This window comes from Dromiciops gliroides, chromosome 4 (assembly GCF_019393635.1).
Source record: "Dromiciops gliroides isolate mDroGli1 chromosome 4, mDroGli1.pri, whole genome shotgun sequence".
NCBI lineage: Eukaryota > Metazoa > Chordata > Mammalia > Microbiotheria > Microbiotheriidae > Dromiciops > Dromiciops gliroides.
In genome coordinates, this window is record NC_057864.1 from 188,423,221 (window position 1) to 188,567,399 (window position 144,179).

General features: G+C 43.5%; 2 protein-coding genes and 1 pseudogene across 4 annotated transcripts; all 3 read right to left on the reverse strand.

The window, feature by feature from the left end:
- Positions 1 to 40,420: 40,420 nt before the first annotated feature.
- On the reverse strand, positions 40,421 to 47,246 carry SLC35B1 (solute carrier family 35 member B1). 2 transcript variants are annotated; one of them, XM_043962431.1, is made up of 9 exons: positions 46,836 to 47,246; positions 45,702 to 45,805; positions 44,952 to 45,082; positions 44,667 to 44,697; positions 43,806 to 43,963; positions 42,841 to 42,967; positions 42,034 to 42,140; positions 41,733 to 41,886; positions 40,421 to 41,000 (listed from the first exon to the last, which is right to left on the reverse strand). In XM_043962431.1, exons 1-9 carry the CDS (start codon positions 47,054 to 47,056, stop codon positions 40,948 to 40,950), a joined length of 1,086 nt encoding a protein of 361 aa, XP_043818366.1. In that variant the 5' UTR covers positions 47,057 to 47,246; the 3' UTR covers positions 40,421 to 40,947. The 2 variants fall into 2 exon arrangements, with proteins under 2 accessions (XP_043818366.1, XP_043818367.1); XM_043962432.1 differs by lacking the exon at positions 46,836 to 47,246 and adding an exon at positions 46,017 to 46,187 and having other exon boundaries at positions 44,952 to 45,057.
- Positions 47,247 to 50,274: 3,028 nt separating this feature from the next.
- FAM117A (family with sequence similarity 117 member A) lies at positions 50,275 to 103,626 on the reverse strand. Of its 2 annotated transcripts, XM_043964190.1 has the most exons (8): positions 103,423 to 103,626; positions 70,635 to 70,804; positions 59,400 to 59,495; positions 57,223 to 57,333; positions 56,562 to 56,696; positions 55,659 to 55,860; positions 54,303 to 54,453; positions 50,275 to 51,570 (listed from the first exon to the last, which is right to left on the reverse strand). In XM_043964190.1, exons 1-8 carry the CDS (start codon positions 103,619 to 103,621, stop codon positions 51,261 to 51,263), a joined length of 1,374 nt encoding a protein of 457 aa, XP_043820125.1. In that variant the 5' UTR covers positions 103,622 to 103,626; the 3' UTR covers positions 50,275 to 51,260. The 2 variants fall into 2 exon arrangements, with proteins under 2 accessions (XP_043820125.1, XP_043820126.1); XM_043964191.1 differs by lacking the exon at positions 59,400 to 59,495.
- Positions 103,627 to 127,645: 24,019 nt separating this feature from the next.
- Positions 127,646 to 128,385, reverse strand: LOC122726024 (annotated as a pseudogene).
- Positions 128,386 to 144,179: the final 15,794 nt, after the last annotated feature.

Below are 144,179 nucleotides of genomic sequence, written 5' to 3' on the forward strand. Positions count from 1 at the left end.
AACTTGGGAAACTGAGTCAGAGTCTTGTAATTCTTTGGGATGCCTCATGACCAAACTGATCAATTAAACCCACCCCCTACATCACAATCATGTTAAACATATTTCCATATTAGTCATATTGTGAAAGAAGAATCAGAACAAAAGGGGAAAAAAAAGTGAAAACAGTATGCTTTCATCTGCATTCAGACTCCCTAGTTCTTTTTCTGCATGTGGAGAGCATTTCCCATCCATCATGAGTCTTTTGGAATTGTCTTGAATCATTGTATTGCTGAGAAGAGCTAAGTCTATCACAACTGATCATCATGCAATGTTGCTATTACTGTGTACAATGTTCTCCTTGTTATGCTCATTTCACTCAGTATCAGTTCCTGTAAATCTTTCCAGATTTTTCTGAAATCATCCTGCTCATCATTTCTTATAGGAGAATAATATTCCATCACATTCATATACCACAATTTGTTCAGCCATTCTCCAGTTGATGGGCATCCCTTCAATTTCCAATCCTTTGCTTTTCTGAACATTTAGTTTCTGTAAAATGAGGGTAGTGATACTTTCATTTATCTATATCCCAGTGTTTTTGTGAGAAAAAATAACAATAATACAAGACTTGGTAATAACAATAATAGAAATAATATTTAAACATTCTCTTGTTTTTGTGTGTTTTTGTTTGTATTTAATATTTTATTTTTCCCAGTTACATGTAAAAGCAAATTTATTTTTCGGGGCAATGAGGGTTAAGTGGCCTGCCCAGGGTCACACAGCTAGTAAGTGTCAAGTGTCTGAGGCCAGTGCTTTATCCACTGTGCCACCTAGTTGCCCCCACGTAAAAACAATTTTAACATTGTTTTTTCAAATTTTGAGTTCCAAATTCTCTCCCTCTCTGCCTCCTCCCCCACCCCCATTGAGAAGGCAAGCAATTTGACATAGATTATACCACATCCCCTTATTTGCAGACCAATTTATGTACATTATTTCATTTGATACGGTAACCCTGGGAGGTACTCAGGGGTGTGCAAAGCCAGGTCCAACTGCAAATGCTACAAATTAGGGTTTGATTTAGTTTTGTTGATTGTCTAGACTTAAGAAAGGGATGAAGAAAATATTGATGATGTGGATTAGACTCAAAAGTGTGTGCTTCCCCTCCCCTCCCCACCCAAAGTCGGTAGTTAAACTTTTACTAGCGCACCCGTAGGTTCTCTCATCTTTTTTTTTTTTTTGGTGGGGCAATAAGGGTTAAGTGACTTGCCCAGGGTCACATGGCTAGTAAGTGTCAAGTGTCTGCGGCCGAATTTGAACTCAGGGCCTCCGGAATCCAGGGCTGGTGCTTTATATAGCTGCCCCCCCTTCTTCATTTTGCAAATGAGGAATGCTCAGAGAGATTTAGTGATTTGCCCAAGGTCATGGAGCTAGCAAGTGAGTGTTTGATGGAGTTTGAGCCCAGGGCTTCCTGACTCCAAAACCATCGCCCTAATGCCACCACAGATATAAGCTGTCTCATAAAGCACCATAAAAATGTCAGCTGTCATTATTACAGCAAAAAGCAAGAGTGTCATGGACGAGTGAGGATAGGGTTAATCAGTAAATCTTCAGAGAGGTCGACTGTAACCTGGAGTTAGAAAGAGGAGAGGGGGAAAATAAGTGAAATTCAGCAAACAAAATAATCTTAATGGGAGGGGGGGAGGGAGTAAGGAGGGGAAAAAAAACCCAACAACCCAACCACCTCTCTGTTAGGAACTTGGCCTTGAGCATGAGCCAGCTCCCAGTCTCCAGCTGTCCTCTTCTCTAGGACAGTGGAAGGCTGTGCCCTCAGTGCCCTTTCCGCCCTTTTAGCCACTCCTCAGGGCCCTCCGTGGGGAGCCAGCCCTCCCTGAAAAGACCTCAAAGCTAGAAATTACTAGTAGCTATGTTTATGGATTCTATTTTTACCCCTACTGGGACAGCAGCAAAGTTAATTTCTGAGCCAGACATTATCCTCAGGAACGCGGACAAGCGAGGAAGTGGGTTTGTGATGCCTTTGACTCACAGCTTTGTTTTCCCTTGGAAGTGCCTCGCTGCTCCCTCCAGTCACTGGGCACTTGTTTTTAAGGGCTGGTTTACTCTAAGATGCTTTTGATCCCATATTCATTAAAACCTGAGCCTGCTGCTTCCTCCCAGCCCTAATGGTCGGCGAAATGATTTCCCCTTCCCTAAGATTCTCTTAACTCTGCTGGGGCTCACTGAGCAAGGGACCTCACGGTGCTGCCAACGTCCTCTGGCTTATTTAAGTCGGCTCTCCTTCCACAAATAGAAATGAATCCTTTGCTTTACCATCGCCATCAGTGTTGGGGACGGAAGCAAGGATGGACGGATTCTGGGGGTGGAGAACGGGGGATGGGAAGGGACTTGTGTTAGCAGTGACAGAGGGATAATTGACCAGAGTATACAAAGCTGGAGTGGTTCTGCATGGCTGGCAAGATACCCGCGAACCCAATGCCAGGGAAAGGGTTTACAACCAGAAGCAAAACTGTGGGGAGGAGGAGAGGGAAAGTAATCAGAAATCGATTGAGAAGAAAGGTATTTAGGGTTGGAGAGGGGAAGAAAAGGGGAAGAAAAGAAAAAGATAGACACAGACCGAGACAGAGAGAAAAAGAGATAGGGAGGGGTTGGGAAAGGGGGAGGGAGAAAGACAAAGAATGAAAGGGGGAGGAAGGGAGACACACACTGAGACAAAGAGAACAATAGCTAACATTTACATAGCACTTTAAGGTCTGAACAGCACTTTTCATATGTTATTTAATGTTAATAAGTATGTTATCTAATCCTCACCACAACCAGATGGATAAATGTGTTTTTAACCCCCCCCCCCTCATTTTACAGATGAGGAAACTGAACCTGAGAGATTAGGTGGCTTGCCCAGAATCAACAGCTAGTAAGTATCTGAAGCCAGGTTTGAGTTCAGGTCTTCCAGACTTGAAGCCCAGATCTCTGTGCCACCTAACTGACTGATTAGCTTAAATTGAAATATATGTACTTACTTCAGTAAGTAGGAAATTTTGCATTGGGGAAGAATATCCCAAGCTGCTCCCAGGTCAAGTATGCCCTCAATTGAGATAGGGTAGAGGTCAGGGTGAGGGAAGCAAAATGGTAGCTTCATATTTTAATGTATTACTTTAGCTAACTAGACATCAATCTGTTGGTTCTACTTTGCTGAAGCTCTACAAGTGCTTTCAGTGACCTCAGAATTCAGCACCCTGGGTAACACCCCAGTAGCCCAGTCTTAGTTATAGCCATGGGGAAGAGAGGTTACTATTTTCCCACCCCTACCCAGTCCCCTTTTGTTAAATAGTAGTTAACTGGGGCAGCTAGGTGGTGAAGTGGATAGAGCACTGGCCCTGGATTCAGGAGTACCTGAGTTCAAATCCAGCCTCGGACACTTGACCCTTACTGGCTGTGTGACCCTGGGCAAGTCACTTAACCCCAATTGCCTCACTAAAAAAAAAATAGTAGTTAACTTGGACTAAGAGAAAGCTGGAGACTTAAGTGGCTGTCCCAGAGATACTTCTATAGTACAGCTACTTCCATGTTTGTCTGTAAGAGCCAGGGAAGAAATAAAAGAATGATTCTCACAGCTGGATTGAAATCACTTACTTTACTGGATTATTATATTTGTATTATTTCATTTTGTGAATTTGAGAGCTCCCATAGATTCAATTCTCATCTCAATCTGATAATTACCATATTTACTTATCCAACACTAACCAATTTCCTAATCTTCAGTCTTACATCTCTAGCTGCCTGGGGCAGTTAGGTGGCCAAATGGAGAGAACACTAGCCCTGGAGTCAGGAGTTCAAATTTCACCTCAAACACTTACTAGCTTTGTGACCCCCGGGCAAGTTACTTAACCCACCATCTCCAGTCTTCTGGATATATATCTTGCCACTGGACCTAGATGGCAGTGGAGGAAAGAGTGGGGTTAATGACCTTGCACAGCCCTCTCACTTAAATCCAACTTATTGCAAGTCATGACATCATTTCCCAATGTCATAGTCCTCTTCCAGAATGAAGGACAAACAACAAGATTCCTCTACCTGCCTATTGATTGAATGTCTCAAACTGAATGTCCTGAACACAGCCTTATGATTTTCCAATTTACCCAGGCTCACAACCTAGGTGTTATCCTCAACTCCCCATTTTCTCCCACCCACCATATTCAATCTATTGCCAGGTCCTTTTGATTCTACCTTCATAATACACCACCTGTCATTATCTCAGACCTGGTCTATTATAATAACCTTCTGGTTGGTGTCCCTGTCTCAAGTCTCTCCCCACTGTCATCCATCTTCCCCTCAGCAGCCAAAGTGATTTTCCTAACGTGAAGTTCTAACCAAATCACATTCTGCACCCCACCCCCATGCCCTTCACTCAATAAACTCCACTTGATGGAGGAGGCTAAAAGGGTTAACAGATAACCTATCAAAAGTAGCTATCAATAGTACCTAAAAGGGTTAACAGAGATACTAAGGTTTGTGTTCTTACAGTAACCAAGAGGGTTTGTCCCTATCAACCCTCACAATCAACAGAAGCTTAGATAGTAAGTAGGGACCATTAACCATTGATAGCCATTAATATTCCTAGATGACAGGACACCTAGAAACCAGATCTTAAGTAAAGAGATACCATAAACACAGAGACCCTCTGGGTCTGACAAGTTTAAGCTTGTCTTTAGGAACATGTGCAGAAAAGGCCAAATGTGTCCTTAGGTTTACTTTATGACATTCCAAGGAAAAAGTTACCCACCTCAGAGGTGGTCTTAGGACCCCAGGAAGTCCAAATTAGGATAAAACCTCCCATGAACCTCCCACAAGGAGGAGATTAAGATAATGAGGAGAAAAATCTACTTTTTCTCACTATTTGAGAGACACTTATCTCCTTTGGGTGATTCTCCCTTTGGTCAGCACAGTATTTCAATAAAACTTGGGAAACTGAGTCACTGAGTCTTGTAATTCTTTGGGATGCCTCACGATCAATTTGATCAATTAACCCCCCCACACACACACATTATTTTGGCTTCTGTCAACCTGGAATTTTCATGAAAACAATCAATATGACAAAAATGGGGTCTTTTCATCAGGGCAGGGGAGTTGCAGCTAGTTGTACCCTATAGCAAGTGCTGGAATACCCAAAGAGGCATCTGGGAACAAGGTTTATATAGGGTACCAAGAGAGTAGGGAGACTGCTTTGGGGGTTTGGGGGGGGTTAAGTATCTCTTCCTTTCACCACATAAGTTCTTTTGCATAACAAAAGTTCGAATCTCTAGGAGGGGAGAGTTTGGGGGTTTTACAAAATAATCCAAAACTAGAATGAAAAGGTCTGGTCAGCCCTAGGCAATTCATTGACCAGGGAAGCCAAACCAGGTCTGGATCAGTCAATTCTTAGTCAATTGTGTTTGATACTCCCTATCACCTCCTGGATCAAAATAAAATATCCTCTGTTTAACATTCATAGCCTATCACAGCCTTGATCCTTCAACCTTTCCAGTCTTCTTACCCCTGATCTCCTTTATCCTGGGATCCAGTGACTCAGTGACTAGATACCTTCCTGGTCCTTAAATAAAATCTTTTCTCTTACAACTCTGGGGCATTTTCTTTTTTTTCTTTTTTGGCATTTGGGGTTAAGTGACTTGCCCAGGGTCACACAGCTAGTAAGTGTCGATTATCTGAGGCTGGATTTGAACTCAGGTACTCCCGAATCCAGGGCCGGTGATCTACCCACTGTGCCACCTAGCTGCCCCAACTCTGGGGCACTTTCACTGACTATCTCTATGCCTGGAATTCTCTTCCTTCTCATCTCTACCTCTTGGCTTCCCCAGCTTCCTTCAAGTCCCAGCTAAAATCCCACCTTCTATTAGAAACTTTTCCTGGTTTTCCTTAGTAATAGTCCCTTCCTTCTGAGTTATCCCTGATTTATACTGTATAGATCTTTTGGTTACAAAGTTGTTTGTATGTTATGTCTCTGATTAGACTATGAGTTCCTTGAATTCAGGGATAGCATTTTGCCTTTCTTTGTATCCCAATGCTTAGCACAGTGCCTAGACACATAGTAGGTATTATGGGCCTGGGGTACCTCAGAAGTTTTCTGGGGGAAATCAAGGAACCTTCTCTTTGAGAAACTAAACCAAAGGATAGACACACTTAAAGAGATAAGTGCATCCGATGTGGACTGAGTTACCTCCAGGACCACCACCCTTTATTCCAGTCTCCCCTACCCCTCAGGTAGATAAGATTAGGTTTGGTTGCTGCCTTTGTGGCATGAGAGGGACAGAGATGGCTTGAGAGATGGGAGCCACCTCTCACCCAACTTCCCCCAGCCACCACCAGTGGGGGATGGTCCTCCCCAATAAGGAAACTTTCCACAGTCAGAATGATGTGGGATGGACTTAGGGTCAAATTGATCATGAATCATCCCAAAAGAATTACAAGACTCAGTGACTCAGTTTCCCGAGTTTTATTGCAATACTGTGAGTGAACACAGGGAGAGAACCAGAAAAGTGGAAAGGTATCTCTTGAATAGGGAAAGAAAATATAGTTGTATTTATGGTATAGATAAATTATTATGAGTCTCATTATAATAATCTTCACCTTAGGGAGGTAGAAGAGAGGGCCCATCCTAATTTGGAGTTCCTGGGGTCATGGAGGTGTGTTTTGGGGGTTTACATGTCATAGGTGAATCTGGGGACAAATTTGGCCTTTTCTGCACATGTCACTTTTTGATTCCTATATTTAGTTTTCAAAATATCTTTATTTATCAGTAGAATTTCTATACCCTGTCAGTATATCATTGTTATTTTTTGTGTGTGTGTGTGAGGCCATTGGGGTTAAGTGACTTGCCCAGGGTCACACAGCTAGTAGGTGTCAAGTGTCTGAGGTCGAATTTGAACTCAGGCCCTCCTGAATCCAGGGCCGGTGTTATCCACTACACCACCTAGCTGACCCTCTATATTGTTTTGTTTTGTTTTTTTTTTTGGTGAGGCAATTGGGGTTAAGTGACTTGCCCAGGATCACACAGCTAGTAAGTGTGTAAAGTGTCTGAGGACGGATTTGAACTCAGGTCCTCCTGAATCCAGGGCAGGTGCTCTATCCACTGCGCCACCTAGCTGCCCCTCATCTATATCATTGTTATCGTTAAAGTCTTTATGACCTGCCTCTGTATGTTCTTGTTATGGGTGTTGATTAATGTGGGTAGGGAGAAACTAGGACTTGACTTGTATTAATGAAGACTCAAGTCTTAAATTATCCATTAACTGGGGTCTGAATCCCTCTTAGAGCTCAGATCTGAATTAGAGATTGGGTCTTAGGTTTTTCTATTAACCCCTTTTTTGCCTCCTACATCCAGATGATCTATCTCCCCATCAGACCACCATCAGTCCTCTATAAAAGTATTTGCATGTCTCCTGATCAAGGAGATAGGTATCTCAGAGAACCACACCTCTGTGCCATGACTTCTCCCCATAAGAAGAAGTCCAAGGACTTCTCTCTTGGTTTCCTTTCCCTAATGCCTAAATAAACTATTATTTTATTCTAATTGGATTTGTGTGCAAGAGGGTGTAATTCTTTAAAGAGGAATTCCTAAGAACCCCTGCCCCAAACCCCCACCAATTTCCCCCATATATTGATTGACTTGTGGCATCTAGAGTGATGCCTGGCACAATAGTAAGTGCTTAATCAATGCTTCTTGACTGAGTGACATCTCTGATAAAAGTGTCAAAGTTTGGGGGAAAACTGTGGGTAATGCTAGCTTCTGGTCATCTTGCTCTCAGTAAGGGGAAAACAGATTAGGTCACATGGCACAAAGCCCCATTTCTCCTGGGAAAGCTCTCCTTCCCTAGTCTGTTTTCTTCTACCCTAGTAAGAGCCATCCCCATGTTCAACATTGTCCCTGAAAGATCACTCAAGGTGGCACCAGGGCTACATATTGGAAACTACTCTGAGTCGTACGTAGATTAAGAGCTGGAAGGGAATTTAGAGCTTATTTAGTCCAAGCTCCTCATTTTACAAGGGAGAAAACTGAGGTCCAGAGACATTAAGTGACTTGCACATGGACATGTGGTGTCAGAGCTGGGTTTTGAACCCAGCTTCTCCAATTCCATATCTTGTGCCCAGAGGCAGGAGGGCTACCAGGGTAAGGTTTATCATTACCCACTGCCTCCTTCTTTACTGCTTTCAAGTATGCTCAGATTTCCCTCACCCTTAAAAAACTCACTTGACCTGGCTCAAACCCTCAAGGTCCTAGATCATTTCTCCCTTTTATAGCCAGCAAAACCAAAACAAAATAATACAATACAAAGAAAAACAAAATAAAACCTCTATCTTTTCTTGCTGTTTACACTTTTGTCTCTACTTTCTCACCTCTCATTCCTCAAGCCCTTGCATTCTAGCTTCTCACTCTACCACTCCATGGAAATTCCTTTTTCCAAGGTTGCAATGAGTTCTTTATAGCCATCCCAATGGCTATTTCTCAACCCTTACTTTCCCTTTGATGTAGGAAGCAAAAAAGGGGTTAACAGAAAAACCTAAGACCCAAGCTCTAATTTAGATCTGAGCTCTAAGAGGGATTCAGACCCCAGTTAATGGATAACTTATTAGTCAGGATGCTAAGTTCTCTTACCCACATAAATCAGTACCCATAATGGGAACATAGGGAGGCAGGCCATGAAGACCTTAGACTATAACAATGATACATTGACAGGCTATAGAAACTCAAATTAAGAATAAATGAAAAATGGGGTAGCTAGGTGGCACAGTGGATAGAGCACCGGCCCTGGAGTCAGGAGGACCTGAGTTCAAATCCAGCCTCAGACACTTAACACTTACTAGCTGTGTGACCCTGGGCAAGTCACTTAACCCCAATTGCCTCACCTTTAAATAAATGAAAATTGCCTCACCTTTAAATAAATGAAAAATGAAGATGTTTTGAAACTAAGCATTGGAATCAGAAAGAGACATGTGGAGAAAAGGCCAAATTTGTCCCCAGATTCACCTTATGACCTGTAAACCCCCAAAACACACCTTCACCCCTGCCTTGGGGGTTGGCTTAGAACCCCAGGAACTCCAAATTAGGATAGGCCCTCTCCTGTACCTCCCTAAAGTGGAGATTATTATAATGAGACTGATAATCAATTTATCCATACTATAAATATAACTTTCTATCTTTCCTAATTTGAGAGACACCTTTCCACTTTTCTGGTTCTCTCCTTGTGTTCACTCATAGTATTGCTATAAAACTTGGGAAACTAAGTCACTGAGTGTGAGAAACCCCATTCAAAAATTTCTGACAATACTGCCTAAATTAATTTACTTATTCAGTGCCATACCAATCAGACTACCTAAAAATTATTTTATACAGCTAGAAAAAATAATAACAAAATTCATCTGGAAAAACAAAAAATCAAGAATATCCAGGGAAATAATGAAAAAAAATTCACAGGAAGGTGGGTTAGCAGTACCAAACCTGGAGCTTTACTATAAAGCGGCAGTCATCAAAACTATCTGGTACTGGCTAAAAAATAGAGTGGTAGATCAATGGAATAGGCTAGGCTCAGGAAATGCAGTAGTAAATGACACTAGTAATGTAGTGTTTGATAAACCCAAAGACTCCAGCTTCTGGAATAGGAACTCAGTATTTGACAAAAACTGCTGGGAAAACTGGAAGATAGTATGGCAGAAATTAGGCATAGACCAACATCTTACACCTTATACTAAAATAAGGTCAAAATGGATACATGATTTAGACATAAGAGGTGATACCATAGGTAAATTAGGAGAGAGAGGAATAGTGTACCTATCAGATCTTTGGAAAGGAAAACAGTTTTTGACCAAACAAGAGATAGAGTATATTATAAAATGCAAAATGGATGATTTTGATTATATTAAATTAAAAAATTTTTGTACAAACAGAAGCAATGCATCCAAAATTGGAAGGGAGGCAGAAAGCTGGGAAACAATTTTTGAGGCCAGTGCTTCTGATAAAGGCCTCATCTCTAAAATATATAGGGAATTAAATCAAATTTATAAGAATCCAAGTCATTCCCCAATTGAGAAATGGTCAAAGGATATGAACAGGCAGTTTTCTGATGAAGAAACCAAAGCTATCTATTCCCATATGAAAAAATGCTCTAAATCTCTAATGATTAGAGAGATGCAAATTAAAACAACTCTGAGGTACCACCTGACACCTATCAGATTGGCTAAAATGACAAAAAAGGAAGATAATAAATGTTGGAGAGGCTGTGGGAAAATTGGAACACTAATGCATTGTTGGTGGAGCTGTGAGCTGATCCAACCATTCTGGAGAGCAATTTGGAATTATGCCCAAAGGGCGATAAAGCTGTGCATACCCTTTGACCCAGCAATCCCACTTTTAGGTCTTTTGCCCAAAGAAATCATGGAAGGGGGAAAGGGACCCACATGTACAAAAATATTTATAGCTGCTCTTTACGTGGTAGCAAGGAATTGGAAGTTGAGGGGGTGCCCATCAATTGGGGAATGGCTGGACAAGTTGTGGTATATGAATACAATGGAATACTATTGTGCTGTAAGAAATGATGAGCAGGAAGAGTTCAGAGAAACCTGGAGGGTCTTGCGTGAGCTGATGATGAGTGAGATGAGCAGAACCAGAAGAACATTGTACACAGTATCATCAACATTGAGTGTTGACCTACTGTGATGGACTATATTCTTCTCACCAATGCAATGGTACAGAAGAGTTCCAGGGAACTCATGATAGAAGAGGATCTCCAAATCCAAGAAAAAAAAAGAAAGAAAGAACTGTGGAGTATAGATGCTGATTGAACCATATTATTTCTTTTGTTTTGGGTGCTGTTGTTTTTTTTTTCTTTCTATTTTGAGGTTTTGCATCACTGCTCTGATTCTTTCTCTTGTAACAGGATTAATGCAGAAATAGGATTAATGTTATTATGTGTATATATATGTGTGTGTATATATATATATCTATATGTATATGTATAGAGATATATAGATATAACCTATATCAGATTACCTGCTGTCTAGGGGAGGGGGTAGTGAGGGGTGGGAGGGAGAAAAATCTGAAATTGTAAAGCATGTATAAACAAAAGTTGAGAACTATCTTTACATGTAATGGAAAAAATAAAATACCTCATACATTAAAAAAAATACATTAAAGCTAAGGGTTCAAATTAAAAAAAAAATTTTCTGGGACTCAGTATTGGAGAAGTATCAAAGTTCTTTATACATTCCTGTGAGAATGGGCCAGCTCCCTAATGGAAATGGCAGTGAACGTGGGACTCTGGAGCTCTTTTATCTCTCTCTTTTTTATTTTTTTGCACGGCAATGAGGGTTAAGTGATTTGCCCACGGTCACACAGCTAGTTAAGTGTCTGAGGCTGAATTTGAACTCACGTCCTCCTGAATCCAAGGCCAGTGCTTTATCCACTGCGCCACCTAGCTGCCCCCTAGCTGCCCCCTCTTTTATCTCTTAACCTGGCTGGCCCCTCCCTTCTTCCTCAGTTACAATCTTCTCACCAAGACACTGGTGCCAAACACTAGCCAATTGGAATGCAGTATAGTCAAAAGGGCAGCTCTCTAAACTCCTCCCTTCTTCCTCAGAGGTGAGGCAGGAACAGCCCTCTAAACTCCTCCCCCACGTGACCAGCTTTGGGTCTCTCTCATCATGTGATCCTGATTCCTGGGGAGGGGGGAGGAAAGGAGCCATTAGTAAGCACCCTTCTCCCAGCTGAAATTCACCGCTCAGACATTAATTCTTCCCCAGACAACTTCAATCAGCTTTTGAGGGGGCCCATATCCCACACTGAGTCTTGTAATTCTTTTGGGACGACTCACGATCAATTTGACCCTAATTCCATCCCACATCACCTTCTCCCCTTCCTTCCTTCCTTCCTTCCTTCCTTCCTTCCTTCCTTCCTTCCTTCCTTCCTTCCTTCCTTCCTTCCTTCCTTCCTTCCTTCCTTCCTTCCTTCCTTCCTTCCTTCCTTCCTTCCTTCCTTCCTTCCTTCCTTCCTTCCTTCCTTCCTTCCTTCCCTCCTTTCCTTCCTTCCTTCCGTCCTTTCCTTCCTTCCTTCCGTCCCTCCTTTCCTTCCTTCCTTTCTTTCCATATCTAAAGCTTTTTGACACTGTTAATAAATTCTCTCCTCGATACTCCCTCCTCCCTTTCATGACATTGCTCTCCTCTGTTCCTCCTTCTCCCTATCTGACTCAACCCTCTTAATCTCTTGGTCAGGGTCAAAATTCATGCCCTAACCCCTTTTTGGGTGTGTGCCCCACAGCATGGGACAACTAGGTAGTGCAGCAGATAGAGCACTGACCCTGGAGTCAGGATGACCTGAGTTCAAATCTTGCCTCAGACACAACACTTACAAGCTGTGTGACCTTGGGTGAGTCACTTAACCTCAATTGCCATCTCCAGTTGTCCTGATCTATATCTTGTCACTGTACCCAGATGGCTCTGGAGGAGAGAGTGAGGCTGGTGACCTTGCACAGCCCTCCCTCACTTAAATCCAATTCGCTACAAGTCACAACATCACTTCCAGATGTCATGGTCCTCTTCAAAAACTAAGGACAAACAACAGCACCACAGCTCTATTGTAGTCCCCTTTCTCACCTCTTTTTACAATCTTTCTTGGTGATTTCATTAGCTTCTATGGATTGGACATCATCTCTATGCAGATGACTCTAAATTAAGAGACTAGAGGTAGGGTTAGAGTGGAGCCATGGTTGCCAGAGAAGGTGACTTAGATGAGGAGAGTGGGGACAAGAACCAGCTCTCACAGGAGGAGGGCTCACTTGTTATGGGAATGCAGTGAGACCCCCAAGAAACCTAAAGATCCCAACCCCCCAAGACACAGGGAAAAGCAGCTCTCTCTCCCACTTCAGGTATGAGGTGTGGCAGGATTTGACCTCAGTACCCTGATAAACAATACTAAGATCTGCAAGAGGATATGCAGGATATGGTCGGATGCTGCATATCCTGATACCCTGTTATCAAAGATCCCCTCTTAATTATCTCGCCCCAATAATTCTCTTCCCTCCCTTTTGTTTTGTGAAGATACAAAAGACCAGTCTTCTCTTACTCCAGTGGTGATCTGTTCCCTGGCCATATTTCTCTCTCCTAATAAATCTCTTTTTATTTTACAGGATTCGTGATGAGCCTCCAGTTCTTTGGGTGAGCTACCCCCCCCCCATCCAGGTCACAAGTCCCCCCCCAAACACAATTGCCTCAGTCATTATGATGGAGGAGAAGTTGTTGGTAGGAGGCATCAGACTACTATTGTTCCTATCTCTGACCCTCAACATTAGGATCTGGGGAAGTTAAAGTCAATATTCCCTTGACGACCTTTTCTTGAACATTCTGAGATCTGACAAAGAACACTTTGGGTTGGGGGTGGGAATGGGGAATGATCCCCAATCTTTAAACATCTAAGCTTGGTACCTAGGGGCAAGAAGTTGGGGGGGGGGAGGAAAGTGTGAATTTGGATGGATTCCCAGTTCCCAAAAGAGATTTCATCCTGGTGGTGATAAATGGGAGACTTGGTCTAGTGGGGTGTCAGGACTAGAGGACGCTTGGACCAGTAACATTGAAACAACAGGACAAAGACAGAGAGACAGAGAGAGAGAATTGCAGAGGGAGGAGGAGATGGGTACACAGGATGGTACAGGCATGAACCCACATGTACTGTCTGCTTCCTTCTGCCCACCCCCAAATCTGGAGATGAGCTCCAGATTTCAGCACCTGGGGCAGGGCCTATCTACCATCATCTCAGAGGAGAGATGGATTCCGAGGGTCATGATTACATGTAGACAGAGGTGGCAGTAGTATAGGTAAGATGGGTGGGCAAAGACTTTCTTTTCTTCCACACTCACAAAGTTTTATCATGTTACTTCCTTGTTCACTGACCATGCCATACCTACTCCCCTCTCCCCCAACATTATGTGGCTCCCTATTGCCTTCAGAATAAAATACAAACTCCTCAGGTTGACTTTTTTTTTTTAATGGGACAATGAGGGTTAAGTGACTTGCCCAGGGTCACACAGCTAGTAAGTGTCAAGTGTCTGAGGCTGGATTACCTGAATCCAGGGCCTGTGCTTTATCCACTGCACCACCTAACTGCCCCCTCAGGTTGACCTTTAAAGCCTTTCATAATCTGTCTCCAGCCCACTTTTCATGCTCATTTCATACCCTTTCACATATATTATTTCCATCCAAACTCTCCTTTTTGCTCTTCTCCAAACTCATTATTCCATCTTCTTTGGCTTTGCACAGGCTGTCAACAATTCCCAGAATGCATGCCTTCTTCTCCAAGCAAGATGCTTGGTACACTATCAGCACTTGAGACAGGCTTCTCCATTCCATTCTTTTGCCTCTGAGAATATCAAGCTTCCCTCAGGGTTCATCTCTGGTAGGAAACCTTTTCTGTTGTCCTTATCTGTTAGTGCTCTCCACATCTTCAAGTTACATTATATCTCCTTGTGTTTAAAAGTATCCTGTAAAATATATGCTCCTTGGGGGCAGCTAGAGCACCGGCCCTGGAGTCAGGAGTACCTGAGTTCAAATCCGGCCTCAGACACTTAACACACACTTACTAGCTGTGTGACTCTGGGCAAGTCACTTAACCCCAATTTTCTCACTTAAAAAAAAATTTTTTTTTAATATATGCTCCTTGAAGACAGGAAGTTTTGTCCTTTGATTTTTGTAACCCCACTGACTAGAATTGTGTTGCATATATCAAACACTTAGTAAATGCTTGTTAGAGCATATTGGGAGCCACCAAGTAGTGGGCAGGAATGAATGGACTCTCCTCTACTCCTCATGGCAATATCCTAGGGTCTCTGCCTTACCTCCCACCAACTGAGGGTACCTTTTACTTTTTCTTGCCTCAGGTCTGAAAATTCCTAGTTCTAGTTCTGCTGGTGCTCAGTCCAATATGTCATGCCTTCCTGACACATCTCATCAAACTCTCACTTAGGCAGGCCATGGAGTCTAAATCCTGTCTCAGATACTTCCTAGCTGTGTGCTCCTACACAAATCATTTACCCACTGCCTGCCTCAGTTTCCTCATCTGTAAAATGGAGACAATAATAGTATCTACCTCCTTGGGTTCTTGGGAGGATCAAATGAAATAATATTTGTAAAGCATTTTGCAAACCTTACAATCCTATATAAAATGCTAGCTATCATGATTAGTGTAGTTATTATTAGTATTGGTTTTTAAATCTTTCTATAGACTAGCCTAGAATAAGGCATTTTAGTCTTCTAACACCACCTATCTCTCCTAGTTTCAGAAGGTGGTATCCATACTCTGTGCTGGCTTATTTAGTTAGGACCAAGTAATGGGTAGGAACTATGGATAGGTTACTTTGGGAGGCAGTATGTACAGTGAAAAAGTGCTAGACCCAGCCTCAAGAGGACTTGGGTTCAAATACTGAGCTATAGGCATATGAATGTGATAGAATGTTTTTGTGCTGTAAAATTAATGGAGATGGCTTCAGAGAATCCTAAGAAGACTTGTGTGAACTGATGCAAAGAGAAGTGAGCAGAACCAGAACAGTTTATATAGTAAAAACCATATAGTAAAAAATAGTTTTGGAAGACTTAGAGACTCTAATCAATGCAATGATCAACCATGATTCCAGAAGACTCATGATAAAGAATGCTATCAACCTGTGGACAGAAAAGTGATAAACTATACAGAATATGGATCTATGATTTTCTTGACCAGGGTTTTGTTTTTCTTTCTTTCTTTTTTTTTTTTCTAGTGAGGGTGGAGGAGTTGGAAGGGAGGAGAAACAAATGCTTGACAATGGAAATAAAATTTAATTTAAAAAAATACTGAACTGGGGCAGCTAGGTGGTACAGTTTATAGAGCACCGGCCCTGGAGTCAGGAGTACCTGAGTTCAAATCCGGCCTCAGACACTTGACACTTACTAGCTGTGTGACCCTGGGCAAGTCACTTAACCCCAATTGCCTCACCCCCCCCCAAATACTGAACTATGACATTTATTAGTTATGCAACTTTGGGTAACTATCTTTACTTCTCTGGACCCATTTTCGACATCTATAAAATGGGGATAATAATACTTTCATGAGAAGCAATGTAGAGTAGTAGAGAGGGAAATAGGCTCTGAGTAAGAAAGACCTGGATTCATGTGCCGTCTCTGACATACTGTGAAACTTTGGGTGAGTCCTTCAACTGTTGGGTGCCCCAGGAAACTTTCTATGATTCTAAGTAGCAGGACAGTTGCCAATCTACATTGAGAAAGTTTCTTCATTGAAAGTGTTCCTTACACCAGTGAAATTACAGGTCCAAAAGAATTGGAAACAAAGTAAATATTCATTGATTAGGGAACAACATACCAAATTGTAGTAAATAAATATAATAGAATATTGCTGTATGTTAAGAAATGATGATTATGAAGAACACAGGGAAGCATGAGAAGACTTTTATGAACTGATGCAAAGTAAAGTAAGCTGAATCAGCAAAATATTTTTTAAATTGTATTTTTTCAATGAACAAAAATCTGTTTTCTCTTCCTCCCATTGAAAAAGGAAGAAATATAAAACTCTTGCAAGAAAAAAATTCCTATTTGACCATGTCCAAAAAAAAATGTCTCAATATAAACCCTGAGTTCATCACCTCTCTGTCAAAAGGTGGTAGTAGACATCATTATTAAATCTCTGGAATCATGGTTGGTTATTGCACCGATCAGAGTTTCCAAGTCTTTAAAAGTTGCTTGTCTTTACAATGTTGTTATTATTGTATAATTTATATATCATTGGTATAACTATATCTAATTACCTACAACCATAAAAACTGGTTTTGCTCACCTCAATTAGTTTATACAAGTCTCCCCAGGTTTCTCTGAAACCATCTCCTTAATTTCTTACAGCAAAATAGCATTCCATTATGTTCATATTCCACAATGTACTTAGCTCTCCCCGATTGATTGGTACCCTTCTTAGTTTACAGTTCTTTGCCATCACAGAAAGAGCTTCAAGTAAATGTTATACACCAAGAAAACAACAAGGTAAATGGGACAACAACAAAAACCTAAAACTTAATCTTATAAAATTACAATAATGAAGCTTAACCCCAAAGAAGAGATATGAAAATGCACTTGTCTCCCTTCTTTGTAGAAGAAAGGGACTACAGAAAAAAGAAAAGTGTGGGAAGGGGAAAAGCATTTATTAATCACCCACTATGGGCCAGGTACTCTACTAAGTGCTTTACAGATATTATCTCATTTGATCCTCACAACAACCTGGGAAGAAGGTGTTATTATTATTATTGCCATTTTACATCCAGGAAAACAGACAAAGGTTAAGTGACTTGCCCAAGGTCATACAGCTAGTATGTGAGGCCAAATTTGAACTCATTTTCCTGACTCTACACCCACTACTCTCCCCACTGTGCCATGCCCCATATACTGTAGGATTTGATCCATGTTCTGGTTGGTTTTCCAGAAATGTTTTTTCTTCCCCTCCTCTTTTTTATTCTTTGTTGTAAGGAATTGCTTCCTAGGAGAAGAAGTATGGACAGTGATTCCAGGAAATGAAGGTGACTTTAAACCACAAGTTATCAATAAACATTTACATTATTAAAAAAGAAATCACAGGCTTGGAACACACAAAATATTCCCACTCCCTATCTTACAGGGAAGTGCTTGAAATACTATATAAATCAAGCAAGCCAGCAACAAGTATTTATTTAAAGCCTTGGGCTCCATGCTGTGCTGGGGGCTAGAAAGACAAAATGAAACAACCTCCACTCTCAAAGAGTTGATTGTCTATAGCAGAGACAATCTGTGCATGTATAAATATACACAGAATAGATAGAAAATAAATCCCAGGTAATTAAATTTAAGGGACTGTGGGCATGAGGGCACTTATGGAATGATGGCCTCAGGAGAGGATTCCTATAGAAGCTGGAGCTTCAGTCTCATCCTGAAGGAAGCCAGGGGTTCTATGAGATGGAGGTGAAGAAAGAAGGAGTCCATTCCAGGCAGCATAACCAGTGCAAAATCAAGGAGATGGGACTTGGAGTGTCGCATTGGAGGAACAGAGACAAGGGGCCAGTTTGTATTGATGAGAGTTCAGAACTGGGAGTTCCATATAATGAGGCTGGAAATATAGGCTGAGGCTAGGTTACAAAAGACTTTAAAAGGCAAACAGAAGAGTTTTTATTTCTTACTAGTGACACTAGGGAGGCATTAGAGTTTATTGAGTAGGGGAGAGACCTGGTCAGATCTGCACTTAAGGAAAATTACTTTGGTGGTTGTGAGGATGGATGGCTTAGAGACTTGAGGCAGGAGAGAAATGAGAGAGGCCAGTGAATTAGTCCAGGTGAAAGGTGATGAGGGCCCAAACTAGGGTGATGGCTATGTGAATGAAGAGAAGGAAGCAAACTTGAGAGGTAAAAGTGGCAAGTGATTAGATATGTGAAGTAAGTAAGACTGAAGAGGTGAAGATAATGCTGAGGTTGTGAACCTGGGAAATTGAAGACTGCTAGTGTCTTCAACAGAAATCAGAAAGTTAGGAAGAAGGGGAAGTTTTAGGGGAAAGATAACAATTTTTGTTTTGGACATATTGTACAAAATATCTCTGGGACGTGTAGTCTGAAATGTCAATAGGTAGTTGGTAATGCAGGACAGCTAGGTGGCTTAGTGGGTGCAGCACCACCTGGAGTCAGGAAGACTGATCTTCCTGAGTTCAAATCTGGCCTCAGGCAGTTATTAGCTGTCATTTATCCCTGTTTGCCTCAGTTTCCTCATCTGTAAAATGATCTGGAGAAGGAAATGGAAAACCACTCCATTATCTTTGCCAAGAAAATGCCACATGGGGTCATGAAGAGTCAGACACCACTGAACAACAACAACAATGTGGGACTAAAGCCCAAGAGAGAGACCAGAGCTGAATATCTGGGACAAAAGAGTCCAGGACAGAGCCTAGAAAAACATTCATAGCAAAGGGATGTGCTATGGATGATAAACTAATAGAGGAGACTGAGAAGGACCATCCGTGCAGGTAAGAAGAAGTATGTCATTAAAACCCAGAAGGGAGAGAATATCCAGGAAGAAAGGATGTTGATCAGTGGCGAGTGATGCTGAGAGGTCAAGAAGATGAAGAGGACTGAGAGAAGACTGTGAGACTATTTGGCAATTAAGAGATTGTTGGTAATTTTTAAGAGAGCAGTTTCAATGTACTGATGAGACCCAAAACCAGATTGTGAAGGAATAAGGCATGAATGAGAATAGAGGCAATGAACACACACATCTGTTTTGAAAAGTTTGGCTAAGAAAAAGAGAAGTAAAGGACAATATCCCAAAGTGGTGTTGAGGTCTAGTGAAGGTTGTGTATTGGGTTTTTGTTTTTTTTAAAAGTCAAACAGGCACTGCTCATAAGGAGCTCATGAGAGCTGGTACACCACACCACTGTATGTCCTGTGTCCAAATATTGTGGTTTGCCTTGGGTTCAATTAGGGGAAACCTGACCTCTAATTAGGGATAGTAGGTTTCCTGTACTCCTTGGTTCATTAATAAACCCCTGAGTACAAGGGAGATTTTGAGTATAATAACAGTTCATGGTTGGGTTTCCCCTAAAGGGAAATCCAGTTGACGATCTGAATCAGATGTTAGGATGTTTATTCTTATTATGGTAAAGGTAGAAGAATTGTAGTGCATATGAACAATAATTTAAACAGGATTCAGTAACATAACTACAATTACAACCCACTGGGAAGCTGACAGCTAAGCTTCATTAAAACATAAAACAATTTTAAGGACTGCTGATTCGACAATTCACTTTTCACCTTGGCTTGCCTAGGTCCCTGCACAATTCTGTTGTCAAAAGGCCAAGCTGGCTTGTCTTCTTTCTGGTAGCCTTACTTCTAAGCAGACATTTTCTTTGTCTCTGGCCAGTGGGGTTCCAGTGAACACCATTGCTGCTGCCCCGTCAAGAGACAATTCTACTCATGTTAGACTTTCCAAGTCATGTGGTCACCAGCTCAGGAAAGAAAATGGATGAGTTCTGAGGCAGTGGGGAAGGAACTAGTAGAGGTAGAGAGATTGAAAATGGTGGGAGGGATGAAGAATGACAGAAGGGACAATTTGACAGTGAAGGGAGGGGATGGTTTCCAGGACTGATCTTGACAAGAGAAAGGCCTTTTTCTTATCAGAGATTGGAAGAAAGGAGGAAAGAGCAGGGTATTATGTCAAAGAGTTTTGAGAATGAAGAGGAGGGAAGTGGGAATTCAAGGATAATGGATTCTATTAGCGATTTTCTTAGGTACTGTGTTAAATGCTTTACAAATATATCATTTTGTTCTCAAAATAATGATGTTAATAACTAGCATCTTATAATACATGATGTGTGCCAGGCTCTGTGCTGAGCACTTTACAAATATTATCTCGGTTGATCCTCACAACAATCCTAGGAGATAAGGTGCCATTATTATCCCCATTTTACAGAATTTAAGTGACTTGATCAGGGTCACACTGCTAGTATCTGGGGACACAATAACCCTGGGAGGTAGGTACAATTATTATTTTACAGTTGAGGAAACTGAGACAGACAGAAGTTAAGTGACTTAAACCTGAGTTCAAATCTGGTCTTAGACACTTACTAGATGGTAGACACTACTAGCTGTTGACCTTGTGGTCACATAAGCTAGTAAGTGTGTCACATAGCTAGTAAGCATCTAAGGCTAGATTTGAACTCAGGTCTTCCTGACTCCAGGTCCAGAAATCTATCCACTGTACCTCTGTACTACTGAGTAAAGAGTTAAGGTTTTTTACTGAGAGGGTAATAGAGACATGGGAAGCTCGAGGAAAGAAGAAAAGTTTTGGAGGAGTGAAGAGTGTGAGGAGTGAGATAGAGAACCAATCAGGGAGGGAAAAAAAGTATTAACAGTGAAGGATTAGTTGAGGTTAGATCATATCAGTTTGTATTGTAATAAATTGATATGGTTGTATGACTTTATCCAGCTCCATTCAGTAGCCTCTGATTAGATTTGGAGAAGGCAAATGGTGGGAGTAATGGCTGGGGTTTGACAAGTGTAACTATAGATCCCACTTCTCCGTGAGGAGACTGGGGAATGTCCTCTCCCTCTCAGAGCCCCCCAGCCCCTGGATTTAGACCCACTGGGTTTAATCTTGGGGGAGCCTGGAACTTTCAGAGTCTCAGAATTCTGAAATCAGCTTAGACTTGGTTCATGTCTAGGGCATGCCCAAGAGGGAATAGAACTGTACAATATATATATATATATATATCAGGAATAGGACAGCTAACTATTTCCTCCACACACAAAAAGAAATGCTAAAAACACAGAATACTTATCAGAGCACACTGACAAAGATTTAAACATGATACAGTAACCTAAAACTCCTCTTAGGCTCTCTTGAGAAGCTGATTCTTAAAATATTAAACCATGGGACATTCAGTGGAACTGTTGAAGAGTTATGAATAGTACTTTCACTTCATTCTGTGTTCTCCAAACAATTCCTTTAAAGTTGATGTTTTCTGGCAAGTCAGGTCAGGGCTTGTGCTCCTCCTCCTATTGTTGGTCATATTCTCCCCTGAGAAGTATTGTAATAGCCATAGGGAGCATTTCCCATAGCTCATCCAATGCCAATTGAGAGTCCCAGGAGCTTCCAACCACTGGAATTCATGAGGTCATTTCACAAACTGGAAATATCCATCTAAAGATCTTTTTTTAGTCACTTAAACCCAAGGAAAGAAACAAAACAGCAGAGGCAGCCAGGGGCATAAGACCTAGACCCTGGCTCATCTAGCCAGCATGATGATGTGCTCTCTCTCTCTCTGTCTCTCTCTCTGATTATCTTATTTCCATGTGCTAGGGGGGAGTGGTGGGGTGGTAGAAGGAAGCCTCCCTCCCTCAGGGAGTTCTATCCCAGCTAGAGTTCCATGCCTTAAATTTCTTTCTTTTTTGTTTTTGTTTTTGTTTTTTTAGTGAGGCAATTGGGGTTAAGTGACTTGCCCAGGGTCACACAGCTAGTAAGTGTTAAGTGTCTGAGGCCAGATTTGAACTCAAGTACTCCTGACTCCAGGGTCTCCTGACTCTAGGGCTGGTGCTCTATCCACTGCGTCACCTAGCTGCCCCTCATGCCTTAAATTTCAGAGAGAAAAAGAAGCAACAGCAAAAGTGGAAGTCATCTCTTTGGTTCTTTCTGCCTCAGTGGCCAATTCACCTGGACACGGTCCCTCCCCTCTTGCCCATTATACCCTTGCCTTGGTCATAGGATTTGAGAAGGGCTGCAGCATCCCAAAGCTCCAGGTCCTTTGGCATGAGCTCTGCATGTGGGGTACTGAAAGTGGTCTAGGGTGCCACAGACCAGGGAGGTCAGGTGATAGGCCCTTTCCATTCTTCCCCCAGTTAAATATTTGCTAATATCAGTTGGAATGTATTTGTCACATTTGTCCATATTCTGTTTTGGAACACACTCTGTGGACCTTAAGGGCTTCAAGCATTGTCCTTTCAAGTACTTTCTTTCAGTGCTTCACATTAAGTCTTGAGATCCCAATGGCACATTCTTGGTTTTTGTTTTTGTTTGTTTGTTTGTTTGTTTGTTTTTTCAGGGCAATGAGGGTTAAGTGACTTGCCTGGGGTCACACAGCTAGTTAAGTGTCAAGTGTCTGAGGCTGGATTTGAACTCAGGTCCTCCTGAGGCCTCCAAGGCCAGTGCTTTATCCACTGTACCACCTAGCTGCCCCTCCCATGGCACATTCTTTTTTTGTTTGTTTTGGTTTTGTTTTGGTTTTTTTTGGCGGGGCAATGGGGGTTAAGTGACTTGCCCAGGGTCACACAGCTAGTAAGTGTCAAATCCACTATGCCATCTAGCTGCCCCCATGGCACATTCTTTTTTTTTTTTTTTCCCTCAGTGAGGCAATTGGGGTTAAGTGACTTGCCCAGGGTCACACAGCTAGTAAGTGTTAAGTGTCTGAGGCTGGATTTGAACTCAGGTACTCCTGACTCCAGGGCCAGTGCTCTATCCACTTCGCCACCTAGCTGCCCCCCCATGGCACATTCTTAATGGCCTCTTCAATACTAGGTAGAGGCCCAAGTAGCCCATTTAGCGCAATTAAGTCTTTGGTGAAGGCCTAGGCCCATCATGGCTGATGGGCAGGAAGATTACAATAAACCCTCATGTACAAAGTTAAGCAAATTCAATAAACATTTTTCAAAGTTTTCATGAGGTTACTGACTGTCTGGAACTTATAAGAGCCTGTCCCAACCTAAGCAACTAGGGGGAAAAAATAAAAATAAAAACCTCCAACAAAATACAAAATGTTATTTCCCTCCTCAGAGGGAAACTAGCACCAAACAAGCTCTAAAAATACTTACAGTTCTTCCAAGAGGGATTAGAGACAACTTACTTACTTTTGGATAAGAATTCAAACTATTCTGGGTGAAAATTCCTTCACAGGCCCGCCCCTGTAGCACATAGGGAAGTTCATACATTTCCCTCTTGGTTTTCTCCTCCCAATATATAGGCCAATCCTGGTAGTTGGCTAGAGAAAATTTCTCCAGGTATCCCTACAGCAAGGGTGCCCTGGACAGAGGGTCAGCCCTGGAGTCAGGAAGACATTTTCCTGAGTTCAAATATGACCTCAAACACTTAGTAGCTATGTGACCCTGGGCAAGTCACTAAATCCGGTTTGCCTCAGTTTCCTCATCTGTAAAATGAATTGGAGAAGCAAATGTCAAACCACTCCAGTATCTTTGCCAAGAAAACCCCAAATGTGATCATGAAGAGTTGGACACAAGTGAAAGACAACTGAATAACAACATCCCTACAACATATGGTACACCAAAGATATATCTAAAGTCACCCCATGATAGAATAGGTATACTTAGCTCAAATAAAAGTAAATAAACTCTGGTACTCCACAAAAGAGATTAATCAAGGTCAGTTGGAGTCTATCCCTCATATCCTGTGTTTGGCTCTAAGTGTAATGATAGAATAACTCCTAGGTCCAGGGGGTTCAGCATATCCTCTCCCACTAAGGCAACCTCAGCTCTGGTCTCACATTGACAGACCTGGGTTCAGTCCTTCAGGAGCCTGACCTCTAAGGAGAGAGGACAGGCTCTTTTTCTTGAATTGTTTGGCTGATCAAACTCTCATCCTAGGACCATCAGGGAAAATGACTTAAAACCTAAATATGGTTCCCTCCTAGGGGTTCTTCAAGAGGGAGTAAAAAAGTATTTACTGTACTGAGTAGATCAGCTATAGGGTAGCTATTTATTTTCTCCACACAAAAGAAATACTTAAGATACAAAAGACAATTAAGTGAATATTGACAAACACTTAAAGTATGATACCTAAAATGCCTATTAAATTTTCTTTGGAGGTTGATACTTAAAACATTAAACAGTGGGTCACTTAGTGGGACTGTTGAATAGCCATTTCACCTTCACCTTGGTTCTAAACTGTTTAAACAATTCTCTCTAGCAGACCAAGGCTTCACATTCCCATCCTGTCAGTGGGTATTTCCTCCATAAAGCATTGTAGTAGCTGTAGGCAGCCCCTCTCTCAGGATGAGCTGCACCAACTAAGGAGCACAGGGGTTCCCAACCTCTTATGCATGAGGTTATCTCTCAGGCTGGAAATATCTACAATAGGATAACTTGGCCTCAGACACTTAATAGCTGTGTGACCTTGGGCAAGTCACTTCATGATGATGGCCTCAGTTTCCTCATCGGTAAAATGAACCAGAGAAAGAAATGGCAAACCACTCAGAGTATCTTTGCCAAGAAAACCCCAAATGGGGTCATGAAGAGTTAGACAAAACTGAACAATCAGGGAAAGAAATATAGAGCAGAAGTATCCACAGGCTTAGGGCCTAGGCTCAGGTGTGAGCATGCCTCCAAAGGAACAGGTTGGGAAGAGATGCTCCTGTCCTCACCTCATGGGAAGATCCAGAGACAGAGTTCCATACCATACATTTGGGAGAGAGGAAGAGGGGAAGAGAGCAGAAGTTGTCTCTCTATAAAATTCACCAAACAGGCATTTCTTCCTGGCTCAGCAGCCAATCCTTTTAGACTTAGGTATGCCATGCCACCATCAGGGGACCAAGGGACTGCTGTGTCATCCTAAATGATGTCATGCAAATCCTTCTCTACTGAGCCCTATGGGTAGCTGGGATGGGAGGAGAGGCTGAGGGAGACTCAGCTGATTCCAAGGGACAAGCAGGGACAGGACAAGGGGACAAGGGATTCAAGGGTAAAGGACAGTGCAGAGTTGAATTGATTAACTTTAGGGTAGAGAGATTGGGAGGAAAGCCAAGTATTAGAAGGAGCAATGGCAAAGTACTGAGGGGTGGAAGGATTGAAGATCTTTATGGGAGTAAGGACTAGGGAGAGCTGGAATGGTGGAAGTAACAGTCAGATTGAGGAATATTTTTGATCATGGAGATGGACTATATGGGTAACAGTGAGATCCTGGGTGTGACCATCCCTGTGCCTAGCTGAGGTGGAATGGAGGAGTGAGCAGGAGTGAGGTGATTGAGTGACTGGGAGTGTGAACATGAATGTTGAAGTCCTCAGAATAAGGTAGAAGGTGGTAAAGAAAGGAAGACGGGTACTGAACTCCTTAAGAAAGGAGGGAGAATGACCTTGGGAAAAATGGATAACAGCCACCTAGCCAGGAGATATGAAAAATATAGGGTGAACAATATTAATGGAGTAAACCTCAAAGGAGATGATGTTGCTGAGTATAAATGTGAGTTATTATTGGTTTGCTCGACACAGAGGAAAGACTTTTACTCACTCTTAATATTGGACCTCTAGCCTTGGCCATCCATCTCAAGAGGGGACGGGGAGAGATTATTGACTGCCTCTGTGTTGAGGGTCTGGGGCAGGGAGCTAAAAAAAAATGGAAACCAACCATTCTGCTGATGGTTTGGTAGCAGCAACTTCTAGGTACACAATAAGCAGAGTCATTGATTTTATCTCATGTACTGCTATGAGAATGAAAATTTCTCTTATTCATCTCTGCCTCTAATGTGCTCCAGGCTATCTCTCCTCACCTCAATGATAAAAAAACAAAACAAAACAGAACAAAAACCCAGCACGTCTGAATTCTCTCAGGTTTCCACCTCAGGGTTGGGTGAGGTTTGACTTGAGACAAATCCTTTGGACCAAGCATTAACTGTCTTTCCTTTGGCCTATGGAACTGCTGCTCCTCGTGTAGCAGAAGCTGCCAGCAGATGAGAGGTGGAAGGAGATGGGAGCTTGGAGAGGGAAGGGAAAGAGATGGAAGGAAATATCACGTAGCTTTCCACTGATGCTGAGAACCCATGTGGGTTCTTTGCCCACCCTGGCTGCCAATTAAAGCAGCCCCAGTGAGGACATCAGGCAGTCAGAGCTAAGATCTATCTCCATCCTTCTCCTCCTCCTCCTTTTTCACCTTCCACTTCATCTTCCAGGCACAAGAAGGGTGACGAAGGAGCCCACCAAGAGAGGGGCTGCTGAAGATTTTTAGATATACTTCTCCAACTGTCATACCCACGCACTTGAGGGATCTTGTGTGCGCACACACTTATATTCACTTCAAGCACAGTTCATGCATGCACTCACTATTAACAGAATGGCTGGTTTCAGAAAACCCTCTGGGATCCAGGCTCCCCCACTCCATCATTCCTTTTCAAAGAGCAGAAGCGAACCATGAGGAGGGCATGCCACTGTTTAATCTGTGGTGGTGGTCAGAGACAGGAGGACCCAGCAGGGAAGGGACAGGAAGGAGCAGAAAGAAACCTCACTATTGGATTGATTGACCCAAAGCTTTTCGCAAGAATAGGAATCAGATGCACTTCTAAGGAAATAATGCCCCCTGCCGACAGACACTAGGTTTGCACATCCCTACCCAGAACAAAACTGAGAGAGATGTAGGGTTCTGCTTAATTCATTTTGGCCTCCTGGACCATTAGGAAAACCAGCCCCCCCTTTTTTTGGCAAGACAATGAGGGTTAAGTGACTAGCTCAGGGTCACACAGCTAGTAATAGGGCCCTTTTTTACATACACAAAGAATTGTTGATGGGAGAGTGTAGGAGCCACTGGGTGTCTCAGAGGCAGAGCATACAAAGTCAGAAGAGTCAGGTTCAAATTTCAACCCAGCCTGTATGATTTTGGATATCACTTGACCTCATCTATAAAATAAGAGATTCCTTTAATCTCTAGACTCTTCCAGCTCTCTCTCTATGTATATCATCTTATGATCCTCATGGTTCTGGGTCATTTCTTCAATGTCACAGCTTTTGCTGTAAGTGGTGGTGCCACTAAGGCTGTGGTCCCCTTGAGTTCCTCACCCTGAGAGGGGATGAAATGGAAGGCTTAAATACTCCTAGCCTGGGATTCCTTCTACCTCTTGCCTCTAACTAGGCTCCTGTCCAAGGTGCCTAGTCCCAGGAAACCCATGGGACACATCAGCATCCCTCTTCTCCCTACTCCTTCCACAATCAAGCCATCCTTCCTTCTGGACTACATCCTGTCAAGGGTGACACTAGATCTGGTGTCAGAGGACCTGGGTATGTCCCTTAGCCTCTCTGAGCCTTCTGGCTGACATGAGACGACAGCATTCTTTTACTATCTATTCACTATTTCTTCTCTTGGTTTTTCAGACTATCTCCTTTATTCTCCCCACTTTCTTCTTTGGAGCCACCCCTTCTTCCACTTTTCCTTCTTGCCTTGTGATCTTCCATTCCTCTGTCTCTCACCTTCTCGGGTATGTGTAATTCCTTTACCTGGTTTCTCATTCCTCATTGGTCTCTGCCTTCCCCTCCCTCTCCTCATGGGGGTTCCCCAGATTCTAGTGTGAGATTTGGAGTCAGGAACATGTAGGTTCAAATCCTGCTTGAGTTCAATTCAACGAGCACTTATTAGGTGCCTACTCTGCGTCAGTAATATCTCCAGATGGGCCAGCTAGGTGGCACAGTGGATAGAGCACTGGCCCTGGAGTCAGGAGGACCTGAGTTCAAATCTGTCCTGAGATACTTGACACTAGCTATGTGACCCTGGGCAAATCATTTAACCCCAATTGTCTCACACACAAAAAAGGAATATCTCCAGAATAAGGCTGGCAGGCTCTGAAGTCCCTTCTAGCTAGAGATCTGTGTGCCTATGATCTTTGCATCTGAACAAAAGATATTTACTTAAAATGCTCAAGGGTATCCTTGTTGTCTCCCCCATTAAAATGGGAGAACAGGGGCAGCTAGGTGGCACAGTGGATAGAGCACTGGCCCTGGATTCAGGAGTACCTGAGTTCAAATCCGGCCTCAGACACTTAAGACTTACTAGCTGTGTGACTCTGGGCAAGTCACTTAACCCCAATTGCCTCACTTAAAAAAAAAAAAAGAAAAAAATGGGAGAACAGGGAATGGCCTATTTTTCTATTTGTATCTCCAACACTTAGCACCATACCTAATAGTATCAGCTTAACAAATGCTTTCTTTATTCATTTACTTACCTCTCAAACCTCCCATCTCTATTTTCCCTGGCTGTTAAGGCTCTGCCCTACACCATTACTTGGCATTCTACATGTATTTATGTGTGTACCCATTGTTTCCCCCAGTAGAATGTAAGCTACTTGACGTGTTTTGTTTTCAGCTTTATATCTTCATCACCTAGCATAGTGCCTGGTACTTCTGTATGTTCAGTCATTTTTCAGCTGTGTATGACCCTTTATGACCCCATTTGGGGTTTTCTTGGCAAAGACACTGAAGTGGTTTGCCATTTCCTTCTCCAGCTCTTTTTTTTTCCCTGTGGGGCAATGAGGGTTAAGTGACTTGCCCAAGGGCACACAGCTAGTAAGTGTCAAGTATGTGAGACTGGATTTGAACTCAGGTCCTCCTGAATCCAGGGCTAGTGCTTTATCCACTGTGCCACCTAGCTGCCCCCTCCAGCTCATTTTACAAATGAGGAAAATGAGGGCAACAGGGTGAAGTGACTTGCCCAGGGTCACACAGCTAGTAAATGTCTGAGGCCAGATTTTAACTTGGGAAGATGAGTCTTCCTGCCTCCAGGCCTAGTACTCTATCCACTGCAGTGGCACCTAGCTGGTACATAGCAAATGCTTAACGAATGCTTTTTTTTGTTTGTTTGTTTTTTTTTGTTTTTGTTTTTGGGTTTTTTTTGTGGGGCAATGGGGGTTAAGTGACTTGCCCAAGGTCACACAGCTAGTAAGTGTCAAGTGTCTGAGGCCGGATTTGAACTCAGGAACTCCTGAATCCAGGGCCGGTGCTTTATCCACTGCGCCACCTAGCCGCCCCCAACGAATGCTTTTTAAAGGGATGTATAGAAAGGGAAGAAATCACAATATGCTTAAAGAATGATTTCCTTGCCATAATCCTCTGAAGTAGATAGTACAAGTATTATTGTTCACAGTTTACAGATTAAGAAATGGAGGCTCGGGGCAGCTAGGTGGTGCAGTGGATAATACACCCACCCTGGAGTCAGGAGTACCTGAGTTCAGATCCGGCCTCAGACACTTGACACTTACTAGCTGTTTGACCCTGGGCAAGTCACTTAACCCCCATTGCCTCCCCCCCAAAAATAAACCAAAGCCAAAAAACCAAAACCAAAACCAAAACCAAAAAAAGAAATGGAGGCTCAGGGAGGTTAAGTGACCTGCTCCTGGCTGCACAGGTAATGAGTATCTAAGGTGAAATTCCAAATAATTTTTCTGACTCCAAATTCAACCCTCTTTCCCCTATGAAATATGGTCCTTCCCCAAAGTCTACATGTATTGTCACAGACCTGATTTATTTCATTCAGACTCTGAGTGGAATTAAACAGATCCATTCCCTCTTTCCCCTGGAATGTCAGCAACCCTTTTTTTTTTTTTATCATGGACCCCTTTAAGATCATTACCATTTATCTCTCAATCAATCCACCAACAAGCCTTTACTATTTTTGAGTTGTGTCTAACTCTTCTGACCCCATTTGGGGTTTTCTTGGCAGAGATCCTGGAGTGATTTGCTATTTCCTTTTTCAGTTCATTTTACAGATGAGAAAACTGAGGCCAGTGGGGTAAAGTGACTTACCTGGGCTCACACAGTTAGTAAGTGTTTGAGGCTAGATTTGAACTCAGGAAGATGAGTCTTCCTGACCCCAGACTCTATCCACTGTGCCACCTAGCTGCCTACAATGTGTTAGGAATTGCACTAGGCACCCTGGATACAAAAAAGTGGAAAAGTCCCTACCTTCAAAGAGCTTCCATTCTATTAGGAAGACAAGAGATATTTATATGACTTTTGGAACACCCTGTTCAGGTACGTATATACAAACTAGAAGGCAGAGTGATTTGGAGTCAGAGGGCATCTGCAGCTCGGGAAATCGGGGAAGACCTCAGGGAGGAGCTGGTCCTTGAATACCTTAAGAATTCTAGTCAACATACTGGGTCAACCATGATTTCAGAGGATTGATGCTGAAGAATGCCCCCCACCACTAGACAAAGAGGCAATTCACTGAGTAAGCAGAATGGAGCAGCTATGTGTCATAGCACTAAGTCTGGAGTCAAGAAGACTTGCCTTCAAATCCAGCCTTAGACATTGATTAGTCATCTGATCTCGGGTGAGTCATTTAACTTCTGTTTGCCTCAGTTTCCTCAATTGTAAAGCGAGTATAATAATAGCACCTATGTCCCAGGGCTGTTGTGAGGATCAAACGACACATTCGAAGAGCACTTAGCAGAGTGCCTGGCATGTAGCAGGTGCCATATAAATGCTAGCAGTGATCATGATGATGAAGGAAACATGAGGTGCACAAATTTAGAGCCACCTCCACTCCAAATGTTCATATGGACTACTTGCACCCCACCTCTGGCAGAGCCTTGGGAACTCATATTGGTCTGAGCAGCCACAGTGGGACACACTGGACCCCGACCCCAACATATTAATGTCATTTTGGTCCTCTTTGGGAATGAAGGACAACAACCGACCAACCAATCAGAATGAGATACACATATCTGGACAAAGCCACTCGGGAGGATTCATTTTGCTTGACTCTGCATAATTGTTACAAAGGTTTTGTTTCTCTCTTTCTCTTTTCTCCCATGGGTGGAGAGAGGGAGAAAAAAAAATACATGATGATGATTTTTTTTTTTTTTGGTGAGGCAATTGGGATTAAGTGACTTGCCCAGGGTCACACAGCTAGTAAGTGTCAAGTGTCTGAGACTGGATTTGAACTCAAGTCCGCCTGATTCCAAGGCCAGTGCTCTATCCGCTGTGCCACTTAGCTGCCCCTACTTGATAATTCTAAAGAAAAAAATTTAATTTTAAAAAATGGTGGTACTTGAGTTGTGTCTTGAAGAAAACTAGGAATTATAAGGGACAGAGGAGGGAAAGCATTCTAGGCATGAGGACAGCCAACTCAAAGGCGCGCAGATGGGAAATGCAGGGGTGTGCTGGAGCCAGTTGTTAAATTTTCAGTGTGAGTATTTACACCTTGGAAATGTGCAAAAGATAAAAATCAGAGCTTGATTAACTGTTTTGTTGATTGTCTAGACTTAAGAAAGTGATGAAGGAAATGTCAACACTCACTCAACTTAAAAATGTGTCATAGGCATATTTTTCAATAGATTTCCCCCCTCTTTTCCCCAGAGACCTGATTGTTAAACATTTAGGTATAACAGTAAGAAGGCCACTTTGACTGGACTATAAGAAATTTAAAGAGGGGTAATGTGCACCTACACATTGGCACTGCATATTTCCATGGAGATGGAACCAATGACCACATTTAACATCATTATAATTTCAAATGGTATAAATTTGAACACATGACCACTTCAGGGGATTCATTATTCTCATTACTTGGGACCTAGCTATAATGAAGGAAGAAGCTAGGTGGCTCAGTGGATAGAGTGCTGGAGCTAGAGTCAGGAAGACCTGAGTTCAGTCCAGCCTCAGAAACTTACTAGGTGTGTGACCCTGGGCAAGTCACTTAACCTCTGTTTGCCTTTATCCACTAGAGAAGGAAATGGCAAACCACTCTAGTCTGTTTGCCAAGAAACCACAAGAACAGTAGGGCTGCAGGGGTCAGAGTCAGACGCAACTGAAGAACAAAGCTCTAATAAGTCTAGAAAGGGAGGTTGGAACTGTGTTGTAAAGGCTGTAAATAGGAAACAAAGGAGTTTATATTTGATTCTATCAGTAAGAGCCACTGGGGATGACTGAGAAGAGGGTCAGGTTTCTGGAGGATGGATTAGAAAGAGGAGCTCTGTGGCAGGGAGGCTAGTTGGCAGTGGCACTGTCCAGGAGGGCATATGGGAAGAATCCTGGATAGCTGGGATCTGGTCCTAGCTCCATCACCAGTTCACTGTGTGACCTCAGACAACTCACTTTCCTTCTCTAGGCCTGTTTCCTCCTCTATAAAATGAGATGCTTAGTGTGCTGGTAATGGTTTAACAACTGGCCCTCTGGGGAAAGAAAATGTATCCTGGATACATTTTTTTTTCCTTCCGGGCAATGAGGGTTAAGTGACTTGCCCAGGGTCATACAGCTAGTAAGTGTCAAGTGTCTGAGGCCGTATTTGAACTCAGGTCCTCCTGAATCCAGGGCCAGTGCGCCACCTAGCTGCCCCTGGATACACTTTTAAGGTTTGCCTACATTATTAACATTTCCCCATCACTTTTTTTTTTGTGTGTGTGGGGCAATGAGGGTTAAGTGACTTGCCCAGGGTCACACAGCTAGTAAGTGTCAAGTGTCTGAGGCTGGCTTTGAACTCAGGTCCTCCTGAATCCAGGGCTGGTGCTTTATCCACTGCGCCACCTAGCTGCCCCATCCCCATCACTTTCTCAAGTCTAGAGAATCAACAAAACAATAACTTGAACCCTAAATTGTACTTTTCCCCCCCAATTTTCATACTGACAATTTAACAATCAGCTTTTTCTGGCTCCAGCACCCCTGTGGTTTAACCTAGCTGGTGTCTAAGCTCTCTTTCAGCTCTGACATTCTGTGGGTCCCTGTCTTTGGAACCACATTTGCATCTCCTGTAACCAAAAGAGGCACATGATCCCCTTGTGCCTTGTAGAGGCTTTTACAGAAGGCCTAAAGGCTTCAGGTTTGCACTGAACAAGGTGCATGTGATGTGAGAGCTGCAGGCTGAGTATTATCACTGTTCTACTGCTTTGAGCAAGAGGAAATAAAGGGAGAGCCTGGTCAGGAGCCAACCTGAGACACAGCAATGGTGCCAACTCTAGCTACCCAGATGCTATCAAAGCACACAGCACCAGGCAGGGGGCAGGAAGTCACAAACAACCCCTCCACTCACCAAAGGCACTGAGCCCATCCTCCCCTGGCCCAATCAGCAGGAGCTCTGGAGGGGAGGGCTGTGGAGGTGGAGAGAAAATTTACCAGGAGTTCTGTGCATTACCATAGGGTATTCTGGTATTAATAGAAGCATAAATTTAGAATTAAAAGGCACCCCAGAGCATATAAAGTTCAATTCCTTCATTTAACAAATGAAGAAACTGAGGCAGAGAGATTGCAATATTAGTTCAGGGTCACACAGGCGGGGGTGGGGGGGAGGAGCAAAGTTAGCAAAATTTGAACCCAAGACCTGTGAATCCAAATCCAGTCTTCTTTCTATTGCATCATAACACACCTTCACTTTTCTCCTCTGGAGTTTTCCTATTCTAGAATACTGGGAGCCCTAGGTAGTCAAATATAGGAGATTGGTACCTGACAATTGCTGGTGATATTTTGTCTTCCCCTTCCACACTCCAGGATTTTGTCCCTCCACCAAACTGATTTCCCAGTCGTTCTTAACTCTTTGCTCTCACTCACACCTCCACATACCGGATTGGTTGCCAAGTCTTGTTGAATCCACCTCCTCAACATCTCACATCCTCTGCCTCCGTGTCTTGGGAAAGGGCCATCACCTATACCTGGTGTGCTCTTCTTCCTTACTTCCCTTTAAAGCTCCTATACCTGGAGTGCTCTTCTTCCTTACTTCCCTTTAAAGCTCCACCTCCTTCAAAAGGTCTTTCTGAATTGCTCCAGTTATTAGTGTTCGATCTCTCCCCCTCACTGTAATCTAAATATGATATATCACCATTCCCTTCTCTCATCCAACACTAGCACCATACTACTCCAGGCCCCCATTACCTCTCTCCCTCTCTCTCTCCTTTTTTTTTTTTTCCCCGGTTGGGGCAATGAGGGTTAAGTGACTTGCCCAGGGTCACACAGCTAGTAAGTGTCAAGTGTCTGAGGCTGGCTTTGAAAACTCAGGTCCTCCTGAATCCAGGGCCAATGCTTTGTTCACTGATCCACCTAGCTGCCCCCTCCCCATTACCTCTCACCTGGACTACTGGCTACCTCTCCTCTAGGTTCTCTATCTGTATGACTGACCACTCTGTCTGTCTCCTTTTGCTAGATCATCTTTCATGTCCTGCCTCTTCTTTGTGAATGTACTCTGTCTTTTTCTCTTAGCTCTCTTCATTCTCTCTGAGTGACTTCATCAGCTACGAGTTCAATGATCATCCCTATGAAAATGACTCCCAGATCTATATCCCCAGTCCAGTCTCTTTCCAAAACTCCTTTCTTATATAACCAACTGCTGCCAATTGGATATTTCAAGCTAAATGCCCTGTAGGCATATTAAACTCAACATGTCCAAATCAGAATTCATTATCTTTCCCTACAAAACCCATCCCTCTTCTGAACCTCCCTTTTTCTATCAAGGGAGCCATCATCCTTTCAGTCTCCCAGGATTGTCTGGGAGGTTGGATTTTTTTGAATCAATTTTGATTCTTCATTCCATATATGATCCATTCGGTTGACAAGTCTTAGTAATTCTACCTCCACAATCTCTCACATTCCCCCATTTTTCTCAGCTCACATGGCCAGGACCTTTGTTTAGACCCTCATCCCCTCTTACATTGGCCTCTAGATGGGTTTCTTTCCTCTCTAGCTAATTCGTCCTCCACACAGCAGCCAAAGTGATATGCTTAAAGCCATGATCTGATCATGAAACACCCCTGCTCAAGAAAAGTCCACTGGTTCCCTAGGATTAGATACCAACTGTTCTGATGGGCATTTAAAAACCTTCACAACCTGGCTCCAAAATACCTTTCCAGGCTTATTACATATTCATGCCCCTCAGTCTGACCAAATGGGCAATCTTGCCATTCCTCGTGATTGTTTTCTTGTGCCTAGAATGTTGTTAAGTTGTTTTTCAGTCCTGTCTGACTCTTTGTGACTCCCTTTGGGGTTTTCTTGGCAAAGACAGTGGACTAGGGGGCAGCTAGGTGGTGCAATGGATAAAGCACAAGCCCTGGATTCAAGAGAACCTGAGTTCAAATCTTACCTCAGACACTTGACACTTACTAGCTGTGTGATCCTGGGCAAGTCACTTAACCCTCATTGCCCCCCCCCGCTCCCCAAATAGTGAACTGGTTTGCAATTTTCTTCTCCAGCTCATTTGAGATGAGGAAACTGTGGCAAATAGGGTTGAGTGACTTGCCCCGGGTCACACAGCTAAGTGAGGTTAGATTTGAACTTAGGAAGAGGAGTCTTCCCGATTCCCAAGCCCACTGTACCATCTGTGCCTAGAATACTCTTCCTCATCATCGCTTAGACTCCCCAGCTTCTTTCATAGTTTTTGTGCCAACAGCATAAGACCTTTCCTGACACCCTCCCCACCTGTTAGTGACTCTCCAGACCCCCAAACTTACCTTTGCTTATTCTTTTTTTTGAGGGGCAATGAGGATTAAGTGACTTTCCCAGGGTCCCCAGCTAATAAGTGTCAAGTGTCTGAGGCCGGATTTGAACTCAGGTCCTCCTGAACCCAGGGCCGGTGCTCTATCCACTTCACCACCTAGCTGCCCCCACCTTTGTTTTGTTTTTCTTTTAGTGAGGCAATTGGGGTTAAGTGACTTGGGCAAGTCACACAGCTAGTAAGTGTTAAGTGTCAGGTCCTCCTCACTCCAGGGCCGGTGCTCTATCCACTGCACCACCTAGCTGCCCCGGACCCCACCTTTGCTTATTCTTATACATGCATACTTCCTCTAATAGAGTGTAAGCTCCTTGAGGACAAGATTATAATTTTAGAACTAGAAGGGACCTTAGAGGCCATTGAGACTTGTATTTTGTCTTTGTATGCCTATGGGGTAGCACACTGTTCAGCAGACACGTTTTATCTATTGATTAGCCTCCTAATTGGTCTCCCTGCATTGTTTCTCCCCTTTCGAATCCATCCTCCACAAAGCTGACAAATTGATATTCCTAAAGCACAGGGATGCCTGTGTCCCCTTGCCGATAGGACCAAATGCAAACTCCTGTTTGGAATGTAAAGTTCTTCATAACCCTGACTCCAGTCCAATGTTCCAGGCTGACACTTCAGTCAAAGCAGCTTGCTTGTTGCATGTATGTATGTGTGTGTGTGCACGTGTATGTATATATCTCTGCATGCATGTACAGGTGCATGCACACACATTGCATATCTATTCCTGTGCATGCACACACATATAAACACACACACACATACAGGGTGGGGCTAAAGTCACAAAGGGGTTTCATTTTTAATAACCCCTTTGTTGTTTTTAATTTGCAATACCAAAGCATCATACACAGTATATATAGGAAATTAATTTACATTACATGGGAAAAATCAAATCTCATAAAGGGCAAAAAATAAAGAAAAAATAATTTTCAAAGTTATTCAAACATCTTGACTTTTGGCCCACCCTGTGTGTTCCATCTTCTGCCTCTGTGCTGTTGTAATGGCCATGCCTCTACCTGAAGTGTTCTTCCTCCTCTCTTGGAACTCTGATCACCCTTCATGGCTCTGTCTCCTTCTGAGAGTCTTCCTGAATCGCTCCAGTTGTTAGTGTTCTATTCCCCTCCCCCACCACTCTGTATTTAATTACATGTTGCATTTACTTATATATAAATATGATGCATCATGCTTGTACAATTCCGGAGTATAAACTTTTAAAAAACCATACATATGTCTATATTTAAATATATACTTAAAATATTCAATAACTATTTCAATCTAATCTAATAATGAATCATATGACCAGTTTCTTGTAATCCTGTGTATTTTGTATTTGAAAGCATTATTGTGAGAAAGGGTCCAGAGGTTCCACCAGACCACCAGAGGGAGCCGTGACAAAGGTGGGCCCCCTGCCCTCCTCAGATATAAGCTGTGGAAAGGCAGGGGCTATCTCACTTTTGCATTTCCACTCTCTATTAACCACCCAGTAGATGTTTAATGAATACTTGTTGATTCCAAGTTCTCTAGGACTTAAGTGGTCCCCAGATCCATCATCTGCAACCAACCTGATGATCAGAGCAGCCCTCACTTTAGCTAGGCCAGTCCTCAGCCAAGACATACTTGAAGCCTTTCAGGCTTAGTGAGATCTCATGCTGAGCTGGCTTAATCTTAAAGAAGCCATTCACCCAAAAACCACATCCACCCATCCCACTGCCTTTCCTTTATATCCTTTCCACAGTCTCCCTTTCCCCCTTCTCTCTTACACATCTGGGAGTCAACAGCATCACTTAAAAGCGCTAAGGGCTACTCAGAGCAGAAGAGGTTGCTAACTCTTTGTATAGGGAAAATTACCTTTCATTAAAGAAGCTTCTAGTCTCTGCTTTCCAATTGATTTAACCGTGTGACCTTGGCATGTTACTTACCTTCCCTGGCTCTATTTCCCCATGTCAGATGGGGAGAATCATTCAGTTGTAGATACCCACTTCTCGTCAGTCTTTAATGGGCATGGAGCCCAACTGGGGAGGGGTATGGAGAAATCACAGGTCTGTGATTTGGTTACTGTGGGTCCTTCCTAGTGTGGAAATTCCCTCCACTGATGCACGTTCTCAGTTCTTATGGATGTCGTGAGGATAAAAGAAGATGTTAAATAGCAATGTGCTCTCAAAGGAAGAGAGCTCTAAAATGCAAAGATTATTACTCCTAGAGACAGATGGTATTCTCCCAGTGGGGAGGGTTGGATGATCTTGCGGGGGCCCAGGACAGTTTTTCTGCCAGGGCATTTGAGGCAAGTGACCAGTTGTACCTCATAAAATGTAAAAAGCTGATTAATCAAGACCAAAGGAATTGGGAAAGCAGGACACCGGGGAAGATGGTGAAGGGCATACAATGTCATTCCGGGTGTCTGACTATCATGGAGAAAAATCTTTGATTGTGATTGCTGAACCAAGAGTCAGGAGTCCTAAATTCCAATCCCTGCTTTTCCACTGACCTTGAGAAAATGACTTCAATTTTCTGGGTCTTAGTTTATCAGCAAAAGGGATACAACAAAGCCAATTCTTCCCTACCTTAAAGGGACTTTAGAGCAAAGGATATTATGCAGTTTTCGATGATCACCTTTATAGGTTATCGATAGCTATTTGCTCCCAGATCTTGTTTTCCTGCCACCCCCAAGTCCACAGTTGTAATAAACCTCAAGAAATTCACTCATTTCAACACTAATGACAATCAGAAAAGCTGAGGGGAGGGGGGTAGTGGGGAATCCACACAACTTTCCCACAACAAGCCATCTGAAGATTAACTATGGAGCCTTGGTTGTCCAATCTGTCTAGAGAGGGCCACAGGTGAAAAGTGCTTTCAATTTTGTGGTTTGAAATCGAAGGCACTAAGTGATACCTCTTGGGGTTGGCTGAACAAAGCAAGATCTCTGAGCCAGACTGCTTAGCTTCTGAGACCTGTTCCATGCAGAGCAAACAGACTTTGACCAAATGAAGGTAGGGATATAGCACCTTGCTAGCATGACCTGTGGGTCACTCTGCTCCCAAAGTGAGGGCAGACAATAAATGTTTTCTGTGATTGCATGGAGCAAGTCCCTGTGGTTCACAAAACTTAGTCCCCGCATTGGATCATGGATTTAGAGTTAGGAGGGCCAGCTAGGTCGCACAGTATATAGGGCACTGGCCCTGGATTCAGGAGGACCTGAGTTCAAATCTGACCTCACACACTTGACACTCACTAGCTGTGTGACCCTGGGCAAGTCACTTAACCCTCATTGCCCCCCACACACACAAAAATAGAGTTAGAAGGGATCTTACGAGCCACTGAGTCCAACCCCCTCATTTTAAGGACAGGAAAACCAGAGAAGTTAAATTACTTGCTCAGTGGTCACACAGCTAGGATTTGAACCCAGGTCTTCCTGACATCCAAGCCCAGTGCTAGACTGCTCTAGAGTCCTAGAGAAGTCTGGTAAAGTGAATCCAGATCAATTCTCTCTTCTTCCTTTTTGATTTGTGGAACCTAAAATACCTTTTCCCTCCCATCATTTTGAACCAGCCCAGGCCCCCCTGCTGCTGCTCTTGTTCCACCTTAATTAGATGCATGCTGGGAGCTGTACTCCAGTAGCAGGGAGAGGTCATGCTGAGCCACGCCCACTCTAGCCTGGTACCCTGGTGACCAACAGCAGGCATTTTTTTAAGCAGCCAATTTTTCTTGGTGGTGAGCTAACTCATCTAGGTGGGAAGCAAATCAAAGACTGGGGCCTTGTTAACAACATGCTCTACCCATCTAGGATAACCCAGTGGAGAAGCTAGATTTGGAAAGGCTCTTTACCAGCAGGAAGAGAGTTAATTGATGCAGGCTTTCTGAATGAAGGGAGCTGAGGAAGAAGGAGAAAGGTGAGAAAGAGCAAGATGTGAGCAGATGCGCTCTACAACTCTGCTTCCAAGGAGGTGGAGTTTAGAGGGAGAGGCGCCCTTTGGGACAAAACTACAGAAACACCCCTTCCCCGCCCAGGGAGGGAGATTAATGAAATCTGAACCAGGGCTTGAAAGGTTGGCTAGGGGGAGGCGAAGCCAGCGCTCAGGAAGGAGGCTGGGCTCCCATCTGGAGAGCCAAGGGGCTGGGGCTGCTGAACAGATGGAGGCAGAGAGGCAGCTGGTGAAAATGCACTTTCATGTGTAAAGTTTGCTCTTTGGAGGATTGTGCTCTCCAACTTTGAAGACAGCGCTGGGCGGGAGACTCTCCTCCACACACACTCACAACAGAACTTCAATTGGGGCGACATGCCAGGGCCCTTTGCGAGTGCCCCCTTCAGCAGGCAGAGGCTGGCACTGTGGCACCTTGGCAGGGGCCTGTGTGACAGCGGGCTGTGAATCTTTAACAGCTCTGGAGAACAGAGGAAGAGGAAGAATGGATCCTGCTGCTCTCTCTCTACCTCCCCACATCCCCCAGGGAAGTAGGTGGACTAAAAGCAGGAGAGAGCAAAGGAGGTAAGCAGGAAAAAGTACATCAACACACCTTCCCAGCTCCCTTCCTACACAGGCTGGGTTTCCAGTTTGGAAAAGTTTTCTCCTCCCGTGGGGGAAAGAGGTGTCAGAAGTATCAAATTCACAGCAAGCTCTGCAGCTATGGCTGCACTTCGCCCCTATCACAACAAGAGAAAATCCACGAGGAGATAGCAGTTGCTTTTACTTTTGCTAAGAACTTCTTGGACACCAGAAAGATAAATTACTGGAGAAAGAACTATCTGAAGTGGTTATTTTGAGACTCTCCCCAGAGACATCTGTCAGTAGCCAAGCCCTGGCTTGAAGAGAAGGGAATGGCTGGATCCATGCGATGAGCTTTCAACTTCCCCCTCATTTTCACACTGCCAGCAAATCACCTGCCTGATCCAAGCAGACCAAGATAGAGGAAGAAACCTGGGAAAATGATTAAAATCTCCCTCTTCTTTTTATTGAGGTAGGCTAGGTTACTGCCCCCCTCCATCTTACCACAAACAAAAGTCATTACTCATTCCTATTAAAAAAAAAAAAGCAAAACCCAACAATTTCACTTTTTTAGAACCTATGATTTCTTTCTTTAAAAAAAAAAAAAAACTAGAACCCTTCCTCTCCCCTAGTTGAGTCCAGTTCTCAGGAAGATACTGAGATTCGAGCAAATAAGTTAAATGGCCTTGGAGTGAATCCCTGGATCTTCCTAGAGGGATGTCTTCTTGGAACCTTTGCCAAACTTGGCATCCAGGCCGAGACCTATGTAGGGAGAGAGAATGAGAAATGAACTTAGCTTCCCCAAGGAGGGATGAAATGTCAGAGGAGATGGGCCTCAAGCCCAGCCCTATAGATCTACACATAGCCAGGATGGGAAATAAATGAGGTCAGGCTCAAAAGAAATCAACGGCTTTAAATAAAATGTAATGCACAACACAGGTATCAAAACTCCCTTGGGAGCCCAGGCCATGGTCAGGCAGCAACTTAAACAATTCTAAAATACAGAGAAGCGTGGAAAATACTGGTAAAATTCAGAAAGATCGAAAGCTACTTGGTATCAACTTTAAAGCTGCTTTGACTCAGACCATGGCTAGGTTGAATTAATCAGACAATAAGCATATGATCACTAACTAAATGGACTCCCCATGATGAGGTGGTGCAGGTCTGTAGTCTCTGCTACTAGGGAGGCAGAAAATGGTGGCTTTCTTGAGTCTGGGAAGCTAATGAAAATCAGGAATTGGCACCAAGTCTGGTGCCAGTAAGATGAGCCCCTGGGCAGCCTGAGGAGATATGAACAGCCCAGGCTGGAAAAAAAATGGGAACAGGTTAAAGCATGTGCCATTCAGTTTTAGGATAAGGCCCATTAATGAGCTTCCAACCTGATCAGGGTAAGGAGACCTCAAATAATATTCCTCACACTAAGATGTGCCCATCATGCTCAAAGCTTAAGCCACTGCCAGAGCTCAGCCAGATGTTCGAGGCAGGAAAACTCACCCATGAACACTAGCACGGTGCCCACCCACTGCATGGAGCTGATTGGGTTAGCAAAGAGAATCACAGATGCCAAGATGGTGAAGAACTTGCGGGTTGTGGTAATAATGGAGCAGGTCAGAGGGCCAAAGTACACAACTGTCATGAAGATAAAGCTCTGGAAAGAGAAACACAGAGAAATAAGTTCAGCCCAAGGACAGGCATCTTATTCCAAGACTTAGGTCTTCAAAAAAACAACAGCATGGAAGTTTATGGGTAAGGTGACCACTCTTCCCCTGGACAAGCTTCATTTTGGGGGACTTACCTGGCCCAGGGCACTGGTTAGGCCAAACAGAAGGATGTTGTAAAGGACACTGGGATATCGCTCAGCAAAGCTAAGGAAGTCCCAGAATTCCCCAGTGAACAGGATTCCTGGGTGGGGAGCAACAAGACAGCAAAGTTTATGTGAGAAAGGAGCTGGGAGCCTCCCCAACTAAAGTTCCCTTCACACATGTACTTTCAGGAAGCCGGAACCCCAGGGGGTCACTCAGATCTCTGGAGAATTAGGGTTGGGAAAGAGAGCACATGGAGCAAAGAAGAACTTAGGGCTTGGAAATTATTCCTGTCCCACCATGCAACTTTCCCTGTTCTGTCTCTTGACTTTTTGTGATTGGATAAATTAGAATCTCAAAGCTTGGCAGCAGATCCTGTTCAAGCAACCAGAGTAGAAACCAGAAATTTAGCATTGGGCTAAATTTACATTGGTTTCTCACTTCTCCTGTAGACCACATGCTTCTTGAAGGCAGGCTGTCTCCCCACTCATGACTGTAATCTCCTCTCAATCATGTGTCTTCTCTTGACACCTTGCCTAGGGCTTGGCCCACAACAGGTGCCCAATCAATGCCTGTTAACTCAGTGTGCTGAATACAGATGACAAGCAATGAGGATGTGATGGGAATGTATGGGGTTTCTCCAGAATTTAGGGTTTCTGACACATGACCCCTTGAAGCCAAGGCCAGCTGCTGGGCACCCCAAAAGGTTGGCATTAGGAGGCTGAGTCTGTGGCTGACCTAGATCAGGAGAGCTTGCCATCCAGGGGTAAATGGTGGAAACAGCAGAACTGGCTTCTTACCAGCTCCCAAGAGCAAAGTAGACCAGACGTTTATGTTCAGCATCATGTGGTTAGAGCCTGTCTGGTAATGAGCTCGCATGTGATCCTGGGAGACACCTGTCAGACCATCCAGTGTCAGGGACAGCAGCTGAGAAATGGAGGGAGCAGCATGAGGGCAAAGGGTCAGCAAAGGGAAGGCATGGCTCTCCCCCTCGGGGCTTCTCTGAGAACAGCTGTCTTAGGCCTCTGTACAAAGGTTCACAGAACCATCGATTTAGAGCAGGACGGGACCCAAGAGGTTACTGAGTCCAACCCCCTCATCTGACAATAAGGAAGCTGAGGCCCAGGGCAGTTACATGACTTGCTCAGGAGGCAGGATTTGGGTCCAGTTCTTCCTGGCTTCAAGGGCAGGGCCCTGTCCCCCTTGCCAAGCTGCTTCAATAGAGGCCCCATCTCAGCTCTTCAGGTCATGCAAAGGCATGCTTCTTTCTTAGCCAGTCTCCAGGGCAGTGGGGTAATCAATCAATGGCACGGGAGAGTTAGCACTTTCCAGAGAAACAGGCAACTTCCCTCCCCACTAAGACTTAAACACTACACCCGAGGCTGACAGGTACGGATCAGAGTAGAGAACACCAACCCTGACTCAGAACATAACAGACTTCTTCCTCTCTCTGAGGTTCTCAGAACCCAGGTGTGGAAGAACCCAAAGAAATATTCCTTCTTTCCTTGGACTTTGGGGATTTTACACACAATCTCTAGTGATGTCCTACTGCAGGGTCCAGGTGTTAGCAGGGAGCTTTTGACACAAAACTGACAGTCCTTGGCTTTAAACCTCACACACACCCTCTGGGGAAGGAGAGAGGCAGCTCAATACCCAGGCCTTCCCCAAGAGCCTAGCAGGGTAAGGATCCTTGCTATTAGGAAAAGATGAGGAGTGTTACAGAGCAAAAAGGGTTCCAACAACTCCCCCAGCAGGAACTTCATACCAGAAGTAGCTCTCCATAGCCAACCAAATGCTCTTCAACTCCAACTGCCTTTTTGGGCTTATACATGAAGAGTGCCACTCCAGCCACAATCAAAAGCACGCAGAGGTATTTAGCCACTGGGTATTTCTTCTTCAGGAGGGTCACTCCAAGGAGCATAACTACACAGAGGAAGCAGGAGATTCAGCCACCTTCCCAAGGAGAGGGGAAGGAGCTGAAGATCTCATTGTAGAATGGTGTTAACTAGAGGGTGGGGCAGCAGGGGAATGAGAAGGTCCTGGAGCTGGCAGGAAGAGAGGGCAAATTGGGTAATAGGGCCGAGTAGAGCAAAGGGCATGACAGGTTGGAAAGAGCAAAGGTGAAGTGAGTAGAAAGGTATAGCTCAGCTTTGGAGGGAAGGGAATAATATGTAATTCTAATAAAAAGACATACGTAATTCTAATATAATTGATAATCTGAGAGAAGTCAGCCTCCAGTCCCCAGGGAAATGAGCCTTTTTTTTTTTTTTTGGCGGGGCAATGAGGGTTAAGTGACTTGCCCAAGGTCACACAGCTAGTGTCAAGTGTCTGAGGCCACATTTGAACTCAGGTCCTCCTGAATCCAAGGCCAGCGCTTTATCCACTGCGCCACCTAGCTGCCCACTACCTTGAATTTTAATAGGAAAAATTATATTTAATATAATCTAAAGGCAGAATCTCTTAAGTCTGAATAGAATGATGAATGGGATAGCAGAAGTCATGGGGCAGGGTGGAATTAAAGGATTTGACTAGAAGGAGATGAAAAGTTGGGATTATAAAAGACCAGTCAGTAATGTAGCTTTGAGCCACAGAGGGAATAGGGTTGGGGAACTTCAACACTGCTTACCTGGAATAGGTTTACAGGATTTGCCAAGGACCTTAAAAAAAAAGGAGGGAAGGTATAGCTGATCAAATTCTATCACCCTATGACTCAGATACTGCCAACATTTCAGTGTTTTGCTCAATTTCCAGCTGTACTTTCCATCCAAACCTCCCTCTTTCACTAAGCTCGACCCTGTGGCCTCAACAGAAGACTTTCTCTTTTAGTGTAGAGATGCAAATCCAAGGAAAGAGCTCTAAGCATCTGCCCGGGGCTACCCTCCAACCCATGTACCGTTCCTTGGAGTTTCACCTGAGTTGGGTAGTTGACAAACTGTAATGCAGAGTTGCTGGAGACCATGGCACCCACATAAGAGAGAGAGCAGGCTGCATAGAGCCAGCTCCTGGTCCGATCCACCCTGGCAGTGTCAAAAAACTGGATCACTGGGAGAAGACAAAAAAACATACAAGAGAAGCCTGGGAGGGCTAGGACTGACCACAGGGCAGAGAGGCATGGGAATTGTGAAATGTTCAAGAAAGGAAGCTCCCAAAGGACAGGAACTGTTTCTATTCCCATTAAAGTGGAAACTTTCTAAGGGATTATGTGTTCTCTTTTCTCTGAATCTATTCTCAGGGCCCACCTGTTGGTTATTTATTTCCCAGAGGACATTCTGTCCAGATTAAATCGGACAGTTGATCCTATACTAGTAGTAGGGGTGAGGGAGAAGATAAGGGTGGTTCAAAGAGGGAAAATAATTTAAACTAACTAGGCCAACAAATTCCTGAAATGGATAGAGAAAGTAGAGTTAGAGCAATGAAATAAATCACATCTTCAGCAAGGGTGTGTAAAACACAAAGGACGCCTACTCTTTTCATTTCTTCCTTCTGACATAAAGGATTTGTCTAAGGAATCTCTCCCCAAACAAGTCAGTGAGTTCTGCAGCAGAAAGGTGGCACAGGGATAGCATCAACACAGCTCTGGGGCTTTAAACACTATGGGGCTAGGCAAGAATCAGTTAGCACCCAGGGCCTGATGGTAGTCTCTCCCTGATGAAGTACTCACAGATCTTGGCAAATACTGCATTGATCACACACTGGATGAAAACCAAGGTTAAGGCAAATGTGAACTTCTCTTGTTTGGCACCCTCCCCATACTTTCCCCTGGTGCTGAAAAGGAAATAAGAAGAATTATAAAAGCAGCTAAAATTAATAGGGTTCAAAAAAGTTTGCAATGCACTTTACAGACATCTCATTGGCTCCTTACAAACACCCTGCGATGCAGGTACTGTTATCATTACTCCCATTTCACAGATGAGGAAAACCCGACTTAGGAAAAGTTAAATGGCCCGCTACTACTCATATAACTACTAAGTCTTACATGAAATTTAGCCTGGGCCTTCCTGATTCCAAGGTTCAGCTCTCCAACAAGTCACCTTTCCAGAGAAAACTGGAAAAACTTCCCCAAGATGACCGTTGGTCTTGGGCAGTGGTAGTGCCATGGAAAGTCTTGGTCTCCGGGGTATGAAGAGCTGAGTTCAAGTCTCCTTTTTGCCACTTACTCAAGATATGATCTTAAGACAAAGGTGGGGCTGGGGTGAGTCTCCAGTAAATGCTTTACTTCCTTCCCTACCTACACATACAGTGCACAGAACACTTCAACCTGGGGTCACTAAGACTCGAGTTCAAATCTGGTCTCAGACACTTATTAGTTGAGTGACCTTGAGCAAATCTCATAACCTCTCCCAGCCTCAGTTTCTTCATCTGCAAAATGGGGATAATAATACCTCCCAGGATTCTGGTGGGGGATCAGTGAGATAACATTTGTCAAGCGCTTTGCTAACCTTACAATGCATTCTAAGCTGTAGTTAGGTATTGTTATTGTTGTTAGCTGACTTGTGGCACCCTCCCCAGCTCCACCCCGCCCCCGCCCCCGGGGGGGGGGGGGTCCTACGGTCTTTTCCTCGGATCGCAGAGGGCGTGGAGGGTCTGGGCACGAGCCACGCCACCCACATGGCCCCGAGTCCCGGGAAGGGCAGTGTGCAGGGATGAAGTGGTCGCGGGGAGCCCGCGTCCGTGGAGCATGCGGTGGCGGGAAGCCCCCCGAGGTCTGGGGATGGGTGGGGGGCCAGAGCCTCCCGGGAAGCCTGAGCTCGTGCCCCTGGCCCGGCCTGAGAGCCCCGGGGGTCGGGGGGCTCACATCTTTTCCTGCAGTATCCCATAATAGAAGTAACAGATGAAGACGCCCAGAAAGCAGAGCGGCAGGCGCAGTCGATCGGGCACCAGGGCGCCGCTGGCGGCCATGAGGCGCGGAGCCGGGCCGGCGCGAGCCTCACTCAGAGTGCCCAGAGATGACGGCTGCGACGGCGCTGGCAGTGGCAGCTCCAGCCGGACATCGCACACCGGCGACTGGGCCCTCATAAGGGCTGCCTGCGACCGCCGGCGCCGCAAGGCCCGGGGTTATCTTCGCAGCTGCCAGATCCGGGCGAGGGCGGAGGAAGTGCCTGCGGGTTCTTTCGACATACTGCGCCGAGGAAGACACACTTCCGGGCCTTGATGTCTTTCTTGATGGCCGAAGACGCCTAGGCCTCCGCGGGAAAAGGCACAATCCTGAGTCTTTCCAACAAGGCAGTCTTCAGGGCAGCCCCAACAAGAACCCGGTGGGGGACCTTGGGGAGCGGGGGCGTTCTAAGGTGACGTAACTGGATGTGGAGAAGATCGATTGGCCACGTTGCTGAAAGGCCGCCGGAGGTAGGGGGTGGAGAATCGGGGAGATAAAGCCGATCAAAATAGCCTTCTTCCGAGGCTTCCCCTGGGTCCTAGCGCACTGCCACCTTTGGGAGCCTTTGGGCTTTGGAACTTTTTTGCGCCCTCTAGTGCTCACAGCCTTATCACTCAGCCTCTTTAGATTGCCTATCCTTAAGGCGAGGCAAGTGTTGAGATCTAGGGGGTACCCTCTCCTCCCCTGGTTTAGCAGTCGGCCTCCAGCGAGGCAGAATAGGGAGGGTAAGTAAAAAAGAAAAACGGATGTGACTCCACTAGCTAGCCATGAAGCCTTTCACCTTCTTGTCCTCAGTTTCCCCATTTGTGAAACGGGGATCAATAAAACCTGTTCTTCTTGCCCCAGGGTGGTTGTAAGGATCAAATGTGGTCAAGTGTGGGAAAGCACTTTAGTGACTGAGAAATGGGCTAGAGTTGCGAATCTAACTATTACTCTGATCTCAAAGCACTTTCTCATTTCCCCATAATGCCTGAGGTTCAGGGTGAGGTTTAAATGATCTTCAGGGTCATGAAACAGGCCAGGATTGTAATACCCAGGGCTTGCTTCTGCTTCCCATGACTGCCCCAAGTGAGCTTTCTGGTTCCCTTTCCACCGGCCTCTGTAGAATCCTCCCCAAATGAGCTTCCATTTGGGGACATTCAGGTCAAGAGTCGGAGAGAGCAGCCTCTGGGCTTCAATGTTCTTGCAGGGCACCCCACCCCCCACCCACACGAATTTTCAGTTGATCTACACCTCAGACAGCCTGTTGGGTTGAGAGCCACCGCAGCCCCAGTAAAGGTTCCTCCACTTGTAGCCACCTCCTCCATTGGCATCATGTCAACCAAAGGAAGGAAACACTGGGCAGCACCACACCCATGACTTTAGGCCTGACTTGCACTGAAGATCTAGAGCATCATGTCATTTTATTTTTCGAGAGCAAAGAGACAAAGCTGATTCTTCCTGCTCCTCCCTGCCCCCCTCTATCCCCCTCCCCAATCAGGGGACCTCTCTGCAGTTATTTGCTATTTTGCTTGTTCATTTTTTTCTTTCTTTTTTTTTTTGGCGGGGCAATGGGGGTTAAGTGACTCACCCAGGGTCACACAGCTAGTAAGTATCTGAGGCTGGATTTGAACTCAGGTACTCCTGAATCCAGGGCTAGTGGCTTGTTCATTTTTCAATGAATTTGGCTTTCATCTTTGCAAACAGTCTCTCACAGATGAAATACAAATTCCTGGGGGGCAGCTAGGTGGCACAGTGGATGAAGCACCGGCCCTGGATTCAGGAGGATCTGAGTTCAAATCCAGCCTCAGACACTTGACACTAGCTGTGTGACCCTGGGCAAGTCACTTAACCCTCACTGCCCTGACACCCCCCCCCCATACAAATTACTGGAATAAGTGGGCTATTTATTCTCTCTGGTCCACTGAATTTCAAAGATAGATGACAGGAACAAGCAGTTTCAGGGTGTGGGCAAGTTGGCCTTCTCTCTCTGGCTGATTTTACAAATACAAGAAAGGAGGTGACCCTTTTTACTTAATCTCACAACTTGGCCTCCTATTGGTAAAACTCTTTAAATAAATTTACACTCCACCCAGTTTTCCTGGACAGCCAGGACATTTCAACATCCACCAACCTACCATTTGTCAGTTCACTAGCCCCAGAAGTCTACTCTTCTTTAGGAAGTCTTTCTAGACCTCACCCCTTCCAGTATGGCTGCTAGAAACCTTTTCACCGCCTCTTTAATGTAACTGGTTTCATGGATCTATTCTAACAACTGTTTTTCTCTGAGCAAGAATTCTATGGGTCCCAGATATTCAGGGCCAACCTAGTAGTGCTTAAGCTCAAAGCCAAACTGGGCTGGATCCAGCCCTTGATTATGCCCCAGGCTTCCCAGCCTCTGCCCTTGTTGCTTTTCTATGTCTGGAATGTCATCCCTCTGTACTTATTGAACGCCCATCTTGTAGCACCCCATTGAAATGCCCTCTCCTTCAGAAAGCTCTCCCACGATTGCCCTCATTCATTCTCTTAGAGAGATAGCTCTTTGTTTAGCACCTCTGTAAAGCATGGGATACTGTGCATTGCAGTTATCAGGGAGCACTATGCCCTCCCAAACTAGACTCCAGGAGGAGAGGAGCTATTGCAGCTTATCGTGCCCTAACTCCCTCAGCACTTTGCAGTGTTTGGCACATAGCTGGCTCACAAAGCATTTCATTAGTGCTCACTATGTGCAGGGTTTACTGTGCTAAGTGCTAGGGAATAAATACAAACAAATAAAAAAGGCAAAAAAGACAGCCCTTACTCTCAAGGGGCTTACATTCTCTTTTTTTGGTTTTGTTTTGTTTTTGTTAAGTGACTTGCCCAGGGTCACACAGCTAGTAAGTGTTAAGTGTCTGAGGCCAGATTTGAACTCAGGTACTCCTGACTCCAGGGCTGGTCTCATTTTACATATGGGGAAAGTGAGGCTCAGGAAGTTACCTGACTGATCCCAACCGTGTGCTCCTTCCACTGAAGCACACTGCCTTCTACTAACCCGACTAATATCCATCTTTGCTTTTTGACAAAAATCACAAATAAGCAGACCTCTCCCAGGTGATATGATCCAGTCATTTATGCGTTAAGTGAACGGCTCCCTCCCTCTATTATTTGTAGTGTGGGGTTCACTGAGGAGTTCATTTCATGCCATGTTCCTCAGGAAATGAAAGGGTAATTTTCAGCAGAGGTAGACTTTTGTGCATCTACACCTGCTGGGTCCAGGAATTTGTACACAATTCCTAAATCTGAATGTGATGCTGGATGAGAAGGTTGATAAAAGAAAGACCCTCTATCCAATGTCTCCCCCCGACCCTCCAGAAGAATCTACCAGGCCCATGGTCACTGGGAATATTTATTTATTTGGACTATTAACACCAAGATCTGCAAAAAAACAAAAACAAAAAACCACCTTTAAACACAGGACAAGGAAATTCTAACATTGACATTCCTCTTCAATTTCTCTGTGTAAGCTCTGTGGTACGGAAAATATACAAACTTCAAACAGCTGCAAAAATAGTGTCTTTGGGAGAAAATAGAGTTTCTACATCAATACAAGAAAAATAGGCATTTTTCAAATCCAACCTGAACCTGGGAGAGGCAAGAGGGTAGGCAGCAGCGTACATTCAGTCATCGTGCCTCTCCTCCAAGGGGAGGCACCAGCTCCACCATCCCCCCATTCCCCACCCCCTCCCCGCCTCCAGGGGTAGCCAGGCTGGAACACAGCTCCCGACAATCTGCAGTCAGGATGAAGGCGAGATGAAAATGTCACCAGGAACACTCTCCACTCCCCTCTCTGCCCACAGCTGGGCTGGTCCCGGGCAGGCTCTGGCCCTCTGGGATTGCGTGGATGAGGGAATACACATGAGGAATGGGGTACAATGAAGGGAGGCAGTGGAGTCTTCTCTCCTGGACTTATCTTCTCTGCAGGGGAAAGGGAAGGGATTCTTTCAAGTCCCCTTCTTCCCCTTCCCCTGAGCCAGGACCAGCTTCCTTAATATCTGACAGGGATAAGTGTCTCCTAGGGGGTTGTCTGTACTCGCATGCTTGGGAGGGAGGGGCCAAGGCCTCCCCGCTTCCGTGGGGAATCAAGAATGAGAACACTGACTTGAGGAGTGGTGAGCTGCCCAGCCCAAAGGAGAAGGCAGGTTTCCTCCCCCTCTTGGGAGCTGGTACCCAACAGAAACAGGAACCAGGGCATTTTGATGTGATAAAAGGAAGATGCTCAAAGGCCAAGAGAGGATGGGATCCTCGATCTCCATCCAGGGGAGGGGGGAGCCAGCCACAAAGGCACTGGTCAGCATGGTAAGGTGGGAGGGGTTGGAGGAAAAACCCTCAGACTACCAGGGAACTCTGGAAAAGCACAGACTCCTCTGAGGGTGGAGTGCGCTGCCAGGGTTCGAAGGGTAGCGGGGGTGCTTTGGGAGCATCAGGGTCCTTCCGGGGAGAAGTCAAGAAAGGACTTGGAGCTGTTGATGGACAGGGGGATCCTGGGGTGGGGGGGCAGTTTCGGAAGAGGAAGCCCATACTGGGGAAGAGGGGCTTCACCAAACTGACAGGACAGAAGGCAGAGCCAGTCGGGTTGAAGTGGACTTTGTTCTTGTCAGGGCAGGAAGGCAGGAAGGTCAGGTCAGGACTAAGGGACCTAGAGGGCAGAGAGAGAAAGGCATGAACAAACCGAGTGAAGCAGCAACAAAGAGAGTCTGGGGATTCAGGAAGCTCATTTCTTCTCTCTCAGCTTGTTGGTGCCTTGGGAAAGATACAGAGATTTTGATCCCTCTGTTTTTCATCTTCCCAGAGGCATGACTGAAAAACAGGAAATAGACTCTGGGGAGGATCAGGAGGGATTTGAGTTGGACAGGAAGAACTTCCTGAGACAGTGAAAAATGGGGGTCTGGGACCACAAGTTCTCCAGGTTCAGGAGGCTTGAAATCAGCAACGTGGACAAGTAACCTGGTTGAGGTCTGCTCATTCTGGACACACACACAGGCCCTCTGTATCCAACACCCCACTGGGCTACTTACAACCTCTGTATTCTGTGAAAGTCACCTAATGAAGGGGAGAGAGAAGGGTGGGCTAGGGGTGGGGTTGAGATGAATCAGGACTGGGCCAGAGGTGTGGTGAGGTCTGTGCCTGGCATTGTTATCGTGGACAAGTTCCCTAACTTCTGAACTGTAGCTTCCCTACTCCCCCATGAGGGGAGAATCCACTCTACTCTCCTGGCTTCCTAAGGAATGAGAAAATATGAATTCAAAGAATGATTATGATAATCATGGGCCTTGTACTTAAAGTCCTTCAAGTTTCTGAATGTAAAGAAACTGAGATGGTTGGTAAAACTTTTCTTTGAGAAAGTAAAATCCACGAGGGAAGAGCAAAATTCTAACACCCTCCATAATTAATGATTGTTCTAATTCTGGAATTATTCTTATTAATATGAATAGGAACTTGCAGCTCCATATCCCTGTGCCATTTCCAAAGTATTCTCTGAGGTAAGAGAGAAGAGCTCAACGTGAGAGACATGAAGGTCCTAGATTCTGTGGGCTTGAGGAAGGGGAACAGGGCAGAGGGGACTCCATTGTAAGCTTGTTGTGATTCCTGCACCCATTTGTGTGACAGCCCAGGCAGGGGTCCTCTCAACACAAAGGAGTCAGGCAAATTCCACTGATGGGGTGGGGATGGGGGAGAAAATGGGAGCAGCTGTACATGGTGTAGTTAGGGGGAGAGCAAAGTTAGACTTGTAGAACTCATTGCCAAGGTGCCAGTTATTCCTAGCTCATGTATTCTCTGGAATATATGGCCAGGGTTTTCAAAAGGAAAAGAATCAAGCAATTAGGAATTATCATTAAATAGGAGAAGCTACGACGTGGAACTTCCTCAGGAAAAGAGGGATGAAATAAGCAAAGGAAAGCATAGCCTCTTTGCTGTGAGAGATCTTGACCCTTGGTTGACAAGGGAAGCTTGCCTAAGAGCACAGGCTCAAACCAGATAACCTCAAGGTGTCCTCTAATCTTGTGAGTCAATGAAAAGACCAAGAGAATCAACCACCCAGTATCCTGGTAGGAGATCTAGGTCTCTGTATAAAGTAGCAGTTCCATACAATTCTGTAATAGTACAACTGTAATTATGCACTCCAATGGTGTTTTGCTGAACTGTTTTCAGGGAATTTACATTGAGAGAAAGTCAACTGGGAGCTTCTGTCTTTTATTGAAATAAAGTTTGTCAATAAGATTTTTAAAAAATAACCCATTAAGGACCCAAGAGAAAAACAATTTTCACATCTGTAAGGGCTAAAACCCCGCAATCAGGGGGCAGCCAATGCTGGAGGAATAGCCAATCAATCAATCCCATAAGCCTCTCAGATGCCTGAGAGCCAGGAGACAGCTAGTTCCTAGGGATAGAGGCTTTTGCTTCCTTCCGCCCCCTGTTCAGAATGTCTCCATTCCCATTATAAAGGAATATTAAAAACTTTTTAGGAAAGAGAAAGAGTACCGAGGCCTAAATTCCTATGCTGGAGAGCTCTCTTCCCTTGCTTCCTACAGTGGCCACCCTGAACTCTCACAAAGTCCCGGCATTCATTGCCTGCCCCATTGCTCCCTGCTGGTGGTTAATTCCCCATTGGTAGCTGAACCATAAGGGAAAAATGAAGAATCATCAGGTGGAAAAGGTTTCTGTACATGAGAGTGGATTTGGAGCCATCTCACTCTGCTGCTACTCACTATCTCCGTGGCCTTGAGCAAGTCAAGCTAACCTTTCTAGGCCTCAGTTTTCTCATCTGTTAAATGACAGGGTTAAACTAGAGGACTCTTCCGGCTTTAGAGCTAAGATTCTGGGAATCAAGATTGGATCCTGGGGCTCCTGCTCAGGGGAACAATACGGGGGGCGCCTAGCAAGGCAAGGCAAGCCTACTTCTCAATTCTCCTGATTGAGAGAGGGGTGCTGTATGTAGCACAGAGCAACCAGAAATTCCTCTTTCAAGTTTGGAGCTTGCTGTGTTTCTCTGTGACTAAACTGGCTGCACAGGCAGGTGGAGAAGCATCCAGGAGGGCCTGGGAGGTGGTCCCACTCCACCTGGACTCCTCCCCATGAGCAATGAAAGGCTGCCCTTTCTTGGCTGAGCGGAGCAGCCTCTGCGCCCCGTGTGGCATCTTCACTGGAAACAGAAGGCCACAACAAATAAGAATCTTTCCCTTTCAGACTGACAAAGATGCCTATAATCCAAGCAGTAAAAAGAACAGACAAAAATGGCAACTCGTATGAGCCAAAGCCTCAACAAAGAGCAGGTACCAAGATGAAGCTGAGTGGGATTCTTCTTTCGCCCCCACTCCCACCCGCAGTCCCAATATCCCTCCCTCTTCCCTCTCTCTTTGAACAACTCACGGAGCTTCTTCAAAGGCCCGGACTTTCTCACAGCCCTCTGGGGGCTCCCGCTTAAACACATAGCTGTGGTTGGGCCGAGGGGATGAGGCAAAGGCCAGCACTGGAGACGGGCCGTCATCCTCAAGCAGGGCTGCACGGGGTGGAGAGGGTGCTGAAAGCAGAGGAGGAACCTGACTGGTCAGGCTTGGAGGAAATGGCACAAATTCTCTTCTAACTCTTAGAAAGACGTAAGGAGAGAAGAGGGGGGAAAGATGGCAAATCTGCACCCACAATGATGCCAGTACTGGCACACCTTGTGATCTTCTTCCTTGGCTGCCAGTTTGACATCTTTTTCCCCCTTTCAATAGCTCCTTAAATTCAGTTTTAAACATAAAATTCCACCTGCTCTCCCAAGTCAATAAACATAGATGAAGCACCTACGGTGTGCCAGACTGTGCCTGGGGATACAAAGAAAAGGCAAAAGGCCATCCTTGCCCTTGAGGGGCTCACAGTCCAATGGGGGAGACAACATGCAAACAAGCTACGTGCTGCATCGATGGGAAATAGTAGAGAGAGGGAGGGCAGTAGGATTAATCGGGGCTGGGAAGGCTTCTTACAAGGTGGGATTTGAGCTGGGACTTGAAGGAAGCCAGGAGGTGGAAATGAGGAGGGAGAACATGTGGACATGCCGGGGGTCAGGACACAGAGGGTCTTCTTGGAGGAATGTGAACTGAGACCAGCACACAGGGAATGTCAGGAAGGGCAGAGGATCTGATGCTGCCTCCTGGAGGGGACAGGGAGCAGGCCTGCGCTCTAGGACAATCACCTGAAAGCCGAGTGGGGAGAGCCTTGTAGCAGGTGGCTGCCCAGTGGCTGTCCCAATAGTGTGGCTGGGAGGAGGCGGGGCCTGCCCCAGGGCAGAGCCATTCCGCTATTCAAGAGATGTCCCAAAGGGGAACCTGATGGGCTTTGGCTACAAATTGGTTCTGGGAGCTAAGAGATAGTGAGGAATATGGAGGGACTCCTGTGTTTCCAGTCTGGGTGACTGGATGCTGGTGGTGCCCTTGATAGTAACAGGGAAGTTTAGAAGGGGGGACAATTCTCCATCTATTCAGAATGCCAATACACCTGTTTGTCTCAGGTCTGCTCACTGCCTGTCTTCTCTGTCCACATGATATGTTGGACTGTACATTCATAAAAGGCAGACACCAATTCTCTTTACATAATAATCAGAATAAGTCGATGAGTCATAGATACCTTACGATTGGCTGATTAAGGCAGAAAGGCAAAGTTTTAAGCTACATGGAAGGCAATGAAAGGGCCTGGTGCCCTCTAACCTTCAGGCCAGCTTAGCTGTTCCTTGCCTTGTCTACTTACCCTTTTCCTTGGGGTTAGGTGTCAGTTCCTCAGTTGCACCTCGGGGTTCAAAACGGCTGGCTTGGCCAGCAGGTTGTGGGGATGCCAGAGGCAGAGAAGGGGAGAGGGGAAGGTTGCCCGGCTCCAGGGGAAGGAGGGAGGAATCACTGTTGGCACCCTGAGCAGGGGCAGGGGCGCGGTGACCGTCAGGGACATCCAGGATCTGGCGGAGGGAAAAAGAGAGACAAAGTCTCAGTCTCTCAACCTAACTCAGTCCCCGCCGCATCCAGATGCTCTGGGCCTTCCCCCCTGGGTCACTGTGACTTCCTGGCTCACAGCCCTGCCTTCCAGCTACTCTCTCAAACATGATTTGGGCCACGTCATTTATCTTCAAATCCCTTTCACTCCGCCTCCCTCTTTCCCTGACCTCTTCGCCTTATTTCTCACTATTGCCCACCACACATCCTCACCTCCAAGCAAACATCGCTCCTCCGACCCCAAAGCAGTCCAATTCATCTTGGCTAGGGTGACCTCCCTTCCTTAAGGCACGACTCAACTTTTTTCTCATCGCCACAAGATTCAACTTGCCACCAGAGAGCCTTCCCTGATTCCAGCCACCCTGCGCATGTTGCTTTGTAAGCACTCTCCCTCCCCTATCCCCAGGCTGATGCAGTATACCCCAACTAGGCAGCAGAGGACCAGAACTCTGCCTCATACCTTCCCCCACACCCTGACCTGATTTCTTCTTCTTATTCCCCAAAATAATTGAGTTTTAGATGGGCACCCAGGAGAGAATCATCCAAGTTTTGGAGGACAGTTTATAGCTCTTGAATCTCAAGGGTCGGTCATCATTCTTTGAATTCAGACGCTCGGTTCTTCCCCATGCCTTGGGCTCAAGCTTGCAGGGGGAGGGGGAATACTCACTCTCAGCAGCTCCTCTTCACCCTGTTCCTTCACAAACACCTCCTCCAGTTCTTGGTTGAGTCCCTCCAGGCTTCGGTGCAGGCAGGGGCTGAGTCGAAGGACCGGGGAACCTGAGGGAAAACTAGGAGGGGAGGCCTGGGGGGAAGGACAAATGAATCCAATGAGTTAAAGAAAGGGGGCTCAGGGAAGGGTTTCTTCAGCATCTGAGCTTCTGATTCCTCTGCTGGGCTAGGCACCAAAGGTTCAGAGAAGAGCCACTAGTAGAACTACCAACATCTAGCTGGCAGAAGCCAGAACCTTTGAGGTGATGTGGAGGGTGCTGCTGAAGGCCCCATGTCCATGTGAAGCAGCTCTGCCCACGGTCAAGGACCCAGAGAGTCTGCAGCCTTGTAGAGAGGGTAGGTAGCGTCACTCCCCCATCATTTTACAGGAAGAGACCAAAGTTCTACCCCCAAAGTTCAAGAAAGGGTAAAGGTGCTTTCCAAAATCACCCATCAAATTAGTGGCAGGACTAAAATCTCTGCCCTGGTCGGTGATTTGGCCACTGCAGAGGGGGTAAGGATCTGGACCAAATCCACAGTTATGCCTAACTACAACCATGCACACAGGGAGAGGGAAATGGGCTGGGAAAGGACCCTGACAGGCTGGCATCGGCACATACCCTCAGTGCCCCCCGAACAGCATGGTCTCCATGGATTGGAGAGGCCCGCTCCTTCTCCTTCCCGTCCCGGCTGAGCTTTGTTCTCTGCAGCTGCTGCTTCAGCTTGGTGATCTGGCAGCCCAAAGTAGACCAGAAAAGTAGGTCAGAGGTAGTAAGAGGAACCAAAGTATCCCTGCCCCCCATGGGATGACTCCTAGGAGAGGCCCATGAGGACTGCCCTGAGAGCTCTTTATGGTTGGGATGCTAGCTTTGCCTTGCAGAGTGCTTCTGAAGTGTTAGTCAGATGGATGGACAAAAGGATGGACCGAAGGTAGGTCCTTCGATCTCAACTAAATCAGCTCTCATGAAGGGGAGTATTATTAACAATGATAATAAAACAGTAAGCAGTCTATTTTCTCACACGGTTGGTATCTATTACCCAAAATATAAAAATTAACTCCATAGCTTTAGGTAGCACCCAGATCACCAGTGTTCAAAGAATGAAAATGCCACCAAATGCACCTGGTACCAACATCATATTGAACACAAGTGCGCTTTGATTAAGAAGGCAGTTTAGGGTTATTATCGCTGTGAACATCAATGATCAATTACGAAAGAGGCACAAAAGTTCAGGCAGGACAACAGTGTCGTACAGTCCTAAGGAAGACAAATAATTCCTTTGCAGTCACATGGTACTCTTCATTCCTCAAAGTATGATCACATCCAGTTCATTTTGGTCTTTAATATAGCCCTGCCCTAGGGTTAAATAGTGTAAAATTATTCTCTGGGTCCAACAGTTGGAGAACCTAAGGCCCAGAGAAGCATCTAGGACAGCGGCTAGAGTGCTGTACTTCAAATTTGGAAAAAATTAGTTCAAATCCTCCTTCTGACATTTACTGCCATGGGCAAGTCACTGAAACCTCTCTGGTCCTCAGTTCCTTCATCTGTAAAATGAGGAGGAAGGTTGGACTCAATGGCCATGCAAGATTCCTTCCAGTCATAAATCTAGGATCCTAGGGGGCAGTGACTTAATAGCAAAGTCAGGTTTTCCAAAACCCCAGTCCAAGGCTTTTCCACTAAATCATGCTGAGAAAGGGACAGGTTCTCTTTCTCCAGGATGGATTTAGGGGATGTTTCTGGCTTCTTTTCTCCCTAAATAGTTGTGGATTGAAATTATCTGTCACCAATTTGTTATATTTGGACTGCTTTCTTTTCACTCACCCCATTCTGCTCAGCACATACCCAAATGCATACCCCAAAGCCCCCAGACTGCGCATACTCAGCGAATGAGTATTCATTATTAATATTAGCCCAAGGCAAACAGAATTCAGAGGGTAAATATGGTTCCCCAAAGCCACAGAATGCACTCCCAAATTCTAACAAAATGATTATAGATCATTTATTATCTTGAGTTCGCTATACCATGGCTTCCCTTCCTTCATATAGGTGACTAGAGAGATTTTACTGTGATTGTCTCTTTTGAGTGATGACAAATCTCTCACCGACCCTGAAAATTAAACATTATTAATAAATAATACCAAGCATTGCCACGTTTCTTGGGCTTGTAAAGTATTTCCATCTCTATGATACTATATCTTCCACCTCAGTAAAAAGGAGGAGTTTGCAAGTGCTTTGTTGGAGAGGATGGAGCTGGCCCGAGAAACGCTAGAATCCCAGCCTAAGGCTCTTTATTTAAATTCACTGCTTTTAGCTCCCAGGGGAGAGGGTGGACCAGGGAAAACTGAGCTGGTAACTGCTTTGGGCTCTTTTTTTAAAGACTAGATACACAGTTAAGTAATAAACACCAAAGGGGCTTGTCAGTTCCCAGGGCCCCAATTCTGTCTTTCTCCAGTGCTTAGTCCTCTGAACAGCCTTCTGGCTCCAGCTGCAAAGTCATAAAGGGGAGACCAACTGGGACTCCAACTCAGTGCTTGGCTCCTGGCAAGTATTAGCAGCTTTGGGCCTAGCCTCTGCTTGGCAGGAGGGTCTGAACTCCTGGGTCCCATCCCGCCAGTGGGATAGGAGTCAGCTCGCCAGTGGGATAGGAGTCAGCTCGCAGAGTCGGTTGGTATCCTGGAGCGAGCTGACCAGACTGGGGAATACTTTGGAGACACGTGATGGAGGCACTGGGCCATGGGGCAAGGGTTCTGGGAGAGAAGGGGCAGATGCCCTGGCTGCAGAGGAAAGGTAACCATTACCTCTTTTCGGTGGTCTGTGCTACCCCAGGAGGCAGAGCGCTTGTGGGTGCAGGAGCCGGTTTGCTCACCTTCCAGCTCATGCCAGGACAGGGGTGTCTAGAGGGAGAGAAATGTAGTGAGGTGGACCAGCTCCTATGTAGACTATAGGGAAGCAAGAAGGGGCCGAAAGCTCTTCAGCCATGGGCATCAGACAGGCCCCAGAAGCCCGGCTTCAGGGCTTTGGGATTCACCAAGTATCCTCCCACTTCAGCTCCTATATAGCTTCCTATCCTTGGGACCTTTCTCCCACCTCCTCCCCAGGCCGCCTCTGAGAAACCTTCTGATTTGTTTCAGTCACTTCTAAATCCGCTCCTGCACCAGAGGCTTCAGTTTGCACTTAAAACATCTGAACTTGCTACGCATATACTTTTATATGTTCTGAGTCCCCAACTGTTGTGGGAATGCAGTGGGACCCCAAGAAACCTAAAGATCCCAACCCCCAAGGCCAAGGGAAAAACACCTCAGGAATAAGGTGTGGCAGAGCGCCAAACCAGGGCTGCAAGATGATATGCAGGATATGGATGGATGCTTCATACCCTACTGATACCCCCCATTATTCAAAGATTCCCAGTTTTTGCATTTCCTCTTGCTTTGTAATTCCCTCCCCTTTCTTTGTTTTGTAAAGATACAAAAGACCCGGTCTTCTCTTCTTGGGGACAGTCACCATAGTGATCAGTCCCTGGCCATATACTCTTCTCTCCTAATAAATTTCTCTCTCTGCTTTAAACAAGATTCATGATAAGCCTCCAATTCTTTGGGTGAGCTAGGCACCCCCCCATCCAGGTTGCGAGTCCCCCCAACACAACTAGTCCAGGAACTCTTGATGGTAGAGACAATTGGACTGTGGGTGATTCTCTAAGAGAAGGGGACCATCTATGGTCTTGGTTCAGTTACTCCAGGTGACTATTATCCCCCCAAAACACAGGAAATGCTTGTCAGCTACTCTGTCAGGCTATCCTAAGGAGTCCTGGGTGCCTCATATCCAGAGGGAAGTGACCAGGATATCGGAGGAGCCTCAAGCCATCCCATATAAGGATCTATTAAAGGAATTGGGTGGGGATATATAAGATGAAGGAAAAGGAGAAAGAAAGAAGGGGGAAGACCTGATAGCCAGGATCTGTGAAAGAGGTATCAGACTTGTTTTACTTGGCTCCAGAAAGGCAGAACCAGGAGCCATGGGTAGAAGTTGAAAAGAAACAAATTTCAGCTCTCTATAAAGAAAAACTTCCCCAAAGCACTATCAAAATAGGAGTTGCCTTAGGAGGCAAGTCCCCTCTTACTTGAGGGCTTGAAGCAGGGGTCAGAAGGCGACTTGCTGACAACGTCAGAGCAAGAACACGGTGCTGCATGCCCAGCCTTTTCTATCCCAAAGGGGAGGAGAAGGTCTGATGACAAGGTTTTGGCTCTGTGTGTGGGGCCCCTGCTCCCTCCACTTCTCATTCTAAAGGAAGGTTTCAGGGTAGCCATATTTCCTCTCTAGCTTCTATGGACAAGCTGCCAAAGACAGGAGAGCCTGGGAACTGTCTTCTTCCAGTACCTCTCCTGACCTCCCCCATAGAGGTTGTTGCAAATTCAGAGAAAGGCAGAAAAGGAAACAAAACCAAAACAGGCCACAACCCAACAGCCATTGAAGCACTCAGTGAAGACATTCTGAAGCCATCTCTCATGACTGGCCTCATGGCAGGTGGCCTTTTGAGGTAGAGTAAGAGAATGAAGATGGACCACAGCTTGATATAGGAGGGTCATGTCTCCTCCCCACTTCATTCCCCAGTTACTTTTCTATCAGGATCTCATTCACATGTGTTTGAGAAGACACCTTCCCTAAAACATCCTCAAGAAGCTTGTAGTCTATGATTTAGGTATATATGTGGGTGAAGGGCAAGGTATGGACAGATGCATTTAGTACAAGGTAATGAGAGGTAAAGGAATATACTAGACAAAGAATTCTATGACTATCTGAGGAGAGTTAACACCTTTGGTGGCCAGGAAAGGGGAGAGTTTGGGGTTGGGGAGAGAAGATAGGGCAAGTAGCATGGAAGACATGGCATCTGAGCTGGGTCTTGAATGAAGAGGTGGAAGATATGTTGAGTTTAGAGAGCAGCCAAAAGTCTGGTGTGGTGGAATGAAGAATGTGTTAAAGGAAATAATACTGTCTAAAAGAAAACTGGAAAGGTAAACCCGGCCAAGCCAGGTGGTAAAGGGCATTCCCTTTAGGTCTGTTCAGAAAGAATGTTCACAAAGTGCTCTGAAGCAAAGTTGGCTTGGAGGCCTGGTGATCTCTATCGTGGTTGGGAGGTCAGTACCCTGAACTGGATCTCTTCCCTACCTGTGACTTTGTTGTTCTTTTTTACTTCCCTGGTGCACATCCGTGTGTTGGGCACTAGCATGAGACCCAGATAAAGGGCTATGGAACTTACACTTTATCCTAATAAACAATGTTGATGTTTTTCAAGGACAGTGATATGGTCAGAACTGTACCTTAGGAAAGATGTTAGCAACTGTGTGAAAAATGGGTTAGGGAGGATTAAGAATATAAGACATCGGGCAGCTAGATGGCGCAGTGGATAAAGCACTGGCCCTGGATTCAGGAGTACCTGAGTTCAAATCCGGCCTCAGACCCTTCACACTTACTAGCTGTGTGACTCTGGGCAAGTCACTTAACCCCAATTGCCTCACATAAAAAAAAAAAAAGAGAGAGAATATAAGACATCAGTGGACCATTCTGGAGAAGATGTGGAATCCTGGGGCTGAGGTTAGACCTGAATACTTAGGGATTTATCCTGCTCTCATACCCAATGGTCCTGCTAGCTGAACTTTTTGTAAAATAAAACATTGGAACTTATCATTCTTCCCAAAGCTTCTTCCTCTCTAAACTAGGAAGTTCCTTTAGGGTGTCTATAATGTCTATAAATGACAATTATACAAAGGAAGCCTGGGCAGCCATTCTCTTTCCTGCACCTCTTTTATCCCTGCAGGTATGTGACTATCCCTTCCTGAGGTCCAGGAAGTTGCCCCACCCTGACTATGGAGAGGGCCAGTAGAAATCTGGGAAGGTGGCAATGGCTTCAATGGATGGGCTGGCTGGTGAACACCAGAGCTGCAGTCTAGATTCCTTCTCTGGGTAGCTTTTCCAATAGTTGCCCATTTTGTTCAGTATCTGCTACAATCTATCCTTCATCTGCTTTCTCTTCTGGTGTGTAAGGTGAGAGAGAATGGAAGCAGATATGGGTTATTAGTAAGAGCTCTGTATGTACAATACAGAATCATCTCTTCCCTTAAAGCACTTTTTTGACCCCTCTACTCCCTACAGATGATGGCTCTTAATACCAGTTGTGTAGGTATAATCGCTGCTCTTCAGCCCAGCCTTCATGGCCCCTTTCCTTTCCCATTTCTCCTTCTAATTCCCCAAAGGCCTCTTCTCTAGAGCTGGGCAAACCTGCCCTGCATCTCCCCTTCTACAGATTACCTTCTCTGTTCTTCCCACTCAAGATTCCTTCCTTTGTTCTTTTCCATCTAGTCTTGCTCTTCCTTCCTCCATTTGCCTCCTCTAGGAAACCTTCCTTAGTGCATCTTACTTGGCTAATTTATTCCATCTCCCTTTGTGCCAACAGACTCAATTAGGTCATTATTTCTTTGTCTTTGTTTATATATCTGTGCAAATGTTCTTAAGTTAGTTTTATGTGTATTCCTTCTTCTCCAACTAAACATGGAGCTTCAAGGGCAGAAGTTGTCTTTCCTGGATGGGAATGATGTTTCCCTTCAGGCTGTTGCCTGCTTCATCTGGGAATCATGTTAGTGCCCAATACACAGATGTGCACCAGGGAAGTAATGAATTGACTGTTAAAAGAACAACAAAGTCATAGGTGTAGGGATGAGATCTAGTTCAGGGCACTGACCTCCTGACCACAATAGAGATCACCAGGCCTCCAAGCCTGCTTTGCTTCAGAGCACTTTGAGAAGATTCTGAACAGTTCTAAATCTGCTAGAGTTAGGGGAACAGTACAGCATGGCTAAAAAGATTTTCCTCATCAAAGGGACTGGTGCACCAGAACAGCCTTATTTTTAACATCAGGGCACAGGGGAGAATTCGGCCTGATCATAAACGTGGCAGTATCGTCAGTCACCGTGTGCAGATGATGCTTAGATTATGCAAAGTAAGGCATGGGTCAGACGTCAGAAGCCCTAATTGCAGGTTAAGAAATCCCAGAGCTGCAGCAGCTCAATAACTGTCTGGGTCACACAGTCTGATTGGAAAAATTGGGGGAGGAGGAAGAGCTGCTCTGGGAATAACCCAGAAGGGACACAAAGAAGTTGAGGTGGGTGGAGGTGGCATCAATCAGTCAATATTTATTAAGTGTCTACTATGTGCCAGGTACAGTGCCCGATGCTGGAGAAACAAATATGAAGAATGAAACATTCCCCATTCTGAGACCTTATATTCTAGCCAGATACATATGCTCTATTCTGGACATGTTGGGGTCATAGATGTCACTGTCGACATCCGGTCTGGAATGGGAAGATGACTAGCAGACCCACCCAGATCTGTTTCCCAGTAACAGGCACCAGGGTCACTAAGCATGTTTAGGGCTAGAAGGGACTTAAGAGAGACATAATACCGTCCAACCCACTTATCTGACAGGGGAAAATAAGGGCCCCGAAAGATTCTAGTGCCTTGTCCAAGGTCATGAAGGCAGCAGAAAGGGCCCTGTTGCCCACCTTGTTTATGATTAACTATGGTGGCTAGGTATGGCCTAGGTAGGAAGCAGTAGTTAGGCCTCCTAGGGGCTAATACAGCTTGTAGGTGATCCAATGAAAATGGATGGCCTAAGAAATTCATGCACCAGGGGTCTGCCCAGGACTCAAACCCAGCATGTTACATGCCTAGATGCCTTTCTGTGTATGTGCATGCTTTCAAAGGGGAAAGCAGAATGAGAACGGCCAAAAAGTCAGAAACCAAGTTAATTAGCCCAATAATCCTCCTTGTTTTTTTTATCTGACCCCATTGCTTTTATCACCCCATTATCAAAGAGGCTAAAGCCACAGAATAAGTTGTCAGTGCTACCACAGTGTTAAGAAAGATCATAGCAACACTGGTTTGGGGGAAAGAGGTGCTATTAGGGTTGGGACTGGGTAGAGAACAAGGTGAAAAGATGAACAAGGAAAGGAGCATTTCCTCGAGGAAGCCATAGTCAACTTTGTACCTCTGGACTTCCCCCCGCATTGCGTTTGAGAAATGCCAGTTAGATCTATTTACAAGGGTCAAGTCAGTACAGAAGCGGTCCAACCTGTGGGGAACACACCCACATCCTCTAGAAACAACTGGGAATGGGAGAGCAAGCCTGCGTGGGATGGGGAGGGGCATGTACCCTGGTGTCCCGTCTACAAAAGAAGGTGGCCAGCAGAGGAACTTTCTGAAATAGTTGTTTCAGCTGTGGTGAGACCGCTTCCTCTCTCAATATAGTACAAGAAGACAAAATGCTTTGCACAGCAAGAAGGCAGAGGGGGTAACCACAGCCACTGGAATGGGCTGCTGCCAACTCTGCCCCTTCACCAGGCAGAACTAATCCACAGTGGCTGGCTAGGCAGCTTCTCCCTAGGTAGTCACTTTGGGGAAGGAGGGGCAAAGGGTGGCAAAGAGACTACATGCTTGCTGCAAAAGAGAGACCCTTGACAGACACTTCAGAGAAGCTCACAGAAACCCCTACAGACCAGGATGGTGCTAATAATGATACATTTCCATCAGTTCCTTAGCCAGAGATTCCCCACTTCTATTATTTGTTTAGCCAGGGTATGTGAGGGAAGAAAGGGATAGTATTAAGGTGCAGATTCACATCATCCAGGTATATAAATTATTTGCCATTCCTTTTATTAAATCTGTCTGTTCCCTGCTCAATACTCATCTGTTGACAATCTAAAAAAAAAACAAAAACAAAAAAAACCACCCCCAAAATCAAAGGTCTTTTTCAGGGCCTGGGGACTTTTTCTGGCTTCTAGTGATCTCATTGATTTCTGAACAGTCTTCCAAGTTTCTACCAGCTGGACAGTCCTTTCCCATCTGCTCTCAGCTCCTGCTTCCTTCCTACCTAGTCTGTCGGCTCCATCTGAGTAGATTTCTTAGAATCCTCTTTTTCCTTCAAAAATATTTGCTCAAGATGTCCCAAACATCTGGAAAAATCCCTCTTCTTCCTTTCCCACTTTAACCTAACCTATTCATCTAGTACACATTTTAAGGCCATCTCCTCCAAGAAACAATGGATCAATCCTATCCATTTCCCAGACTGACACATATACTCCCATGAACCCATCCAGCCTGGTGTCATTATGATTATCACCGGATTATTAACAATCACTTCATCTACATATGGTACTCTACTGCTTACAAAGTACTTTATTCACAATCACCCTGGGACATGGGTAGTGAAAGTATTCTCCTCATTTTATAGATGAGCTAACAGGCCCAGAAAGTTGGAAAGAACTGCCCAAGGTCAAATAGCTAGCCAGAGTAACCCCTGGGATTTGAACCCAGGTATCCTAATTCTAAAGACTTGACATAGTCTCTGCTCCTTACGCAGTTTAAAGTCTGATAGGAGAGATGGAATCTGTTTACATGAAAGGCAGTGTGGTAATGGAAAGAGTGATGAATTCACTCTGTGCCCCAAATGTCTAATAATATAGAACTGTGCTCCTTTGGGATAAGGCAGGAAATACCTGCTGACTCTTTTATTGTAGCCAAAGTCAGTTGAAAGTTTTTAACCCTGACTTCTGCTCTGAGAGCAAGTCTTGGCTATGTAACATTGGCAGCTATGCACACAGCAGGGGCTCAATTAATGCTTGCTGCCCACAGCAAGGCTGGGTCAGGCAGAACCCTTAGTTGCTTCAGAAAGTCTCTGCATGTTTAGGGGTGTGAAGCAACTGTTGTAGGCCTTGATGCAAAGACATGTAGCAGCCAGGAAAGCAGAGGCAGATGTGCTCTAAGATACAGGGTACAGCTGCTTCCTCTTGGGTGGCAGAGGTAAGGCCTTATCCCACTTACAGTGAGTATAACAGATGACAAACTGTATCGGCATGGGTAGAAGTGACATGCTAGAGGGCGGGAGGCAAGTTTGGGGTGGAGTGGTAACAGCCATGTATCCTGGCATTACCCCCAAATTTTAACAGCCTTTGGCTTTTTTTTTTTTTTTTAGTGAGGCAATTGGGGTTAAGTGACTTGCCCAGGGTCACACAGCTAGTAAGTGTTAAGTGTCTGAGGCCGGATTTGAATTCAGGTACTCCTGACTCCAGGGCCGGTGCTCTATCCACTGCGCCATCTAGCTGCTCCAGCCTTTGGCTTTTAAAGCTTCCAAAGATTCATGGGCCCTGCCTCCCTTACTCCATCCTTCTCCAAAGGGTTTCTTTTGGGGACCAAGTCATTCAACAGTGATGTGACTGCACACCCATATGGTGATAGACACCTTTGCCACCTCTGATAGGCATTCACATTCCAATGCCAAGTTCAAACAAGCTGAGGCCCTTTGGTTGAAGGGAGACCCAAATTCCTATCCTGAATGGAATAGGACCCTTTAACACAAACAAATACTGAAGAGGCCAGAATGCTCCATGGCTAGAGCAGATCTTTTGGTTTAGAGACAGAAAGTCAGGGAACGGATGCCTGAAGTCCCTGAATTCTCCTTTCCTGCTGCTTTTGCTGCCGCCACCACACAATATTTACAGGTTGCTACGAGTTCCTAGAGGTCTGGAGCCCATCCACAGGAAAGAAGAGAACTGTGTGGCCCTGGATCCGCCAAGCCTGAGGAGGGAGCATCTCCGACCTCTGCCTCACTGTGGCAGTGAGCCCAGGCCTGTTATATAAAAGATCTGGCCTACAGCTGCAGCTTGACCAAAAACACAGAGAGGCTGGAGGCCAGGCCTTCAGACCCAGCCAAGGAAAATCTAACTCAGCCCGGAGCTGGAGAAGAGAGCTGCAGCCGAGGAAGGGGATGAGGGCTTCCTCGAAAGTTGGGAACAAAGGCTGAAGGGGCATGGATCAAAGTCCAAGGAAACCCGCAGACTAAAATCAGATACCATCAAGAGCTAATGGCCCCTCTTGCTACCTAAAATCCCATTCTTCCTGAAAGGCTTCCTTTGCTTGGGCAAAAGGAAGTACAGATTCCTGCCTGAACAAAGGGGAAAGTGCCCGTGCATCAAGGGTAGTAGAAGGTTCTAAGGACTGAGGAGCAGCAGTGGTTTGTCTGGGGACAAAGCCCTGGGACCTGGCAGGGCAGAGTTCCATCTCCAGGCTCCCCCCCGCCCCGGCTGCCTTATTGCTCTTCTTAAATACCTACTAGGGTCAATCACTTTGTAGCCTGACTTCTCTGCCTCTTCTGCTTTCTACCTTGTGGCTACATCAGATTCCATGGATATATGTGCTCACTCATCTTCTCTGAACAAGAACACAAGTTTTTTGAGTTCCAAGCCCAACCTTATTTCCTCCATCCCAATGTGCGAAAGGCAGTTCTGGACATTCAAACACTTGCTAATGACCATCAGAAAGATATTCTGTAAGAAAAAGTGAAAATTGGTATTATGTGTCCTGGAGAAGACAGGGGGCTTTGGAGAAGGGGTTTAAAACTATGAGAGAAGGGGTAAAGAAGGTGGTGACCAACTCCTAGTCTATTTCAATAAGGACAATTTCAGAGGGAAAGATTTAGGAGTGGCTACTGGGAAAAAATAACTCCAAGAAGCCCTAGGCTAAATGGTGTACTGACATATCTTGTTTTATTGTGCTTTGCTTTAATGAGCTTTGTGGATATTGCCTTTTTAACAGTTTGAAGGTTTGTGGTAAACCCTGTATCGAGCAAGTCTGTCAGCACCATTTTTCCAATAGCATGTGCTCATAACTATCTCATCTTGGTAACTCTTGCAATATTTAAGACTTTTTCATTATTATTATATATCATGATGGACTGCAATCAGTGATCTTTGATGTTACTATTGTAATTGTTTTGGGGTACCATGAACCACATATATAGAAGATAGTGAATTTAATAAACATAACTTTTATATTCACTAAGAAACCAAGAAATTCCTGTGACTCCTTTTATTGCAATATTCTCTTTATTGTGGTGGTCTAGAACCATACCCACAATATCTCCAAGGTATGCCTGTAGTATGCATTGATAATTAGTTGATAAATAACTCTTTGGGGAGGGTTACACGACCAGTCAAATTCAACTAACATTAAGGACCTAATGTAAGCAGACCACTGTGCTAGGCACAGAAGGGAGAGAGGGGGAAATACAAAGTTTAGAAAGACAATATACTTGCCTTCATGTAGCTTACAAAGGAGCTGGTTATATATAGGGGAGGGGGAGTCTAGTCTAGCTGGACCACAGAGTATATGGAGGATAAGTAAGAAAGGTGGGAGAGAGCTAGTCCAGCAGGTTATATATTAAGGGGTTGGAATTGTGTTCTGTAGAGGCTAAGGAACTTTCAAGAACGTGGGAGGCTACAGGATCATATCCATGAATAAGGATAATTCTGGCAGTAAGGAGAAAGACAGGGAGTAAGGAGCAGGGCAGAGGAAAGTGGAGGCAGGAAGATCTGTTATGACTGTTTCAATAGCCCAGTTGTGATAGGGTCTGAACAAAGATGGACAGCAGGATTAGATAAGGAAGGATATATTTAAGAGAGATAACAGAGCCACAGGAAGGATTTAGTAACTGACTATTATGAGAAAGGAGAGAAAAGAAAGAAGTCTAGGAAATGGTGGTGTCACAGACAGAAAGAGCAGGGTCACGAGAAGGGTTATTTTGGACAAGTTTAGTCTGACTTGATGACAGGACTGTCAGTTCACTCGACATTTTGAGTGTGGGTCTGGAGCTCGGGAGAAAGGTCAGCACTGAAGATATAGATTTGAGAGTTATTTACTTAGAAGTAATAGTTGGAATTTTTGCTAGTCCATGAAATTGCCAAAGTGGGGATAAGAAGAGGAGAAATGACCTTCGGGAGACAGGAAGATGAGAAAACAGCAAGTGATCATAGGACCCCAGAGTTGATATGGATTGAGGGGGGGAGGGGTCATTTACTTCAGCACACTCATTTTGCAGATGAGAAAAGTGAAAGCCAGAAAGGTTAAGTTTTGCCTAAGATCACATGGGTACCAAGTGGAAGATCTGGGATTAGAACTTAGATCTTCTGACTCTAAATGCAAATTGTAAGATGGTCAGTTGTGACTTAGCTCTTCTCAGCAATACAATGATCCAAGACAACATGCAGGATTTATGATGAAAAAACATTATCTATACCCAGAGAAAGAACTGATGGTATCTGAATACAGATTGAAGCATACTTTTAAAACGTTTTATTTTTTGGGTTTGTTTTCCTTTGTAACATGACTAATATGGAAATATGTTTTGCACAACTACATGTGTATAACCTGTATTGGATTATTTGCCTTCTTAATGAAGGAAGTGAGGAAGGAGAAAGGGAAAGAATTTGGAACTTAAAATTTTAAAAACAAATGTTAAAAATTATTAAAAATGTTAAAAATTAGGGAAAATAAATTACTAAACATTTTAAAACAAATAATAATGTTTCAAATTTTAAAAGTAATTTGAATAATTTAAAAAACAAAATAAATAATTTATAGGAGAATAGTGACAGAATCACCATTCTAGTAAGAGGGACCTTTGATACCAGATAACATCCACTGCCTTCTATACAACTAGAAGTCAATTCTCTATTACCTCCATGTGCAAACTTTCAATCTCAGTCAGGTTTTTCCCTTTTTCACATCCCCAAGTCACCATACCCCTTTCATCAGTTGGGGCATACTCAAGGAATGCAAACAATCTATTACCATCCTAAACATATCATTAGGAAGGTAAATTTACTTTTTAAAAATCATAACTCATTCCAAAGGTAAAGCAAACTCAATTTAGATATCCAAAGAGGAATTATTCATTGCAAAACTGAAAATCCCAAGATGACTTATCTGCCACCATTTGGGTAGGTATTCAGAAAAAACAAATTATATTACTCTTAATCTAGGCAGGCAAAACATTATGTTTGAAAATTATCCCAGCACATATCTATTATATGAGCCATTACTCTTTACTATTAGTGTGGATAACTTATGCTATTGATCAAGTGCCCCTTAGCTGGATCATCCATCTGAGAACCACCCCTGCTGGGGAAAACGAGGGAAAGCTGCATTACCTGGGTGGCCTTGTCATTGGTGTAGCAGGTGGAGGCGCCATCAGCATCTCTTGGCCACTGGCCCAGTAGGTAGGAACCAAGGATTGTGTCCAGGGAGAACGTACGCCGGACTCGGGGCGGTCGGTGCCTACATACTGACTTTTCTGGGGCCGCTGAACACGGGACACTGGCTGGAAGAAAGCACAGCCCGAGTACTGACGTCAGCACAGAGGAATCAAATGCAGTCACCACCCTCAATCAGCCAGCCTTGCTAACCGTCCTCAGTCAGCCAGCTCCCCTAACTCTATCGGACCCTTCTTGTTTTTTCTTCTATAAACATCTTGTTATTTTTTACTATTTTGGATTACACAGCTTTGAGAGTAGAGAGGGAAGAGGAGGAAGTGAGAAAGACATTTGAGCAAGGGTGGGGACCCTTTTGTCATCAGACACCATGGCATACCTTTTGTTCTCAGCTCTCATTGCCCTCCCTCCAAAATCTTGGATGTGGGGCCTCTGACTTCTCCAGCTCTGATAAGTAAATCCTCCTTACCAGCCCCTTTCCAAAACCCTTTAATTTGTTGTCTTCCTCCATTAGGATGTGAGCTCTTGGAGGGAAGTGGCTATATTGCTAGCTTGTATTTGTATCCCCAGGTCGCACTTAGCACCTGGTACAGAAAAAACATTTAAGAAATGCTCAATCTATCTAGAAAGCCAAGTCATTCCAAGGAGACCACATCATTATACATGCAGTGTTATTGATGTCATGTTGGATCTGGTTTATTTAGATGAAAAAGGTCTTCAGGTTCTGCCTAGACTAGTGTTTTTCTAAGAAAAGGGACTAGGCCTCTTACCCTTTAGATCTCAGTATTCAGCACAAGGTCTTAAGTAGAGTAAGAAGTCAATCTATGTTACTAGCAATTCGGACTTCTCTCAGAATTCAACTCCAGGGAAGCAAGACAATCAAGATGAAAATAATAATGCCAACTCCAACTATCTAGGGATGAAGAATACATGATAATATCCATGACGTTGGAATGATTTCTTTCTGCCCTTTCAGGCAGACATATTGGGTAGTAAAACCAAAGCAGAGGGAAGCTGGGAGCCAATCAAATTTATTCATTTCACTAGTACATACAGTATGATTTATAGTGAAGGCAGAGGTTGAAACAAGTGGTAAATTTTTACTTTTCTGAATCATCTAAGTTTCAATTATCCAGGTTATCACAATAGTCACCAATAACTAACCTTAACTAAAATCATAAGAGTGTTTCTTCTAAAACAGAAAATGTTTTCACATAATCTGATGTCCTACAATCCAAGGCAATATTTAACCCTAGATGGACTTCTAGCTGCCATGCAGATTGGTAAAATGGCACAGTAGTAGCTCTTACAATCAAAAAAAGGAAGAAGTATGCATAAAAACTATAGTAATTAAAGCTAAGATAGAAACACCATACAAGGTTAACGTCTTGTGAAATACTTTCCCCCTACTCCGTTAACCTCATGGGCACAGACAACACAAACCACTGATTCTACTCAGCCAAGGAAAGTTGGTGCCACTCTTAGGAGTTGGTAGGAAGCGGGGAGGATGAGATAACAAACCAGCTAGAAGGGAAAAGAATCAAAGGAGTTTCCATGACTGTGGGTAAACACCGTCCATCTCCAAACCGTCTCCTCTGGGGGGGGGGGGGCCCACAAGGAGGAGAGGGAGGAGTGTCTCTGAAAGAGCAGAAGTGGTAGGAGCCAAAGAGTGAAGAAGAAATCCACAGACAAGGCACTGGGACTTCAAAAATAAACAAATAAATAAACGGTAGAGGGGTGGGTGGGGGGAGACTACAAGAGAAAGGCTAGCTTCAAAGCACAGAAACAAATACTAAGACAGTAAAAATTTGTAAAATATTTTAAAGGCCATAAAAATGGAACAAGTATGAAAGAAAAAGAACTAAAAATCCATAGTGAATAAAGAATTTTGCAGACTCCTCAGAGTGAGAAACTCCAGAAAAGCAAAGGAGCTCAGGTCATAACCAAAATAATGTGGTTCAAAGCTGAATTTAATCATTAATGAAAAAAGATGAACCTTCAATGAAAAGAGTTATTTCAGGCCTCCTTTGAGGCCTTCAAATTTATCACCCAACCTAAGATGCTAATGGACTACCTAACAGTCTCCCTCTCCACAACTTCTACAATTATACTAGGGGACTTCAGCATAAACATTGATGTTCCTTCAAACACCCTAACTTTCCATTTCCTTAGTCCACTCATTTCCCAAGTCCTATTTTTCCTCCACCATTTTTCTTTCTCCTACTCACAGCAATGGTCATAGTCTTGATCTTGCTACCACACACGTACACACAAGCATGTTCTACTTTGATGTTCACAAATTCCAAAATTCCTTTAATTTAATCAAAATCTTTTATCATTCCATCTCTCCCTATGCCTTTCATCCTCACCATGACTTCCAAACTTTCCTAAGTTATCACCCCTACTCTGACTATACTCTCGTCATTTCCCAATCTTGACCCCTTGGGTGGTAAACCTATTCACTCTACATTATCCCCTCTCTGCTCTTGAATCCCTTGCCTCCTTGTCCCATTGCCAATCACACAGCTCACCAAACCCCAAATCTCACCACCTATTTTTTCCCTCTTACTCTCATGTTCCTGAATAGAGCTGGAGTAAGTCACAAAACCATGAATAGGTGCCCTAAAAATGTATGCTATCTAATCTTACCTGAACCCTCAATGCACCAAGGTAATCCTCCTATACCTCTTTGATTGACTGTCTAGTACACTCAAAAACAGCAGCTGCTCCAAACCTTATTCTCTTTCCTGAAGTCTCCTATGGCATCCCCCTCCCAGCCGAGGACCTTGGACCTTAACCAAGAAAAATGGGGGCAATTCACCAAGAACCCCTATTTCTCCCCTTCCCATTATACAGCATGCTGAAATCATTACCCAGTATCCTCAGTCTCTAATGAAGAGGTGGTCTTTCTTCTTTCCAAGGCTCAACGTTTTTATACAGGTCCTTGATCTCATCTTCTCCAGTACACCGCACCCATAACCATCCCTACTCTATTTAATCTTCAATTGCTCCCTGCTTCCTTCTCTACTGACTACAAATGTGCCTATGTTTTCCCCATCCTTAAAAAAAAAACCCTCACTTATGCTACCATCTCTGCTAGCTATAATATCTCTCCTCTCCCTTTTAAACTCCTTAAAAAACAAAACAACTACACTGAGCACCTCTAGTTCCCTTCCTCTTATTCTCTTCCAAATCTGTACTCTGACTTCTAACTTCATCATTCACCTTCAGTGCCCTCTCCAAAGTAACCAATGATCTCTTAATTGCCAAATCTAATGGCCTTTCCTCAGTTCTCATCCTTGACTTCTCTACAGCCTCTGACAATAATCAATATACACCCATATATTCTCTCTCCCCTGGGTTTTCACAACACTGCTCCCTCCTAGGTTCTTTTCATGCCTTTTTTTTTTTTTGGTGGGCAATGAGGGTTAAGTGACTTGCCCAGGGTCACACAGCTAGTAAGTGTCAAGTGTCTGAGGCTGGATTTGAACTCGGGTCCTCCTGAATTCAGGGCCAGTGCTTTATCTACTGAGCCACCTAGCTGTCCCTCCTAGGTTCTTTTACTAGCCTGACTGGAACCTTCTTAGTCTCCTGTGCTGCATTTCCATCCAAGTTGTTTCCACTAACTGTGGATGTCCCCTAAGGATCTATCCTTTACCCTCTTTTATCTCTATAGCTTCTCCTTTGGTGATCTCATTGCTCCCATGAATTCAGTGATCAATTACTCAATTAACTCCACACAAACCCTAGATCTATATCCAGCCCTAGCCTCTCTTCCAAATTCCATTTAGTCCTGCATCACTAACAGCCTATGGGGCATTTCAAACTGGGGTGTCCTATAGACTTCTCAAAACAGAATTCATTGTCTTTCCCCAAAAATCCTACCCCTCTTATGAATTTCCCTATTACTGTCAAGGGCCCCGATATCCTAGTCACTCAGGTTTGTAACCTCTGAGTTACAAAGCTCATCTGAGTTATAAACTTCAACTTTTTACTCCTCAACCTAGACAACATTTCTTGTCCATGTTCCATTACCTCCACTGATAGCCAGCATCATTATTTGGGCCCTCATCGGTCTCGTCTCAACAACTACAGTTGTCTTCTAAGTGGTTTCCCTGCCTCAAGTCTCCTCCCCACTCCAATCTATCCTCACAACTTCCTAAGACACAAGTCTTTCCCCATCCCCATGACTCCCTTCCCACATCCTGGCAATCGATAAACTCCAAGGGCTCCCTATTATCTCTAGGATCAAATATAAAATTTTTTCTTCAGTATTTAAAGCTCTTCACAACCTGGCTCCTTTCTACCTTTCCAATCTTCTGATATTTTACACTCCTCCACCCCAATCAATGCATACACAATGGCATATTTGCTGTTCTTCACACATGACACTGTTACCATGCCTTTGCACTGGCTGTTCCCCTAATAACTTCCACCTCTTAGAATCTCTGCCTTCCTTTAAGACTCAGATCAAACACAGGAGTCCTTTCCTGGTTCCCCCTAAGCAATTTGTGCTTTCCTTTCTGTTACCTTCTGCCTAGTCTGTATGTATCTGGTAGCTAAATGTTACTTCTCATGAAGGACATAGGAAAAAAAGGAATAAAAAAGGATATACAGCCTATAAACCTGTGAATAAAGTTCATAATAGTCTAGAAGTGATAGAAATAGGATTCTAAGCTTATTTTTTAAATTGATGTCAAAACTTGTGTTTTACATGTAATTTGGGAAAATAAAATTCTAAATATAAAAAAAAGAAGAAGGGTACCACAAAACAATGTAACTTAAGCTAAGTGGTTTGGGACAGAGAGAGGGAGTGGCAAGATTTTGAACCACAGGCTTATCTGGGTGGAAAAGAAAGGGTAGATAACTAAATACATACATAAATAGGAAGAAAGAGACATTAATAATTTAAGTAAATCAGGGGCAGCTAGGTGGTACAGTAGATAAAGCACCAACCCTGGATTCAGGAAGACCTGAGTTCAAATCTGGCCTCAGACACTTGACACTTACTGGCTGTGTGACCCTGGGCAAGTCACTTAACCCTTATTGCCCCGCCCTCCCCCCAATAATAATAATTTAAGTAAATCTAAGCAACTTGGTAAATTTGTAGGAACAGACCAGCACCGAAGTAGTCTACTAATAGCAAAAACTAATTGTGGGAGGGGCAGCTAGGTGGCACAGTGGATAAAGCACTGGCCCTGGATTCAGGAGGACCCAAGTTCAAAGCCGGCTTCAGACACTTGACACTTACTAGCTGTGTGACCCTGGGCAGGTCACTTAACCCTCATTGCCCCACAAAAAAAAGAAAGAAAAAAAAACTAATTGGGGGGACAAAGTACAGATTATAAAAAAAGAAGGGGGCAGTTAGGTGGCACAGTGGATAGAGCACTGGCCCTGGATTCAGGAGAACTTAAGTTCAAATATGGCCTTAGACACTTGACACTTACTAGTTGTGTGACCCTGGGCAAGTCACTTAACCCCAATTGTCTCACTTAAAAAAAAAAAAAAGAAGGGTATAAATAAACAAATCAATATAACAGAAATAGAGAAAAATACAAACTTAACTGTCACATCTTAAGTGTAAAAGGATTAAATAATCCAAAAAAATGAAAGAGAAAGGCAGACTGGATATGAAATAAAAACAAAATCTAACAATTTGCTGCAAACAAGAGACACCTATGAAAATAAACATGAAAAAAACAAAAAGGAAAGGTTACAACAAAATGTACTACATCAAGTGATTCCAAAGAAGTTATAATCATGTTGTTGCTGAACAAAGGGAAACAAAACTACACAATGTTGAGAAGCAAGGAAAAATCATCATACAAGACAAATTCATTTTGAATATTAGCTTAATAAATTTGGAAAAGCAAATCTGCTATTAATCAGATGTATTTATTCTAAAGGTAATACTTTTAAAATTAGTGGCTGCCGGGGCGGCTAGGTGGCGCAGTGGATAGAGCACCGGCCCTGGAGTCAGGAGGACCTGAGTTCAAATCCGGCCTCAGACACTTAACACTTACTAGCTGTGTGACCCTGGGCAAGTCACTTAACCCCAATTGCCTCACTTAAAAAAAAAAAAATTAGTGGCTGCTTAGCTTTATCAAAGCCAATGGTCTCCTCCCTTAGTAAAGATAATTTAAGACTTGATTATATTAATTTTTGCTTACTTTATGAAAGAGGAAGAGGCAGGAATTACTCCTACCATTTTACAGGCTAAGGGTGTTATTAGTTTGCCCTAAGTTACAAAGTATGTCAGTAAAAAAGCATTTCCATCTCCTAGGCTTTCTTTCCTTCACGCTGCCTCCTTTTATTACTTCCATTTTGAGTATAGGATCAAAGGGTAGATCTAACCCAAAGCAGCTAATTAACAAAATATATTCACCTCATTCCCCTAAAATCATACAAATTCACAGATAAGGCAGAGGCTCTGAAAGGCAAATTTATGAAACCACATGTCAAGGAGTAAAAAGCCAGGCAGAAGGGCAAATTCAGCCAACATAGGGCAGGGAAGAAGAGATCTGGATGTCACAATTCTTGAGTCTATTTCACCACAATCTGGAAGGAAAACAGTTCTCAACAGAGTGAAAGAGGGACCTGCCCCCACTAACCCTTTGGATTATGTTTTGTTGTTGTTGTTTAATCATTCAGTTGTGTCTGAGCCTTCTATCTTCTACTCTCTCTCCATGTTAGTCCTTGTTTCCATGAAACCATCTATTCGTCTCATCCTTTGCTGACCCCTTTTCCTTTTGCCTTCAATCTTTCTCAACATCAGCATCTTTTCCAATGAGTCCCATCTTCTCATTATGTGGCCAAAGTATTTAAGATGCAGATTTTAGTATTTGACCTTCCAGTGAAGAGACTGATTTAATTTTTTTAAGTATTGACTGATTTGATCTCTTTGCTGTCCAAGGGACTAGAATGCTCTATTTATCTGGATTTTCTACCAGTCACACAGCACTTCTGTTTCTATACCACCCTTTCCAATAACACGCACTGGATATGTAATCCCTGTAATAGTCAATTTTCAATTCACTACACTCAGAAAAGATGAGAAGTACTTACAATCCTGGAATATGTGAAGAATATGACTACTTCCTGGACCTCCCCTACTACTCTGACCAGCAACGGACGGGCATCTTTTCCCCTTCCCTGGCTCTTGCTATTATAGAGAACAATACTAACAGTCAAAAGGCAGAGAACAAGGAAAGAAATCAGGATATTCCCCAGTTAAAATCACTGGCCTCTCTGATTCTAGTAGCCACTGATTCACAGAGAGCTGACTGAACTCATCTGGAAAAAAAGTTCTGACCTGAGAAATGAGGCCCAAATTCTGACTCCTTTGTCATTCAGTAGAACTGATGGGTCTGCCTAAATTCTTCTACCCAGAGACGGAGAAAGAGAGCTGGCTCCCGGTCCTAACCTCTACAGCAACATTCTGCTCTCTATGCAGCCCATAGTCAGGCACAAGATGAAAGAATTACCTTCTTCTGTCACATCTTTTTTGCCAGTCTTCCCCTCCCCTTGAAATTCTAAGTTTCTTGGCCCAGCTAGGCCCTTCTCAGGGTAACGCAAACGGTTGCAACACCTCCTTTGGGCCTGAAGGAGAGGGGAAAAGACTGGACTTTTTTGGGAAAAGTTCCTACCTCATAGAGTTAAAATGAGGAGCAAATAAAAGTGTGTTTGAAGAGTACTCTGCAAGCTTTAAAATGCTATATGTGAGTTATTATTGACCATATGTCCCCCAGCAAAAAAGGGGAAATGGCAATTTATAACTCGGGCCATTTCCTTGTGGAAGTTATATGGAGTTCTAGTTCTGTTACCAAGACCATGCACTGAAGAAAGGTTGAAGTGAGGTGGACTATTCCATTTATAGAAAGGTAGCAATATGTATTATGACATTATTATTAAAAGGGAACTAGGGGGCAGCTAGGTGGTGCAGTGGATAAAGCACCAGCCCTGGATTCAAAAGGACCTGAGTTCAAATCTGACCTCAGACACTTGACACTTACTAGCTATGGTGACCCTGGGCAAGTCACTTAACCCCAATTGCCTCACCAAAAAACGATTTTAAAATTTTTTTAAAAGGGAACTAGAACAACCTTTAGGTCAAAAAGGCATCAGTAGCTACAGAGGTACATCTAAGCATGCCCAGCCAACCAGATCCTGGCTCCAATTAATTAACCCGAGTGGGCAGAGTATGAGCTCAGGGGTCAATTGACTATTAGTTTCTATCCCCCATGGGTTTGTCGGGTTTCCCAAGGAAGAGTTGGGCTTTGGACACCACCCAGTAGAGTTTCTGGTCTTAGGAAGAGGAAGAAAAGCCACAAGAGGAAGTCCCCACAGCTGTCTGTGGTTAAGAGGACTACTAGATTCATTTAGGGAAGGGATTGGATACCTCCGTTCAGATTTGGGAGTGGGAGAGGAGGATAGTCAACATGTAGGCAAAGAAGCATGCACCACCAGAAATGAGATCATGGAACCATAAGGCCCTGGGAGCACAGTTTTAGGCCAGGACAGCCAGGACAGGCTGCAGGAGCTGAGGCTGGGCCATTGAATAAGGGTGGAGTGTCCTGTTTACAGCACCCTGGTGGTGTTATCAGCCCATCACAGGCACCAGCCTCCACAGCCCTACCACCTGGCTGAGAACCCTGGCAGGAGGCCAGGCCACTTCACCCTTTAGCTGAGCAATGGTGGGGGCTTTTCAACTCTTGGGCATGGTTAAAAAAAAAAAAAAGGCACCAGAGATAAGAGGCCTCAGGTCCTATCTTCCAGAGCCACTCGGCTCTGTCTCCCAACTGCTCCCCCTAGTAATAGCTTCCTTGTTCGGGCAAAGAACAGATCAGCCTCTTGCTGTCTTGGAGAAGTACTATAAGGAAGGGAATACAAACAAGTCAATCACACAGAAATCATAGATAAGCCAAAGCCAGCTGATGTACAGAAGGCCAACACCTTGGTTCATCCAGAGACAATGAGGATACCGAGTTCAAATTCAGCCAAAGAAAGGTTAACCTCTAAACCAATCAAGCAAACCCAAGTGGTAAGGCTACTTGGCAGGTCTCAAAGGGGGCTCAGGGAAGTTTTTCCCTCTCCCTTCATTAAACAAATTATTGCCACCCAACTTTTGGGGGCAAATACCTTTTCAGGAACCCCACCTCCTCTCATCTCCCTAGCCTTTACTCTTTATGGGTAATTATCCTTCTTCTTTTACCCATTCCTGCCCTGGAGAGAGAGAGGGGGGAACAAGGGACATGAACAGTGTTAGGAAGGGGAGAGAGTAAGAGTATGGAAGACACAGACACAGAAAGAGAAGAGTACTCTATGGCTATTTTCAGCTAGACTAGTGACTCACTGACAGGGGAATGGAGACTGAAGCAGGAGTGGAAAAATAGCCCCTGGCCAACTTAATTTGGGCTACAACAACTAAAAAAAATTTTTATATCACCTTCATTTCTGTATATATTCCCACATCCTTGTAACTAAAAAGACAGGAAAAAAATAAACAGTTCACAGCAAACGTAACACATTAACTGAGGCTGACAGTACATGCAATGTTATATACTCCTATTTCATCACCTCTGCAAAGAAGGATGATCATAGGTACATATTCTTGTTTCTTCTCCAGTACTAAGTAGAGTGTTAAGTTTTGGAGTTTGGGGTTGGCTTTTTGTTTTTGTTTTTATTCTTTCCATTTATAAAGGGATACATTTTATATTTTTCCCCAGTTCTGCTCACTTCATTCTACATCAATTCAAATAAATCTCTCCATTCTTCTCTGAATTCTTCAAGCTGTTATTATGGCAAATGTAGGGACTGAACTAGGTAACCTCTAAGGCCCATTCTAACTCCAAATCTATAAGCTTATGATCTTACCTCCCACAACAATTCAGCCTGGGCAATAACAAAGTGAATTTCCATTTTATTTACTATCCTCAGCCAAGGTGAGGATAGTAAAACTGCCATGGGCAAGACTGAGCAGCTGAGAGAGGGCAGAATAGAAAGTAGAAGGGTCAAGACTCTAGCACAACTCTTGCTGTCTGTGAACTTGTTTGTTAACTTTGGAATCCTATGCATTTTATACATTAAGAAAACATTATGGGGCAGCTAGGTGGCGCAGTGGATGGAGCACCGGCCCTGGATTCAGGAGTACCTGAGTTCAAATCCGACCTCAGACACTTAACACTTACTAGCTGTGTGACCCTGGGCAAGTCACTTAACCCCAATTGCCTCACTAAAATTAAAAAAAAAAAATTATTCTGAAACCATAGACTTTATCAGCCAGAGGAATCCACACCACACAAAGAGGTTAAGAGCCTTTGCTCTATAGAGACTTGTGGAATGAACAAATCAATGACAAATTCCTTTTGCACACTTAGGTTTTAAAACCCCATTATCCCTGCTCACACTGACCAATGATACTTTCCCCAGGCCTCTTCCTGTGCCCCTTCACACTCAGCTCAGGTCAGAACACAAATATTAGTTTATAAAAATCACAAAGTGGGTCTCTCTCCTAACCTCCTTTGCCCCCAATCCTGATAGCACCCATAAAGATCAAATGGAAAAATTATGCTTAAAATGTCTATACCCTTTAACCCAAAGATCTCACAGCTGGGTATATACCTTAAGGACATCAAAGAAAAGTTATATATACATGTATGTATATACACAAACATAAATACATGTACATATGCACATTTGTAATAGCAAAGAAAGTAGGTATCCATTGAACAGAAAATGGCTAAATCTATCTGCACTATAAAAGCAACAAATGTGAAGAATTCCGAGAAACATGGGAAGACTTGTATGAATTCATCATGCAGAGTAAAGTAACCATAAACAATTTTTAAAATCTACACAACGAATACAACCATGCAAAGGAAACAAGCAAGAAGAAAATGAAACTAAATGCAGGTGCATTTGTAATGACCAAGCTTGGCACTGAAGATGAGCTGAGAAAACATATGTGCTTCCTCCTTAGTGGGGGCGGGCAATGTTGCATATATTGTCAGATCTGGTTGAGGTGTAGGTTGGTTTAGCTCAACTGTTTTTCTCCTTTTTCTTTTTTAATCTTTGTTATAAGGGAACAAAGGTAAGGTGTGGGGAGGATATATTTGGAAATGAATGTGATATAGTGAGATATAAAACAAAAGACATCCATTTAAAAATAGAAATCAAAATCAAAGGAGAAGATAAAGGAAAAGCCAAAAAGCTCTTTCCTCCTCTAGCCCCACTAGCTGATTTCTCCTAGGCCATGGGCACGTGGCCCAGACACCTATTTTCAGAGCTGTAGCTTGGATGTAAGAAAGATGAGGGCAAAAAGTGGAACCTGATCCACGCTTTCTTTCCTCCCTGCCTTTCTTCACACTGTCCCCTCCACCCTGAATAAATGCTTGTCTCTCCTTCCCAATGTCTAGCAATTGAAATCCTACCCATCCTTCAAGATCCAGCTCAAATGCTCAATCTCCCAAGAAGCCTTCCTTCCCTGATCCTCAGGCAGAAGCAATCTCGTCTCTCAGATTTCTTATAGCACTTTGCCTGCCTTACAGACTTTTACCTTTTTTATCATTATTTTTATTTATTTATTTTTTGCAGGGCAATGGGGATTAAGTGACTTGCCCAGGGTCCACAGCTAGTAAGTGTCAAGTATCTGAAGCCGGATTTGAACTCAGGTCCTCCTGAATCCAGGGCCGGCTTTATCCACTGCGCCACCTAGCTGCCCCCAACTTTTACTTTTTATGATCACTGCAAATATGGATTGTTCTCTTTGTATCTTCAATGGCTAGGACATAGTAGGGACTTAGTACTTGTTGACTGATTATCCTGCATGACCTATAGATAAAACACTTCTGAGCCTCAGTTTCCTCATTTGTTAAATAAGAGAATTGGACTAGATCAGTGTTCCTCAAAGTGTGGCCTAGGGTCCCTAAGATCCTTTCAGGAAGTCTACAAGGTCAAAAATATTTTCATAATACAAGGATGTTTTAATTTCCAAAATGGCAAACATTGGTAGATATAGCCCACATAAACAAATGCTTGTTGTGGAGCAGTCCTCGAGAATCTTAGGAGTATAAAAAGGTCCTGAGACCCCAGAGTTTGAGAATCACTGGACTAGATGACCTCTAATCCGTGACTAGATAACTCCTTTCCTGGTCTAAACTTGACGATCTAAGAATACTTATCTGTACTGCATGTCAAAGCAGCCTGTTGAACTGTAAGCTCCATGAGGGCAAGAATGGCCTTACTTATGTCTGTGCCTGCAGTGCCAACTAACACAGTGCCTGGCACAGAGAAGATGCCTCATAAATGCACCATCGTGGCTGTCCAGAGAGGCATGTGCCTTTTGCAGGATTAAGAGGAAAAAGCAGCTAAAAATATTAGGGAAAGGAGAGGCTCCAAGAGGGTTGGGAGGAGGAAGGTGTGGTGAGGACAGTTAGTGATCTCCTGGAGAAGACTCTTTCACAGGACATCTGCAGCTGGCAGCTGGGATGGAGATGCAGGAACCTGAGCATACCAGGGGTTTGGGGTTTGCTCAGCATGAAGCTGCCGGGTCCCAGGAATTTTAGTATTTGGGACAAAATCAGTGTGGGAGGAGAGGGAGCATCCCTCCCCAGTGTTACTTTTGTTCATTTCAGAAGAAGGAAAATTGGCTCTGGAAGGGATATTCTAACTAAAAAAAATGTAATGGGTTGTACAAAAATATTTATAGCTGCTCTTTACGTGGTAGCAAGGAATTGGAAGTTGAGGGGGTGCCCATCAATTGGGGAATGGCTGGACAAGTTGTGGTATATGAATACAATGGAATACTATTGTGCTGTAAGAAACGATGAGCAGGAGGAGTTCAGAGAAACCTGGAGGGTCTTATGTGAGCTGATGATGAGTGAGATGAGCAGAACCAGAAGAACATTGTACACAGTATCATCAACATTGAGTGTTGACCTACTGTGAAGGACTATATTCTTCTCACCAATGCAATGGTACAGAAGAGTTCCAGGGAACTCATGATAGAAGAGGATCTCCAAATCCAAGAAAAAAAAAAAAGAACTGTGGAGTATAGATGCTGGTTGAACCATACTATTTCTTTTGTTTTGGGTGCTGTTGGTTTTTTTTTTTCTTTTTTGAGGTTTTGCATCACTGCTCTGATTTTTTCTCTTGTAACAGGATTAATGCAGAAATAGGATTAATGTTATTATGTGTGTGTATATATATCTATATGTATATGTATAGAGATATATAGATATAACCTATATCAGATTACTTGCTGTCTAGGGGAGGGGTGAGGGAGGGGAGGGAGAAAAATCTGAAATTGTAAAGCTTGTATAAACAAAAGTTGAGAACTATCTTTACATGTAACGGAAAAAATAAAATACCTTATATGTAAAAAAAAAAAATGTAATGGGTTGGGGGGAGCAGGAAGGTGGGGACAGGTTTCTCCACGAATCTCTTCCTTTTCTCCTGACACCTGCTACAGCTACCCCCCTCCTTCATTATCTCACATGCTCTGCAAGCCAGTGGAGTAAGTACCCAAAGGTACAAGGTACACAAACGATGGTCTTCAGAAGGAAGTATGCCTCAAAAATGTTGGTGCCTGGGACAAAGCTCCCGTAGCCCTGTCCTATTTTGGCTCTGGCAAACGGCAGTTTGGAAGATAGCAAGGAGTGATGCCTAAGAATTTGCAGCAAGCAAAGAACAATCCCACCAGCAACTCTGTCAAACAGTGGGGCTTTCAAAGCCCTTGTGGTCCAACTTGGTAGGGAGTGGCATGAGAGTTGTGGAGGAAGTGTGCTCCAGGGAAGTTGTGTTTAAAGTCAAGTCTCCAATTTGACCATCTGACTACTCCTAAGTGCTCCTTGGAAACAGCACAAGGAGTTCTTGGGTTTCAAATGAGAATCTAAAAGAGGGGCTTCAGACATTTCCTTCAGCAACCAGTAGTTACTGAACTCAAAAATCCTAAGAATAAGGAGACAATCCCCTTTACCAAGAAGAGTTCTAAATAGGGAAAGAGAACGCACATTTGTTGTATACTCACACGAAAAACTTCTCTGAAGGGCCTGAACTCATTGCTAACGCCATGTTGTAGTTTATAGCTCAGGAGAGGGGAGCCAAGTGAAAGAATTCCTGGCTTCACAGTCATTCCCCTGAATAAAGCTTGCCTCTGCAGGCAGCTGGAAAAGGGGCCCAAGGAGAGACCCATCTGGAAATGTCATTGTGGGAAATCATTCAATAGGAGGAGCACTAGAGCATTTCAATCCAGCAGGGAGGACAGCATCAACTCCAAAGACAGTATTCATATTCAAAACGACATTTGCTCGATTCTCAAGAAGCTGCAGTTAGAAGAAAAAGGAAGTGGTGTGAACTTTTCACCTTTAATCTAAATTCTCTGCAGGATTTCAACATCCTCTCTCTCTGTGTTTCTGTCTCTCTCTCTCTCTCCATCCCTCCCTCTGGCACTCTGTGTGTGCCTCTCAGTTCCTGACTGAAGTATGTTTTCCTTTGGAAATTGCTGGACCTTTGCACTGATTGCCATAAATAACATAAGAGAATGGTTTTCTAATACTCTATTCCATAAGTATTTGAAAATAAGAGATCTGGGGTGGGAAAACTGAATGGCACAAATATTCTAGTCCTGTCACTACTTGTTACTAACTGTTTTCTATCAAAGACATCAAAACTAAGTTTAAGCCGACCTTTGAGTCAATAAGTGGTGTGAGAATAGGACCTAGTGAAGGGAGATTACACCACCATCTTGGATTTGTTTTGTGGGTGAAAGCATTATCCCACACATTTCCATCTATCCTCATGTAGTAGAGAGGACAGAGATTTCTATGGGAGGTAGGAAAGAGCATTTGATTTAGATTCATAGGACCTGGGTTTAAATCGCAATTGTGCCACTTACTATGTGACCTCAGGCAAGTCAGTTGACCTATGTGGGTCATAGTTTCCTTGTGTAAAAAGAGAGAATTGGACTATGTGGTCCCTGGTCCCATTTAGCTTTAAATGCTATGAGTTACAGACATGGCTCAAGGAGAGGAACTAAGTTCCAAGGGATCATACAACAGCAGAAATTTGGGTCTCCTTCTCTGGAAGTCCTTGTTCTCTACAGCCAATCTCCCTTGAGAATGGAGTAAACTATATCCTGGGGACAAGATGGAAAATGCCCAGGCCTCAAAGAATTCTAAACTGCTCAGGTATGTCTCAGGGGGGAGAAGCCACCAAACAAATCAGGCCATAGGGCTTCATTTTCTGATCCAGAAAAATGTAGAATAAAGGGAAAGAAAACAAATGTTCCTTTAGGACTGTAGTCAACTCAACCACATGTGAATTATTGGCTTTGTGGCCCAGTCTGGCTTCCCCCTGTGTCTCTCCCTCCACTCCCAAAGGAAACTTCTTGGCTGCCACAAGTTTAATATATGCTTAGATAATGCAAACATGTACTGTTAATTAAAATAAAACAGAATTGGGAAAAACTTTTGGTAGCGTGATGCCACTGCTTTCCCTCTACTTAAAAAAAAAAAGTCACAATACAAACCCCAAAGACACTATTTTTAGATTATGCATCATACGGTATTGTTCATACCATTGCCTACTCTCCACTCTCATTAATGTGGATAATGCACAATTCCATTTCGGAAGGCACATATTCAAACCACTTCCCAGCCAGGATCTTTGAATATTTTTACCTTCAAAAGCTCTTGTTAACTTTCAGTAAATACAAAGTAAGCTCATTGAATGAGAGTATAAGGGACCTTAGAAGCTATGTAATACGTCTTCATTTTACAGATAGGAAACTGAGGCCCAGAAAGCTAAACTGATTTGGCTAAGGTCATACAAGTTGTATGGGATTTGGACTGGAACCTTTCTAGAACATAATTAATGAAGGTTCTCCCAGATACAAAATCTGAACATACAAAGAAGCAACAGCCCATGTGTGGCTGTTAGATAGTGACAGTATTTAGATGAAAAGGATGGTGATACAAATTAGGACAAGGTTCCCAATCTCCTATTTCCCCTCACCCCAAGGACAGGAGCAAAATACTAAGTCCAAGCAAGGGTACAGATGTGGACAGAACTTTTAAGTGGTTTTTATAGTTCTGTGGACCTGCTATGCTCTGAATTAGTTTCATCTCTTAAAGGGGGTATGGGGAGATTGATTAGAGCAGAGGGTTAAAAATGCACAAAGGAACAGTAAATCAATCCCATGGGGAAAAGCTAAAAGAGTTGGGGGGGGGGAACCACCTAAAATGTAATGTTAATGCTATTTCTCAGGATCTGAAAAAAGGGTTGGTTTTTGTTGTTTTGGTTTGGGCTTTTTTTGGGGGGGATGGCTGCAATGTCACTTTTATAGGACAATAGAAATGAGTTTCAATTAAAGCAGGAAAGACTTGAGTGGGCTTTGAGAACTTTTTGACTATAAAGATTTCATATTAGAATGTGGGAGTCAGACCCTGGATATAATCCAGAGAAATGGACTACTATATGTCCTAGATGGTTAAAAATACATCTGACTGAATTGCCTCCACAGCTCTTTCTAACTCTATAATTCTAGGATGATATTTAAGACTGAAGAGAGGTGGTGGATAAGGAATGGCCACTGACAAATTCAAAACACTAAGCAGCTTCTCATTTGGGAAAGTAAGGCTCAAAAAGAAGGCCGAGGTATTATTTGAGGAAGGATTAAAAAAGATGAAGAAAAACAACACACAAGGTCAAAGGGAGAATTTGCCTACTAGGGTGTATCAGACAGCTGGGCCACAGGCTCTCCAACAGTGCCCCCCCCCCCAACAGGTGAGAGGCATAAATAGAGCTCAATTTACCTGTGGCTCACCACAAGCAGGGATCAGCAGGGGTCATGTCACATGATCAGAAAGCCCTGGCCAGGCTAGGATTAAATACTGCATAGGCACCATAGCCCTAAGTACAATGTTTCTTTCCCTGCAACACCTCAGTAGGCCTGTGACAGTCAAAACTCCTGGCTCTGAACAAGGACTCTGATTCATTTACCTAGGGGGAAGGGAGAGGGAGGGGAGAGAAGCAAGTCTCACAGTGCAGCTAGAGTCATGTACCCATACAACTCAGGGCACGTATATAACCTATTGTCTCTATATACAAGCCATATCATTTGCTCTTCCCTTGCCTCATTTTCTTAGCTCGACAATGAAGGGCTTAGAGTTCAGGATCACCAGGGTACCTCCTCATTCTAACATTGTAGGAGTCCAGACAGCTTCATTTCCTTTAAGGCCCTACTTAAGCCCTCCCTTCCTCTAAAGGAAGTCATCATCTCTGATCACCACCACCTGTTGGTGCTTTTGTTTCCTCGCTATAAACTTTTCTGCTGTTACATTCACTTACGTTTCTCTCGGTGTCTGTACCCTCTCTCTGTTCCCCATTCAATTGGGAATTCCTTAAAGATGCTATACATTACACCTTTACATACATAGCTCCCAGAAGTTGGGGCTATTCATAGAAGGTGGCCAATCAATGTTCTTGACTGGTCGGTGCTCAAATTGTTCTATTCCATAGCTTCTACATACCATTCTAAATCCCTGGGGTCCCATTCCCTTGCCCCCAGTATTCTGAAATTGATGCAGCATGACCTCAAAGTAAATGCAAATTCTCATATTTTGCTACATCTATGCAAAATTACCAAATTTTAATTGATACAAACATGGAGATGAACAAGAGCCATTCCTCAATAGAGAAGCAATCACAGAATCTGTATGGTCAGTTTTCAGGGGAAGAAATAGACAGTTAGGAATCATATGAACGAATGCTTCAGATCACTGTATGGGAAATGCAAACTAAAACAACTCTGAAGCTTCAACTCAGACCCCAAGATGACAAAACACTAAAATGGTAAATGTTGGAGGGGCTGTGGAAAGAAAGGCAAACTGGTCCAACCATTATGGAAAATAATTTGGAATGACATCACAGAAGCCACTAAAGTTCCTGTAGAAACCCTTTGACCTGGCAGTTTCACTATTAGTCTATACCCTAAGGAGGCCAGAGACAAAGGGGAAGGGTATAGCAGCACTTTCTGTTACAATAAAGAACTGGAAGGAGAATGGGCAGACAAACTAGTATGTGAGTATAATTGATCATTATCGATAATGCCCTAAGAAATCTTGAAAACAAAGCATTCAGAGAAACTTGGAAAGACATATATTAACTGATTCAGAAGGAAGTAAATCAGAACAATTTATACAATATAAAATACAGTTTAAAACAATATAATGTAAGAAAAGCAATATTGAAAGACTTCAGAATTCTAATCAATGCAATGACCAATTGTGACTTCAGAGGACTGATGGGAAAGCATTTCTCCAACCTCTCTATAGAGGGACTATAGGTATAAACTGAAGTATGAATTCCCAACATGGCCAATGGGTTTGTTTTGCTTGACTGTATTTGTTACAAGGGAGGGTTCTATGAGGGTGAAGACAGTCAATGGTAAGGAACTGGAATATAAAAAAGAAACGAACATTAATGAAACTTTTATAAGTCATAAGTTTTTCTGGGCAATCTCCCAGGGTAGCTCCCATCCTGAAGTCCTAGTTTTGCCAATGATTCAGTTATCTTGAGGGAGGCTCAAAGGTCATGTGGTCCCCTCCAGGTCCAAGAAAAAGGTCTGACCAGCCCATTAAGAAAGAATCTTTGATAAAGTATGTCACTCAAGGAGATTGTTCTTAAAGTTTGTGCTCCAGATCATCAATGGCATCTGAGCAGATGCTTGTCATTTTGTCCTTCAACACCTGCATCCAGAGGAAAGGGAGGAGACAAGGGAGGGCCTGGCAGCTCAGCATTAATGGAAGACGAGTTCCACCATCTCCTGCTGCATAAGACAAGCTCTGGACCTGCCCTTCCTTGAGTGAGAAGCCACTGCTAAAGCTTCACCACATTTCACACACCTGGTTAAGAAAAAAATTATGCTCCTGAGAATAAGGAATTAATCTGATCCAGGAAAACCGTTTGGGATGTCAGTTTCTAAGACCTCCCACCCTTCCCCCACAGTCAGTTTCTAGGGCCAAGTCTCTGAGAGCCACTTGAGGGCAACAGCTCAGTTCACATGGCATACTTCAAGTAGATCTCAGCAGCCGTTTACACAGCTGCTCCAACATAGGCCTTCAAGCTGCAATCAACAGGGACCCAGCTGGGACTAGGGGTACTGGGCACCCTTGCATGGTTTTGTCACTTCTGAGAAGGAACAGAGGAAAGAATGAAGCAGTAATAACCTTTAACTTAAAAAAACAAAAAACAGTGTACCACTTCCATGGGTGAATACGAATTGTAGGCAAATTAAAAACTAAATGACTGTAGCCTTCCTTGGTGTGGTCAATGGGAAAATACAACTAAGACTATGGGGACTAGACTCTACCTTCATTTAGGATAACCCATGATAGGATTTCCTAAAGGAAAGATGCACAAAGCTGGACCCTTGAAGGATAACTGTTATGAACATGGGAAAAAAGTGGGGCAGGGAAAAGAGAAGGGAAAAATAATGAAACGGCTACTGTTTAGAGCAAACAGCATGTGTAGGCCAAGCACATTTGAGAAGTACACAATTGTGTCTGACATGCAGCTTTGGGGACCAGGTTGTAATGGCAATGCTCCTGTGTATAGATGTCTAGCAAATGATTACCAGAAAAGAAATCCATCATCTTCTGTCCTGTGGCTAATGTAGAGTTCTTACTAAAAGGGTGCTAGTTTTTCTATATGGAGAGGACTCTCTTGATCCACTAAGTGCAGGATATTTTAGCTTACATTTATAAAGCATTTTCCTATTACAAAGTATATTATGCAAATTAACTTATTTCATCCTTTCAACCCCCGTGAGGTAGGTAGGATAAGTATTATTAAACCTACAGATTAGGAAACTGAGGCTCAGAGAGGTTGTGTCTTGCCCACACACCCACTAAGTGGTAATACCAGAACCTAAACTCAGGTTTTCAAGGAAGTCTAGAGATATTCCCAAGACACCACAGTGTCCTTCTGGTCACAGTTATTTTTCTAGTAGTAGGGAAAGGGCTGTGCTACCCATAATCCCTTACATGGTTTCCTTTTATGTCCAAAGACATGCAATTGCAAGACAGTGGCTAGGGTAGTTTGCAGCCAGAGGATGGAGTTTCTCTGTGTAAACCTGAGTCACCCAATGAGACTAGGATCAGACCTACACACTCAGCCTCATTAACAGCATGTTCTTGATCAAATGATCTCCCAGGGACTTCTTTGAGCACCATACCTGCAATTACTATTTCTCAGATCTCATCATAATAAAATGCAAGCAAAGTGGTATTATTTCATAGTTTCCACACTACGGGTCCCTGTAGTGAACTTACGGGAAGACATGGATGAGAGTTCATGGGCTGTTGTGGATGGGCTGTGATCTGCATTTCTAGAAGGCATAGTCACAGAGCTTAAATAGCAGAGTACTGGCCACCAAAAGATCATTTAAACCTCATCTTCCACATTAAGGAATCTACACTGCATCTCAGGAGAGAAAATATTACAGAATGATTCTTGGAAGGGAAGCCCAACAAGGAAACTAATTTCCCAAGAAGATACCTGGACATCCTGACAGCATTCCCTGAACTTCAGCTGACTGCTGAAAATCTCCCCTTGCCTGAGCTGCTTCGAAGGTTGAACCAAGGAGGTTCAAATATATACTACACACCAAATCCATTACCAGGATCTGAGGCAAACTCTGTCCATATCAAGGACAGAAGTTGGAAGGTGGCCTGCTGGGCTGAGAGGCAAGAGACCTAGGTTCAAGTATTAGCTCCACCCTCTTTTGTTTATGTGAATTCAGATGAGCACGTCTTTGTTTCTGTTTTTTCAATTGCCCCATCTATCAAATGAAGAGATTTAAGAGATATTGTGATAATACACATTGATAAAATCCCATCAAAATGAACTCCACAAGCCATTAAATTTGTTTTGTTATATCATTTGGATATAATTGCAGAAATTACCTTCCCGGTTTACTAGACTTGAAGATGAAGCAAAGCCGAAATTCAGTCTTCCTGAAGTGAGTTAGCAAATGAAAAATAAGTATTCTATAATACAGAACACCAAGAATTATCCTGTATACATACACATCTCACCCCCATTTCTCCTCCTACTGGATCTCTGTGGACCGTTCTATTTTGGTGGCTGTTTGGACATACAGGTGTGTGGAAAGCTTAAGGGTGAAAGAAGGGTATGCAACTGATGATCAGTCTAAAGTTTTCTTCTCCCTTTCAACAAACACTCAGAACACCATCAAGTCCCCTGGTTAAAGAAAAGCTAATCTACAGATTAAAGAAAGTATGTGTTATATGAGCTTGCTCACCTTTTGGAATTTAAAAAAAAGGTCTTTCTCTGATACTTCACTATAGATCGTGTCAGTTCCTTTGATTATAAGGCATGAATCTCTGGGTGGGCAAAGGGCAAAGGACATTTTGGAAAATGAAGGTGATGTAAAAACAAAAGATACTAATAAAAATGTTTAAATCACAGCTCCTTGGAGAATTGAAATAAGTAACAAAAACAAATCACTGTTTCCATGAGCCTCAGAAATGGTTTTATTACATAGAGCTTTCTTTGTTACAGTTAAATATAACAATTTCATTTGTTTTCATCTTTTTATCTTTCACAGCACCCAGTACAATACCTTCTTGCACATACAGGTGCTTCATAGCTGCATGACTTAAAACAAGTGTGAAAATAAATGCTGAAAAAAGGGGCTACATAAATGACTGAAGAATTATTCTATATTCATCCTCCATTGGTAGTATGAGCTGTCTATATCATAGCACCTAAGCTCTGTGAAATAAGCCAGGCAAATACACAGGTGAAATTTCACTGCCCACCCCACCCCCCAGGCAAATGCCTGAATGATCTCCAGTCATTGTAGCCCAATAACCCCAACTCTATCTCTGTAACCTAAAACTAGCAGAGGGAGTACTGTCTGTGAGTGGGGGAGAGAGAATGTAGTGTTAAGAGTAGATAATCTGTCTGTCTGACCAGTTTACCACAAGGATATATGGAGGGGAAATCCAGAGTGGGGGAGGCAGTATAGAGCCCTGCTGAGGCAACAAGGAGATAGGTACCAAGGGTCTTGCAGTAATGAGGTCCAGGCCATATTACAAACATGCTATTCTGCATCACCATCCTTTATATCTCAAGAGTAGAGGGGCCATTCCTATTTGATGCCAAGTTTTGTTTTGCTTTGATCTTTTTCCTCTAGGGTTCTCAGTGTCTCCCATGGACATACAGCAAACACTTCTGACTTGTAAAATTGTAAAATATACAATTTTAGACTCCCTCTCCCTTTGATAAATCTCAAGACAGATATAGAACAGCATCTGTCTCCTTGCTCCCCCCTCCATCAAGCATGGCTAGTGAACTGCTCTAGTATAGGAAATGTATAAATGTATAAATAAAAAAAATGTAAAATAAAAATAAATGTATAAATAAATGTATAAAAATGTATAAATAAAAGCTAAGGCAGCTCTCACATGGTCCCCTCATGTCACTCACATTCATCAAACACAATCAACTCTCAGTGACATATTCAGAGAGATCCCTGGCATTGATCTCAAAGGCACTTATACTAGGTTTCAAAGCTTTAAAAAAAATTTTTTTTTAAACCCCACTAGATATGCTTGCCCTCAAAAAGCTTACAATCTAGTTGGGGTGATAAGACGTATGTGTGACGAGTGAACTTCCTGGATTAAGTCTGTTTTGCTCCAGCTATTTGAATGAATTTGTATTTGCTGATCACACAAGATGACTAGGAATACTGGACCTGAAACACCAGAGGAAAGTCAGCTTGGATCACTAGACTACTAGAGTGGGTATCAAGAGCTAAGTCCTGGTCTTGGCTCTACCACTTATTAACTATGTGACTTCTAACATAATCTTTTTAGACCTCACTAGTAAGGTAAGGAAACCAATACCTACTTCTTAGGACTGTTATGAGAATCAAAGGAGATAATGTATGTGAAAATGCTTTAGAACTATAAAGCATTCTAGAAATGTAAGCTAGAACTCCAAATGGTTCATATTTTCAACTTTGCTGTAACATAGCTAAATTTGTAGGTCTTTTAGAGGGTCGGTTTATGGAGTTTTTCTGCAGAAGCAGCTGTTTCAGGAACACTTAACTACAGAATTATGACTGTAGTGAGAAAGGTTCCAGGTGCTGTCCTCTATGTCCCAGACACACACACACACAGACACACACCCCAATCTCTAAACCCAGACCATGGGCTATTTTGAGATCACTCAGGCTGCTTCCCCTCCACTCCCCAAATGCTAAACATCCCCCACCCCTAAACATTGTGCCAAATCTGATTGGGATTGGCTTTTTGGCTCTGGTCTAAGCCTAAATGGAAGCTATGAGGCAGTTTCAGGCAGCATGCAGCTGTGGGGAAGGGCACATGTGTGTTATCAGTGGTGGTTCTATCAATACTGTGTAGGCGATCAAATATGCACAAAGTGAAGAAAGCTCTTAAGAGAAAGGGAGTGTGTGGTAGGGGTGGGAAGGGAGGAGGTGGTTGAGAGAAGTGGCTTCTCTTCCAATCATATTTTCATTCTTGTCAAATGTTACACCCAGCCTGGCAGGCTTATAAAACCACTTCAGTCATGCCACCATTGGCCTGGCTTCTGCCTTCCTCTCTACTTGAGACAACTGAAGGCAGGGCAACACAAGAGGGTAATAAGGCACATCAGAGGTAGGGATAGATCTCCACTTTTTATATTTTTCAGAGACGGGGAGAGATAGAGATGGGGGGCGGAGGGGGAGGGAGAGAGAGTGAGAATATGATTAAGAGTTAGGATGGCAATGGACATCAGCAACAGCCTGGGCCCCTGGATGCTCTGCCTACTGACCTGGTATCACCAGACTATGCCCAGTGAGCTTTGGGGAGGCTATCCCACCCTGATCATAACCATGATAACCTGCACAATTAAGCCAAATTCTGATTCCTGATTAGGGGCTCTCTTAGGAAAGTCACCAGTTCAATTCTACTACTGCCTTTTCTTCTCTCAACCACACAGAACCCAGTAAGAATTCAGTACAAACCTAACAGTTGCTAAAAGAAAACCAGCCTCTCATTTGTATCCTCGAATAGGTTTAAGTCAGGTAGCTTTGCTGTTTTACAAGAACAACTAAATCCAAAACATTTGTGGTTTCCATGGATTGACCTGGTTACTGCCCAAGCTCCTGCCTCCATGAGCTTCAAACATGTAGGAAAGAGAACCTCTAGCCCCAGCCATGAAACCCATGGAAATGCCATGTCTAGTTAGCCTAGTTAGGCTAACTAGAAGCCTAGTTTGGCTTCAAGCCCAGGAACCAGAGTGAATAGCATGCCAGTAATCTAGGTGATAACAGTAAAACTAGCACTTGGGGAGGTAGAGAAAGGTGTGGGAAGAGGGCTGAGTTAGTTTGAGTGTGATTAGAAAAAGGGATCAGCACCCAGGGAGATGGGGGAGTAGTACCATACTCTTCTTCCTTCCTCTTCTCCCATTCAATTCAGCCACTATCCATTGAAGAGTAATTAGCACACTGCCCCAGCCCTCCCTCTACAAAAATACTAAAAATCTGTTTAAACCGCAGGGTAAGCTCCTCTGCTCTTGGATTGGGAAGCATGCTGGGCCTCCTTCAGAAAAGGGCAGGCTGCCTGCTGTCCCCAGCATGCAATCTAAAAGCAGGGCAAGCAAGAAAGGAGGGCTAAAGTTTAAGGGAAGCAGGGACAACAGCTGGTCAGATAAGGCCAAAGCAATTATGATTGGTTTAGGGAAGGGTGTTGGTAGACAATATCATTTCTAAGGGGGGCTGAATGCTAGCCAAACAAAACCCTGCTTAATTCACCTCCTCTTGTACCTAACCCCACTTGACTGAGAACTAAGGTGAGCAGGCAGGCAGAGGGGAGAAAGTACTGGATTGGGAGTTGGGAAGACTAGAGATAGAATCCCCCCTCAAGCACTTACTGTGACCCTTTGAAAGGCACTTAACCTCTCAGCCTCAGTTTCCTCATCTGTAGCATGGCGCTAAAAACGGTACCTCTCTCACAGAAACAAATGAGATCATATAAAGCTTTTTTTCCCCTGGTAGCCCTTAAAGTGTTCCATAAATGTAGCTATTATTTTTCTTTACTGTGTCCCCTCAGTACTCACATGCTCGATATGTACTCTATTTGTGCATTAGATGTTGATTTGTAGATTCTTTTAAAAGCCTATAGTCTGTCTCCCTAGTTTTATCTTTGCTATTTAACTAGAAGATGCTACAATACCCACCTGCCATCTCTTCATTTATATTCAGGCACCAGATGATTCAGCTGGCAGGGCTGGCAAGCCCAATAGGCTGGGGCTATTGGAACCCAAAGCCTCCCCATAACAAGCCAGTTTTCCCTAGAATAGATATGTGGGAAAAGCATGATGGAGAGATGAGTGACAGCAAAGAGCCATCTCAAACCATCACAGCTGCCCTGCCAAATGCTGTCCATCAGCTAATAAGCTACATCTAAAAATAGGCAATGACTTTTAGGCAGCCAACACAGGAGAAAATTCCCATTCTCCTTTAAAAAGGCTTGCTGGTTCTTCTAGTAGGGATCAACAAAAGCTCTCTGAGGATGTCTTTCTAAGGATTCCCCCTACTCCTTTTATTAGGCAGCTGAAAGCATGAACTGCTAATCCACAAGCAGGCTCAGTTGATAAGTAGAGTTCCATCCATCTCCATCTCCCCCATCATCCTCATCCTCCCTACCCCCATCTTCACCCCACCACCTCCTCCACACCTGTCAGCTCTACCTGCATGCTTGCCTAACGGTGGGGGAAGAGTCTGTACAAGGCCTGGATTTTACTTACAGGGTCTCTAGGAGACTAAGTCAAGTTTTCTTATTAAGAAACACCTTATAATAAATGTTGGAGAGGCTGTGGGAAAATTGGAACACTAATGCATTGTTGGTGGAGCTGTGAGCTGATCCAACCATTCTGGAGAGCAATTTGGAATTATGCCCAAAAGGCGATAAAGCTGTGCATACCCTTTGACCCAGCAATCCCACTTTTAGGTCTTTTGCCCAAAGAAATCATGGAAGGGGGAAAGGGACCCACATGTACAAAAATATTTATAGCTGCTCTTTACGTGGTAGCAAGGAATTGGAAGTTGAGGGGGTGCCCATCAATTGGGGAATGGCTGGACAAGTTGTGGTATATGAATACAATGGAATACTATTGTGCTGTAAGAAATGATGAGCAGGAAGAGCTCAGAGAAACCTGGAGGGTCTTACGTGAGCTGATGATGAGTGAGATGAGCAGAACCAGAAGAACATTGTACACAGTATCATCAACATTGAGTGTTGACCTACTGTGATGGACTATATTCTTCTCACCAATGCAATGGTACAGAAGAGTTCCAGGGAACTCATGATAGAAGAGGATCTCCAAATCCAAGAAAAAAAAAGAAAGAAAGAACTGTGGAGTATAGATGCTGATTGAACCATATTATTTCTTTTGTTTTGGGTGCTGTTGGTTTTTTTTTTCTTTCTATTTTGAGATTTTGCATCACTGCTCTGATTCTTTCTCTTGTAACAGGATTAATGCAGAAATAGGATTAATGTTATTATGTGTATATATATGTGTGTGTGTGTGTGTGTATATATATAGCTATATGTATAGAGATATATAGATATAACCTATATCAGATTACCTGCTGTCTAGGGGAGGGGGGAGGGAGGGGTGGGAGGGAGAAAAATCTGAAATTGTAAAGCATGTATAAACAAAAGTTGAGAACTATCTTTACATGTAATGGAAAAAATAAAATACCTCATACATTTAAAAAAAAAAAAAGAAACACCTTGATAGTGTTCCTTTACATTAAAATCAATCACCATAATTTGTGGTGATGTTCCCAAACACAAAGTAAACTGAGGCTTAATGCAGGTCAGGGGATATGATTTTTAATGCCTGCAAAGCTATATATTCAATAATAATCCAAAAAGGAAAGGATACAGATGTGAAAAGAGAAGGCAAGGTACTAGGAAGTGTTAAAGAGCAACAGTTCTATAGGTAACAAGGGCTAGAGGCCATAGTGCCAGGAATCATCTGCTGTTTAACATGGCATGGCAATAGCAATACTTGGTTCCTCCTGGCAAAGAGAGGAATTATAGCATCATAGGTAAGCCATGAATTTTGAATAATCCCCAAATCTTTCAATTTGACTTTACACTGAACAGGGTGCAGTTAGTATTCTAGGAAATACAAACTTAACTAAATAATGAAGTCAGACTGTGAGAACTCAAATCAGAGGGTTGAAAGCAGTTTGACTTTTTTACACCCTGTCCTTGGCTCCAACATCTTTTCCCCACCAGACTAGGGAAAGAATGTCATCTTTCAGATACCTGTGTAGCCCATCCTGGGCAAAATTGTTCTAAGATTATCACCGGCTTGGCTCACCATCTACTATGATAGGGGATAGAAGGGGAATGGAAAGTTCTAGCTCTTTACTGCTTTACAGAACAAAGCCAGTCAGAGTACAGAACTTATAGGCAAGGAGTGAAAATGTAAACAAATACCTGAGAGCAAGAACTGATGCATAATGGAGGCTAGTGGTGGAGATGAAGAGTTGGACCTGTCCCACCATGAACAAAAAAACCTACTGTATCCTCTTGCTGAGTTGTGGTTTTAGAGGAATATTCTCAAAGAAGACACTCAATTCTCAGTCGTACCACTTGGATCAAGAGCTGAGACAACAGAATAACACCCCCATGCACCAAAACAATGCAAACCAGTGATGCCTTGGGCACATCTTGGAAAGATCCAAGTTGCCATTTAAGCTATGGAGTTTTGTCATTCTTTCCTATACCTGGAGGCCAGGGAGACTAACTAACATTCCGTTTCCCTACATTCTGTCACCACCGATCCTCACCCCAACCTGTTACCCAAGTTGTCTTAAAATCAAAGTCTTTTGGCAAGCTGTAAAGCCTGGCATGCATTTCCTCCTCATCTTTACCTCTTGGGCTTTCCAGCTTCCTTCAGGGCTTAGTTTGTGTACCACCCACTACAAGAGGCCTTTCCCCATGTGATCCCTCCAGTTGTTAGAGCCTTCTCTCTTCCTCAAGTTATGATGTAGGTACTTCTATAAGTACATGCTGGATCCAGGGTTGTTCATTATTTGGTTTTTGTATCCCTGGTACCTAGTTAACAAAGGACCTTGAATATACTAGGTGTTTAGTGCTTGTTGGCTTGGATTACTATTGAAGAATTTCACAGCCCACAGTCTTTCTGCTATCCAAATATGGAACACACACACACACACACACACACACACACACACACACACACACACACACACACCTCAGAGAAGAAGAGGACAAAGTGATTATGCAACGCAGTCCCAGATTCCAAAGGTGTTCTCACTGGTGATGATATTTAAAGGGTCGGACACTCCAGTAGTACCATCTCAGGCTACAGAGTGCTCTGTGTTACTAAAATCGTTTGGAGCAACAGATGAACTGAGACTGGCTGGGAATACCTTGTTTTTAAATGCTCCCCACCCTCCCCTCACCAAGTTGCCTCAGTTCCAGGCTTTGGAAGGGACAACTGTAGCTGTTCTGAAGGGGGAGTTTAAATGTGCCCCCAAGCCACAATTACAACAGGGCAATTCTCCAGAATAGAAAAGCCATTTTCTGCTCCCAACAAGTAATTCCATGAACAGGTTCCCATCCCAGTAGCTAGAAGGATTATATACTAGTGGTTCCTTTTCTCCAGCCCTATGATTAATGCATTTCAATAAACAGACAGTTATGCAGTTCCCCAACCCCTAGGATGGAAGTTTTGAAGACAATGAACAGAGGGTGCCAAAATAATAATTATTGCTACTAATGATAATCAAGCTACCTCATATTCAGATAGCCAAGCCAGGTAGCCCAACCAACTTCATATACAATAATTCTTCCTATAAGGGAGATAGGCCTTTAGGGCAGCTGTCAATATGGTCAACTCAATTATGTGCACAGAGACAACTGCTAAGGTAGGTAAATCACCAGACGCAAGACTAGCCAAAAACAATTTCTTTGAAACGCACTTTATTGTAGGATGGAGGGGGGCGGTTAGGAAAAGAGCAAAGCAGGAAAAGAAAGGTAGAATATGGAGGGGACCAATTTGTTAATGTTGTTTCAGTCTGCCTGACAGACAAGATATACAAACACACACTACAACTGACACCTAGGGGGATAATAAAGGTAACCTCTAAATGTTAGGAAGGAGTGGGGAGTCAGATTGGGACTGGACTTTTGTTGTGGATTATTCCCAAGCAGATGGAGAATTAACTGAAAACAGATGCCCCCAACTCCCCTAAAACTTAGCTGAGTGATTATATGTAGTTGGGTTTTCACTAACCTCTACAGTAAAGTTTGATAGTTTATTAAGTATATTAGTTGCTGGGCTTTATACCAGAATAAATCAGTTATCTTCCAAGTAAATTTTGGTGGGCAGAGGAAGTAAAGAGAGCACTGGCTACTCAGGAGCCCAGTCATCATTCACAGGATTGATCATCTGAGGAAAATGTATTTATAAAGCTGAGTTAAGTGTTATACTGATTTTGGCAATATGGAAACTGAGGCATCAAATAGTGGTTTTACCCAGAATGAGTCAGGACTAGAATCTAGGTCAATTCACCTCCTGATCTAGCTTTGCCCATCATTAAAAGATCCTGGAGGAGCATAAGAGTTAAGAGCTTCCAGATGGCATAAATGCACTGGAAGAAATGTAAAAAGGGGGTGGGAGGATAGATGGAAATCTACTCCCTTAAATCCTCTATCTTGGGTCCACATTCCCCACTAGTAGCATTTTTGTCTTTCCTGGAATGTCTTCATTTTCTCCTCTAGCCTGCCTAGTTTGGCCTTCTTCATACCACAGTGGGTTTCTAAAATAAAGTAAAGCACTAAGGCTAAGAAACTGAATTTTTTCTAAACTTTCAACATGACTGAAAGAAAACATCCCATGCAGATGAATGGCAGCCAGAGGTAAATCCCCCTTTACATAATAACCTTTTTACAAGCCCTGATCTATCTTGTCAAGAACAGGACTGGGTGTGGGGCCAGAAGATAACTGCCCAGCCTGGAGTTAGCCTTACATCACTTGGAGATGGGAGACTGAAATATTAACACCAAGGACACTTAATTGTTCTTGAAACCCAGTCTCAGGCTTACCTGGTTTTTAAAAAGATGGGTTTCAAAACCTTGTCTAAAAATGCTCATTTTAAAAGACAAGGAGTAAGAGAGAGCAAGGGGAGGCCCTGAAATTCTGAAACCTGCAGTACTGGTTTCCTACCAACCTGAGTTTGCTCTTTGAAGCCTGAAAAGGCAATGGGGCTCCGGCCAACAGTGCTCTCAACTTGGCTGGGGGGAGGGCATGGGGAAGGCAGTTTCCAAATGAAGGGGGTTTCCTTCTATAACACAAATCCTACAGTCCTTTATTAAGCCATCTTTGCTGCTTCTCCATGGGAAAAGGGTAGTTTGAACAGACAATGAAGGGAGAGAAACCAGAATTCCCAACGTTTAGGAACTACTGGGGGGGGGGGGAATTGTCTTTTCCCACTCCAAGAGTGGGCACGTGCTCAGAATGCCTGGCTCCTAAGTTTTGGCGGCCCCCTCCAGTCTCCGTCCATCCGCATCCCTTTCCCAAGATTAATGTGCAGGTTATCACAACAGCCACTAGGCAAACTGAGAAATTCCTACCCTGCCATTTTGGAAGTCCCTTCTATTTCTGACTTCATTTTCTAAAAATAAAAAATCCAATAAACCTCCCTGATCAAGAGAAAGGGTGATCAGCCCAGTAAGTAAGGAGACTTTACAAAAGTACTACCTTTACAACTCGTTCTAAAGCATCTGTCAAGTTATGAGAGTTCTCTTATTCTGTTTTTTCTCTAGGATCACAGGCCATCAGGAATTTTATCTGGTGTAGACCAAGCAGAGAACCCAGCCACAGAAGTCTACTTTCTCACCCCTTCCCACATTATCCATCATTTTCATTCCTTTTAGGTTCAGTTACTAAACTCCCCTCCAAAAGATGCCAGAGGAAGTTGCATGAACAGTTGTTCTTAAAACATGTCTGCCAGCAGGCTTCCAACTACCAAACGGGCCGCCTGTTTATTGGTTTCCAATTAAAATGACTAAGGTTCTAATACCTGCTATTCCACTAATTTCCTTGGGCTCTGAGTTTGGAGGAGCCAAAACATAACTAACAGGTTTCAAGCCCTGTGGTTTGTTTTACAAATGGTAATGAGCATGAGTTAGTTTGGGCATTGCCTTTCTCTTCCCCACTGGATTCTAGACATAGTTTTACAACTGGGTCGCCATCTTGCTAGCAGATGTGATAAGTTTCTTCTCCATTCTAAGATTTGATGGTCACTGCTGAACAAGATCCAAAACAGAGTGATTCTAGGATCTCTGCTTCAGGCAACCTCTTAATTCCAACAGAGAATCTGGCTAGTAACTATTCTACAGGGGGTTAAGGAATGAGGTATCAGAGGTGTATCATTTGAAAATCTAGAGAAAATTGTTAATGCCTAGAGGACAGGGCCTACAACTCTATGACCCCTGCCGTGCCATAAGCATTCAATGATGCTCAATCGATGAGGATCCCCACTCACATCTGGTACAAATCAAATGCAAGGCAAATCACATTCAACTTGAAGCCAATCACCTTGTGATCCTTCCTAGCAGACTGCATTTGTGGTGCTAGTAACAGCTTTGGGTATGAAAGAAAAGTTGACTTATTACTATCTTGCATCCTATAATCCTTTCACCCCCACTTCTCCAATTTCCTCCCATCCTCTGGCCCCCATCTCATGCTGTTCATGAGACACCACTTTGGGTGCTGGGCTCAGGAGGAAAATGGAGTGGGCAAAATCCGAACTCTCCTGCCAGGATGCCCAGAAGGATAACAACAGGGTGAGAGTTCCATCTCTCTCTCTCTCTCTCTCTCACACACACACACACACACACACACACACACACAATGAAGCAGGCACACTTAGGCACAAAGCTCATCCTGGGATTAAAAACTTCTAGGCTTGACTCCACCTAGGAGGGAAAGAAAGGAATCAGAAGGAAAAACTTGGGGAGGGAAGTGAAAGCAGCTAAATTAACCTAATCCAGTCACTTGGATGGAATTAACTCAGGGCTGCCCAGTGTCAGGAATGGGGAGGAAGTGGCATAAAAGGAAGCTCAGATGAAGTGGTAGGCAGAACTGTAGTGAAGTGAAGGAACTGGCTGGGCCAAACTGGAGTTTGGAGAACTTCTCCTCCCTCCCCCCCCCCCCCGCCGCCCTTCACGGGTCCAGGGTGTTTTAATTACACGTCCCTCCCCCCTAGCCGGCATCAAATCCCCGACTAAGCAACCAGACCTCTCCCCATCACTCACCTCTTCTCCACCCCCCCCCATCCTAAGACTCTCCCCCTGCACCCTCGTCTTCCAACACTCCCTACACTAAGTCACTCCTCCCAACCAAGCTCCTCCACCTTACCGAGACCCCAATGTCAGCCCCGTGGTCACGGCACCCCCCACGCGCGTCCTCTGCCCCCACCCCATCCCTCCCTCTTACCCTCAAGCTCCCCCTCCCCCACTCTGGGCACGCGCCTCTCCCCCAACGACTCCCCTCAGACCCCAGACTCCGACTCCGGCCCCGGCCCCGGCCCCAGTCCCGGCCCCGGTCCCGGCCCCGGTCCCGGCCCCGGCCCCCGGCCCGGGCTCACCTGCGCGGCCGCCCCCATCCCGGCGCTGGTGCGGCAGCGGCTGCAGCTGGAAGGGGACGGTGGCCCTAAGAGGCTGCAGCCCGGCCCGGGGGGAGCCGACGGGGACCGGGGGAGAACAGCCCCGCCGGAGCCCACCAGCCCCTCCGCGTCCCGGGCCCCAGGCCCCTCCGCCTCTGCCGCCCGCTGCGGCCCCCGCCATCAACCCTCCCGACTCGGCCCCGCAGCGAGCCCCACACGGTCCCCCGCCCCCGCCGCCACAGCTTATCATCCCTGCGGGGCGGGGACCGGCCCCCTCCAGTCTCGGACTCTCATTGGTCCGTGCCCACCAGGCCCCGAACTCTAAACCCAATCTCGGCTCGCAGATTCTCTGGCTAGAAGTGATTGGGCGAGATGTCCGTCCATCCGCACCCAAGACTCCGCCTTCCCTTCATATTGGCGCTCCTGGGAGGGGGCTGGTCTTTGGCTGCTGCCAATGAAAAGACGTGGAAAGTGGGAGCGTCACGCCCAGCCCCAGGTAGTATGCAAATGATTTGTGTGACATCAAGTGATGAAAGGAACCGGAGAGGAAAGGGTGACCAGGTTCTAGTGACATCATGACATCTTCGCAGGTGAATCTTGAATATTCCAGTGAAGGGTATAATATTAAAATGCCCTAATTAAGAAATTCTTCAATTTTCCCTAATGACATCATCTGAACATGGATTCTCTGTACTCTCAGGGATCTCACTCAGAAGCACGCTGAACTAGTACAGAGTTTGCATATTATTTGCATGAAAATAACAATGAACTAAATCCGCCCAGCTTTCCATTACACATATCAGCCTGTTTTTCTCCAAATCTTTCCCGGCCCCTACATTCCAAGTGAAGTAGCTCAACCTAAAATTAAACATTAAAGAATCAGAATTTTAGAGCTGGAAGAAACGTCAGTGATTATCTGGTCCAATCCATACCTAAAAAAAAATTCCTACCATAACACACACCCCTGACAATTGGCAATTGGTTGTCCTTCCTCTGCTTTAAGTCCTTCAAAGGAGGGGAAATCTACTGTCTCCCACTTTTGGACAGGCCTAATTATTAGGAAGTTTTCTTGTAATCAAGCCTACATTTGTCTCTGAAACTTCCCACCGTTGATTTCTCCTGGTTCTGTCTATTTGGGCAGACAGAACAAGTTTAATCCATCTTCCTTGTAGCCCTTCTTGAACACAACTATCATGCTGCCTCTGAAGCTTGTCTTTTTTTTTTTTTTTTTTTGTGAGGCAATGAGGGTTAAGTGACTTGCCCAGGGTCACACAGCTAGTGTCAAGTGTCTGAGGTCAAATATGAACTCAGATCCTCCTAAATCCAGGGCCAGTGCTTTACTCACTGCGCCACCTAGCTGCTCAAGTTTGTCTTTTTTCAGGCTAAACATCCCCACTTCCTTCACCTGATCCTCATATGTCATGACTCAAGGCCCTGCACCATCCTGATTGCCCTCTAGTTTAACAATATCCCTCTAAAATGTGTTGTTATACTATGTAGGGTGCAGTGAAGTTGATTTTTTTGAACCCTATTGAATTTCATCTCATTCAATTTGGTCTAATGATCTATTCAGCCAGGACTCTGTCATCCAATACATTAGCCATAAATACCCCCACAATCCACTTTATATCACCAGTAAATTTGATAAGCACGCCATCTATTGCCTTTATTCAAGTCATTAATAAAAATGTTAAACAGCACAGGACCAAATCCCTAGGTCACTACACTAGACACTGCAGACAAGTTGACAAGGCATCATTAAAGACTACTCTTTGAGTGAGGCAATTCATCTAGTTCCAAATTAATTTAGTTTTATTGTTGTCTGGTCCACATCTGTACATGAAAGGGAAGTCCAGGGGAGTCATTGTTCCATTTGTTGAGTTCTCTCATCCAAAGGATGAGATTAAAAGGTATATTTGTGGGGAAAGACCTAAGGTCCCCTTAAAATATGGGCAAGCCCACTGGTGCCTTACTGATAGGAAGCAGGAATGGGACTCAAGATTATTAGTTAATTGGAACTCAGGGCAGACTCTACGAGGAGAAACCCTCCCTTGCATAGAAAATAGTATTGTGAGACTAGTTTGGCCCTTGTTTTCCCTCTCTGACTTCCAATCCACTTTCAGAAAGTGGAAAAATCTGTTTTTTCCCTCTCCTTCCCTCCCTAACCCCACCAGAAGTAATTAAATGGCAATTTGTGGCAGAATTACATGACCCATGGAGGACAGCTAGGTGGAGCAGTAGATAAAGGACTGGCTCTGGATTCAGGAAGACCTGAGTTCAAATCCAGCCTCAAACACGTGACACTTACTAGCTGTATGACCCTGGGAAAGTCACTTAACCCCCATTGCCCCACCAAAAAAAGAGAGAGAATCACATGACCCACTTCAAGTGCTTGCCCAAGTGACCTGGAAAGGCTATCCCTACACCTCAGATTCCCAGGCAACCTCGTGCATCTTACCAAATGATTTTGCCACAAATTGTCATTGACTGTGCTTTTGGGGTAGACCTTGACCTTGGGTCAATGCTCCCCACCCCCCTGAACAATGATGATCTATACCATTGAGGAAACTGAGGCAAGGGAAGTTAGTAGACATGCCCACGGTCATACCTGTTGTAAGTGGCAGAGCTTGGTTTTGAATCTAGGTCCTCCAATGACCAATCCAGTGACCTTTCCACTGCATCACATATTGATTATACACCAAAGGAAAATCAACTAAGACAACAATGAAGACCACACACGTTTGCCATGGAACGTACCATGAAAGGTTTTGAATGGGTTTGAAGTGACTCTTTCAAGGTTTGTCATTTGGAATGTTTTTAAACTGATGGAGAAAATGAAGACTTTTTCTTCCCCCCCAAGAAAAATGAAACAGCCTCATGAAGGACAGTCAGGACCAAACTAACTCTTCTGCCTTTCCCCTTAAGCTCTTTAAATTTTAAACCCAATTTTCTTTAACTTATTCTTGTAGAGCTCCTTTATCCCAAACAGTATGCAGTGCTTTCAATGGCTCTTTTTCTATTTCTGCTTGTGACAGCTCTGGGACATTCTAAAAATGGGGAAACAAGCCCAGAGAGGTCAACTGAAGTTTATACATTCCCAGCCCAGGCCAGGATGAGATGTCATATGTTCCATAATACAACTTTCCTTTCACTATTACATTTGGGGCTTCCGGTAAGTGCTGAGCCGGTGCCAGAGGTCTTAGGTGACTTGCCTAAAGTAGTAAACGGCAGAACTGGAACTTGAACACAGGTCCTCTGACCCTGGATTCAGTGTCCTTTTCCAGTGTACCAAAACTGTCACTAGATAAATAGAACATGGTTTATGAGTAGGCTGTAGCTTGGAGTTAGAAGACCTGGGTATGATATGTGACTCCACAGATGACTTACTATATGACCTAGGCATCATATCACTTCCCCAGACCTCAGTTTCTCTATTTTAATGAGACCAGAACCATCTCTGTTTTATCTGCTCCAGAGAATTTGTTAAGAAAAATTATTGTAACAGAGACAGAGCATTACAAAATTAAAAAACCAAAATAGACAGACTCACGAAAGAAGACTAGCCTGCTGCCCTAGAAGGAAGTTAAGCTGAGGATATTCTACATCTGGGCCTCTGGACCAATGGATTTCAGATCTCTGTATCTCAAGTACAATGCAGGGCATCCAGGGCCTATGAAGTGGAGTGAACAACCAGTCTATCCCGAACCCTCTTCACTTTTTCCCTCTATACAATCTCACTTGGTGATGCTGTCAGCTCCCATAGGTTCAATTACCATCTTCTTGCAGATGATTTGCTAATCTATGTATCTAGTCCCAGTTTTTCTCCTGAGCTGCAGTCTCTCATCACTAACTACTTTTTATGCTTCTTGAACAGGATGTCCACTAGGCAGCTCAAATTCAACATGTCCTGGGGCAGCTAGGTGGCACAGTGGAGAAAGCACTGGTCCTGGATTTAGGAGGACCTGAGTTCAAATCCGACCTCAGACACTTGACATGTACTAGCTGTGTGACCCTGGGCAAGTCACTTAATCCTCATTGTCCGCCCCCCCCCAAAAGAAAAATCAACATGTCCAAAACTGAACTCATTATCTTCCATCCCCAAAATGAAACCTTCTTCTAAACTTCATCCTTATTACTTACCACCAGCCTCTTGATCACCCAGCTTCAAAATCTGTATCATTCCCCACTCTTCCCTTCTGGTCACCCCACATAGCGAATCTACTGCCTTATCTTGCCATTTCTAACTTCACAACATCCCCTTCTCTTCCCAACACAGACACTGCACTCTTGCCAGGACCATTGTAATAGCCACCTTGAATGGTCTTCCTGCTTCAAGTCTCTCCCCACAGCAATCCATCATCCACCAAACTGTCAAAATGATTTTCCTAAAGCACAGGTCTGAGCTTACACACCCGCCCCCCCCCCCAGCTCCTCACTCCAACTGAGAAAGTTCCCTATTGCCTCCGGGTTCAAATATAAAGTCCTCTTTTTGTCATTTAAAGCTCTTGACAACATGGCCCCTTCCTATCTTTCCAGTCTGCTTGCTTTTTTTTTTTTTTTTTGCAGCACAATGAGGGTTAAGTGACTTGTCCAGGGTCACACAGCTAGTAAGTGTCAAGTGTCTGAGGCCGGATTTGAAGTCAGGTCCTCCTGAATCCAGGGTGGGTGCTTTATCCACTGCACCGCCTAGCTGTCCCTCAGTCTTCTTACTTTTTAATCCCTTCCCCACATACTCTATGATCCAACTAAATAGACCTACTTGTCTTAAACATGACACTCCATCTCCCTTCTCTGCATCTTTGCACTGATTATTCCCTGTATGCCCTCCCCTTCCTTAGAATGTTCTCTTTCCTCTCTTGGTCTCCTCAGCTGCTAGTTCTTTCCCTTCTAAAATTACCTTTCATCTCTTCTGTCTGTATCTTGTATGTACTGAGTTATTTACATATTGTCATATTTACATATGAGCTCTCTGAGAATAGGCCTTTTCTTTGTATCATCAGTGATTAGCACAGTACCTGGCACATAGTAAGTGGTTAATAGATGATTGTCAACTGACTGACTGATACCACTTAAGAATTGGATCATGCCCAGATTGACATGGTTTCTCTCTCTTTTTGGGGGGGGCGGGGCAATGGGGGTTAAGTGACTTGCCCAGGGTCACACAGCTAGTAAATGTGAAATGTCTAAGGCCGGATCCGAACTCAGGTCCTCCTGAATCCAGGGCCAGTGCTTTATCCACTGTGCCACCTAGCTGCCCCCGACATGGTTTCTCTTGATAAATGAAGGAGCTGGCAAAGGACACAGAACTCTGCCCCAGTTGGAGGAGCAAGGAAGAAGGCATAAAGGATAGGGGAGAAGGGGCCTCTCCCTCCTGGGTATCAAACTAGCCAGCTGCTCCTTATTCTCTTCTCTGTCAGTGGCCCTTGTCCCTGGTGTAGGATGAGAGCAGGACAAGGTTTTGTGAATACCTCCCACTGTCCTCTTTTTTTTTCTTTCTTTTTTTTTTTTTAGTGAGACAATTGGGGTTAAGTGACTTGCCCAGGGTCACACAGCTAGTAAGTGTGTGTTAAGTGTCTGAGGCCGGATTTGAACTCAGGTACTCCTGACTCCAGGGCTGGTGCTCTTCCACTGCCCCACCTAGCTGCCCCATGCCACCTAGCTGCCCCCACTGTCCTCTTTCTTCATCAATAGGGACTCTATTTTGTAGAGTCAACACTCTGAAGACGGAAGAAAGGGAATCCTCCATCATCCTGATGGACAAATCATCTTTATCACCATTGCCATTCTTGTCCTTGTGGTCCCATCATCTTCACCACTATCATCAGCCTTGTCGATTTCAACAAGTCCTAAGGCCCTTATCTGCATATAGCACGAAACTGGGTGATATCCAAAGTGAATGACAGAGTCCCAACCCGCTGAGGTCTTTGAGACTGAGGCAGAAAAAAAGAAAAGAGAGACTGAGACTGAGACAGAAACAAGGATGAAAATGGAAGGACAACGTGAAGAGCTGAACGATAAACCCTGAACATGCTGATACATCATTTTGATCTGTATCCCATCTACTTTGTGTGTCTGTATAGTAAAATGTCCAGATCCCAGGAATATGCCCTCATCTCTCCTCTGACACCGCCACCACTCTGGTGCAGGCTCTCATCACCTCAAGGCTTGATTACTGCAAGAGCCTGTTTGGGGGGGGGGGAGGGGCGTGTCTGCCTGCTTCAAGTCTTTCCCCCACTCGAATACATTCCCCATTTAGCCACAGACATGAATTTCCTAGAACTCAGGTCTCCTCCTCTTCCTCCTTATCATCATCATCATCACCACACACACACATACATTCAACAAAGTCTTATTGCTTCCAGGAGCAAATAACACAATCTATTTGGCCCTCAGACCTCATCACAACCTAGCCCCTAGCCCTCTCCTAGCTTTCCAATCTTTTTTTTTTTTGGGGGGGCATGAACTCAGGTACTCCTGAGTTAAGTGACTTGCCCAGGGTCACACAGCTAGTAAGTGTCAAGTGTCTGAGGCCGGATTTGAACTCAGGTCCTCCTGAATCCAGGGCTGGTGCTTTATCCACTGCACCACCTAGCTGCCCCTTCTTTCAAGTCTTCTTACAACTTGCCACCACCCCTTCCCCACATACACATACTCTTTGATCCAGTGACACTGTACTCTGGCTCCATCTCTTGCCTCTGAGCATTTTCTCCGGTTGTCCCCCCAACCTGGAATGCCTTCCTTCCTTTGCTCTGACCTCTCTGGATTCCTTTAAGTTCCAACTAAAATTCCAACTTCTAGAGGAAGCCTTCCCCAGACTCTCTTAATTCCAGTACTTTCCCGCTTTTAATTATTTCCTATTTATCCTGTATAGCACTTGCTTCGTATGTATTTTTTGCTCCTAGTCTTCTCCATTACATTGTAAATTCCTTGAGGGCAGGGACTGTCTTTTACCTCTCATCCCTAGTGCTTAGCACAGTGTTTGGCAAATAGAAAGCACTTAATAAATGTTCATTGATTGATTGATTTGACTCCCACCCCCGCCCCACCCCTAACTTTGATTCTAGGTTAACTCTTCTTGTTAAGTATCTCTCTGTACTCTGGGAAGGTAAATGACAGGCAGCATGACATAGTCAAGAAAGCACTAGACAGGGGGCAGCTAGGTGGTGCAGTGGATAGAGCACCGGCCCTGGAGTCAGGAGTACCTGAGTTCAAATTAGGCCTCAGACACTTAACACTTACTAGCTGTGTGACCCTGGGCAAGTCACTTAACCCCAATTGCCTCACTAAAAAAAAAAAAAAAGCACTAGACTTGTCATGAAGACATGGGACAAATTCCATGTCTAATATTTCCTACCTGTGGTACCACTGGCAAATAATTTAACCTCTTAGAACCTCAGTTTTCTCATCTGAAAAATGGCAATATCAATATACCTGTAGCACCTACAGTACCTATCCAACAGAGTTGTTTCAAAGTTTAAATTAGATGAAATTTGTAAAGTACTTTGCTTTCTATGTACATGTAGACTGTACCTTAAATTCTTCATCATATAAGTCACTAGGTGCAGCTACTGCTTAGACTGTACCTGAAAGGCTTGTCATGCAGACCTAAAGGCTGCTAGAGAGTAACCCAGAAGTGACCAGCAAAGACAGTAAGTATGGCACAGGAAACTCTTTCCAGTGATAGAGGTTTAGGATTCTAATAAAATGTAAGCTCCTTGAGGGCAAGGACTGATTTGTTTTTGTCTTAGTATCCCTAGGAATCAGTACAGTGTCTTGCACATAGTAGGTACTCAATGAATGTTGAATTGAATGGGTGGAGGGGACCAAGACAGAGGTATCAAAGTAAGATCTTCTAAGCATTTCTTCTCAGCCCTTGAATTGAGAAGGTTGTGATCGATGCCACAAAAAGCAGCTTTTTGCTGTAAAGGTATGTTCCATAATCCTTCAAGGTTGTACCCAGGGCCCTTCTCTGTCAGTGGCCACCCTACTGGAATCAGCAAGCCTAGTTTCACATTCTCACTTGTATCTAACCCAGTACCCAAATTCCAAATTCAGCAAAGAACAAAGAAACTGGTTCTGTTTGGTTACTTCTTTTTTTTTTTTTTTGGTGAGGCAATTGGAGTTAAGTGACTTCCCCAGGGTCACACAGCTAGTAATTATGAAGTGTCTGAGGCCAGATTTGAACTCAGGTCCTCCTGAATCCAGGGTCGGTGCTGTATCCACTGTGCCACCTAGCTGCCCCTGTTTGGTTACTTCTTTATCCCAGGGATTATCTCTGAATCCCTGGTGAATCCTTAAGTGTCTAAGTCTTGGGTTAGTTACCAAGTGGATGAGACTTTCTCCACCTACCCCTGAACTTCATAATTTAAAATAAAATGAAGGAGATAGTGAAAGATTTTCTCTCTTACTAGCTTTCCCTAGCCTGCCTCCTTTACCTAGTCTCTGTCTGAAATGCCAGGCTCTGCTCCTCAGGGAATGAAATCGTGAGGAAATGGGGTCAGAGCTGAAGGAACTGAGCAATGAAAAGGGATGAGAGACCCATAGAACAAATTAGGTTAAGGGAACAGCATCTCTTACAACTCTGGACCGGTAGGTTATGGCTCCCTGCGCTGCTCACTTTTACTCCCAAGGTAACCCGATGACGTGCACTAGGTGGAACAGTTCTGAATTTGGACCTCCAGTTCTTTTTGATATCCCTCTACCCCCACTGACACATTTTTCACTCTGCTTCTCACTGAGCTCTGTCCCTTTCCATCTTCCAACTTTCTCTCTCTCTCTCTCTCTCTCTCTCTCTCTCTCTCTCTCTCTCTCTCTCTCTCTCTCTCTCTCTCTCTCTCCCTCTCTCTCTCTCTCCCCCCCCCCCATTTCCCATTGTCAGGCTCCATGTCTCTCATTCCTTCCCTTTTCCATCGTCTCTCAATGAGTCATACTTATTTGCTAAGCGACAGCCCTTTTAAAATTAGTACCTCCTAGGCTAGAGAGAGGAAGGATAGGGGCTATGAGCCAAATAAAAGAAGCTGATTTTTCTGGTCAGTTCCGAGGATTGAATCTGGTCATTGTGAATGCAGAGCTTCTGGGGAGACCTAAAGCCATGAAATGAACTTTAAGATACCCAGACCTAAAGCCAGGAGCAAAAATTCATTACATATTCTCCTATGATTACTTCTTCTGTGTCTTTGTACATTCCTTTGATTCTATCTGAAATAGCTTCCTCCTGTTCTCTTCCCTAATCTTTGCATGTGTTCTGGAACTACTTTCCTATACTTCAATTTGCACTCCAGCTGGGTCCCTACAGAATGGTTACTTTATTTCAGGGCCCGAGGGTTACCCTGAGGGGTTGGAAATAATTCTCTAATGCTTATGAGCCCCCACTGGTGTCCTTCTGGTCATGATTATCAATGATATCAATTAATCAACCATATTTAATTAGCTTTTAGAAAAGGATATTTATTATGTTGGTATAGCTGGTATAAAACACCTCTCCAAAAGTCTTTGATATACTCTTCCACAAGCATATATGGAGTCAGGGCAGCTAGGTGGCACAGTGGATAAAGCACCAGCCCTGGATTCTGGAGGACCTGAGTTCAAATCCAGCCTCAGACACTTGACAGTTACTAGCTGTGTGACCCTGGGCAAGTCACTTAACCCTCATCACCCCACAAAAAAAAAAAAGTATATATGGAGTCCAGCTAGAAGTGAGCTCAAACTTAGAGACCACATGTAGCAAAGTGGTAACTCACAGTTTCTAGAAATCATTTTGCTGGAATTCTTAAGATGTTCCGCTTAGGTATGATGTAGCTTTTTCTTCTGGGCTATTTGTAGGGCCTAGAATTTGTTTCTCATCCAGTCTATCCTTAGTTCCCTATGCAAGTGGTGCTATTCTAGGGACACTATTGGGACAACAAGGGAAAAGTCCAAATTCTGTGGATCTTTTGAAGTTTTAGAGATTCCTATGGGCCAGGTCAGGGGAAATGAGAGTCAAGTCCTTCCTCCAATCAGAAAAGATTTTCTGTCACAACTATGGAGGTATCCAAGCCCTGTTCACACTTAAGAATAATACACACACACACAAACATATCTCTCTCTATATAACTATATATTATAATGCCTATGTATTATAATGTGTGTGTGTGTGTGTGTGTGTGTGTGTGTGTGTGTGTGTGTGTGTGTGTGTGTGTATCTCAGGGCTTGGCATTGTAATTATCTAAACTGACCTCCCCCCACCTCTCTTTACACCTATCGCTAATTCAAAAACCAACTCAAAACTTACTTCTTCCTGGAAGTTTTTTTTTAATGAATTCTACTCAACTCTGATCCTTTCCTTGGCACTACCATATTTAGTTTGTAGCAAGTAGTTTCACAGATTTAAAGCTAGAGGGGACTTTAGATATAACATCCCATTATAATTTAGTTCCCCCCAGTTGACAAAACTGAGGACCAGAGAAGTAAAGTGATTTGTATAAGGTCAAAGCAACATTTGAAGTCTACTTATTTTAAAGATAGTTTTATCCTCGATAATTGTTATTGTTCTCAATTGTGTTATCATTGTTCTGAAGTTATATCACATGGAGTTCTGGACTTGGGAGTCAAGGGGGTTCTGAGTTCCAGCCCCAGCATAAATGAGGGGTGTGACCCTGGGCAATCACTCATCTATTTTCTCATCCGTAAAATGGGGGTGATAATGGTGCCTTTGTTCAGTTGTTTCAGTTGTGTCTGACTCTTCGTGACCCCATTTGGGGTTTTCTTGGCAAAGATACTTGAATGGTTTGCCATTTCCTTCTCCAGCTCATTTGACAGATGAGGAAACTGAGCAAACTGGGTGAAGTGACTTGCCTAGAGTCATATAGCTAGTAAGTGTCTGAGACCAGACTTAAACTCAGGAAGAAGAGTTCTCCTGACTTCAGGCATGGCACTCCATCCACTGTACCACCTCATGCCCCAGTGGTGCCTATACCACACGATTGCTGTGAAGATTCATTGAGATAATATAAGGCACTAGATAAGTGCCAGCTATCATCATAACTCTCCAGTTCTTTGAGGATAGAAAGGACCATGGGTACCATCAAACTATTCATGTTTCCCAGAAACCTGAAGTGGACAATCCTGTACAGAGTAGTTACTGAATAGATGTGAATTAGTTAAACTTACCATCTTTTTCTCCAAGTGATATTTCTGTCTTATCTTGGAAGCAGAAGCCAAAATCCTCACTGGCTCTTCTGAGAATTTAAAAAATAATTGAAAAAGTATTTACCCAAGAAAGAATCCTCTTCCCACTCCTAACCCTTCACCCAAATGGGCAGAGGATTGATTCCTGTTCCTTGGCTTCTCACTCGAGATGGCTTCAGGTCAACGAGATGACTACAGCTGCCAAACTGGCTCTATGGAAAGTTCCCTGAGGACAGGGTCTGCACTCTTCCTCTTCCTTCTCTGGTGGCCTTGTGGTACTTAGAACTGTGCTCTCACAACAGCAGATGATTTCGGAGGCTATGTCTGTGTGGCTGAGGTCAGTTAATGTACAAGCTTCTGTTAGCTCCCCAGGTGGTTCTGAGCTTAGAGGAGCTGGGCAATAGAGAGGGAAGGATAGCAGGTTCATCAGGATGCTACCAGACAGCATCTGAATCCACATATAACCATATTCAGAAAAAAAACTTGGGTACAATTGAGGCAGCAAGGTTGTGCAGTCTGAATAGTGTAGGACTTGGAGTCAGGATAACCTGATTTCAAAACCTCCCTTAGATACTTATTAGTTGTATGACCTGAGATAAGTCACTTAGCCTACCTGAGCCTCAGTTTCCTCATCTGTAAAATGGGGATAATAATAGCAACCTACCTCCCAAGATTATTGTGAGGACCAAATAAGATGATATGCATAAGATACTTTACAAACCTCTTAAAGTGTTATCTAAATAACTAGTTATTAGTAGTATTAGTAGTAGTGGTTTTGTGGGGTGTTCTACATTTTTCTAGGGTAGAAATATTGGAACTTTGTCCCTCATACTTGCTGTGCCTCTGCTTCATATTCTGCATAATCCTTGCACCATTACCCCGTACCATGGTCTTCTGCATCTGAAGCATGATTCCTCCCCATGATCCAAAGCTGCCGTGCTCAATACTGTATTGGGAGAGAGAAGTTAAGTGCTTCCCCAGCTTTTCCAATCTCTACAATGCCCCCTTCTACCTTCTTGCAGGAGTTGGAGGGGACAAGGTCGTTGTCTACATTACAAGGTCATGGACTGACCTCTCTGGAGGATAAACTGCCTCTCCCTAAGTGGGACTATTTGAGTCAAGGTATTTTCCTAGAGAGTTTTCCACCCATCCACCAGTCAGTCAGTAAGTATTTATTAAGTGTTTACTAGATGCCAGGTAGTATGCTAGGGCCTGGAAAGAAAAGTTCAAAATTAAGACAAGTCAACAAGCATCTACTTACTATATGTCAGGCACTGTGCTAAATATTAAGGATACAAAGGATACAAAGAAAGGCAAAAACATTCCCCGCTCTCAAGAAGCTACGACTAATGAAGAAGACAAACACACAAAAATTTGTGACACTGGCCTCCTCGCTATTCCTCCCAGGAGACACTTCACCTCCTGACTCTGGGCATTTTCACAGGCTGTCCCATGTCTGGAGTGATTTGCCACTTGGCTTCCTTCAAGTCCCAGTTAAAATTTCTCCTTTTACAGAAAGCTTTCCCCAATCCCCCCCTTTTTTTGTGGGGGGGGCAATGGGGGTTAAGTGACTTGCCCAGGGACATACAGCTACTAAGTGTTAAGTGTCTGAGGCCGGATTTGAACTCAGGTACTCCTGAATCCAAGGCCAGTGCTTTATCCACTGCACCACCTAGCGGCCCCCTAATCCCCCTTAATTCTAACGCTTCTTTCTGTTGATTATTTGCTATTTATTCTTTATATAATTTATTTATAGATAGTTATTTGCATGCTGTCTCCTCCATTAGATGGTGAGCTTCTCAAGAGCAGATACTGTCCTTTACCTTTTTTTTGTATAATAAGTGCTTAGCACAGTGCCTGGCACATAGTAGGCATTTAATAAATATTGATTAACTGACTGGCGAAATGTACAAACAAAATATGTACAAGATCAGTGGGAGATAATCAGCAGAGGGAAGCTAAGAGGCAAAGGGAAAGAAGTAGAGAAGTCCAAGCATGAGAGACAGCCAGAGAAAACACAGAGAATCAGGAGATAAAATATCTCACTCTAGAAACATCAAGGAGGCCAGAATCTCTGTTAAGTAGGGCAAAAACTGGAAAGGTAGGAAAGGGTGATGTGATAAAAGTCTTTAAAATCCAAAGGATTTTACATTGATTCTGGAGGCAATAGAGAGCCACCAGAATTTATTGAACAGGAATTGACATGGTCCTGGCTTTAGTAAAATCACTTTGAGAGCTGATAGTGGGGTAGACTGGGTTATTAGGAGACTTAAGAATGAAAGGATCCTTACAAAGAATGAAAGGATCCTTACTTGTAATGAACTTACATTCCAATGGAAAATGGACCATGCATTTGCTGGCTGAGTTGGGATTCTCAGAGCCTTCTAAGGATCCAGGTAAAATCTTCTCTCCCATCCCCACTTCATCCCTACTAGGTACCATTTTGTGGTACCTGTCCTGGGTACTAGAATCATTGATTATGGCTACAGGTACAGCCATGTCCTGGATCCTTTCACTCTCTCGACACCACAGCAGCTCCAACCAGTGCCCTGACCTCATAAAAATGGTGTTCAATGTGCTAGGTCAGGATTAAATACAAACCCTGGCAAATGGGTGAACATATTGTCAGAAATCCATATACCTCTAAGAACAAGGTTGAGCTGATTGTATTTTGAACTTGCGGTAGAGCTGGATTTCTTCTTAGAGCATCCAGTTAGCTCCCATCATCATTTACATCTTTTCCCTTATTTATTAAACAAAGGTGGAGGTGGATAGGGCTGGACTGGCAGAGCAGACATTTATTGGCTTTGTGGCTAAACTAGGACAGCATAGAAAAAGGGACAGAGGTATGGGAAGCAAGGCAAAGGTGTCCAGACTAGGCCCTTTCCACTCTCTATTTGAATATTGAAGGTCAAAGTTGGGAAGGTGGCCACACTGAAGCTTAAGGAACAGCCAGTTATTCTACTCCTGTCACAGCTCTTGGAACCTTTGCTGCTGTAGCACCCTCAATTACCTCCCTGTCCTATAGTCTTAATTTCTGGAACATTTGTTTTCCCGAATACATGCATTCACCAACTATTAAGTCCCTATGCGTTCAGAGTCCTGTTACTAAGCACTGAGGAAGCTATCCAGACATTAGATAAAACAAGTTCTTCACCTCAGAGTCTACGATCTAGTAGACATCTTTGGTTATTGTTTTTCTTTTGTCTACAAACATGAGGTCATGGATAATAGATTTAGGATTATTTTTTGTAAGTAATAAACATTTTTATTTGTAGTTTTGGGTTCCAATTTTTATCCCTCGTTCCCTCCCTCCCCTGTCCCCTTCCCTGAGGTGGTAAGTAATCAGATGTGGGTTACACATATATAATTATGTAAAACATTACCATATTAGTAATTTTGTATAAGAAAACTTGAATAAAAGAAAAAAAAATGAGGGGCAGCTAGGTGGCGCAGTGGATAAAGCACCGGCCCTGGATTCAGGAGGACCTGAGTTCAAATCTGACTTGAGACACTTGACACTTACTAGCTGTGTGACCCTGGGCAAGTCACTTAACCCCTGTTGCTCAGCAAAAAAGAAAAAAAATGAAAGAAAGTGAAAAATAGCATGCTTCAGTCTGTTCCATCAATATCAGTTCTTTCTTTGGAGGTGGATAGTGTGCTTCATCAATAATCCCTTGGGATTGTCTTGGATCATTGTATTGTTGAGAATAGTTAAGTCATTCGCAGTTCTTCATCAAACAATATTGCTGTCTCTGTGCACAATGTTCTCTTGGTTCTGCTCACTCCACTATACATCAGTTTATCCAAGTCTTTGTAGACCTTTCTGAAATTATCATGCTTGTTATTTCTTATGGCACAATATTCCATCACCATCATATACCACAGTTTATTTAACAATTCTCCAATTGATAGGCATTCCTTTGATTTCCAATTTTTAGCCACCACAAAAAAGAGCTGCTATAAATATTTTCATACAAATAGGTCTTTTTCTCTTTTGGGGGATGTCTTTGGGATATAAACCTAGCAGCTATGCGCAGTTCTATAGCCCTTTTGGCCCAGTTCCAAATTGCTTTCCAGAATGGTTGGATCTTTTCAGAATTCTACCAACAGTGGATTGGCTTTGATTTCTTTGTCTGAAAACTGCCTGTTCCTATCCTTTGACCATTTATCAATTGGGGAATGACTTGTATTTTTATAAATTTCTCAGTTCTCTATATATTTGAGAAATGAGGCCTTTATCAGAGATATTTGTTTCAAAAATTCTTTCCCAGTTTTCTGCTTCCCTTGTAATCTTGATTAGATTAGTGTTGTTTGTGCAAAAACTTTTTAATTTTATATAATCAAAATGATCTATTTTACATTTTGTTTTATTGTCTATATCTTCTTTGGTCCTAAATTCTTCCTCTGCCCATAAATCTGATAGATAAATGATTCCATACTCCCTTAATTTGCTTATGGTATCATCCTTTAAGTGTAAATCATGCACCCATTTTTACCTTATTTTAGGATACAGTGTGAGGATTTGGGGTTCTTAAAGGTTTTCTAGTCCAGTCCCCTTAACAAATTGGTCTAAAGAGGTTGACTTGTTGGATGTCTCACTGTTCTTTTACTGGCCATCCCACTTCCCTGCAATGTCCTCCCTCCTCACTTCTACCTAACAGAGGCTGTCACTTCCTTCCAGACACAGGCCAAGCATTATTTTTTACATGAAGCCTTTACTAATTTCCTCCAACTTTTTCCTTTCCCCCCAAAGGACATTGTATTTAACTACTTAGTATTGATTTGTATTTATTCTATATACTTATTTATATTTATTCTGTATATACTTCTAGGCCCCTTCTCCTTTCTCTTAGAGTAAACTCTTTGAGAATAGGGATTGCTTCATTCCATCCTTGTTATTTGCATCTCCAGTGTCTAGCATATAATAATTACTTAATAAATGTGTGTTGATCGATAAGTAAAGGGACTGAGATCCAAACCCCAATCTTCTGACTATAAATTTGTCAGTCTATACCATAAGCAGTATACCATTGTACCACACTTCCCTCCCATTTTGCCTGACCCACCCCCCCCCCAAAAAAAAAAGAAAGAAAGAAAGAAAAAGAAACTCTGAAGGTGTGTCTGCTCCTGGTCTCAGGTAAGAATGATTCTTGGAATTGTAAGTAAGCCATACTTACCTCTGAGTATAAGAATCACTCCTTAAGGCACTCTAGGATGTTTGTTTAGCCTATGGCCAAATGCAAGCTGGCCACACCCCATGAATGGCTCTTCCTCCAAGATTATAAATAGAATCTTAAATTCTTAGAATTTGCAAAAGTCAGAACAAACCTGAGAGACCAGCCAGCTCAACTCCCTCATGTTACAGGTAAGTCACCAAAGTGCTTCCTCAAGGTCACATGCCTAAACTATCACTCTTTGGGAAGCTATTGCCTTGGAGGAGAGACCTAGGACAGACAGAAAATTGGTATAGAACATAGAGGAGTGTTGTTCTTTAAGAATCCCTGCCAGCGCCAGGGAGCCAGGGACCACTTAAGCAGCCTCCACTCTGTGCCAGGTAGAGTAAGAGAGCATTTTGTCTGTTGTCAGGGTGAGAAGTAGCTAAGGGAGAAGACACAGAATTAGGTGGAAAGGGGTGGGTGAGGATTTATCTGGAAGGGAAATGATGTTTTAATTCCAAACCCAACACCCAATTCTGTTTAACACAATGAGTGACTATCCCTCTCTCCTCTCTGCCTTCACCCTGTCTTGAGGTCTCCTTCCTCCCTGTCTCCCAGGGTAGGGATAGGGGTGGGGAGGGTGGCAATAACAGGATAAGGGGAAAGTTCTGTGTGGCTTAGGCTGAGGACGGGGGTTGAGGGGAGGAGTGGGGAGCTATGCACTGATTAGCTGGACTGTGCTTTCTACTGCCAAGAAATGCTGGCCCCAACACACCCCCAGACTGCCAGCTCCCCGCTGGAAAGACTGACTTCTGGGTTTGGTTGGTAATTGTTGGGTACTCCTGCCTGCCTCCTACTCCCTCCCTTTTTTGTAAATTTTGGGCCTGCTGCCCTGCAGAGACCCCCACAATGGGGTTAAGGGATGAGAATCACTGCAGCATCTTCCAAGATTTTAGTCCCTGTCTAGACTTCCTATTCCTCAACATGCAGTTATTAATGAGGCTGGTTAGGGATAAAGGGGGAGGGGGGCAGCTAGGGATAGAGCACCGGCCCTGGAGTCAGAAGGACCTGAGTTCAAATCCGACCTAAGACACTTGACAATTACTAGCTGTGTGACCCTGGGCAAGTCACTTAACCCTTATTGCCCGGCAAAAACAAAACAAAACAAAAGGGATAAGGGGGGAGAAGGAATTCCTTGGCAATGTTCCCATGGACCCTCCACCCACTTGGCAACAGGCAAAGTGTCCATCGTCTAAATACCAAGGAGCTTGACAGAACCTAGCCCTCGGTCCATTTAAGGCTCAGAGATTGAGGCTCTGACATAACAACTAATAGGATCTTGGGCACGCAGCTTCAGGCCTCCATTTTCTCATCTATAAAATGAGAAAGTTGGACTGGATCACCTCTAAGGTTCCTTCTAGCTCTAAATTCCATGATTCCTCACTCTTGTGGGGCAGAACACTAGGCTAAGGTGAAGTCAACAACGGAGACACTTCTACCCCCTGCTTCTGACCACATGATCCCTTACCTCCTACTTTACTGAGATAATGGAGTTTGCCTCTTGTGAGCTCCCTCATCTCCCCTACCCCTTACCTCAAAATCTATATAAATAAAGATTCCCTGTAATCTTTCTTCCCTCCTCTTACTGAGGAAGAGGTGACCTATGTTTTGCTGAGGCTACACCGCTAGTTATGTTCTCATTCTCATTCCCTCCTTCTTCCTTTGTGAATGTGTTTCATGATCATCTTAGATCTGTCTCATATTCAGTAACTACAATCCAATGCCTGTTTCCTGCTGGGCATCCGCAGCTGGATATTCTATTAGTATCTTAAACTCAACATGTCTGGGGGTGGCTAGGTGGCGCAGTGGATAAAGCGCCGGCCCTGGATTGAGGAGTACCTGAGTTCAAATCCGGCCTCAGACACTTACTGGCTGTGTGACTCTGGGCAAGTCACTTAACCCCCATCCCCCCCCCAAAAAAAACAACCCACCTCAACATGTCCCAAACAGATCTCTTTATTTTCCACCTAAAACCTAGCCCATCTACAAAATTTCCAATTTCTGTTGAGGACATCATTAATCTTTTAGTTATCTAGGTTTGAAACCTAGAGTCATTCTTGAGTCTCTCCCTTACTTCCCCTCATAGCCAATCAGTTCCAAAGTCTTGAAGATTCTTCTTCCATATCTCTCAAATCCATCTCTCTCTCACCTCTCACATGCTACTACCTTTGTCACACATCACTTCTCACCCAAACTATTGCAATAGCCTTCTAGGTCTCCTTTCCAATCCATCTTCCACACAGCTGCCAAGACAATCTTCCCAAGGCTTAGTTCTGACAATGTCACTCCCAACTCAGAAATCTTCAGTAGATTCCCATTTCCTCTATCATAAAAAACAAAAAACAAACGCTTCAGCCTAGCACAGCCTGACTCCCACCTTTCCAGACTTATTTCATATTTGGAAGAGACAAAGTCCATTTCTCTTTGTTTTGTTTTTGTCCTTTACGCGGTCTATGTTACCTCCAAACCATCTAGGGTGGGAGTGACATCCTAAGGATCTACTCAGCCTAGACAAATTTTTCCTTGAAAGAAATTAACTAAACCTTCAACCATTGACTAGCTTCCTGGTGGCCGCAGTACGAAAGTCAGTAAGTGAGAAGTTAGGAGCTCCTCCTTGAAGCTTCTGACTAGAGGACTGGCTTATCTAATACAGAGGCAGGGAAGCTTTAATGTGTCTTTGCTGAATATCTTTTCCCTGCTATGGCTAACTAGACTTCCTTTTGTTAACTGATGGATGAGCTATGAATGTCTTAGTTCATTCCAGTTCTGAACCTGAAACACCAGACTATCCAGGATCAGGCCCAGCCCACAATATTGGTGACAGTTGGTGCCACTGGATCAGAAATGCCTTAATGAATTGGGGAAAGATTGATGTGCACTCCATGCTTCTGTTAGAGTAGGTCATTGCCTCGGGGTGGGAGTGGAGGGGTAAGGGGTAGGGGCCAGATAAGAGAGTTAACTGTGAGCATTCGACAACTTCAGACAGATATGAATATGCTCTGTGTCTTTTAGAACCATTTCCTGAAGATAATAAATGCTGGAAACTGTTATTTGTGAATTTGAACAATTTTTACATTTGGGAGTAATATTGATCTTCAGTTCCACCAGCTGTGGTAGGCTTTGGCCCTCTCAAAAGACCAGTATTTGGGGATTGTCTAAGAACTGGGTTGAAGAAACTGCTTGAGTTTTTGTTTGTTTGGTTGGTTTTTTATGAGGCATTTGGGAGGTCACTGGGAACTGTGCCACAAGGACATTGTTGAGACTTTTTGGTGCAAGGCACTGAGGGGAGACACTTGAAAATTCAATACTTGATCCTCCTTGGGAACCCATAGATCTTTCCAGAACTGGGCACATGGACAAATGGCTAGATGAAGTTGATTTGCTGAGGATAGGAGCAGGGAGGGAGCACTACATCACTTTTTAAAAAGTTTAAAAGTATAAATACCTTCTGCTCTCACTCCTATAAACTCTTTTTTTTTCCTTCTAGGACTTCCAGTGAATGGTAGATTAGGGATTCCCTGCAGACTGGGCCCCAGAGTAGTCCTGGGCATAGGGAGACAGTACTTAGGTAGTATCTGGTACAGGAAAACAGTAGAAACATTCATAGTTGCACTGAGGCACCATGCATAGGGGGACAGTGCTTAGGCCCTGGAACAAGTGGGCATTACCAGGCCCTGCCATAGGGAGGGTAGTGTTTGTGTCTGGCATAGCAGGCAGAAGGGGAGCCCAATGGCAGCAGGCAATAGAGTAGAAAGTAGTTGTAGCAGAGTGGGCCCTGAAAGAGGAAGCAGCAAAGGCAAGCCCAGCATAGCCCTTGGAATCCAGAATCAATGGGGCTCCTCCACATTGCTACCTACATAAAGTCCAGTGGTCACTGGATTGTTCTCCCAGAGAGGGCTTGGAGGACCAAGGGTAGTGGTGTTTGGAGGTACCTTGCTTTCTAGTGACAGGGGAAAAGTAAAACTGTCTACCCAACTGGGGCAGCTAGGTGGTGCAGTGGATAAAGCACCGGCCCAAGATTCAGGAGTACCTGAGTTCAAACCAAGCCTCAGACACTTGACACTTACTAGCTCTGTGACCCTGGGCAAGTCACTTAACCCCCATTGCCCCTCAAACAAACAAACAAACAAACAAACAAAAAACCCCACAAAAAACTGTCTACCCAACCCCTGTGGGAAAAGAGGCCCTCAGAAGAAGCTGATAAAGAGACAGAGATTTAGTATTCTATCTCCCCCAATCACCACCATGGAATTTCCAAGGCAGAAGAGGGCTTGGGTTGAGGAAACTAAAGAGGTGTTGTTTTAGGGGGATTCTATGTATTTACCCTGGCACTGGGACAGGTTGCATACAAGGGTAATGATCTCTTAGCTACCTTCCTACATATGACCCTGACCTATAAAGAAGAATCATGATTGTTCCAGAAATGTCATCATCTGTACTGTGGTCCTGATGTTCCTGCTGTTGCTCTTCTTTGTCAGGGGATAAAGAATGCATACACTAATTGCACAGCAATGATAAGGAAATAGTTCAATGAGAATATCAATTTTGAGTGTTGATGGTAGGGTATGTTACCTTCTTCTTGAGTTATCCTAGGAAGGAGTTTTCCTTCATTATTGGCTTACAAGACCAGTATTTTCATTAAATTACTTGGACCCTTCATTCAGATTTTAGTAGGTGATTTCTAGTTAGCTCTGCTAATGGCATAATAATAATAATTAAGAAGGATAGGATTGGGTGGCTAGGTGGCGCAGTGGATAAAGTACCGGCCCTGGATTCAGGAGTACCTGAGTTCAAATCCGGCCTCACACACTTGACACTTACTAGCTGTGTGACCCTGGGCAAGTCACTTAACCCCCATTGCCCCGCAAAAAAAAAAAAAGTGTTTAAAAAAAAAAAGGATAGGATTATGCTGTTTGACCAATAATAATAAATGGCCACTTAACAAGTTGACCACTGATTCAGGTAAGCGGATAAAAGCAATTAGCTTTTGTTAATAATAATAGCATTTATATAGAACTTTAAAGTTTATGTAACTCTTTACAAATATTAACTCATTTTATCCTCAGAATAACCATGGGAGGCAGGTGTTGTTATCATCCCTATTTTAGAATTGAAGAAAACAGGTTAAGTGACTTGCCCAGAGTCACATAGCTATTAGGGTCATATAGCTAGTAAGCTACAAGGCAGGATTTGAACTCGGGTCTTCCTGACTCTAGGCCTAATGCTCTAACCACTGTACCACTTTACATAGGGTGATCCATTGTGAGCCACAAAGATTTGGCATCATCTACAACATGGACCAGATCATTAAGATCTCAGACTTACAAAGTGGGGAGGCAAAGCCTTACATTTATGATCTTCATTCTTCTCCATAGGAGGAGATTGGGGGTTGTCTAAGTATTGTATTGAAGAAACTGCTTGGGTCTTTTTATATGGCATTTGGGAGGTCATTAAGAAAAGTGCCACAGTGACACTCTGGTACAAGGCTTTGGAGGAGGCACCCCTTACCCCTGTCTGTCCCTCTGGGAACCATAATATAAATTATTTTTAAAAAATCTTTCTTTTGGGCTATCTTTTTGTTTTTCTTTTCTTCTTCCGGAGCTGCCTATGTCAGGCTTCTGTCATCCCAGAGGTCAAGGTTATTCAAGAATAACCCTAAAACAATTTAAGAGGTATAAGGTCTTCTAGGAGGCATTTTGAGACATTTGTCACTAACGGGTGGGGTGTAGTAGGAACATTATCAAAGGCTAGAGCTAGGCTTATTTTTCCTTAAAAGGTACTGAAATTGTCCTTGAGAATTAATTGGCTCAAAAGACTAAGACTCAGCTAAGCTTCCTAATGGCCTAAGTACAAAAGTCAAAAATATTAACTCTTGCACAGAGTCAGAAGCTCCTCCCTCAGGCTTGGTCATTATGGCCAACATAAAGGTAGAGAAACTATGCCCAAATGAATCAATGTTATGTCCTTGTTGAATTTCCTTTAGTAAAGCTATTTTTGCTAACTGATAGATGAACATGTCATTGTTATACTTTATTCCAATTCCAAACTTGAAGCACTAGGCCAGCCTAGACTACACGCAGGCCTAGACTACACACAGACCTCCTACTTATTTCCTGAACTTGGTATTCCATTTTCCATCTACATGCCTTTGCCCAAGCAATGTACACCCTTCTCACTTCTGTCTCTTAAAATCCTTTTTTTTTTTTTTTTTTGCAGGGCAATGAGGGTTAAGTGACTTTCCTAGGGTCATACAGCTAGTATGTGCCAAGTGTCTGAGGTCGGATTTGAACTCAGGTCCTCCTGACTCCAGAGCTAGTGCTTTATCCACTGCACCACCTCGCTGCCCCCAAAATCCCAGCATTCTTAAAGGCCCAGCTCAGGATCTATCTCCCATGTGAGGCCTTTCCTGAAATCTCAGTTATTAGTGCTCTCTTCCTCCTCAAATTTTCTTGAATTTACTTATCTCTGTACATTAGATTAGGAGGTAACTTGGTTGATTTTCAGTTGAAAAGTCCATTTATAAAACTTTTTTCCACTTATATCAACTTAATACACAATTCTGCTTGGGTTCATGAAAGTTTCACAAGACATTTTAAAAAGCCAGTCATCATTGAAAGTTATTTCTCTATTAACTATTTTCACAACACATGCATGTTAAATAAGTATTTATTTTTTAATAATAAACATTTTTATTTACAGTTTTGGGTTCCAGTTTTTATCCCTCTTTCCCTCCCTCCCCTTTCTTCCTCCCTGAGGCAACAAACAATCAGATATGTGTTATACATGTATGATTATATAAGCAAGTATTTTTTAAAAATCACAAAAGCAAAAAACCTAAAAAGAGTCAATACATGGGGTTTTTATTTTACTGTTGTGCTTGATATATAGTGACTTTATGAATATCAAGCAACTCATTTTTTTCTTTTTCTTTTTTCTTTTTTTGTGAAGCAATTGGGGTTAAGTGACTTGCTTAGGGTCACACAGCTAGTGTCAAGTGTCTGAGGTCGGATTTAAACTCAGGACCTCCTGAATCCAGGGCCAGTGCTGTATCCACTGTACCACCTTGCTGCCCCTAAGCAAGTCGTTTTTTACTGTATCCTTATTTGTACATCTGTTCTTAAGTTGCCCAAACCATTTAAATACAAATAAAATGAAATATAGCAGAAATCATGAAAGTGAACAGCAGGTAACTACAAAAAATGGAATGTGAACTATTTCTGCCCTTCTGCAGAGTAAATTGACTGGGTTAAAACTTTGTCTTAAGGAATACTTTTGCAGCTGCAATCATAAAGGTGTGGGTACCTGTTGAGACCACGTATTCCACAGATACACATGGCATGACACGTAATATAGCATCTATGGAACATCTGTTTCTATCCCAGCCATGAATGCTCCAATCCTAAAGTACCCACAATAACCACACCTGTGGCTGGAACCAATTATCCCTTCCCCACTCCCCAACCCCCAGGACAGGCTAATATGTAAGCAGTTTTCTTTGCTTAGACATGGAAACTGTTTTAACACCGGCTTGTGAAATTACAATGTACCAAAAAGTACTATGTCAAACATGTAAAATGTGAATAAAAATTCCATATTCCCACTTTGGCCACCTCAGAAGAAAACAGTTAACTCCTCAAATGGTAACTGAATCTACTCCCCTCATATTAGACATAAAAACCACACAGGAAAAATAGAAATCCAAATAAAAGTAACACAAACCTGTCAGAAATCACAAGCAAAACTGTTTGTGGGGACAGCATGGATGACAAATGGTTTACTGTGTACATTGGAGAACAAAGCAGACAAAAGTTGGAAGCTGGTTAATTCTCCCCTCTTTCTCTTGCTTCAGCTTCATATCCTTGGGCATCCCATGTCCACCATGTCAAGTTCTCCCAGTAATTGCATCATTAGTGTGCTGTCTTTACACTTTAATACACTTAATGTATTAAATTCAGCAATGGCTTCATGCAAAGCTATCTGTGCAAGGAAGCAGGCTTTCTCTGGAGAGTTCAAGATCTCATAGCAGAATGCAGAGAAGTTCAAGGCCAGTCTCAATCTCATAGGATACCTTGGTTGCATCTCCTTTTTGCTCATTTTAAATGCCTCTTGATATGCTAGTTGTGATTGATGCATTATTCCTTTCTCGTCACCACCAGCAGTAATCTAAGCCAAATAATGATAGTAGTCTCATTTTGTTTTCAAATATAAAACTTTTCTTTCTGCTTGTAAAGTATTAGAAATCAAGAACTTTTCCAAAAGAGACAGGACATCATTACAGATATCTCTTAGTTCAGACTCAATTTCCTCACTGTATTTTCGGGCTAGCTAGCTGCTGTTTTTTCTCAACACCTTTTGTCTTTTGCTCAGTACCCGATACGACCCTCCAAGATGACCTTCAGGTCCCTAGGACATTTTTGGAATCAACAGAGAGATTACTTTCCTCATTGGATAATTCATCTCCTTGCCCAGTTACAGACTTCATGCAGGGTGTCATGTCATCATATCTCTCAGCCAGCTCAGCCAGTTGATTTTTTTTTTTTTTAGTGAGGCAATTGGGGTTAAGTGACTTGCCCAGGGTCACACAGCTAGTAAGTGTCAAGTGTCTGAGGCTGGATTTGAACTCAGGTACTCCTGAATCCTGGGCCAATGCTCTATCCACTGAGCCACCTAGCTGCCCCAACCAGTTGATTTTTAAAAAAATTATTATTATTATTATTATTTTGCAGGACAATGAGGGTTAAGTGACTTGTCCAGGGTCACACAGCTAGTAAGTGTCAAGTGTCTGAGGCCGGATTTGAACTCAGGTTCTCCTGAATCCAGGGCCGGTGCTCTATCCACCGTGCCACTTAGCTGCTCCCTCAGTCAGCTCCTTTTTATCCATGATTGAATATCCCGGACTCTCTGTGCCCAGAGACAGTGGCAGCAGAGACAGATGGGGTGGGAGAATGTTCAGTGGTCTTTGGATAGCCACAGTGACAAGTGGTAGGGATGAGACTCCAGATAACCTGATTTAAGACAAGAACTATTTAACATTTTGTTCAGAGGAGGCAGTCTGATACAATGGAAGGAGCACTTAGCATGGAGTCAGGGTACCTGGGTTCAAATCTCAGCTTTACTATTTAAAATTTTTTATTTTTGTGGGGCAATGAGGGTTAAGTGATTTGCCCAGAGTCACATAGCTAGTAAGTGTCAAGTGTCTGAGGCTAGATTTGAACTCAGGTCTTCCTGAATCCAGGGCTGGTGCTTTATCCACTGTGCCACCTAGATGCCCCTATTTTATTTTTTTTTAATAAAATTTATTTTTTTCCCCAATTACATGTAAAAATAATTTTAACATTCTTTTTTTTTTGGCGGGGCAATGGGGGTTAAGTGACTTGCCCAGGGTCACACAGCTAGTGTCAAGTGTCTTTGGTTGGATTTGAACTCAGGTCCTCCTGAATCCAAAACTGGTGCTTTATCCACTGCGCCACCTAGTTGCCCCCACTCAATAGACTTTAAAAGGCAGAGACAAGGGGCAGCTAGGTGGCACAGTGGATAGAGCACCGGCCCTGGATTCAGGAGGACCTGAGTTCAAATCTGACCTCAGACACTTGGCACTTACTGTCTGTGTGACCCTGGGCAAGTCACTTAACCCCAATTGCCTCACCAAAAAAAAAACAAAACCCAACAACAACAAAAAAAAAGGCAGAGACAATTTCTGTTCTTGATGTCAGCTTTCTCCCTTCTGAATGTGCAGCTTGAAACTCTCTCTTGAACATTTTGTGGCTCAAACTTGGCACATACCTGGCTAGCAGCAAGAGAAACTGCCCACATATGGGATATACTGGCCCCAGTGAACTGGACCTCAAGTCTGACTGCCTCTTCTGCTTTGTATTTCTTTCCCTGAGTACAAGTGACTGAATGTTTTCCTAAGATGGGTGTTTTTATGCTCAGCCTCATGAACTGATGAATTTGGAAGTTCTTAGATTATTTAGTCATTGCTGGTTGGTTGGGGGTTGTCCTTTGTGCTCAAAGAGGACCAAAGATGACATCGTTAAGTTGGAGTCAAGGTACAGTGTGTCTGACTGTGGCTGATCAGACCAATACAAGCTTGGAAGGCTCTATCACAGGTTGGGCACAAATAGTTCACATTAACATTTGGAGTAAAGATGTCTCTACATTTACACATTTTACATTTCTTTTGAGCTACTGCAATTCTGCTTTGCTCATAGAGCACAGTGTCTTTTCTAATGCAGGCACACCATGCTGGGTGGCCCTTTGCCACCAGTGTTTCCCATGCCATGCAATCAACTCCAAAGTTCTTCAGAGAGACATTGAGAGTGTCCTTGTATTGCTACTTCTGACTGCCATGTGAGCACTTAAATGAGTTCTCCGTAAAATAGTTTTTTAGACAAATGTCTGTTTGGCCTTCTAACAATGTGGTCAGCCCATCAGAATTGGACTCTCTGCAGTAGAGTTGAAATGCTTGGAAGTTCAGCTCAAGAAAGGACCTTAATGTCCAGTCCCTTAACTTGCCAGGTAATCTTTAGAATCTTACTAAAATAATCTAAATGGAAGCTATTCAATTTCCTAGGATGTCACTGGTAGACTGACCAGGTTTCACAGGTATATAACAATGAAGTCAGCACAATGCCTCTGTAGACCTTCAGTTTGGTATGCAGCCTTCTTTCCCACACTTTCTTTTGAAGGTTCCCAAACAGTGAGCTAGCTCTGGCAATGTATGAGTCAACTTTATCATCTACATGGACATCCCTGGAAAGCATCCTGCCACGGTAAGTGAACTTATCCACAGCATTCAATATTTCTCCATCTGCTGTAACCAATGGTTGTACATATGGATGGTGAGGTGCTGGCTGGTGGAGAACCTGCATTTTCTTGTTGTTAATTGTTAGGTTAAAATTAGCACAAGCAGCAGAGAATCAATCCATACTTTGTTGCCATTTTCCTCCTTGCTGAAGGAGGCTGACAACATTGCTGTAAACATCAGGCTAAAAAGCATGGGAATAAGCACACAGACTGGCTTCGCTCCACTGGATAGTTCAAGAGCATCATCCACTATCTAGAGGTCATGCAAGCACACCATAATGAAACTGATATACAATACTGATGAGCTTTTCTGGGCACCCAGATTTTGCCATAATTTTCCAGAAGCCATCATGACTGACAGCATCAAAGGTCTTGGCGAGGTTGACAAATGTTGTGTACAGATGCCTGCTCTGTTCCTGGTATTCCTCTGGAGTTGTTGGACAGCAAACATCATATCAACTGTTCCTGGGCCCTTTTTGAAGCCACACTTCAGACTTTTAGGTGATTGACCATTTTCCAGGTGAAGGATCAGCCTATTAAGGAGGACTAATGACTAAGAGAGAGACTCCACTGCTCCCACTGTGATTGTCACAGGATAATCTATTTCCTTTACCTTTATTGAGATAAAGAAGGCATCTTCGAACTCTTTAGGGATAATATCCTCTTGCCATATAACTTAGAAAATTTCAGTCAACTTTTGTATGAGCAGTGGCCCCCCTGCCCCGTAGATCTCTGCTGGAATGGAATCTGCATCAGGCACTTTGCCATATGAGAGGAGCCTGATGGTGTTCAAAACCTCTTATTCAGTTGGAAGTTCAGCTAGGGAGGGATTAACTCCAACCTGAAGTTTACAGTCAATGGCTTCAGCATCGATTGATGATGGTCTGTTGAGAACACTATGGAAGTGTTCAACCCATCTCTCCAAGATCATGTCCTTATCATTAATCAATGTGGGCACTGAGTAGTTGACATGCACCATAGGTCTTTGGCCCATAAATAGCCTTCAGGGCATCATAAAAGCACTTTGGATTGTTATTATCAGCACAAAACTGAATTTCATCTTCCTTCTGAGCCAAGAATCCTGCATCTCTCAGAGTTTTGCTTGCTCCTTACTTTTGATGGAGTTAAATGCTACCTTCTTAGAGATGGATGAACTATCCTGCTGATAAACCCTGTGGAGGTCTCATTTTTTTGTTTATCAACATCTGAATTTCCCCATCATTTTTGTCAAACCAATCTTAATGTTTGTGAGTGTTATAGCCCAGGTGAGTAAATGTAGTGCTGAATATCAAATCTCTGAAAGTTGCTCACTCCTTTTCTGCTCCACTGTTGCCAACTGTGTGTTGGCTCAAGTTTCCCCTCCAAACTGTTCCCACTCTGAGAACAGCTCTAATCTATTGACATTAAGTGTTCTGGTAGTCCTCTTGCCTTGGGTCACTGCTCTTGTTCAATGCAAATATTTAGCTTGGAGAGGATAAGTCTATGATCAGTCCAGCACCCTGAACCACACATCACCTTAGTCACTCTCACATTCCGTCTCTTCTCCTTACGACATAGTCTATTAAATGCCAGTACTTGCTACAAGGATATGTCCATGAAGTTTTACTTCATTTAGATAAATGGAAGACAGTATTGATGATGAGATCATGAAATACACAAGTCTTCATTAGTAAGAGACTGTTGTTGTTGCTGTTTCTGACTCTGTTCTTCCCAAGGACTCCTTGCCTCTGGTAGTCTGTGCCCATTCTTGCATTAAAGTCATCCAGAATTATAAGCTTATTCTCTTTTGGCCCATTGATGATGAAACTCTCCAGGTATTCATAACAGTATGGTGGAGCATATGAACTGATAATGTGGCTTGAGCTTTCCTGCAAGTCACAATCGTGTTGTCCATGAGCCTGTCATTCACTCGTTTTGGTAGGCATACAAGTCTGTTGACCACATTAATTCTGATTCACAACCTAAACCAGTTTCACAGGGCTCCATTTCCTTGTGGCCACTAGAGAAAAAACATGTAACTAGCTCTGATTTTGGTAAACTGGCCTTCATTTGCCAGCCTTGTTTCACTCAGGGCTACTATTTGAATGCAGTACTTGCTGAGTTCTCTTGCAACAAGAGCTGTTTGTCTTTTAGGTGTACTGGATATTGTGTTGTCTATAAGCACACACACGTTCCTTTACTTTGGTAAATGGAATCATCTTTACAAGTTTTTGTATTTGTGTGTGTGTGTGTTTTGATTACAGGGTGGGATCCCTGCCTCCACTGCTAAGTTGGCCAGGGTTGGGTGAAACAAACATTTTTTTAGGACACCTTTTTTAGTCCCTTGCATTCCAGGAGTTGAGTGGTGCAGTTCTTCAAAAAGGTTGCTCAGACACCCAGGGAACTGACGAATCCCACTGCTTCTTCAGCCCAGTGAGAAGACAACCCTATGGCCTGGACTGCCTGTGTGCAGGGTTGTAACTACAGGTTCCAGTGTATCTATACCTGCTGCTTTGTCACTTGCCTGTTACTACAGGACTTTGAGATAGTTAAAAATGGTAAAATGGGGTGACGGCTTTTGATTCATACGTAAATTGGATTGAAGTGAGGCAGAGTTGCACAAAGTCGTTGCTCTCTCTCTTCCAGAATCATCAAAGTCCAGGGGCAGGACAAAGATCAAGACGAATGGTGATGGTTCAGGATGCAGTGGATGGCCTTGCATCTTCTGTATCGAAGCGCTAGCACTCCAAAGCACTTTCTTCAGCCGCCCTCATGCTGTCGAACAAATGATTCTCATCTGCCCATTCTTCCTTGGGAAGTGTTCGCGTGCTAAATTAGACACCCCTCCAACGGACCAAGGGGTTTGAAATGCCTCAGTTACCTGTAACTTATTTTAGTCCATCTCCTAAATAGTTTATTGCTGTGTATGGTATAGATTCTTGAGCCACAGGTAAAGCTGATTGAATCTGGGTGGACACCAAAAATGGAAAGAGGAGTCCTGATAAGGGTTCAGCACCTCCCACCAGAGGTGAACAAACCCAGCCTCCTCCTGTGTTGGAAGAGCTCTCTATGACTATTCTGCCTTGGAGATGTTCATAGATAGAAGGGATGAGCTGCCCTCTTGGGAGTTGTTCAGATAGTACGGAGATGAGGTGATGATGTGAAGGTGAAATGCCTATTCAAAAATTATACCAAGGATTCCTGTGCCATGTAATTCAGTCTTAATTCTTTTTTTTTTTTCTTTTTTGGGGGACAGTGGGGGTTAAGTGACTTGCCCAGGGTCACACAGCTAGTAAGTGTCAAGTGTCTGAGGCCAATTTCAACTCAGTCCTCCTGAATCCAGGGCCCGTGCTTATCCACTGTGCCATCTAGCTGCCTATGTCAATTCATCTCTTAGGAGTCCTTTGAGGTTCTTTTGTTGTGGAGGGATGAATGAATGAGAACGCATTTGCTAAGTGCTTACTGTGTGCAAAGTACGCTGTGAAAGAGAAATGAAATAGCTGTCATACATTATTTACTTTGTAAATTGAGTGCTTTTATAGAAAGGACCCTATTGATTCCTTTTGTGAGACTTAGATATTGTAATATAAGTTTTAAGTGAATTTCTGCAAGGACATAAAGAGCCAAAGACAGGAAGAAGAGCCTGATCCCGCTCTCAAGTTCAGGTGGCCCTAGGAATGACCTGGTCTGTGTGAGTCCCAGAGCTGGAGCCCTTTATGGGGAGAGGGTGCATTGGACACCCTGGGTCTATTCCAGCTAGTCTGTTATAACAAGTAACCTCAGAGCGAAGACACCAGCAGCTGGGGGAACAGTGAAAGGGCCTCGTGAAGATAGCAGAACTTGAGCAGAGTCTGGAAGGAAACTAGGGATTCCAAGACGCAGAGGTAAGGAGGGCAAGTACATTCCATAATGGAGACAGCCAGTGAAAATACATTGAAAGGAGAAGGAGGAATATCACATGTTGAGGACAAGGCAAGGGAGGCTGGTTTACTGCATTACATTCAGAGAGGGGAGATGTGTGTAATAAAGCTGGAAAGGGAACAGCTATGAGGGGCATGAAATGTCAAAGAGAAGAGTTTATATTGGATCTTAGAAGCACTAGGAATCCATAAAAATTTATTAAGCCATAAGTCATATGTGACATGGTCAGACCTGTACTTTAGGAATATCACTTTAGAAGTTGTATGGAGGATGGATTGTAGTGGGGAGAGATTTGAGGCAGGAGACCAGTTAAGAGGCTATTATAACAACCCAGGCAAGAGGAGATGGGGGTTGAACCAGGCACGTAGATGTCTGAGTGGAGGGAAGGGGATGGAGGTAGAAATGGCCAGATTTGGAAGCTGCTTGTACGTGGGTGATGAGAGTGGGGGATCTTGAATGATGCTGAAATTGCATCACCTGAGTGTCTGGGAGACTGTGGTACCCTTGACATAATGGGGAAATTTGGAAAGTGATAGATTTTGGGGGAAAATTATTGAGTTCTGTTTTGGTTATGTTGCATTTGAGATGCCTACAGACATCAATTATGAAATATCTACTAAGCAGTTGGTTGAATGGAATTAAGGGTACATGGAGAGGATTTGGCTTTAGGACCAGAGTAAAGGAGATAGAAGGGATGATATTAATAGGTTGTGATATGAGAAAAAAGGGAGAAGAGGAGTGGCATGTTTGAATGGCCTCCATTTTCTCCTTAAAGAATGAAGGCAGGGCAGCTAGGTGGTGCATTCTATAAAGCGCCAAGCCTGGAGTTTAGGAGGACTTGAGTTCAAATCCAGCCCTCAGAGATTTGATACTTACTAGCTGTGTGACCCTGGGCAAGTCACTTAACCCTCATTGCTCCACTAAATAAATAAATAAATGTTTGTTTGGTTTTTTTTTAAAGAATGAAGCAAAGTTCTCACTAGAGAGGTAGGGAGAGGGCAGCTAGATGGCGCAGTGGTAAAGCACCGGCCCTGGATTCAGGAGTACCTGAGTTCAAGTCCGGCCTCAGACACTTGACACTTACTAGCTGTGTGACCCTGGGCAAGTCACTTAACCCTCATTGCCCGAAAAAAAAAAAGAGAGAGAGAGAGGTAGGGAGAGAGGAAACTGTGTGTGTGTGTGGGGGGGTGTTGAGGAAAGAAGAGAAGGTTGATTAACTGCTTTGGTGTTCTGGATGGAAAATCATTGGGGGGGGCAGAAAAGGATGACTTTGTGGGTAAAAATTATTTTGATAAAATTATTATTGCAGTTTTTAACTGACTCATTTGGAAGGCCACACCTGGCCCACCCTGAAGTTACATATGCTACTGAGGTCAGAAGGAGAACTCTCCATAGGCAGTTTTTGAAGGACCTCCCTTTTTGGGGGAGGAAGATTGAATGCTCCATGGAGAGGAGGAAGAGGGACTTCCAGACACTAGCTCTCTCTCTGGTTTTCTCCCCTTCCGATGGCGCAAGCAACGGCAGACTTTCCAGGTATTGGTGAGTTAATTATGGAAAATCCTAAATTCCTTTGAATTAGCTTAATTGGAAAAGATCTGGGGATTGCATAGGCTAAGTTAGAGTTAAGAGTATGTATCCGTATTTTCTTTTTCCTATTTCCTTATCTTTGATTTTATTAGTTTCACCTTTGTTGTTTAATTAATTCCCAAGTAATAAAATCTCATCCTTCTGTAAATTAAAGCTGTAAGGCTCCTTCTTATTGGCCTGGGAGAAACATCTAAAAAGGGCATTCAGAGGGGAGGGTAAACCTAAAAGTCCCTCATATTTCCAGGACCCCAATATTTAGGCGAGTCACCCAATTAATGCTCCGTATATCAAATTTTGGCCCTCACGCTTTGCTGCAGTGGGGACCCAAGTTGAGAGGTCAATACAACATAAATGTGTAGTGGATTTGCTCAGCAGGTAGAGAAATAATTGGAAAAATCTCGATTTGGAGTTTGGCAAATCGTGAGTAATGATGATCTAAGGAGCAGAAGGTAGTGTAGAGCTGAACTGATTAACTACAAGTTGAGATTGGAAGGTGGGCAGACTCTTGCCAGAGCAGGGGTAATGGCCAGGGAAGGTCCTGAGGGATTCAAGGATTAGGGGTTAAGGTGAACATGAAGAATAGGTTTACAAGGAAGGCATAGACAGATGTAATTATAGGGAGTTTTGAATCAAAAAAGGAATTTCAGAATTCTTGATCATGGAAATTGAATCCTTGCAGATGATGGCAAAGTGAAGGGTAGGACCATCCCTGAGTGTAGATGAAGTAGGTAGGTCAAGATACTTGAGTAGACTGATGAACTGGGAGGTTGGAGTATATTGAAGTCTGCTAGTCAAGTTGTCAAGTCAAATAAATGAGCATTATTAAGTACCTACTATGTGTCAGGAACTATGCTAATAGCTGGGATACAAAGAAAGGCAAAAAGTCTCTCCTCTCAAGTTGCTCACAATCTAATGAAGACAAAATGCAAACAACTATGTAGAAACAAGTTAGATATGGGATAAATTGGAGATAATCTCAGAGGGAAGGCACTTAGATAAGGGGCACCAGAATATGCTTTTTGCAGAAGGTGGATTTTAACTAAAACTTGAGAGGAAGTCAGGGAAACCAAGAGGTGGAGGAGAGGAGGGGAAGAATTTGGGCATGGAGCATAGGCAGTAAAAATACCCAATCAAGAGATGGAGTGCTTAAGCAAGGAATATTTAAGAGGCCAGTGCCATTGGGTTGCGGAATATGTTGGGGGTGAGGTTTAAGAAGAATAGAAAGGTAAGAAGGGAGTTGAGTTATAAAGGACTTTGCAAACCAGAGTGGATTTGAGAATTGAGAGTATAGTATAAGGCAGATTTGGGATGGAAAGGAAGATTCTGAGCTAGGTGCTGATTTCATAGAGTAATGAGGGAGAATGATCAGGAGGCCAAGAGATAATAGCCACAGGATCTGGATTGGGTGATAAATTTTGATAGAGTAAATTTAGAGGAGAGGTTGCTCAATGATAGCAGCAGAGGGAGAGTCTGCAAGTGCCAATGTGCCCAGTGTGTATTTTGTCTTCACACTACAGTCACTTTGGCCACTGCCCAAACCTCTCCTAAGAAGAAGGAAAACAATTAAGCAAAAACATAATTTATAAGAGACTGACAAAGTATACCATTTTCAGTCCAAGTAGTATCCTACCTCTCTGCTGTAAAAGAGGATGGGTTATTTTATTTCTTCTCCAGGGTCTTTACCAGTTTATCAATTATTCACAGTTCACTTCCTTTTTAACTTACATTATTAAAACAAATATACATATTATTCTTTTGTACGCCGTATTTCGTCTGTATCAGGTTCATATGGAGTCATCCCATGTTTTTCTTAATTTCTCATAGTTCATCATTTTTTAATGAACTAATAATACCATAGTTCTTTTTAGCCATTCCCCAAGCTGGGTCTGCCTACTTTGTTTCCAGTTTTCTGCGACTACAAAGAAGGCTGATATTGATTATTTTGGTATTAATCGGAGCCTTTGTTTCTGACTTTGAATTCTTTTGGGATTATGCCTAGTAGTTACATTTCTGAGTCAAAGAGTATAGAGGATTTACACAATTTAAAAAAACAATAATTCGGAATGGTGGGAATGCTTTATAACATCACCAACCATGCATCAGTGTGCCTACTCTCCTACAATTCCAACAACATTGACTGTTCACATCTTTTTTCATCTTTGCCAATTGGCTATACTAGATTAGACCAAAGGTTTACTGAACCTAATTGGCAGTCTCTCAGACAGGAATCAAGGGACATTTTGCAGAGAAGCATGTCAGTGAATAATATGGTGAAAATAAAACCTCAGAATTATTTTAATTTGCATTTCTCCTTTATTAGGGCATGTTTTCATGTGATTATTTAGAGGTAGCATGGTAGAATGGATAGAAAACTGGTCTTGAAGCCAGGAGTACCTGGGTTTAAGTCCCACTTCCCTTAAATATTAGCTGTGTGACTGGGCATATCTTTTTTTTTTTTTTTTTGTGAGTCAATTGGGGGTTAAGTGACCTTGCTCAGGGTCACATAGCTAGTAAGTGTCAAGTGTCTGAGACTGGTTTTGAACTCGGATCCTCCTCTGACTCCAGGGCCAGTACTCTATCCAGCTGGGCATATCTTTTAACCTCTCAGTAAGGTTGCCTCTAAAGGAGCTCTTTAAGACTTTAAGTTGCAGAGAAGGTGATGACCTACATTGGTTTCTTCACTTGAGAATTCCCTATATAAATGAAATTACATGTCTAGTCTTTATCTACTAATACTTTTCATATCTTCTTTTGAAAGCTATTTGTTCAGATCCTTTAATCATCTATCTATTGGGGAATTACTCTTTATGTTATTTAATCACATCAATTCCCTGTATGTGTTAGACGTTGGACTTTTATTAGTGACATTTGGTACAAATGTTTTTGCTACTTTATAATTTGTCTTCTAATTCTGTATTTTTAAATTTTATTCATACAAAAGCTTTTTAGTTTTACTTAGTAAAAAAATTGTCTATTTAATCTTTTATTATATTCTCTTCCCCCTTTTTAGTCAAGAATTCTCTCTCTAATCATATTTATGAAACTTTGTGCACAATCTCATTCTCTTCTGATTATTTTTTTTATGCTGTGACATTTTTTAGTCAGGTTATATACATTTTTAGATTACTGTGGTATATGGTATAAGTTGTTGGTCTAACTCTAATTCCTACGAATCCATTTTCTAATTTTCCCAGCAATTCTTGTTAAAAGTCTTTATCCCCATTAATTTATATTCTTGGATGTATCAAACACTGAGCTACTTTTTTGCTTATCTAGCCTTTTCTACTAACCTACTTTTCTGTTTTTAACCAGTACCAAATAGTTGAAAATAACTTTTAAATGTTCCTACCTGTTGATCTAGAGAAATAAATACCAGGGATGTATTGTTAAATACCAGTGATGTCCATGAAAAGCAACTAAAATTTCCCAGCTGTGATCCTAGTAACTCTTAATCTCATACTGGTTGCCTTCTGAGATGCAGCTTTATTTATTTCTAAACAATATGCAGCACTTCTAGAGTTTATTCCCTTTCTTTAGGTAGATTGCACCCCTTGTGGAATTGATCCTGTAGGCATTAAAATTAGCCTCAGGCTCCCTGATCAGAGCTGCCCCTCCCCCTCTGTTTCAGCTGCGAGGGGCTTCTGAGCTGGGCTAAGCTGCTCAGACAAAAAACTCAGGCCCCAGCCTGTGTGCACAGCAGAGAGGCACATGAAAAACCTCAGGGATGCGGGAGTTTGCTTTGCCCAGCCCCTAGCTCCTGGCACCAGCAGCATGGGGCTCAGCAGTGGCCCTGGGTGTGGCCAGCCTGAGTTTCACCTGAGAGAGGAGGTTAATTAAAAAGAGACGTAGGGAGCTGTAAAGGGGGGTTTGAGTTAGAAGAAAGGAAAAGTGAAGCATGGGGCTTTTCAGTAAGAGGGGGATGCTAGAAGAAGGTCGGTTAGTACAGGGATGCTAGAGACACTGGGTGAGAGAGATGTGCCTGAAGGAGACAAAGTTTAAAATGTAGTCAGGTCATATAACTTTGCATTTCTTTACCCTTGTCTTTTACATTTATTTTTATAAATAAACTCTGCTTTGATTATTTTAAATAAAAGAGGCTGTTTGCTTATCAATTTGGGAGGAGCAGTGTGGGATTTTATAAACGGCCCATATTATATTAAAAGCAGTCAGATAGTCAGCCAAAAGTCCACGGATTAGGCCTAGTTAGTTAAAATATTTTAAAATTTGAATGGTGACTGCAGCAGGACTTATGGTCCACTTATAATTTTTCATACAGATATAATTTTTCATATAGCCCACAGTTATAAAATTTACAGATTAGGATAAGTTAAATTTTTTTTTTAACAATCCATATGCTTTAGGTCCTGGAGAAGGAGAAGAAAAATGCCATATTAGATCAGACCCAGGATCTATTGAGTGTAGTAGTCTGTCTCAAAGTAAAACCAGGGGACATTTCATAGAAAAGTATGTTAGTTTTCCTTCATCAAGATGATCTCAAAAGGCTAGGGAATGGGCCTCATACTTTCCTAACTCCCATATATTATGATAAGGGGCAACTAGGTGGCATAGTAGATAGATCACTGGCCCTGAAGTTGGGAGGACCTGAATTCAAATCTTACCTCAGACACTTACTAGCTGTGTGACCCTGGGCAAGTCACTTAACCCCAATTGCCTTAAACATCCAGGGCCATTTCCAGTTGTCCTAATGCATATCTTGCCACTGGACCCAGATGGCTCCAGAGAAGAGAGTGAAGTTAGTGACCTTGCACAGCCCTCCCTCACTTAAATCCAATTTAGTGCAAGTCATGACATCACACTGATGTCATGGTCCTCTTCAAGAATGAAGGACAAACAACAACAACAAAATATTATGATGCCATTATCTATTCACTTATTTGCCCTATTCTATTTTTTAAACACTTAATAAATGTTTATTGAATTAGATTGGATGACAAAAAGGAGACTTAGAGAATTCAAATGCCTTTAGATCATAGATTTAGACATATAAGAGACCTTAGAAATCAAATTCAACCCCCTTATTTTACAAAGGAAGAAAGTGAAACCTAGAAAGATTGACTTCATAGGCTTATGGACCTAAAGCTAAGAGAGTTTTCAGATATTTGCCCCATTCTTTTCTTAAAAAGTTAATTACTGCTCTTTTTTATACTGTGGTCACTTCCCAATTGCTCCTTCTTCCTCTACCCCCAAATAACCCTCCCTCATAACCAAGAAGTACTGTTAAAGCAAAAGATATCAGCACCTTGGCCTGGTTACTCTCACCCCACAACTAGGGTTCATGACTTTTCTCCTTATAAGAGGGAGGCATGTTTCATGTATCTCTCCTGTGGGAGGGGAGTTGACACAGCTCACTGCATTGGCCAGAGTTCTGATATCCTTCAATATTGTTTTCTTTACATTATTGCAAATGTATGGCTATGATGAATGGTGTAAATCCTTCCCTTGGTTCTGCCTCCTTCCCTCTATATCATCTAAACCCTTTTCCAACTTGCTTTTTATATATTTTCTGCCTCTGCCACTTCCTAGGCTAATGAATTCTATGTATTTACTGTTTATTTACTATGTATTTACTATTTACCCTTCTTTTTTTCCTTTTTGGCAGGGCGATGAGGGTTATGTGACTTGCCTAGGGTCACACAGCTAGTGTCAAGTGTCTGAGGCTGGATTTGAACTCAGGTCCTCCTGAATCCAGGGCCAGTGCTTTATCTACAGCTCCACTTAGCTGCCCCCAGTATTTACTATTTACTAACTATTTACTATGTATTTATTGCCTGAAAACAATCTCCTTCAAGTTCCAAGGAATGCCCCTAGTTCTCCTGTTGTGAGATTTGATAAACAAGCCTATTTTTGCTCTAGGCATAGCCTTCATGATTTCAAATACTTAGAAAATCTATTAGCTTTCCCTTTCCAAGTAGAAAAGTTCTAATCTTTTAGCTTATGTCTGTATGATAGTCTTTCCTTTCCCAATCCTAATCAGTTGAGTTGCCTTTGTCTAGACCTTTATTATTTCTTGTTAAGTCTTTCCTGGTATGTAGACATCTGAACTGCATGCTATATGTAGGTGTAGATAGACCATCCAGGACTATGTTTTCTGTTTTAATTATAATATAAACAAAACAATAGAATGTAAGCTCCTTGAGGTCAGGGACTGTTTTTTTTCTATGTGTCTTCAAATCCCTCCAATATAGCCCAGTGTCTTCTATGTAGCAGTTGCTTAATACGTGACTGTTTAATATAATATTTTTCCAAATGATGCCTTTCCAACTTTACATTGTTTTCTATGTACTCTATCATTCAACAAATATTTATCAAGCTCTTACTATTCCAAGACAAAAACAAAGCGGCCAGCTATGCAGCTGGGTGGTGAAGTGGATAGAGTGTCTAGCCTGGAGTCAGGAAGACCTAAGTTCATATTTAGCCTCAGCCACTTACTAGCTGTGCGAACTTGGGCATGTTACAACCTCTGTTTACCTCAGCTTTTTCGTCTATAAATGGGGAAAACCTAACTCCCAGAGTTGTTGTGACAATAAAATGAATTAATATTTGTAAAAATACAGTGTCTAGGGGGCAGCTAGGTGGTGCAGTGAAAAAAGCACCAGCCCTGAATTCAGGAAGACCTGAGTTCAAATCTGGACTCAGATACTTGACACTTCCTAGCTATGTGACCCTGGGCAAGTCACTTAACCCTCATTGCCTTGCAAAAAAACAAAACCAAAAAATAAAAACCACTGTGTCTGGCACATAGGAGGCACTTATATAAATACTAGGTATCGTTATTATTATAATCTGTCCTCAAGGGAATTATATTCATTCAGGGAAGACAACATGTAAATATTATGCAGACTAGGTAGAAGGTAGTTCAGGGAGGAAAGACACTAGCAGTCAGGGACATCAAGAAAGGCTTAGAGGGGTGGCTAGGTGGTGCAGTGGATAAAGCACCGGCCCTGGATTCAGGAGTACCTGAGTTCAAATCTGGCCTCAGACACTTGACACTTACTAGCTGTGTGACCCTGGGCAAGTCACTTAACCCCCATTGCCACGCAAAAAAAAAAAAAAAAGAAAAGGAAAGGCTTAGAAGGTAAGTGCTTGAGCTGAAGCTTGAAGGAAGCAAGTGATTTATGAAGTAGAGATGAGGAAAGGTTGCATTCTAGCAAGGGGAAGATCATTACAGAAGTGATGAGATAAAGGTGATGGATAGAAACCTTTTGTAAGGAGGTTTTTATTGGCTAAACTGGAAGAAGGTAGAAAGAGGAATAATGTGTAATGAAGTTGCAATGGTAGGTTGGAGTCAAGGGCCTTAAGCCAAAGAAAGGGGGGGCAGCTAGGTGGTGCAGTGGATAAAGCAGTGGCCTTGGATTCAGGAAGACCTGAGTTCAAATCTGGCCTCAGACACTTGACACTTACTAGCTGTGTGACCCTGGGCAAATCACTTAACTCTCACTGCCCTGCAAAAAAAAAAAAAAGCCAAAGAAAGAAGCTTCTATTTGAACCTCTAGGCAATAGGGAGCATTGGAGTTTATTGGGGAGGGTGAGTGACATGCTTGGTCAGACTTTAATTTTAGGAAAATCACTTTGAAATCTTGTGGCTTGTGCCTGGTTGGATTTGAGGGAGGAATCACCATTGCTATTTCCTACATCCTTTCATCCCTGGAAGGTAGGTTATTCTTAGTGGGGCAGCAGGGAAGGGGTGGGAGGGTGGGTGGGGTGCGTTGCCTGGATATCAGCTTCATAGTAGCATTTGGAATAGATCCAGGACTATGGCTCTCATCCCCAGATAGCCCTATCATTTTTTCCCCATTTTAAGAGATCTCACCCTCTGCACAGCTACATTCTCCAGCCAATCTGGAGGGGAGACCCTTGGATAAAAGTTTTGAGGCTGCCAGTACCAAAGGTCCTGGCCAAGGTCTATGCCAAGTGCTTGCTGCAACCCTAATGTGTTATTTTTGTATTGCCTGAAATGGAAGATATGTGCTAATATGATCCCTATCAGAGAACAGGGATGGGTCTGAAAGTTTTGCATCTCTTCTGTCCTTTAATTTTTGC

Bases quoted from the DNA above. Each gene is read 5' to 3' on its own strand.
- FAM117A (XM_043964190.1), bottom strand. From the start codon at position 103,621: ATGGCGGGGGCCGCAGCGGGCGGCAGAGGCGGAGGGGCCTGGGGCCCG. The intron at 59,496-70,634 runs GTAATGCAGCTT...CTCTCCCTCTAG, and splicing joins CCAATGACAAGGCCACCCAG to ACACCCCTGTCCTGGCATGA. The intron at 51,571-54,302 runs GTGAGTTGTTCA...TCTGCCCTCTAG, and splicing joins CGGGCCTTTGAAGAAGCTCC to GTCCCTTAGTCCTGACCTGA.
- SLC35B1 (XM_043962431.1), bottom strand. From the start codon at position 47,056: ATGAGGGCCCAGTCGCCGGTGTGCGATGTCCGGCTGGAGCTGCCACTG. The intron at 43,964-44,666 runs GTAAGCAGTGTT...TCCTCTGTGTAG, and splicing joins ATCCTGTAAACCTATTCCAG to TTATGCTCCTTGGAGTGACC. The intron at 41,001-41,732 runs GTGAGTTTTCCT...CTCCCTACATAG, and splicing joins CACCGTGCTAGTGTTCATGG to GTCTCGGCCTGGATGCCAAG.